The sequence below is a fragment of the Dromiciops gliroides genome, chromosome 6 (genome assembly GCF_019393635.1).
Source record: "Dromiciops gliroides isolate mDroGli1 chromosome 6, mDroGli1.pri, whole genome shotgun sequence".
In the NCBI taxonomy this organism is placed as follows: domain Eukaryota; kingdom Metazoa; phylum Chordata; class Mammalia; order Microbiotheria; family Microbiotheriidae; genus Dromiciops; species Dromiciops gliroides.
This window is the reverse complement of record NC_057866.1, coordinates 241,486,086-241,630,264: the sequence shown is the minus strand read 5'-3', so window position 1 is coordinate 241,630,264 and position 144,179 is coordinate 241,486,086.

Genomic DNA, 144,179 nt, shown 5'->3' with positions numbered 1-144,179 from the left:
AGAATACCTTTTGTTTATGGATGTCAAATTTTATCATCTTAATTTGTGAATGCCTTACCCTTTTATTCCCACTTGAAGATTCCTTGTCACAAAGAGTAGAAAAGAAGAGGAGAAAAAGGAGCTTATTAGAGCTAACCTACGTATAGCAGTGTCTGGATATAGAATATCCAATATCCATAGTCCTCCATTTTTGCAACAAAGGGAGGGAGATGAATTTTGTCAACACATTTTGGGGGTCAATATGGTCATTATAACTATAGTGCTCAGTTTCATTCTGATTTTTTTTCATGTGATGAGTAAAATTTAATAAAACTAAGCAAAAATTATTAACAGTGATACATATAACTGGTAACAAAGCAAGGTTAGGCTTGCTACTCAGTAAGGCCAGTGACCCCCATGAGAAGGGGAGACCTTTTTTATTGCCACACAGGAAAGGAGAGCATCTAGGTAATTAGGGAACATTACAATTGGCTCCAGCTGGGGTAAGTGGTTTGGCATTCAGGTGTGGCTATGGTCACACCTCTAGCTGGAAATTAAGGAATGTTAATGTTTTATGGGACTTATTTTCCTCATCTAAACTTGACTTGGAGACCAGGACCACTGGGTTTGATTCCACTGAGGGGAGAGCAAAACTTCTCTAATATTGCACATGGAAAGACAAGGACAGAAGAAATGGCTTTTGGTGTGGGGGTGGGAGGTTGGTACCAGCGGAAACTGGCTGCAGTTTACAAACAGATACAACCAGATTGTACAAGGTTAAGCTGTTTAAGGCTACAGACAGCAAGCAGATGTCCCAGGGGCTAGGTGCATGAGGATAACCTTCCCTTTCAACCAAGCCTTTAAGCCAACTGGGACTCAAAAGACTACAATCTGAGTGAGGTAAGTTCACTAGATGCTAACAATTGTTTAAAAAAAAAATCAATACCGCATAAAATTAATTAATTGTAAAATCAATACAATAGAAATCAGAGGTAATACTATTTTTCTCATTCCATAGTCAATAACTTTGTTATTGTTTGTAGTTGTTGTGGTTTTGTTTTCTTGCTTCTACTCACTTCACTCAGCTTCAGTTCCTATGTCTGATGCCTTCCATTTCTTGATATTTTTATTTCCTATGCTACAGTAATCCTCCACTCTTTCAGTGTGACCAATTTGTTTAGGCCACTAGAATCATGTCCTCTTAAAAGGATTTGAACAAACCAGAGGGCACTTAGAGGAAAGTTATTAGCATAGTGAAGGGATTAGAGATTATGCCAAATTGAGATTTGTTGAAGGTACTGGGACTTTTTAAGTCTGGAGGTGAAAAAGGAATTATGATAAGGCGATGGTCTTCAGGAATTTGAAGGTCTTTCATATGGGGGAGGGCTAGACTTGTCCAACTTGGCCCCAGATGGGAAAAGTAGGAGCAACTGCTGGAAAATGCAGGGTTGCATCTTTTTTCATTCTGAATGAAGGGGAAATTTCCTAATATTAAGAGGCATCTCCAAATTAAATGAATTGATTTGGGAGGGTGTTGTTCTTTCAGTACAGATATCTAGTTGGGGGGGGAGTCTTGTTGGGAATGTTGTAGATGGCACACCTGTTCAATTATGGGTTGGACTAGATGATGGAGGGCTCTTCTAATTTTGAGATTCCATTATTTTCCAACCATAAATCCATGATGTTGACCCCTAGTTTTTCCGACTGTCAAAGATAAAATTTCTTTTGGGACCACTATTGAAAAAAATAATTCAAAACACATGATGTGTTTTGCCACATAGTTCATGTGTTTTGCCAGTAGTTCAGTCATTAACATATGAAAGGCCTCTGCACAATATTTATCTATGGGTACTTCTGAAAGCACAATGTTAGCAAACAACCTGATTTAAAAACAAAACAAGCAAACATAAAAAAACCCAAAAAACTTTTAATGAGACTTTAATGCCTCAAGCCTTAATTCCCTAGACCAATTAAGGCTGAAAGACAATTTCCAATATATTAAGAAGAAATGAGCAGTTAGGTGGTTCAGTGTATTCAGGTTCACTGGCCCTGGATTTAGGAGGACTTGAGTTCAAATTTGACCTCAAACACTTGACACTTAATAGCTGTATGACCTTGGACAGGTTACTTAACCTCAACTGCCCTGCAAAAAAAAAATTATAATAAATAAGAAGAAAGAGGAGGAGGAGAGGAGGCAGCAGAAGCAGCGAGGGCTGCTGCAGAGGTAGCAACAAAAACAACAACCCTCTCCCCCTAATTTAGCCTAGTAGGGTAAGTCCCAAGGAAAGTCCAATATAGCAAGGTTCTAGAAAATATTGCGTTTACCACAGTAGGTGACCATTTCATATTATATAATTAAATTGGAGCAAGAATTACAAAACACCCAAATAAAATAAAATAATTTCCATTTATTATTTTCACTATTGTAATATATGAACCACCAAATGAATCTTACAGTATTTGGGAAGTTTTATTCCTCCTCAGGCTGGATGTCAATTATGATCTAGTTCTACTGGAAATGAAATGGATGACTTATAATAACATCAGGTCTGAATTCCTAGTTTGGGTGTCTGCAACTTTTCATATTCAAATCAATTTCCTTAAGGAAAGTAAGTAAATCAATTGTGACACTGAAATTTTAAACAAAACAAAACAAAAAAAACACTTTTTTCATTACAGGACCTGTATGTTTATCAACAAATGTATGTTGTACATAGTCCACATACTTGCCAAAGGCATGTTGTTTCTCATACCAACTGATAGATTGTCAATAAGATAGAGAATGGTAAAAAATAGAAAAGTAAGTGCCCAGCATTTGGATAGCTCCTGACATATTTTCTGCAGTAACCTATTAATTAATCAGTACCTTAAAAAGGGAGCTATTTGGTTGGCTGAACCTTGAGCATAAATGTGCAGGCAGTCACTTCCACAGAGAAAGCAGCACCTCAGCCTCATTGCCCTCAAGGCCTGGTGGCTAAATGTCTTGTCACATTGCAAGGTGCTGCCTATAAATACAGCCCTAGAATTGTCAGAATTTCCCAAGCACTAAGATAAGTCTTGTGCTTCCCAGCCCAGACAACTGGGAGACTTTACAGCACATATTGCTACCAGACTCTTGCTTTTGAATTAACTTCAATTCTACAAATAATTTATTTATCACCTACTGTGCTAAAGAGCAATATTCCCAGAGCCCTGCCACATTGGACTTTCCTGGGTCTTACCCTAGTTAGGCTAAATTAGTGTTTTTGTTGGTTTGGGCTTTTTTGTTGTTGTTGCTTTTTTTCTTCTTAAAATATTGAAATTGTCCTGGAGACTTAATTGGTCTCGGGATTTAAGGGTGGCCTCCTGGGTACCAATAGGAATAAAAGAAGTTGGCCTAGAAGGAGTCAGTGCCCCTCAGGTCTGGCAATGTCTCAATGAGGTGGGAGTCTCCCCACTAGCTGTCCAACCCTACTGACCAAGATGTGTTTTTTAAATAGAGACAAAGTGGGCTGCAGCTGCACAAATCCATTCCTGTATTGTTGCTTAATATCCTTACACTGCTTTGGCCGAGTAAACATTCTGTTAAGTGTTAGGAAATATTTGTGTGTCTGATTTTGTCTGACATCTGCTAAGAAATTGAGGCAGGACCCTGATCTGGTGCAAAGCAGGAAGGCCTTTATTTACTATCTCCAAGAAGGGGCGCACACTCTAAAGCAGTTGTATGCACCCTATGTTTGTTTCACCACCAGTTTTATAGGTCCCTAATGCAAAAAAAAAAAATCCCTGCCCCCTAGTTCACATTCTTCAACCATACTTCTAAAAAATGTATACTGCCCCCCCTCCACCAAATGTAGTACCACTGCTGTGCCCACCCCATGGGCCAACATGCCCTGAGATTTTATGCTTCTTTGTTACCTAAACTTTAACTCAGGAAAGGAAATTTGGGAAGGGAGATAAACCCCTGGGGTTTGAATAATGTATGGATTCTATTCTAATCTGAGGAGAATAATCCTTTCCTACTTAACTGTTAACTCAGCAGAAAAAAAGGAAAGAATGATGGGAGTAAGGAAAAGAGGGTCCCTTTGAATTTTTTGTGGAGAAACACAGCTGATTCCAACCAGAACTATGAGATCCATCTGGTCAGGCCTGGTGTACAACATCTACTTTTGTGCTAGGGACAACCCCCCCCCCCCAAAAGCAATAGGCTGATAATGATGATGGCAATGACAACAACAACAACAATGACAACATTAACCACAAAACCCCCTAGAAATCCTTGCCCATCAGGAACTAGCATTCTACAGCATGACTAGAAAATGAAATCCAACATAATTTGAGAAGGGAGATGATGCCAATATCTATGAAGATTGAAAAGGGGTCCTAAAGGAAGTTCACCTGAGATAGTTTAAAAATAAGTTAAGAATTCTAAAGAGGTACAGGTGAGAAGGAATGTAGAGGAAGCTGGTGCAAAGCAGGAAATGAAATGCAATTTCAGAGAACAGCCATTTGGTTCAATAGAATGTATATGAAGGAGAGTATTAATTCTAGGATGTAAAGGATTTTAAATGCCAAAATTAAAAGTGTGTGTTTCCCTCCTAGAAGTAATAGTTTAATCTAGATTCCTATACTAAATCCCCTATCTGAATCAAATGTAAATGAAGTTTCTGTACTGTTCAACTTGTTGATTCTTTCTGCCCCCTAGACCTAGCTAATCCTTACATTTCAGAATCACAGAATCTCAGAGTTGAAAGAAATACAGAGGTCATATGTTCTAACCATACCTGAGTTGCAATCTCCCTCGAAAAATATCAATAACAAGTCATCACCTCTTCTCTGACAAATGACATCCAAAGATAAGAAAACCATACTATCCTTTCAATGAAGTCTATTCAATTTTTGTGGGCAGTTGTAATTGTTTAGGGGTGTGTCTCTCATGTGAATTCCAATCAATGAAAATCAGAAAGTATAAGCCTATCATAAGGAATATACTGCCTATGTGTTAGGAGTGCAAAAATCAAAAACAAAATGAAACCAAAAGCCAACAAAAGTCCTTGCCCTCACAGAGCTTACATTTTTCTAAAGCCCAAATCAACCTCCATGTAACTGGTGCATATTGTTCCTAGTTCTGCCCTTTAAGGTCAAGTTAAAAAAAAAAGAAAAGGTAAAACATTCTAATGTGAAAACTGTATATCTATCTGAGGGTACTTAATGCATCTCCTTCATCCTTTATTTCTGCATGTAGTTAGGTGATACATTGCCAGACTTGGAGTCCAGAAGAGCTGAGTAAAAATTTGGCCATGGACTATATGACACTGACTATATGACCCTGAGCAAGTCAACCTCAATCTCCTTATTGTAAAGTGGCAATACTAATATCAGCCTAAGTTCCAGAAAATTGAAATAATAATAGCACCTACTTCCCAGAGTTGAGGTCAAAATAAGATTTTCTAAAGTACTTTGTGAACCTAGAAAATGCTACAAATTGCTATCATCATTATCATTATAATGGCTAAATAAAATACAATGAATGTTAGTGAATATCCTGAGGCTAAAATACTAGCACTTCAAATGCTGGTTTTGTACTAGATAGTGATTAGTGTTTATAATCTAATCATTCTCAAAATCTTTATTCCTTGGAACAACCTTTTTCTATCTAAGAATAAGGCAACCTTTGACATAATTTATTTATGTTATATGTTGAGTACTTCCTTTAATTCCCCTTTGAAAATGGGTTTTTATGGTGGGGAAAGATACTTTAAACTTTGAATCTATAATCTGTTTCTCATGAATATTAAACTCTATAAGTAGAAAATTTCCCTGGAGTAGCCAGGATCGGGAGCCTGATCTGCAAGAATAGTGAGGGCCAGTCTTCAGAGGAGACTTCAAGCTTCTGAGATAAACCTGGCCAAACAAGATGGCAGGGAAAAGGAATGTCATGTCCATGGAACACTAGAGCAGTATTCTCAGTTAGGCAATACCTGGTAAGCCATTGAGCTAGATATAAAATAAAGGGAATGAGTTAGATGGCTTCCAAAGTTCTCTATTCTAGCTCTAAATCCGTGCTCCTAAATCAAAGACTTTAGTTTAAGACATCACTTTTGATTATTGACCATATCTCATATAATCAATGCCTACTCTCCCAGACATCAGAGTCAGAACATTATTATAGCAAATTAAAGCATTAGAGATCCCCACCCAGTCACATCCTCTCCTTCTAAAATCCAACCTATGTTGTCTCTCTAGGCCCAATGTAGGTCCTATACCTGAATCTGTGCTTTTTCCCAATTTGACTCAGATGATGTATCTGAGACCCAATATCCCTCTATGAAAGGACAATTCAAAGCCCAACAGTATTTACATTTTTTATAGAATTTTTATACTGAATTACTGAAAAATTCCTGACACTAACCAGAACTATTAGGCTAGCATTATCAAATAAAATAACACTTTTGTCTATCTGTTTCTGCATTGGATTGAATCAGATTTCACTTGTCTCTAGGTCAAAGGATTGTTTAAAACCTTTGCCTAGCATTGGAATAAGCTTTCATCTCGGTTACAGGAAAAGGAGGAAGATGATTTGGTTAGCATGCAACTGCTATAATGTGGTAGAAACTCAATTAAAATTTAATTAAGCAGGTTTAATGACCAAAATGGTAATACGGTTTCTAGTTTATTATTAAGATCAAGCTTTAGCATGTGTTTTGTCTGATGAATTCATGCTCTCTGCAAACACCCCATTTAGTTTGATCTAGTCTGTCACTATGGGAAACTGAATAATTCCAGGAAGAGAATTAACATCTATCTGCTTGCCTATCATGTTATTTATGGATAGTTGGGTTATAATAAAATAGAATGGTTAGGCCAAATAACTTATAATTCTGGATAATCAGAAAGAAAGAAGCTAAAAATGAAAGCAAAAGGAAGGGATAAAACTTGCAGTCAGTAATATGTTTTCTTCATTAACTCTTATTGAACTCCGTAAATGGAACTAAATATGCTGCGCTGTTTAGACGACTGAATACTATTCCATACAGGATTTACCTGCTAATAAATAAAAATCTTCCGTTTTTGCAATTGAAATAGCAGATAATTCTCTTTCTCTTTACACTCTAATAGACACACACGATATTTATTAATGTTTGTGAAGTCATTTTGCAGACATGAAGTAAAAAAACACGGGGGCCATTTTTGCTGGAACTATTTTGTTAGCAGCCATGGAATTGGGAAAGGGGTTGACTGCTCAGGGCAGCAGAGGGGATAATGGCATTAGTATGAGAAATTTGACAGCTGTAAATGCCTGCAGTCAATTCTACCCACGATGGATGAACTTTGTAAGCAGGGGGCATAACAGGTGTCCTGGGCAGCAGAGGATTGTGTGTGATGCCAATCTGTCCTCTGCCATTCAGTTGCCACTGAATAATGTTTTTTTTTTTAATTGAGCATAATCAAGACAGAACAGATACCTGTCTGATATTTGGAAATGGTCTAGGTTTTACGGGAAGTTCAAATTTTCCCCAATCTTTATATGATGAGTTTCTTCATGTCTCTGTTGGGGATTTGGCTGTCATGATGAAGAAGGTCTTATATGAGAGAGGTCACTCAATGTTTCCTAGAGAGGGGAAGAGACAGGGGCTGCCACTGGCACTCCATATCTCTTTCGAGAGTGGTAGCCATATCATCATGGGAAATCTATTTAGGATTTGAAAGTTTCTATAAACTCCATTTGTCATCAGTGGCATTAGAGAACCTGAATCACCCAACATTTATGGAATTGGGCTGGGCTGGTCAATAGCAATATTATATATGTGACTTCTAAGACACACTTGCAAAATGGTATGATAAAAAACAACTGTACAATGTATAATATTTAAATAATAACTCCTCTTTCTCCCCCCTCAAATGAGTATTTGTAAAAATGCTTTACACATAGATAAATGCTTATTCCCTTCCCCTCTTTTTTTAACTTTTAAGTCCATTCCAACCTAACCCCACATACCTTTACCACCATATTATTTATTACTTCTATATTTCTATAATATAGCCAAGCTGACCTTGCTCTTCCTTAATCTCCTGTTTTCTTCCCATTGCCAGGCTGTCCCATGTGTATTAAATTCTCTTCCACCTTATCTCTTTTTCAGAGAATCCATTAAACTCTGCTCAAGTGATATCTTCCACATTAAGCTTTTCCTACTGCCCTCCCTTCAATAAGATAGTATCTCTTTTCCGTATAATTTTTTATGTACCCATTGCTTCTTAGCAATAGAATGCAAGTTGTTTGATTTAAGGTACTGTCATTTGATCCTGAATTTAGTACAATGCCTGTTATGTAGTAGGCATTATCATAAATATTTACTGGTTGATAATATAAAACAATATCCCCCTCCCCCTTTTTTTCCCAGAGGCAAATAACATTAAAAACCTCTCATTATAATAGTCATTTTTCTCATTAATTGTTAACTATCAAAGTTGATTTCTACCTTTAGTAATACCTATTTTTCCAAGGGCATATATGTGTTGAGTGGGTTCAGTGAGGGGTTGTGGGTAAGAGAGAAGAGTGATAGTCAAATGACCATCCTTTTATTAATAACATGATAATTACCTCAAAAGTGTCTCTTGAACTTTTTCTCTAGATCTATCTTCTATCTATCATCTATGTATCATCTGTCTGTCTGTCTATCTCTCTCTCTATCAAATTCTGGGGACTGGGTCTCCCTATTTTGTTTAGACTGAAATTTAGCTACTGTTTTTGGGTCCAGTCCCTAGTTCTAAAGTAACTTAATCTTGACCCTCTCTGTTTCAAGCATGGGCTAGTTGGCCATTTTTAGGCAGACCTGGGGCCCTCTTCTTCTGGGTCTTACCATATTGGTGATGGACTTAATATGAGTACATACTCATTTTTAGTCCTACTGCAACTCAAAATGCTCTACCAGAAATACACATCAAACTACTCTGGGGTTACCACACTGAGAGAGGTCAAAATTGTGAGTGATTGTAGACTCCAATTGTATTTTTACATTGATTATCACTACAGGGTTTAGTAGAATTTATACACATTGTAACAGTTTCTGTACTGTATTTTGTATTTGTAGCTATCTGGTTTTGAGTGTGTCCTTGGTGGCAATAGGGATAGGGTTAAGGATTAGACTATAATTTTTCATTGGTATATGGAATTCTTGAATGAAGAATTGTTTGCCAATGTAAGTTGGTGCCTTCACTTGCAATTTGTAGATTTAGAGAATTGCCTAGAGCACTAAAAAATTAAGTGACCTGCCTAGCATCATGAGTGAGTATATCTTAGAAATCAATCTTGAATTCAGCTCTTTCCTGCTTAGAGGCCAGCTGTCTATCGGCTATGCTATGCTGCCTCTCATTACTCTGGATGATTTTTTTTTGCATTTTGTAAGTATTTTGAATGAAATATCCCTTTCTATAATTCTTACTAGGTTTTGTTATTGCTAAATGAATAGTTGGTTTTGGGAAGTTTATTATGTATCATGCTTCTTTACTGAAGCTATTTCACATTATATCATTTTAATTTAAATCAGTCAGTTTATAGAAAAAATTATCTCGATTTGCATTGCCTATCAATAGGTTAGAAAAGCAACACATTTCAATTAACATAATTTAATCAACCTATCAGTACATATACAGCTAAATGATCATGTTTAACTACAGCTGTTACTTCATCTACTTATAATGCAAAACACGAAAAATTTTTGTTTCTCAATTATTTGATGGCACAGATACACAAACATATGGTCAGTTTGCTTTCCCAGCATATTATCTGCAAGTAAAACCATTTAGGCAGCTTTGCATATGATTCACTAAGCATCATTTTTAAACACATGTCAATGGTTGCAAGTAGTGTCGTTTTTTTCCCCCTTATAGAATGAAGAAACCTACATATAACAAATACATAATTGGCCTTCCTAAGAGATAAGCAAATAAATTCATGCCAGAGATATGGATTTTGAAAAGCCTGATTTTTATTTATTAAAAGCATCTGTTTTGGGGCAGCTAGGTGGTGCAGAGCACCGCCCTGGAGTCAGGAGTACCTGAGTTCAAATCCGGCCTCAGACACTTAACACTTACTAGCTGTGTGACCCTGGGCAAGCCACTTAACTCCAATTGCCTCACACATACAACAAAAAGCATCTGTTTTTTTCTTTTTAAAATTTTATTTTTACCTTTATCAAAATAAAAGAAGCTTTTCCATAAACATAGTACAAAAAAAGATAGTTGCATATGAAACCGCAAATCTACTATGTACAAACTTGCCGTTCCTTCTAAATATGCAACAAAATTATCATGTAAATTTCTTTTTATTCTTCCCCTTACTCTTTCTCCCACCCTAGAGATGGCTACCACTGGACACAAATATGTGTGTGTGTGTGTGTGAGTGTGTGTATGTGAGTAAAATAATACTATACACATTTCTATATATCTTTTTCTGGATGTAGATAGCATCTTTTTCATATGTCCTTCATAGGTGATTTGGAAATTTATAATAGCCAAAAATAATTTATTCATGTAAAGTAGTTCTTTTTTTTTTAAGCGGGGCAATGAGGGTTAAATTACTCAACCAAGGTCACACTCAGAGTAAGTATCAAGTGACTGAAGCAGTGCTTTATCCACTGTGCCATGTAGCTGCTCCCATGTAAAGTAGTTCTTGAAACAATATTGCTATTACTGTACACAATATTCTCTTGGTTCTATTCATTCACTATAAAAAACATTTTATCATGCCAACATATTCTGCCTTATGATTTTAAGATATGTTATGACATATAGTGTTATCAGGAACTAAAGCTTCCATACAAAGCAAACATTGTGGTCTTTTTTCTCTCCATCCTAAAAAGAACTATTGATCCCAATGTCAAATAAAATGGATCAAATTTTCTAGACTTGACATTTTGTTTATATTTCTACATATTTTCCTCACAAGGAAACTCCTACTAACTTTGAATTATTTTCACTGATTTTAAATATTTTTGTCTCTTCAAATCAGTTAAGATAGGATATTCATTAAAATAGAAACAAAAATTAAGATAAGCTTAAATTTCCATTTAATTGTTGGAAAATCTAAATTATTATATATGACTCAAGTTATTTCAGTATTTTTTGTTGCCTATGGGGAGAAACTAATTCATTGTCTATTTCTCAATATAAGAGATAGTACAGTACTTTTAAAACTATTTCACAAAGATTGCTTGCCTTTGAATTTAAATTCAGTTGTGTTCAAATACCGCAAGCAGAGAGATGACACAAACTAATTTGATTCATTATCTTATGCCAACTAAAAGTGACAGTGGCAAACTTATGCCACAGTTGACATTCAACTTAAATTTTTAACCTAGTTTGTGCATACTATATAAAATAATTGAGTATGCCTTTGGTAACTGTCAGTGTGAGAGAATTCACTATATTCATCTCACTGATTCACTTTGATTTGAAATTTGTTTTCATTGAAAAAAATAGCTGTGTTGTTTGCAAAGGTATTTGCTAAGATATTTACAATCAGTTTGGTCATTGCTATGTGCCAGCTAATAGATCTCACTCTCCCTTCTACCTCTTCCCCTCCATGCATACTACTATTCATAAATGGGAAAGCTTTATCTAGAATAGGGGTTTCATTAGAAGTTTGCTGAAGATGAATTGCTCGTTGTTCCTCTTTAAAGGATAGAATCTTATAAGAGAGAAGCCCTCTCTCTACTGACCTCAAAAAGATGGTGGACAGACTGACCCACTTTTCTCATGTCTTTTCAGCTATATCACCAGTTCTAAGTCTTCTCCACTAGAACTCTGAACTCTGCTTCTGAGTCCTTCAGATGTGTGACAAAAAAAAACTTTTTTTTTTTTTCTTTATCTTCCTGGAACTCACCACAATCAGGTCTGTCTAATTCTGCTGCATGTATCCCTTTCCACAACTTTGCACTTCACTTTTATGTGTTGTTTTCTCCCATTAGAATGTATCTCCTCAAGGGGTTTGCTAAGATCTCTATCTCAAGCACATAGCACAGTGGCTAGAACACAGTAAGTGCTTAATAAATGCTTTATCTATCTACTTGGTGAGATGCTTCCATATTCCTTGGGCATGGTACTAAACCTGTATCTCTTATACACAGTGTAGGTTATACAGGGAATTTAATATGGAAAACTTTGCTTCTTTGTGTGGGACATACCCCATACACCCAAATGCAGATTCATTCAATCATTCATCATGCTGCATTCAAAATGAACTTTGTGGGTCAAATGATACATAGAAACTGTATGAGCACACTCTCCCCAGGGACCGAGGTGGTATATGGGAAATGTGCCCCCAGATGTTTTGGGGGTATAATGTACAAACTATTTTTTAACTGTGCTTCCCTTTAAAAACATATTGGGTTCAGGATAGAACATAATAATGATTTGATACAAAAATGGCATGGAACTGTTGTGAAGAAGTCTATGTACGATTATTTGAGAACCTCTGGGTGGGGATCTGCTTATGATATGTAATTACATTAAAAATACAATTCCCTGAGACCACAGTTTTTGAATGCCTGAGAGTGTCAGATAGTTTGGCAGTAGAAATCACTGATAACTATGTGCTATTCTTAACCTCTTTTAAGAAGATTTTATGTTGATTGGAAGAAAATATTATAGAGATTGATAATCAAAGGTCAAGAGCCTATAGTACACATGACCCAAGGTGAATGAGCTTAAATTCTCCAGGGGGAGAATTTAATGCACCCATTGTTCTCTCCTTACTCTGGAATGGTACAACCAATCTGGAAAAAAAGAGAATCTTTCAGCAGTAAGAGCATGCTAACACAAACAAAAACAATCCTCTCAAGGTCCTCAGTGAGATATCTTCCCAGCTATGGACCACTGAGGCCAAGTGAAACATTTTCCCAGTATGCCTCAGACTTCAGTGCAAATTTTCCTGGAGATACACAATGGGGAAAGTTACTACTCCTGGAAGGATAAAAAGACTTAGAAGCACCTAATTAAATATGTCCTATGTGTTATGTTTCATTATAAGTGCTGGATATCCAGAGAAATACAAAGCCAGTCAAGACCTCGAGGGGTTCACAGTCTAGCAGGGCAGACAATATGAAAACAATTATGCACATACAAGACTGCAAGTAATCTCAGTGGGAAGGCACTAGCACTAAGGGAAAGACTTCTTGTATAAGGCAGAATTTAAGATGAGGCTTAGAAGAGTTAAGAGAAATGATTAGAAGTAACCAAATATTGGGAGATCAAGATTTTTTTTCCCTTCCTTATTTAGAGATTAGATCAAAGCTTAGTTCTCTGCAGGGCAGGACTGGTGATGAGATGAAATCTTGGAATTGTTACCCCACCCATATAGAGAACCTTACAGAGAATTCGATCTAAGGTGAATTCTGGCCCACTGTGTTCCATTCAGGCAGGCTAGATTGGCTGGCTGGCGGTGGTCTGGCTTGGGATAATCTGTGTCCATTAATGACATGATCAGTCATATCGCCCAGCTCTCATTATAATGGGTCCAGCTATTCATTCTCTTGTTACTTGTTAACCAGAGTTCATTGTCAACTTCAATAACACCTACTTTTCCAAGGGCATATGAGTTGAGTGGGTTCAATAAGGTGTCTGGCATTTAAGAGTGCCACTGATCCCTTTTGTTAATTATTTGCTAGCATGATTAATACAATTATTTAATTACCCAGAAAGTATGTCTCTTGGACTTTTTTATGTCACAGAATCCAGGGAAATCATGAAGGGAAAGGAGGAGAGAGAACATCTAAGCTGGATGTATAGTCAATGACAATGCCCAGAGTAAAGTGATCTATGAAGAAAATCAAGGAAGGCAGTGTCACTGAAACTGGAAAGGAAGGAAAGGGTCAGGGGTGCAACCAGAGGGAGAAAGAGAGACACCCCAGGGGCAAGGGGTGCTGAGGTGAGAATTTCAGAATCAATTTCATTTTGCAGAATGATGAGTTTCTGGGAAAGTTGGAGTTTCAGAAAACAGCCCGGTGGGAAATAATTGAACCTACAACAGCTAAAATGCTTGTATAGATTTGTTACCCCCCCAAAAGTAACATAGATGGAGAAAAGGGTGCAGGAGAGATCCTTTGAGGATACTCAGAGTTAATAGATGTGATCTGGATGAAGATCCAGCAAAGGATACAGAAAATGAATGGTCTGTAGGTAAGAGGAAGGACAGGAGGGAGTAGGAACATGAAAACTTAGAATGGATCATTGAGCAATAGAGAGTAAATAATGAGGTAAAAGGCTACAGAGAAATCAACAAGAATGAGGACTGAGGAAAAGCCACTGGGTTGGACAATCAAGAGACTACTCTGCAACATTGGATAGGGCAGTTTCAGTTGGATGATGAGATCAGAAGCCAGACTGCTGAGAGTTGAGAATGAGAAGAAAGAGAAAGGGGGTAGTCATTGTAGATGACTTTCTCAAGGAAGTTAACAGTGAAAGTTAGGAGAGAAAAATGTAAGTTTGGATCAAGTGAGGCCAGGAACAGAGATCACTCCAGTTCTTCAAAACAGACAACCTTACTACATAATGAATTGTTTATGAGTCTATCCCATCTGGAGTCAAAGGACCCCCCCCAAAGAAATGATAGTGAACTGTGTTCTAATTCTATAAAAAATATGTGAGTAAATTATTTTGTAATTTATAAAAGTTTTAGTTTCCCATGCACTGAGTTAAAAGGAATTCCCACATTTGAGCTACATCTATGAAGTGAAATCAAGAGTATTCTGTACCAGATAAGTATATTACTTACCTTGAGTGCTTGTTTAGGAATTAGGGACTGACACTTTTATCCACACCTGTGGAAACTTATGCATGCTGTATTTAGAAATTTTCCAGAGGTTACTCTGGGTGGATGCATAATGAGCCAATGAGACAATGATCTCTTGGGTTATCCTGTAAAGATCAGATCAGTTCATGGTAATTCACAACATGGGGGATCTTGGAGCTCTGTTTACAGAGGAAAAAGCTTTCCTTTGCACCCAAATAAACTTCAATCATTTCATAATTTTATTTACTGATGGCACTATTTTTGACACATTCTTCTTGATTGAGTACAATTTGCTTCAGTGTTCTTAACCTTTGCTCCACAAACTCACAATAGGTTTTTTATGGATAGATTTCAGGGAGTCTGTGAATTTAGATGGGAAAAATACAACTTCACTTTCAAGAAACTTCAACTAAAATTTAATTTCCTATAATTACTTTAAAAAAAATTCTTAGGAGTTCAGAAGCTTCATCTGATGATGGCCAACAGGTTTTATTACACACAAAAAGGTTAAGAACTTTTGCTCTAAAACAAAGCATTTTAAACTGTGGGTCATGACCCCATATGGGATTCTGTAACTGAAAATAAGGATTGCAAAAATTTTGGCAACACTAAAAGGCTATGTATACCTATTTTATATACCTTTATACCTGGGATCACGTAAAAATTTCTCAGGCAAAAAGGGGTTGCAAGTGGAAAGAAGCCATGTTCTAGAACATGATCTTATTCAATATTGAAATATAGCTTTTGTATCTGCCTGTGTCCTACAAACAGATTATAGAAATAATCTTTAATCTCTTCTACAAAACTGATAAACAGAACAGAGAAATTATAATATCTTATGCTATCTCCTACAATTTGTTCCCATACCTATTCTCCTACAAATATAATAACCAGATCAGAGAATTTAATATCTCCTACAAGGCAAACCAGAGACAGACGGAAAAAAATATCACTTTAATATTTTGTCCCAAGAATAAATATATAACACATGATCATGTGGAGAATCCCCTCCTGAGAAGAGAGCTAGGGGGACTCCACATTTCTGAGGGTATATATGGTTTTTTGTCCAGTGATTACAGGGTGTTGTCAGTTTCAATACTATGATACAGAAGCAAAGGCAGTTTAACAATTTCCGTTATAACAAGTGTGGAGGAAATACTGAAGCATCATGATAAGATTACAGGATTTAAGAAAGGGTTTGGCAAGGATGAGGATGTTCAGATGTCACCATAAGAGAGGGACTTACTATCCTGAGTGAAAAGAAGACACTAGGTAGGGTCTTTTATCTGTTAGCTATTTCGGTTCAGTTTGGAGTTCAGTTGAAGGATATTTTGCTCATATTAATCCTATTAATCCAGGGTTTCATAAAATACTTTTGGATAATAAGTTACCCCCATCAAATCCAGGTGATCCATATATTCATATTAACAATCTCAACAACAAACATGTCCTCACTATATGTAAGACATTGAAGATATAAAGAATCAAAAAGGACCACTCTGCCCTTGAGGAATTTAGAAATCTATTCTTTTTAAAAAATGATAATAAGATAGATATTATAGATGGTTGAATGTGATCAACTTGAAAGGACAGATACAAAAGGGCTCTAAAAATGTAGGGAAGTAAAATCCCTCTTCAGCTAAGGACAGATTTCACATAGGAGCAACACCACATTTCGGAATTTAAGGAACAGAAGGATTTTAATATAGACAGAGGCAGGAAGTTAAAAGTCAGGGCTGACCTAGAAAAGAGATTTTTTAAAAAACCAATTTGGCTAAAAAAACCACCTTGGGTACTAGCTTTTGGATGGAGTTCTTTATTTGTTATGTTTAATATATCTAATTCTCTGAGGTTTCATGTTTCCACTAGTATGCCTTTTTCTTCAAATGATACAGATCATAATCCTGTCTATGACTTGGTAGATGGACTTTAAGATTGATTCTATAAGGTGGATTTCAGAGAATCCTGGAAGGACTTACATGAACTGATGCTGGGTGAGATGAGCAGAATCAGAAGAACATTGTACACAGTATCAACAACATTGTGTTTTGATCAATTGAGATATATTTGGACTCTTCTCAGAAATACAATGGTCCAACATAGTTCCAAAGGATTTGTGGTGGAAAATGCTCTCCCAAATCCAGCAAAAAAGAACTGTGGAATCTAGATGCAGATTGAAACATTCTATTTCGACTTTTTTTTTGAGGTTTTCCCCTTGTGTTCTGATTTTCCTTTCACATCATGACTAATGCAGAAATATGTTTAATGTGATTGTACATATAAAACCTATAGCAGATTGCTTGCTGTCTTGGGGAGGGGGAGGGAGGGAGAAAAATTTGAAATTAGAAATCTTATAAAAACAATATTGAAAACTATCTCTACATGTAACTAGAAAATAGTAAGATACTTTTATGATTTTAAAAAAAAGATAGGAAAACTAGGTAGCATAATGGAGAAAGCACTGGCCCTGGGAGTCAGGAATACCTGACATAAAAATATGGCTTAAGACACTTACTAGACCCTATTGCCTTCCAAAAAAAAAATTAAAAAGGAAAAGAAAGAAAAAAAAAGAATTGATGTTATGCCAAAAAACCAAACAAAAACAAATAAATAAATGGATGAAAGAAAGAAGAAAGAAAGAAAGAAAGAAGAAAGAAAGAAAGAAGAAAGAAAGAAAGAAAGAAGAAAGAAGAAGAAAGAAGAAAGAACAAACAAGTTAATGACTTTGCAGTAAATTTAGGGGTGAATTTCTCAGAACTTAGGTAGGATAGGTTTGAACATGCATAGTCTGTCAATAGTCCACACCCATACTCAAAGTCTTTTGACTTGTAGGATCTGCCACAGTCTGTACTCTAATACTGCAGCTTTCAAGAATTCAGGGTAACTGGACACTGAGGTATTGAGCGTGTGTGTGTGTGTGTGTGTGTGTGTATAGGTTTGTTTGTGTTGGTAAAATAAAATGGATGTTTCATTTTTTATAGTAAACAATATGGTTCTACTCAGACAGTATTTTTTTTATCAGTTTGGAAAGATTTCTACTCACTTTTTTTGATTTGAAGAAGTATTGAGTGGATTTCCCCTGAATTCTCCAGACTTTAACATCTTAGTTGTAGTGAGTTTATGTCTAGTTAATGCTTTTTGCAAGCCCTAGTTAGCTTGGGATAAATTTCTGCCAAGGTTCTATGTGTAAGTAAGCAAGATGAGAAGCCCTGCGTAGAAAGATACTTCCTCTTTGCTTTGAAGTGCCAGCATCCATCAATGAACATCTACATATTCACTGGCAGTTATTCAAAATCAAATCCAATGCTCAGAGAAGTCAACAAAGCTAAATTCTTCCAAACTGTGCAAATGTGAATTATAGATAAACAGACTTAGTGGCAGGGGAGCTGTGGGAAACTCTTTGCAGCCAAAGCTGGTAGTAGCTTGCCTTTGGCTACAGATAGTATAGCTTTTTCTGCTAGGCACTGTGACGATACCATATCTGCAACTGTTAAGCAAGCTGATTTTCCAGTAGTTTGCAAAGCTTTTTTTAATGGTTCTGTTCCTATTAACTCTAAGAGAAGCTGCATCAATAAAGCAAAATATAAACAATTTAGGTATATAAAATCTTAAAGAGGTATATTTGATTACTAGGTGATAGTTTATTTTGACATGAGATACATGATGGGACCCATCATACTTTTCTACAATCTATAACTGATTAGCTATAATAATTGGCGTGTCCATTTGTACTGCTTAGATTCCTCTTGGCTACAAATCTCACCTCAGACACTTACTAGATGTGTGACCCTGGGAAAGTCACTTAACCTACCCAATTGCCTTAAACATCTGGGGCTATCTACTGTTGTCCTGATGTATATCTTGCCACTGGACTCAGATGACTCTGGAGGGGAAGGTGGGTTGGTGACCTTTCACAGTCCTTCCTCACTTAAATCCACTTCACTGCAAGTCATGACATCACCCATGGTCTTCTTTGAGAAGGAAGGACAAACATACGTAGTTCTGGATCTGTGTCTATCCTTGGGATTTTGAGCTACGGTATCTCATTGGGGGGGGGGGTTGTTTAACTCTTTTGTTTTTCCTGAGGCAATTGGGGTTAAGTGACTTGCCCAGGGTCACACAGCTAGTAAGTGTTAAGTGTCTGAGATCTGATTTGAACTCAAGTCCTCCTGATTCCAGGGCCGGTGCTCTATCCACTGTGCCACCTAGCTGCCCCTGTATGTTTAACTCTTAAGTATAGGGGTAAAGCATGATCTGAAAAGAATCAAAATGATAATGAGTGGTGGTGGTGATGATGATGATGATGATGATTGATAATGATTATAATCAATGGTATTTGTAAAACACACTAAAGTTTGCAAAGTATTTTCTATATATTATCACATTTAATCCTCTCAGCAAACCTGGGAGATGATTTTATTATCTCCATTTTGTTTTTGTTTTTGTTTTGGTGAGGCAATTTGGGTTAAGTGACTTGCCCAAGGTCACACAGCTATTAAGTGTTAAGTGCCTGAGGCCGGATTTGAACTCAGGTACTCCTGACTCCAGGGCTGGTGCTTTATCCACTGTGCCACCTAGTGCATTGTCTCCATTTGGCATATAAGAAAACTAAAGAGAGTAAGTGTTATAACCAGGGTCACATAGTTGGGAAGTGTCTAAAGCAGGATTTGCACTCCATTTTTCTGTCTCCATGCCCTACTGTGCCACACAATGCAATGGAGAGAAAAGTTGTGGGTGTGAATGAGCTGCAGCATCGTAAGGGATATGGGTATATGGGAGTAGGCATTCACCCTCACAATTTTGATAAGACAGCCTAAGTGTTTCACCAGAAATGCATTACATGCTATAAGAACTGGAGGACAACCTTTAGCATGTTAGATGGAGCATCTCTAGAGGATTTACAGAAATACATGGGCAATAATCATTGTCCATGAAAAAGTGTGAAAAAGTTAAAGGAGAGGAGGGAGGTCCCTCACCAGTGAGCTCAAGCATCCATCTCAGAAAGTAGAAAGGTCTAAGAAAACAATGCACATGCCAAGCCTTGAGGAAGTGACGAACACCTTTGGGGGTAAGATCCCTTAATATCTGCTGCTGTGCAGTACATAATGTGAGTATTATTTAAGTTAACATGAACAACAGGACTTTTATTTTCTGTATTCTGGAGTGAAACATTTGAATTGAATCTCCACGAAGAATTTTTTGATAGTAGGCATGCCTAATGGTACTAAGACGAAGCTGTTGAGGAAATCTTACATAGAACATTGAATGATTTGGGGGAGGATGTGAAGTACATTTTACATGTTGCAGGAAGGCAGACAGAGCCCTGAAGGTAGTTCGTAAATAACTCGCAACTTTCTAGTGTCCCTGGAGAGATCAGATCACCAAAGAAGAGAGAGAAATAAAACTTGAGACTCTCTTGCATAAGGGAGGGATGTTTGAAGATGCCACACAATACACGTATGAGAAAAAAAATAAACATAACCTAGAAAAAGGCGATATATAAAAAGTTTGAGAGAAGTGGTTTCTGGGTAATTGAGTCATTTTATTAATAATGCTAGCATTTTTATTAATAAAAGAGGTCATTGGCACTCTTGAATGCCAAAGACCCCTCATGGCAATGGGCTCCCAATTTATATGTCCTTGGAAGAGTGACTCCATCAAGAGATCCAAGGCTTAAACAATCCACAAAGCTTCCTGGGGGCCTAAATACAAAAGCCTTTGAAGCAGCTACATCCTAAAGGCTTCTGAGCAACAGATCAGTATGGCCAACGAGGCAGAAAAGTGTCCAACTAAATTAATGATTATCATTGCTGAATATCCTTTCCCTGCTTTGGCTAAGTAAACCTCCTTTTGTTAATTAAAAGATGGTCTACCAGTTTCTAAATTTATTCCATTTCCAGATCTGAAGCCTGAGACTCACTGAATCATGCCTACAACAAGATTCTAAGGGTAAAGGAAAGAAATGAGAAGGCAGCTTTCATCTAACCAAAAAACATTTTAAACATCTGATCCTAGGGAATCTTTTGGTGCAGTACATAGAATGCCAGACCTGGAGTCAGGAAGATCCATCTTCCTGAGTTCAAATCTTGTGAGACACTTCTAGCTGTGTGACCCTGAGCAAGTCATTTAACTTTATTTCAGTTTTCTTATCTCTAAAATGAGCTGGAGAAGGAAATCATAAACCATTTCAGTATATTTGCTGAGAAAACCCCAAATGGGGTCACAGAGAATCAGACCTAATTGAAATGACTAAACAACAACAACTCTTCGAAGAATGTTGGAGAAATAAACTACCTGGAAATGTTAGTGTATGTGAATCCTTTCATTGCCTTGGGGAAGAGGAGAAACATGGGGAACATCTATGCAAGTGTTACAGAGAGTGAAAGAGGCTAGTCATTTAACAATAACCAAGTTCTGCAAAGCCTATGCCAAGTGTATGTTACAAAGCATCTCACAAAGAAATCTGTACTGATGCTAAGAAGATAGAAGTATTTCTTACCTAACTACACCCACAAAATTTTGGAGAGTTAAAGACTTTTGGGGAATTTAGAAGCTCCTAACAGAGATTTATAAAGAAATATGACATCATTGTCAAGAATGCAGGGGCAGCTAGGTGGCTCAGTGGATAAAGCACCGGCCCTGGAGTCAGGAGTACCTGAGTTCAAATCCGGCCTCAGACACTTAACACTTACTAGCTGTGTGACCCTGGGCAAGTCGCTTAACCCCAATTGCCTCACTAAAAAAAAAAAATGAATGGGAAAATGACCAGGCTTACTTATATCACAGTAAGAGAAATAAGGGTGGCACAATCAGGGAAGTCAAGGCAACAAACATTTTTTAAACACCTACTATAAGCCTATGCTTATCAATGTCTTAAATACTGGGATACACACACAAAAGGATACACAAACACAACCCTTGATTTCAAGAAGCTCATGGTTTTTAATGGGAGATAATAACATGAAAACCAATTATGTAACAACCATATATACAAAGGATTAATTAGAGGTAATCTCAGAATTAGAGGAGGCATTCAGGGGTACTGAAAAAAGACTTCTTGTAGAAGGTGGGATTTTCACTGAGATTTGAAGGAGCCAAGAAGTGGAAATGAGGAGGGAGAGAATTCCAGGCATAGGGGACAGCCTATGAAAATGGATGGAGTTGGAAGAAGGAAGTGTCCATTATTAGAGTACAGATAGTATAATGTATGAATACCTAAATATATGTGTGTATATATACACACATCATATATGTTTATCATATACATGCACACTATCACAACAAAACATAAAATTTTAAACATAATATAACATATAATAATATTTGTTATTATGTATTGTATATTACTTATGAATTTATTAGACTAGTGTTTTTCTCCCTGATACATGCTTTTTTGCTAGTATCCAATATTGTATATGTAACAATCTACGTATATGGTATGCTGCGAAATTAGATATCTGTATTTGGTCACTGCATGCAATAGATTGCATAATGCCCTATGTTTTTATTATACAGTATCAGTGTATGACAATATTGTGTACATTGATTTCATACTTTTAATTAGATACTATGAGATAGAGATAGAAAATGCTATGAAAAAGAGCTAGACTCTTGATATGTAATTTATTGATATTAGGAATACTCAGGTAAAGAAACTCCCTCTATCAATGAAGCTCAACACCTTCTTTGTAAATTATAACCTCATAGAGTTTCCTGGAGCAGGGCTTCTTAACCTTTTTTTTTTTTACTCTTGACCCCTTTTTGCCTGAGGAATTTTTATACAACCCCAGATATGTAGATATGTAGAGCCGGTGCTCTATCCACTGAACCCCTATCTAGCCCTATCTATTTAGCTGCCCCCCTACAACAATTTTAATGTAGGGCTCTCAGTTTTAATTATTTTGTTGTTGTTCATCCCATTTCCTTTATTTTTGTCAATGTGCATATTGTTTTTCTGGTTGTGCTTAATTTGGTTTGCATCAGCTCATGTGAATCTTTCCATGCTTTTGTGGATTTCCCACATTCATTGTTTTTTACATTATAGGAATATTCCATTACATCCATGGGCTACAACTTGCTTAGCTATTCCTCAGTCAAATGGGCATCAACGTTGTTTCCTTATGAATATTCTTTCACCTTTCTCATTGTTCTACCTGTTAGTTTCATTACTTTATTTGGTACATTTCTTGCTGTTTTGAGGGGGTGGTTGTGAGAATAAAGGCCTGATGCTACCTCTTGCATTGATTGTGCTGGAAATCTGAAGTTAACCTCTCTTCCCGCAATTGTGTGCTTCTCCTCAGCTGGGCTGCTTTGCAAATAATTGTGTGTATGTATACATATACATATAAACATATACATTAATACACACATAGATAAATGTATACATGCATACACATTATATTTATAAACAAAAATGTATTTATGTATCTATGTGTATGGATATATGCACACACATCTATGTATGCACATATACATACCATAATATCCCACTAAACATACAATGTTCTAATTATTTTGCTTGGCAACTTCCCTCCCCATATATACATATATACTTAACATAAACACATACATTCTATAGAAAATCTCATTGGGTAATGGGGTTTCTTTCTAGCTAATGCTAATTAATTACTAAATAATTTATTCTGATGTTTTACATTATTTTCTTCATAAATCTAACATAGAATCTGAGACTATATTATAATGTTATTGTCTTCCTTTATGTCTAAAACGATGTGGAACAATTTGTTTAATATTGACAAATTGAATTCTTTTCACTCCTGCCTGAGTAGTAAACTGTATCTCACTGGAAAGGAAATGGGAGGAGAGATTACTGCTGTTAAAGCTAAAATTCTAGCTAGGCTGTGTAAAATATCTAATGAGTGGTCGCCAATAAATTATAAGCTTTAGCAAGAGTTAGACTTTTAAGCATTTATTAAGGAGAATAAGAATTTGGTAAAGAGAGAGAGAAAGGCCTACATTCATCTATCTATTAAAGGGAGAGAGCATTTCTAGCTCCGCTCTCCACCAGAGTCCACAGGAAAGAGCGAGAGTCAGAGCACCAGGCTCCCTCTTCTTCCTCCCACCAGCAAACATCACTTCCTGATGCCAAAGAAAAGACTCATGGTCTTGCCCTCAGAGACATTCACCTCATGGAGGAGCTTTTCTACAATAAGTCTCCAGCAGGTGGCGTCATTCCAATCATTACACTGCTACTCAAATTATATACTGTTTTATGCAAATTGAAGGCCTTAAGCTGGGGACCCCACAGAATGGATGAGTTGGCTACAATTGCATTGTTAACTTCAAGAAACCTTCTGAGAAAAATCATGCATTAAAACAGTTGGATTTAAGTTTCTGTGAGTGTCTATAATACTATTTTCTTTCCTTCGCATAAATGGGATGAATTTGATTAGAAATACCTCATTGGCTCTGTTTCATTGGAAGAGATCTGGGAAATAGACGGGACTCAGAGTTAGGACTATGCTTTTTATCTTGTTAATTTTCCTTACCCATTCTCATTAAACACCTGAAAACACAGGTGCCTTGCAATGTACTTGGCACAAAAGGCGCTTTATGAGGAGCAAGCTTTCTGTGTTTAAACTATATTCCAAAACTGTGCATAGACTGTCTGCTTGAGGGATATGGGAGTCTTTATCTTTGTGGAAACTCAGTCTGGATTTGTTGCATACCTTTCTCATATTGTTCCCAGTTGACATACACTTATCATACTATGGTACTGCTATATATTTCGGGGTGGGAGGAGGGAGGGAGGGAATAAGAATCTCTTTGCAAATAATCTTGTCATTTAAAACTCACAGAGGGGACATCACAAGATGCACCTCCGGCTTTTACAGAGGTCTCAAGAGAACAACAGTCTTTCAATTAGATTTCAGCATATAGCATTTGAGAGCAACATAGAGGAGAGGATGCGCTGCCCTCAGTCTCATCTAATAAACCCTGCTACTTAGCAGATAGTAACTACTTCCTCTGACTTTCATTGACATTTGCTAAGAGAACAGGGTTAAAAGTTTCCTGAAGCCAAGCCCACTATATATTTATTTCAAGGCAATTCTAACCAATTTATTTCTTAGATTTGTTTATCCTAACCAATTCTAACCATGATAATTCAGGGTAGTTCTAAGCAATACAATCTAATGCATTCAGATTAAATTAAAAGTGATATATATTGGGGGCAGCTAGGTGGCGCAGTGGATAGAGCACCGGCCCTGGATTCAGGAGTACCTGAGTTCAAATCTGACCTCAGACACTTTACACACTTACTAGCTGTGGGACCCTGGGCAAGTCACTTAACCCCAATTGCCTCACCAAAAAAAAAAAAAGTGATATATCAAAGACATTGCTAAATGTGTGGCATTGGTATTGGGAATGGAGTAAGGGAAACAGACCCAGCCATCAGAAATTTTATATTTTAATGGGAGGAGGGATAGTATGTAATATGTGAGTATATGTACACATACATACACGTGTGTGTGTGTGTGTGTGTGTGTGTGTGTGTGTGTGTGTGTGTGTACACGCACAATTAACACAAGTTAGCTTGGGGAAGGTCAGACACTAGCAACTAAGAAAGAAGATTAAGAAATACCTTCTCTAGGTAGTTAAATAAATTCCATGTATTTTGAAAACATTACCACTGAGTTCACATCTATAATTACATTTTAGACTCTGTGAACACAAAGGTAGCAAAGTCACTAAGTCCAGCATCTTTAAAATCATTCCCCTAGAAGCCTCGTTCTTATTATACATGGAACCCTGTGATGAACTGTGAGCAGCACAGTTCATGACACAAAGGTCCTCATGGTTTACTCTCAGAGTAGAACTGATGAAGTGCTTGTCCCTGCCCCTAGAAGGTCCTTCTTTTATGTCCTCCTCTGAATGTAATATGATTCATTTTCATTAAAGGAAAGGGGGAAAAAGCATCAAGTCCATTGTTCCACTGACACTGTATAAATTTCATGCAGTGTACAAAGTGCAGAATATATTGAGAGAACACAGTTAGTACAGATAGACTTTCCTATAAACCAAATGATTAAGAGCCCAGAAGGGTCGCATCAATTTTGCCTTGAGAAAAATCAAAGATATGGATGTGGAAGTAAAGAGGCAACATAAAATCGTAGTCGGATGGACTCCTCTGCTTGCCTCACAGGACCGCTGTGAGCAAAGCATTTTGTAAACCTTAGCACTTTAATACATACAAGCTGTTATTAGCGAACAATGGGAGAAGGACTTTGAGGGTTGAGAGGAAGGTGGTCCCCTCAACAGAAAGTCAGAGCTAGAAGGGACATTGTCTGATCTATCCCCCCTCATTTTACTAATAAAGCCATTGGAGTTCAAAGTGGTCCTAGGACAGGGAGGAATGTCTAGAATCCAGGAATCGTGCCTGCTAAGAGAGGGCCTCTTCCACTGTAACACATTTATTTCCTTAAAGAGCTTATCTGCCTAATGAGATAGCTTTTCTAAAACTAAAAACTGCTTTCTTTGAGTAGTAACTCTGATATTTTCCCTTGTCATGTTATTCCTATATCAGTCAATGATTGAGGACCACATTTGTCCCTCCTAAGACAGGGGTCCTGAAAACATTTCTTGTCATGAACCCCTTTGGCAGACTGGTCGAGCCTGTGTTCTCAAAATAACATTTTAAATTGTATAAAAAGCATAGAATTTTATTGAAATAGTTATGAAAATACCAAAAGGACCAGTTATTTCACAGGTTAACAACCTCTGTGTGAGGTTAGTATCTGGTTAGCAAGAGTCACTATAAAGGTTGGGTGAGAGCATTTTAAAAAGTAGCATGAATATCTTTGAATGCTAAATATAAATGAAAAGTAAAAGTTAAACTTTGTTCTGGGCTAGAGCTATAAATCTCCTGGAGTCTCTGAAGATACTCTTTTGTATAATGAGAGTGGGATCAATCTAGTCCCCCAATAGTCTATAGTGCTTCAAATTTATATTTTTATTTTCCCTTCTTTTAAAAAATATTTTCAATTCATAGAATAAAAAAAAATTTCCATAACATAGTTCAAGAAACTGCACATGAAACTGCAAATCTACCATATACAACTTGCTATTCCCTCTAAATATACAACAGTTATCATGTACATTTCTTTTTTCCCCTTTTTTCCTCTCTCCCCACCTTAGAGATGCCTACCATTAGACATAAACAGGTATATATGTATATATATATATGTGTGTGTGTGTGAAAATATTATATAATATTAATATGTTAATAGTACTATGATTAATATAATTAGTCTATAATTTATAATAATATAATGCAATGTAATGCTATGCTATGCTATAATAGTTTATAATGTCTATCCATTTTATTGTTAAGTTATCTGCTGAAAGTGTACGTAAGCTCTAAAACTAAAAGCTTTAATTTGGATGTTTTAAAATGGATTCGGGATCAAGAACTTTCCATGTAACATAATAAAGGATTATTTACTCAGATGATAGAAAAAATACTGAATTTATGAACATTGAATCTGAGTTCAAATCCCAATTCTTCCAGTGAATATATTGTGTAATAACGGTCAAGTCATTAGTTTTACAAATATCTCATTTTGTTTTCATAAATGCCCTGGGACAAAGGGGCAATTCCTTCCTTTTGTTGTTGTTCAGTCATATCTGACTCTTTGTAATGTCATGGACCGTAGCATGTCAGGCAGTTCTATCCTTCGCTATCTCCTGAAGTCTGTCCAACTTTGTTGTTTCCATGGTACTATCTATTCAACTTATTCTCTGCCATCCCCTTTTCCTGTTGCCTTCAATCTTTCCCAACATGGTCTTTCCAGGCCAGAATATTCAAGCTTCAGCTTTAATATTTGATCTTCCTTTAAATCACCTGGATTGATGTCTTTAAATATCAACTCATTTGTTATCCTTGATATCTGAAGGATTCTCAGAAGACATCTCCAACACCACAATTAAAAAGAGTTGATTCTGGGGCACTCAGTTTTCTGTATAGTCCATCTCTGAAGATACTCTTTTGTATAATGAGAGTGGGATCAATTTTTTCCCACTCTCTTTGCCAGGAAGTACTGAGACTAGAATCCAAGATCTTAGTGGGTTCTTTTTTTTATGGTGTTTCTGACATCAGAGTGGTATCATTCACATTTCTGAAACTGTTGATATTTCTCCCAGCAGTCTTAATTCCAGCTTTTGATTCATTCAGCTTGGTATTTCACATGTTGAACTCTGCATATAAATTAAAGAAATAAGATGACAATATAATATTTTAGTAATTTTCAGTTGTTTACAACTCTGTAACCCCATTTGGAATTTTCTTGGCAAAAATACTATAGTAGTTTGCCATTTCCTTCTCTACTTCACTTATACATGAGGAACTGAGGCAAACTGAGGCAAACAAGTGACTCACCCAGGGTCACGCAGTTAGTAAGTGTCTGAAGTCAGATTTGAACTCATAAGTTTTCCTGACTCCAGGCCTAGCACACTATCTAATGTACCACTTAACTGCCTGTGAGATTGCAATACACCGTACAATATATAAATGTTTATAAACATATATATGTATATATATGTGTATATATATATATATTTATAAATATATAAATGTTTCTCAGTAGTAGTATACTTCTACATGAAGCCACCATAATGTCACAACACTTTGAAATGTGCCTGATAAAAATATAAAGTTTCTGTTTTCCCCTCTGAAACTAATGTACAAAGGCAAGGTAATGTGTGTCAAGGTAATGTTTATGGATCCATTCTCAGAATCATTTTCTTAAATTCATAAAACAAAATAAAGGATGTTGAGATTAACTCTAGGAATTGAAGTTCTTTCAAGATAAGTAAATACTTAAAAAACAAAACAAACAACAAACAACTTAACCCTCCCCACCCCAACCCCAGAACTTATGATTTTTTGCTTTGGATACAACATCTTTGTGATGGATTTTTGTGTAGTCTGACCAAATGAGCCACTCACCATGTAGTAATATTTGGGCTTCCTTCTTTTGCCTTACATAGGTTGTATGCCACTTTACCACTTTAGTTACTAGTATATTATTTCCCTTTCTTAAGGGAAAAGATCATTAATATCTCCTTTAGAAAAATAAAAACTTGGTACATTCCTAGATTTTATCCTAAGAAATAATATCCTTAAAATGTCTCTGTTTTTATTATTATTATTATTATTTCCTATTCTCATACTTTTAGCCTCACTATTTTGTGCTCAGGCCCATCTTTCTGCACTTTTGAAAGACTTGGTTAGGTCTCTTTTGGTCCTGCATCCTCCTCTTTAGTCTTCCTACTGCTCTTTCTGAGCTATGAGGAGACTGGTGTTAGCTGCCACCCTCTTCAGTCTCTGGCTTCTGTCTCAGTTCTGGTGGTCCACTAGGACTGCTTGCTTTGTCTAGTTGTGTTTTCTTTCTTTTGTATGATGTTTGATAGGGAGTTGGTTTTGTCCTATACTTTGGCTTTGAGAGGTCCTGCTAGTGTGATGATCACAATGGTCTCGTGTTTCTTGTACAATTTCAGTGCTGAGCTTATGTCTTGAGATGCCTTTATCTTCTGCTGGGGTTCCTGGCAGTCTGCAGAGTATACAATTGGGCCCTTTAAGATCAGCATCTTAAGTCAAGGGGTGATTCTGTACCCAAAGTCTACTTTGATGGAGCAGGTCTAGGATCTGGTTTTAGGTCCTTGATTATTTTATTTATTTATTTATTTATTTATTTATTTTAATGAGGCAATTGGGGTTAAGTGACTTGCCCAGGGTCACACAGTTAGTTAAGTATTAAGTGTCTGAGGCCGGATTTGAACTCAGGTACTCCTGACTCCAGGGCCGGTGCTCTATCCACTGCGCCATCTAGCTGCCCCAAGGTCCTTGATTATTCATGCTGACTTTTACATTCAGCCTGGCTTGTAATTCCCTCTCTACATTACTGAACATTTTGAAGTCTGTTTTCTGATATCCTACTAACTTCCTCATTGCATCTCATGTACTCAACTCTTTGCATCTTTTTGTTCAATTCTGAAATGAAAGGAGGGATTCACTAATTGGTTTTCTTCAACAGTGATCTTTTAGGAGTCCTTTTCAGATATTTGATAGGATATGTGTGGGAGAGCTACAATATTCCAGTGGGTTAGTGTTCCTATTAATAGGAATATTGCCCCCATCAATCAAATCTGCAATCAACTCATAACTACTCATCTAGATTATTTTTATCCTCCAAAAACTTCAGAGCATTAAGTCCATCCTATATTCCAAGACAACTAACTCTAAATTAGCCTTTGTCCTTAAAAAATGTGTTTGAATTTCTTGGAAATCTGACTGTGATCCTCGATTTCTCTTATTATCACAAGGCAGCTAATATAACACTAAGGCTCTTTGAGGGTTCTCTTGATTCCTTTCACAATGATTACTCCATCTTTTTGTTGTCGTTGTTGTTGTTGTTGTTCTGCATATACTTCATTGTCATACATACCACATGGAAATTTAAGTGTTATTTGTTAGAGTTGATTCATGTCTACCTTGCATCATGCCATTGACTTCTGGAAATTCTTAAATTTAACTCTTCAGAGAATGTACTATTCCATGATCCATAGACATACAACAACACTAGAAGAATATTGGTGTTCAGAACTCTGACTTTTTTGTTTTAAGGGGGAAGTTTGAGATCATTAAAGAAATTTCTTATTTCCTAAAGGCTATTTAGTGTATGCTAGTACTAATTTTTTTTGGAAAGGGATGATATTCAAGTCCAAATTAAATCATGCATCAAATATTTACATCATACAAATTATATACTTTAAAAATTAGTACCCATTGCACATTGATGTTGTAGTTTCTTTCTTTATACCACAAAAAGACAGAAATATGTTTTAAGTTTTATTTTCCTTCTCTTTCTTGGAATAGGAGGGGGGAAAAACCCTGTCAATTTTGTTTTATTCGAGTTGGGCCATGAATTAAAAGGGGAGAAATGAGCCTGAAGGTCCTATTGTGTTTGTTTTTAAAACTTTTGAATTTTAAACGCAGAGATCCTTTCTTTAGGAGAATAAAGAAGATCTTGGGAGGAAAAATTAAAAAAAAAACAACTCATAGATTCTCTAAATTTAGGATATTTTTAACTCATTTGAACCATGTTATAAATATTTTTACCAACCAAAAAAGTTTTTTATTCTATTCTGTTCGGTGAATTCTTATGAACAGTAAAACAACAATGTATAAATATAATTTAAGACCCAATATTCCTTTCCTCCCCCCGCCCAAACCCTATTTAAAGAGCACTAAATTGGGGATTAAAAAAGCTGAAGTCTCATCCTAGCTCTAGCACTAATTAGCTTTATGACCTTGAGTGAGCTATTTCATTCAATTCGACAAATATTTATTAAATTCTTACTATGTGCAAAGCATTACACTAGGTGCTGGGGACACAAAGATAAAATTAATCATCTATTGCCCTTCTCACTTGAAAAATGAGTGGGTTGGACTACGTTTAATTTAACTCAACAAACATTTATTAAATACATATGGGACTGGATTCATAACCCTGGTGGAGAAGGGACCATTAGTCCATTCCCTTATTATTTATGCTATGAGGTGGTTGAATCATGTCTGAGATCACTTTTAGTTTTATAGTTCTATGAAACTGATAGGAATTATTCAAAAAAGAGAAATATTTCTACTATGTAGATTCCTTTGCAATACTTCTACCCATCCTTCCCCCACCTTCTTATTTCTACTTCCTTAATTTGTGCAAGGTTTCTTAACTTTTTTCTGTCCTAGACTCATTTGGTAATCTAGTGAACCCTGTGGATGCTTCAGAGTAATGTTTTTAATGCACACCACATGCTAGATTACAAAGGAAACCAATTAAAAGGAAATATATCATCAACATATTAAACAGCAAAGTTCAAGATCTCAGATTAAGTGCCCTTAGTTTATTTTTTATCACTTTATACATAGGTCCTCTCATGTGTGTATGTGTATATCTGCATATTTGCATATGTATGTATATATGTATATATCTTTTCATATTACACGTTAAAATGATTTTAATGTTAAAAAAGTTGAATTCCAAATGATATCCTTCTCTTTTCTCTTTGAGATGGTAAGCAGTCAGATATAGGTTATACATGTGCAATCATGACACATAGGTTCTTGTGTGTGTTTCCTAAATATTCTTGCCTCCAGACTCCCTTTCCTCTAATCTATCCTATGAAATCAGATTAATATTATTAACAATAATAGGTGTCTGCTACACAATTTTATCTTGTGCTATAATTGTTCAAGAACATTGTGTGATTTCTGACTGCCTATTTCTAAAAGTACAAATTTCCTGGCCTGAAATTCAAGATCTGGAACAAGCTGCCACAAATCCAGCTTTCAATCCCAGGTCTCTTCTAAGATTGCAAATCCAACACTGTTCTCTTCCCCTAGATGATGATGAAGTAGTAGTAGTAGTAGTAGTGATGGTGATGGTGTTTTTAAGTAATTTTTCAGTGATATCCAACTCTTCATGACCCCTCTCGGGTTTTTGGTTTTTTTTTTTTTGACAAAGATACTAGAGTGGTTTGTCTTATTCTTCTCCAGCTCATTTTAAAGATGAAGAAACTGAGGCAAACAGGGTTAAGTGACTTTCCCAAGGTCACACAGCTAGTAAGTATCTGAGGCTGGATTTGAACTCAGAAAGAGGCATCTTTCTGACTCCAGGCCCTATAGATGATATTGCTCCTTAACAACAGATACTTTTTTTCATACTTTTTTCACAGTAAGAGTACCTAGAATATACTTTGCTTATTATGCATGATGTTCAATGTTAGTTGTTTAAATTAGTCACTGAAAATTAGAGAAATGTTTAAACTAAATAGAAGTCACGGTCTAAATATATCCTTGAGAAGTGAACAAACATTTGACTTTGGGGAAAATTTCTTGTCCCTCTCAGGTTGTTAATAATATTTTGTAAATTACTTCTATTAAGGCACTTAATGAATTTTTAAAATAATGTTGCTCTTCAAAGTGAACAATTTGCTTCTCATGGGAAGGACCAGAGCCAAAGGCATAGGAAAGTAAATGAATGTTCCTTGATGCTTAGCATTAAAAAGAAGGAGGAGAAGGAGAAGGAGAAGGAGAAGGAGAAGGAGAAGGAGAAGGAGAAGGAGAAGGAGAAGGAGAAGGAGGAGGAGGAGGAGGAGGAGGAGGAGGAGGAGGAGGAGGAGGAGGAGGAGGAGGAAGAGGAAGAGGAGGGAAGAGGGGGGGAGGAAGAAGGGTGTAGGGAGCAGGAGAAGAATGCCAAGATTAGATTAAGTTAACCAGATGTTCCAGTTTTATCCAGGTAGGGTGAATAAAACTTGTACAATTTGTGTGCCATGGGAGATTACAGCCATGTTTCATTTATTCAATAACTATTTTTTGAGGAATTCTATGCTAGGCACTGTTACAAAAATTATAAAAAAATTCTACACCATCAAATTAGGATAGTAACATGAATTTGGTCAAGTTCTCTTGATTTGCTGGTGGACAAAATCGAGAGAAACGAATGGCAGAATAGTATACTTAGGTAAAAAATCAGTGGAATAAAAGATCTCAAATAATTTTGATTAGTCAAATGATATCAGTCTAAAGGGAGGTTTCTATTAGAGTGCAGGATAGTTCTATAACGCGCTCTTTAATGCAAAACATTTTTATGAATGACGTGGATAAAGGTCTATATGAAATACTTATCAAATTTGTGCATGTATAGCAGTCCCTATAGGCTCACTTTTCTAATTTGCACTCATCATTATCATGTGGGTCCCCAAAGGATAGCTGACTACCTCTCCCCTCAGGGTTCTGATGCTTTCTAGTATTGTTGTTCCTGAGCCCTCACTGGTGTCCTTCCTATTTTCAAACAGAATCAGTTGGCCTCCATTTACTTTTTTAATAAAAGGGATATAATAATAATAATAATAATAGTTATGGAAATATTTTTGAAAACTCAATGCACAATTCTCTCCACCCCTTTACACATTGGTCTCATACTTGAAGTACATAGTGAGTATACATGTAAAAGTGGTACCTTCTGTCTCTGACCTGGGAAGTATTCTCCCCTCCCCCAATTGTGGAATGTACCTAAAGTTCCCCTTGAGTGAAACTTTCTGCTGGGACCTATCAGAGCATTAATGCTCTTCTAGGTCCATAGTTGACTCCTCTCTCTTCAAGTGTTACACTCCCTGAAGCTGATATGATCTTTGGGAGATTGACTTTCCATATTTATCAATAGGCCATATCTTTATTATTGGCTACTCAAATTTGATTTTATTGTGTTAAAGGCTAAAATTCTAGCAATTCTGTCTAAAATATCTAATGAGTGGTCACCAATAAATTATAAGCTTTAGCAAGAGTTAGGCTTTTTAGAATTTATTAAGGAGAATAAGAATTTGGTAAAGAGAGAAGAAAAGGCCTAGATTCCTATATATTAAAGGGAGGGCGCATTTCTAGCTCCCTTCTCCACCCGCATCCTCAGGCAAAGAGCCTACTCAGAGCGCGAGGCTCTTCCTTCTTCCCACCACCAGCAAACGTCACTTCCTGATGCCAAAGAAAAGACCCATGGCCTTGCCTTCAAAGACCTTCCTTTCATGGCGGAGCTTTTCTACAGTAAGTCTCCAGCAGGTGGCGTCATTCCAATCGTTACAATTGGAAGGAAAGCTTTCTGGGGAAAAAAGTTCTCTTATAATTAGGAATTTAAGGGTGGCACAAGTTCTATGAAAATCATTATAGAATGTATTTCTTTTGTAGATTAAAGGTTGTTCCATTTACTAAAAGATAACTCTCCAAAGTAACTAGAGGTATTTAAATGGTGAAATGTCTTTCCCTTGTTGCTCTATCCATATGCTCCTTAAGCCTTAATCTTTCCCTTATGGTAGAGAAGATAAACTATAATAATAAAAGCTTGATGTTTCAAACACTTGCTGTTCATTTTATTCCTTTTGTGAAACTTCTTTAAGTCTTGAAACATTAGGTGACATCATGCCACCTTTCTTAATCTTAGCTACTTAATGTATAAAATGATTGGATTAGATGACAACTCTAAAATGTTTCCTAGCTGTAACATTATATTTGGCAAATTGTTTCCCAAATATTAACACAGAGAACCAGTCATAAAGCAATATAATTAATCAATTATGGTATAATGGTCATCTGGTAACTATGTAGAGCCCATTAGTTTTCTAAAATAGTGTCTATGAATGGAGGATTCTAGGGAGTTACTTCTAGGAGATGCACGATGGTATGTGATGGAATTGCCTTGGAGAGACTGGAGAATTTTTTAGACATTCTCTGATTCCTATTGGCCCATCACATGGTTGGGAGGAGTCCTTTTCCATTGGTTGCATAAGCAGAATTATAAGTGCCTTCAAAAGGGCATCAGGTAAGTTGTCTTTTGTCTGCATTTACCTCTGATGGCATTAAAATGACTCCTTTGCTTACAGCTTCTTGTGAGATAAACCAAGAAATGGGATTAGGTCTTTGACCTTTTCATTTATTCTTTTCCATTTTAGGAGCTGTTAGTGGAACATCTAACCTAGTAGTTTCAAAGGCTAGGAAAGGAAGTCACAGGTATCTGGGCTTCAGAATTCAGGTACAATTTTTCATCTAGCACAACACCGATGTCCTGAGGTGCCATATGCAAGGAGTGTTCTTTAGGAATGGCCTTTGGAACTAGAGTCCAGTAGAAGGACTCTTCTAGCAATGATGTCACCTATGGTCTCAAACTTGGTAGGAACAACACTATGTAATAATTAAGGTAAATTATGAGCCAACTCATCCCTGCTTCCCCCTGGCCTCCCCACCAAAACCAAAACAAACACAAACAAGGTGATACAGAGAAGATTATATTTCCAAGGTACTGCGGAAAACATGTTTGTTCTGGCTATATCCATGGTAAATTTCAAGAAAGCTATACTGATCTTAAGGGGTCAAATGGAATTGGGATATATGGTCACATCCCCTAAAATAGAGGGGAAGCACAAGTTAGTGGGATTTGGATATACAGATATAGATATAGATATATGTATATAGATAAAGATGATATAGATCTCCATATATCTACACATGCACACATATATCACATATCTAATAGATATATCACATATCTAACACACATGCATAAATAACATATATGCATGTCTCACACACATATATAACACCATATATGTGTGTGTTTTTATCTAGATATATGTTAGATATGTGCCATATGCTCTATAGAAATGGAAAGCATCAGTTATATAGGAATATAACATTTGAATTATGGCTTTCTATTTTTGAACTGGAGTCTTAAGAATTTATATTTATCTCTTCTTGTCCAGGAATTACTAGCTAAGATATTCTTTTTCTACACTACTAACAGCATCTAAAGAAGCAAATATCCATCCCCAAGTCTTCATGCATTCATTTCGACAGGCCAGATATTTGGTTGCTTTTCGCTTTGCCCCTGCTTTAATAAACTATGTAATGCATGCTTTTTAGTAAGGGCTAAAAGTTAATTGAGATGTTGAGTGTAGAGATAGAGAGAATGGCCTTGGTATTATCTTGTTGACAGCAGAAATAGGCAGGAGGACAAATGAAGTTTACCTACAGGCAAAACTGCAGTTCTTATACCATGGGTTTCACAGGAAGTGCTGTCTGGATATGTTACCTACTGCAAGTCACTTATAATTTATGTCAAAATCAAAAACATTGACAAAAATTGTCAAGGAAGAAGTAGATAAGGTAGCTATGATAATAACATCTTATACTTATTGATTTTAAAACATTATTTTATATCATTTGACCTTCACAGTAACCCTATGAGGTTGATTTTGTTATCTCCATTTTACAGGTAAGGAAAACAAGGAATATAGAAGGTAGATGACTCAGAGGCTCATAAGATAAGAACTGAAAGGGACCTTAGAAGTCAATGAGTCCAATGCTTTCATTTTACAGTTGAAGGTGAGGAACGGAGAAGATTAAGATTTACCCAGGGTTACAAAACTAGTAAGTATCTGAAAAAAGGATTTGAAACCAACCCTTCCTGACTCCACATTCTTTAAGAATAATAGTTGGGGGTAGCTAGGTGCCACAGTGGATAAAGCACTGGCCTTGGATTCAGGAGGACCTGAGTTCAAATCTGACTTCAGACACTTGACACTAGCTGGGTGACCCTGGGCAAGTCACTTAACTCCCATGGCCCTGCCAAAAAAAAAAAAAGTCTATAATAGTAGTAAAGCAGGATTCAAAAACCACAATTTTGCTGGTGCCAAGTTTGGCACTCTCATCTTTTTGGGACTTAGTCCTTCTTTTCTCAACAATAGCAACAATAGGTGGAATACTATGGTATAATTCAATAAACACTAGATTTAGAATAAAATTTAATTTTAGATACCTTCTCTATAAGCTGGAGGACCATTGGCAAATCACATAAACACTTTGGGCTGCCCCACAATAAAGGTGTTGGACTGGCTTTAATATTTTATGCTATGAACAAACCATAATCATTGCAGTAATTTATGGGTACTGGAAAACACATAGAGCAGATGTGTTCTGGGCAGCAGTGATATACTTTCTGGGGCAGAAAGTATGCCTGGTAGTTTTTAAGTTGGAGGTTGTAAATGAAGGTGAAAGAGAAAGGAACTAATGTTGTACAAGCTCTAGGAGTCTCTTTGGTAAAGGGGGAATTAGATTTATGACTGTGAGGCTGTGCTGTGTGGGCATATGCAAGGATAGACAGTGCAGCAAGATTTCAGATCCTGGGCAAGTGAAGAGGTGAATGGGGTCTGGGTGGTGAAATTTAGGTACATTGAGCCAAACTATGGAGATGCTACAATTGCCAGTAAGCAAAGGTGTAATTCTAGTGCTCCAGTTTTGGGGAGGATCAGCAATACTCTAAATTCATTGATAGGAAGCTTCGTTTAGTATGAGTTAAGCAGAAGTTGAATGCCTCACCAGCTACCCATGTAGAATGTTGAGGTCAAACTACATTTTCAAGGTGAATGCACGCCTATCCTTGAGAAGGATGATTTGAGGTCAGAGGGGGTTCACATGGGATGTGCAATATGTGTACTAGTTATGCAGGTATTATTTGCTTTTATTAGTTTCTTATGATTAAAGAGGAGCAGTCTTTAAGTATGACTAGGAATATACATCTAGGGAAGCAAAGGGTAATAATTCAAAGGAGAATAATTTCCCTAAATAAGATGGGGGCTGATCCATCATTGGATTGGATAATATACACCAAATCTGAAGCAAATGGAAGGAAGCCCACAAAGGGAGAGACAAGGGATGAGTGACCTCAGTTCTTTAAGAACCAGAGAAATTTTGAATTATATCCAGAATACCTTTGAGTATTGAGTGATAGGTCAACTTGATACTAAATTGACAAACCATGCTCTAGACTTGACTACTGGAAAATATCATTCAAAGAGGATCACAGTGTCCTCGCTTTGACTCTTTCCCACAGTGTTAGGTACATAATCAAAGAAGCAAAGGAAATAAAAATCTTGAATAAAATATATACATATATGATTTCACATCAAGGAAAGATTCTTTTTCAACATGTAGGAACTAATCTAATGGCTAAAATGTGATACCAAAGCGTAAAATATGCCATCTTTCCTCCCTTCCTACTTTTCCTCTCTCCTTTCATTCTCCTTTGCTTTTTTTCCTATTTTCTGTTCTTTTTCCTCTCCTTTCTCCATTCCTCCCCTCTGTCCTTCATTTATTGAGCCCTTACATAGAATTTAATTGTCCTAAGTGCTGGGGAATATGGAAAAAAATTTAAAAAGAAATACCCAAACAGAGAAGAGATTATACTTGTTTGGGTAATTATGCAGACAAACAAATAAGAATAATAAAATGATAAAGTATTGCAAAGTAAGTACAGACAATTTCCTATGAAGGCAAATAGAGAAAGTCACTAAAAAATAGAGAATTCTCAGTTCTTAAGTTCTATTCTTTGATAGGTTCCACACTTGCTGATTTCCTGAATCTCAATATAATAGTTATCAGTGAACTATTTCACATATATTTTGATATTTCATTAAAGGATTTGAAGATCAGTTAGGCAATATTACAATTTTTCTTTCCATCATTTTGTCACTTTCATTTTTCCTTGTATTTTGGCTAATAGTACTAGAAAATGTATGAGGCCATTTCCTGATAGCATTTTTTTTTTTGGTAGATTGATATGCCCACTCTAGTTAGGTGGCTTGAGTTAAAGAAGATGAACAGACTCATAATTGGTTAAACAGAGGATGCATAAAAAATCCAAGAATATCTTAAACTAAATGGTTCTCACATTAAAAGTCACACACATATACACAGAGAAATCTACAGTGCTTTATAAACCAGGTGTGCAGATAATTTGGTGAGCAATAATACGAGAACTACAGGAAGGAGGAGAAATTAAATGCACCGTAGAAATTTGGATTAACTCTGAGCATATGATGGATGAATGAGGAAGGACAGCCAAGAGTTGGTTTAGGGGAGCCAGCTGAGAAATGTCTGAAGCATAAATTATATTCTTGGCCACATCATGGTTATATTACCTACAGTTGTCTAAAGGTTACACCAACAAAATGACAACATTTTACATAAGCATCAATAAGAGGAAAATGGTAAATTTGCATTTGAAAGAAAACCCAACTTATGCACCACTGGGCAGAAGAGAGGAATGTATTCTCATGTAGCTCTTGAATGACAAAATCTCAACATTGAAATGATGATTCATATAATTCAGAGCAAAAATAGTAATTGAGGAAAAGAGAAAATGTTGGAATGATGGAAATAGTAGTTCTCGGAAGTCAGAAGATCACAGATTAAATTTCACCTTTAATGCTTACTTTTTTAGTGACCTTGAGCGATTTATTTATCATCATTTACAAACTTGAATTTCTCTATCTTTAAAAGGAGACAAGGAGGAGCAGCTAGATGCTGCAGTGGATAGAGCACTGGCCCTGGAGTCAGGAGTACCTGAGTTCAAATCCAGCCTCAGACACTTAACACTTACTAGCTGTGTGACCCTGGGCAAGTCACTTAACCCCAATTGCCTCAACAACAACAAAAAAAATGACAAGGAGACCAAAGACCAGTGCTTCTTCACCAGATACAGTGCTGTCTTCTACCCATGCAACATTCATTTTCTTGCCATCACTACCTAGAAAGGAGTGTCTTTGTGTTTATTCTTCATCTCCACCTGTTGGAGACTGAGCATTCTGATTCATCTGGCCATTCACTATTTACCTTAATGGAGATTTTGCCAATCTTTCAAAATTACAATTTAAGGTATAGTCCAGCACTGGAGAGTACATTACGGGCAGAGTTAAGCAAATAGAAAGATGGGTAGAGCATTTTTCTGAGTTGTACACCGTCAGAAATTCGATCACAGAATCAGCTTTAAACATCATGGAGTCTTTCCCTGTACTACAGGAGTTGGACAATGTACCCACACTTGAGGAACTTGAGAATGCAATTAGCTCCCTAAGATGTGGAAAAGCTCCTGGTGTAGATGGTATTGCAGCTCTAAAAACATTCTTAAAACCCCTGCATGAATTGTTGTGCCTATGTTGGAAAGAAGGTGAAGTGCCACAGGATATGCGTGATGCCCATATAGTTACTCTTTATAAGAACAGTGCAGACAGGAGTGACTGTAACAACTACAGAGGAATTTCACTTCTCAGCATTGTTGGGAAGATGTTTGCCAAGGTCATCTTGTTTAGACTGTGTAAACTTGCCGGCTGTGTTTACCCCGAATTGCAATGTGACTTTTGAGCAGGGAGGTCAACTATTGATATGATTTTCTCGCTTCACCAACTGCAAGAAAAGTGCAGAGAACAAAGAAAACCCCTCTTCATTCCCTTCATAGACCTGACCAAAGCATTTGATATGGTTAACAGAGAAAGTCTTTTCAAAATTCTCTCGAGAATTGGTTGCTCTCCTAAACTCCATAGCCTGATTCGCTCCTTTCATTGCAACATGCAGGGTGTCATACAGTTCAAAGGCAACACCTCTGAAACATTCAGCATAAACAGCAGAGTCAAACAAGGATTCGTGCTTGTTCCCACGCTGTTTGGAATTTTCTTCTCCATGCTGTTACATCGTGCTTTTGGTTTGTCAACTGATGGCATCTATCTGCATTCCCGGTCAGACGGAGGCCTGTTCAATGTTTCACATCTGAGATCCAAAACCAGAGTGAGAGGTAGCACCCTTAGAGACCTGCTTTTCACCAATGATGCTGAACTTGCCTGTCACTCAGAGCGTGAATTGAAGACCTTGATGGATCGCTTCTCCTGAGCTTGCACGGACTTTGGCCTAACCATTAATCTTTTGTTTGTTTGTTTATTTTTCTTATGGCAGGGCAATGAGGGTTAAGTGACTTTCCTAGAGTCATACAGCTAGTAAGTGTTAAGTGTCTAGGTCCAGATTTGAACTCAGGTCCTCCTGAATCCAGGGCTGGTGCTCTATCCACTGTGCAGCCTAGCTGCCCCCTAACCATTAATCTTAAAAAGACAAAAGTCATGTGTCAGAGTGCTACGTCACCTCCATTGATACACATCGGTAGCTACCAGTTGGATGTCATAAGCCAATTCTCGTATCTTGGCTCTATTGCCAGTGACAATTTGTCACTTGATTCTGAGATCAATCAGAGGATTGGAAAAACTACTTCAAACATGTCTAAGCTTGTCAAGCGTGTCTGGGCAAACAGTAAACTGACAAGATGAACCAAATTTGCCGTCTATAGGGGATGCGTCTTGAGTACCTTACTGTATGGCAGTGAAACATGGACTACATACACTAGATAAGAGAAGAAGCTTAACAGCTTCCACATGTGCTGCCTTCAGTGCATCCTTGGCATATTTTGGTCAGATAGGATCACCAACACAGAAGTGCTCCAATGTGTGCAACTTCTCAGCATCTACATGTTACTGAAACAAAGATGGTTGTGCTGGTGTCATGTGCACTGCATGCAAGATGGGCGCATTCCTAAAGACCTACTCTATAGCGAGTTAGCCTCAGGCCAAAGACCTGCTGGAGGCCCTCAGCTTCACTACAGAGATGTCTGCAAGTGAGACTTGAGGGCTCTGGGAATAGACACTGGCAGCTGGGAGGAGATGGTCAAGGACCACGCCTGATGGAGTTCAGTACTCAGAAGCAGCTTGCACGCAGCTGAGATGGGCCTCCAAGCTCTGAAGGAAGAAAAACGAATGAGACCCAGGAACCGATGGGCAACAGAGAGTGCAGTTTTCCGATGTCCTCGTTGAGGCAGGAGCTGTGGCTCCTGTATCGGACTGCACAGCCACACTGTGGCCTGTGGCTCTTCAAGGCACTGATCCATGGTTGTCCAAGACTGGTGGAAGCCTACTAAAGTATAGTTATATTACTTAAGGACTGGCTATCTAGGAACACACTGAACCCAACTCTTACTTTTCATTCTTCCATTCCCAGGCAAAGGATTGGAAGGGTCTTTTTAATTTTGTTTTTCTTATTAGTAATAATGATGGTGCTTTTTCTTTTTACATCACATTCATCCCCAAACATTTTTCTTCTCCTGCCTATGTACTAATTCTTCTATTGTAATGATTTTTTTAATAAAAAAGGAAAACCAGTCACTTTTGAAAAAAAGAATAGGTGTTGCTTTTTATATATTCTTAGGAAATAGATTAATATCACCTCTCTGAGTTACATTTCAACTTCTACACAAAGGCTGGATCCCCAGGGGACTAGCTACCCCACCTTCAAGATATTTTGGGGCTCCTAAAGTTTGTACACTCCTAAAGCTATATCTAACAATCCATTACATGTGCATTTACCTCTAGTAGTCAGTTGAAGGACAAAATTAGCTCAAAGCAAAAACATTTACTGAGATGTTATCATAAGAACATCAGCGATAAAACATTTCTCCTATAAACTTTGAGCACATTCTCCAATAAATGCAGAACATCATTGGAAAGATGGGTCAGATATATGCAGCGAACTAGTAGAGATACACATACTGAGGAAAGACGCATGGCTAAGGAGACTCCCACCTCCATTAACTGTGGGACTCCAGCATTCTTTCTTTTCTTATTGTATCTTTATGTTGCTCCCTTCTCTTCTAGGATTATTACTACATTTAGATTCCTGGGCTGGTTTCCTGGTTATCTTTGTGCCTCTTTCCTGTGCTCCAGGCTATCCCCTCAACCCCAATTGTGTTCCTAGTCACCACTTTCCTATACATATTTTCATCCCCTATTAGGATAAAAATTCTTCAGAAGCATGGACTATCTTGGTTTTCTCGTATGTATATCTGTAGTGCTTATCATGGTGCCTGGCACATAATAAGAACTTAATACATTTCATTGTTTTATTTTTCCTCTGCATGATATGACTTCTTGCTTGCCCTTCATTATTGAAGACATAGGATGATGTCATGACTTCCAGTGAATTGGATTTAAGTGATGGAGGGTCACCAACCTCACTCTTTCCTCCAGAGCCATATCTGGGTCCAGTGGCAAGACATATATCAGGATTACAGGAGATAGCCCCAAATTTTTAAGGCAATTGGGGTTAAATGGCTTGCCCAGCATCATACAGCTAAGTGTCTGAGGTGAGATTTGAACTTGGCTTCTCCTGACTTCCTGACCCTGATATGACTAAGAAGTAAAAGAAAGAAATAAGCATTTATTAGCTTCATTTTACAAATAATATCTTGTTTCATCCTCCCCAAAATTATGGGAAGTAGGCATTATTTTGTCCTCGTTACACAACTGAGAACACAACTTGGTGGTACAGTAGATCGAGTGCTGGTCTTAAAGTCAGGAAGACTCAGTTTTAATGGCAAGGCACTCTGGTATCTTTGCCAAGAAAATCCCAAATGAGATCATGACTGAAATTATACAACAAAAACTATACTACAGAACTTTCTATAGATTTGCCTGGGTATACTGAGATGATAATGACTTGCCCAGGGTAACATAGCCACTTTGTGTAAATAGCCAGACATAAAACCATCTATGTCTGGCACAGAAGAAATGCTTACATATTGATTGATTAAATGGTCTCTGAAATTCTGCCAGTTCTATACCTGTGATCTTCAGAAGAATATTAGGGTCTGAATGATTTAGATAATCAGTCTATGGTGATTATGCTCACTGAATTAGTCACATCTTTGCTGTCTTTGCTTGGGTAGACACAAGTCACTCTTTGTAGGCCTGAGTTATAGGATCTCTGTATAACAGGCATTTCTAAAACAGTTGCACGTGAAGATGATAGTTCTCACTACTTCCTATTGATGTTCATTTAATTTCAGTTTAGGGTACTGCTATTTGATTCAGACATATATATTGGGCATGAAGAAAACCGTTACATGTACAAAAAGAGCATTTATTCATTAGGATCTCTGAATAAAATGTTGTATTATGCAAAGACTACTGTTTTGATAAACTAGATTGCCTTTGCAGCTTTCCAATTCCAGATATGGCTCCAGGTGTTCTTAAGAGATCCAATACAGCCCAAGATGAAAGGAGCCTCCATCAGCTAGTTTGATTAAATTCCCTAAATATGCCAACAAAGTATCCAAATAATTAACTTAATATGATTTTAAAAATCAAAGAACATGAAATACCTGGGTGGATCATATATTCATATTTCAGTTGACAGCTTTGACTTCAGATACGTATATTCAAATTCTGACCTTTCTAGGTATACTGGAGGGATTGTTAGGGTAGAACCAATTTAGTAATTATTTTTCTGATTTTCCACAGTCCTGTGTTTTCTTGAAGAAGAAATCCCAAAATGCTATTGTGTTGTTGTTGTTGTTGTTGTTGTTGTTGTTTGTCCTTCATTCTTAAAGAGGACCATGACATAAGGTGATGTCATGACTTGTACTGAATTGGATTTAAGTGAGGGAGGGCTGTGCAAGGTCACCAACCTCCCTCTCTCCTCCAGAGCCATCTCGGTCTAGGGGTAAGATATATAACAGGACAATTAGAGATGATCCTGGATGTTTGAGGCAATTGGGGTTAAGTGACTTGCCCAAGGTCACATGGCTAGTAAGTGTCTGAGGTGAGATTTGAACTCAGGTACCCCAAACTTCAGGGCCAGTGCTCTATCCACTGTGCCACCTAGATACCCCAAAATGCTTTTGTTTATAGGAATCAAGAGCACATACAACAAACATACAACATAAGGAAAAGACTAGTTTTACATTTTAAAAAGTAAAAAGAACAATAATAGCTACCTTATATAATTATAACATATATTTATAATATATTTTATGTTTATTATATGATTATTTATACTTTATTATTTTACATTATACAAACTATAATAAATTAAACACACAACAAATGAACATCTACATAAATGCACACACATAGACACACAGTCATGTGTGTGTATATATATATATATGTCCACATATATGTGCATGTGTATATGTGCACGTATATATGTATACAAACTTTAAATATATTATAAACTTTCAAACTCTATATATTTTCAATAAGTATACAGACACACACACACAATGTTTACAAAGCACTTTACAAATATCATTTCATTTTATCTTCACAATAATCCTAAGAGATAGATGCTATTATTACCTCTGTTATACAGATGAGGAAACAGCTAAAAGATTAAGTGACTTATTCAAGATCACATAGCTAGTATGTTTCTAAGGCTGGATCTGAACTCATGTCTTCCTGATTCCAAGTCTAACAATTTTTCTATTGCACTAAGTAGCCCAAAGCTGGCAAATGTCTGAACACCCCTGATTTGGGTTTAAAATTAGGAAAAGAAATTTGGAATTGGAAATCTCTCTCTTCTAAGCTTGTTTATCAAATCAGACAATGCAAATACTTTTTTTTTTTAATTTTGGTGTGGGGCAATGAAGGTTAAGTGACTTGCCCAGGGTCACACAGCTAGTAAGTGTAAAGTGTCTGAGGCCGGATTTGAACTCGGGTCCTCCTGACTCCAGGACCGGTGCTCTATTCCCTGTGCCACCTAGCTGCCCCCAATACATATACTTTTGATGGTAACCAAGTACTGTCGGTACTTCTAGTTTTCCCTAGTACATGTCTGTTTGAAAAATTGGTTTTAAAAGACACATATATAATCTGACAGCTTGGAAGACATGGAAACTGAAAAATCACAACACTTGTGAAGGTAAATGAGTCCATTAGGTAAAGTTGCTGCCATTATTAGGAATAGATGGATGGAATGATGGATGGATGGAAGGAAGGATGGAAGGGTGGATGGATAGATGGACAAATGAATAGATTGATAGACTGATGGATTTATGTGGTACAATGTTCCCAATCACCTGTCAAAGAAATGTGAGCAATGTCTCGCTCCAGTATGTTCAGATGAAGTTACCTTGGTGCCCCTGAGCCGGAGGTTAGAACTTTGAAAAGAGGTTAGGTAGAAATGACTTTTTGGTACCTTGCTCAAACATCTTACAGGGTAATATAACATATCTTCTCTGCCCTTTTGTTATCCTATAATCCCAAGATACTTCCTAGAGAAAATAAATAACAAAGGATATTTGATTTTGCAGCCTCTGCTATAAAGAAACCATGTAGTTTGCAGGGAGGGAACTTTCTGGCCAATGGCTGCCTAAGCAGTGGGATCACATCAGTAGAGCCCAACAAAAAGAATGACTTTGAATATACACTTGGACTTGGATGGGAAAATCAAAAGTCCAAGGCTGTGGAATCATTGAAATCATAGACACCAGGGAGAGACCTGTGTCATTGAATGGAAATAGGAGCATTAGTGTTATAAGATTAGCTTATCATTCTGTCATCCCTTGCTGATTATGCTGAGGCTGATGGCTTTTTCTGATAAAATACTGCCCAAAACAGGATCTTTTGGTTTTTGATGCTAAATAATTTTAATAAGAAATCATTCATTTCCTTGGAATAATTGATATGTTTTATATATATATATATATATATTTGTGTGTATATACATATATATTTCATTTAAAAATATTTGTGAAGAAATAGAAATTGACTGTTGAAAGCTCCACTTCTGCTGTCATAGAGCTCTGGCAAAAAGCCCCCTACTGTATACACATCTTTATTATTTAAAATGTCTCTGCTACCAAGATTAGGAAATTTGATTTTTTTCCATCCGAGAATGTGTCAATGAAATAATGATTTTTAGAAATGAAAGATAGAAAGTCTGAAGGTTATCCCATCCCAGACAATGAACTAATGTCAAGAAATCCCTCAGGTGATTTGTGCTAATCGGTGATATCAGGAGACCCAGGTAGCTAGTTAGCCAACTGGTTGGCATGAAATAAACATATTGGTGTGTGGATATTGAGGTCAATTTAAACTGATTCGGCCCCTGTGCCCTTCCTTTTGTTCCCTCTTCTCCCCTGCCTTTCTTTGTTTCTTCCTTGATTTCAAAGCACAAATGTGTGTTTTTCCCAAATCAGGTTGTTTGACTTTTCTTGTGCAAAGGTTCCCATTGCATTATGTTTAGAATAGTCTCAAGTTCTACCAAAATAAATTCATCTAGAGAGAGAAGAGGGAAGGGGGAAGGGGGAGAAAGTATGACCTCAACTACTCTTTTTAAAAGTCGAAAATTAGGGGCCATTATAATAGAAGAACACATGAATTAAAAGGCTTTTAGAAAATTGAAATATAAGAGCAGGACCATCAAATGGTGATCTCTCATATGTAAAGAATTAGCACTTTTAGCTAATAACTGGCAGTATTATAAGAGTCACACCTTTGGGTTATAAGAGGAAAATGAAATCTGGTACTCTGAGCATTTGATTTAGATGAACCTAAAAGTTACTAAGATACAAAATAGAAGCAGAAAAGACCATAAGAACTGGAAAGGAGCTGAAAGGAGTAAAATGAAAGCAATAATTGCTCTGTGGCCTTGTTTTTAAAACCAATTACTAGTCACATTTTGACTTCTAAGTATTTCTGTAGAAGGCAGTTTAGTATATTACAGTTTCAAAAATTTCAAAACAGGTTTTTGGATAATAGACCCTATTACTAAAAGAATTAGAGACATTTTCATTTATTCAATGTCTCCAATTAATAATTAAAATTAGCTATCACATAGAATCTGTGATTTCAGATAAGGGAATTCACCAGGCATAGAACTGGGGATAGAAATGGAAAGCCAGATGATCCCTCCCCGCCAAAGGAACTCATCTTCTAACAAGGTAAACACCACCTAGGGATAGCATTTTGACCCAGAAAGTTACGTGAATTATGAGCATAATCTTAGATCATTTGATTGACATATCCTTTCTTGGAATGGCAAATCTGTTTTCAACATTTGTTTTCATAAGATTTTTAGGTCCAAATTTTTCTCCCTCCCTCCCTTTTCTCCCCCCTTCGCAAGATCGCAAGCCATCTGATATAGGTTATATATGTATAATCATATTAAACACATTTCTGCATTAGTCGTGTTGTGAAAGAAGAATCATAACAAAAGGGAAAAACCTCCAAAAAAAGTAGAAACAGTATGGTTCAATCTATATTGAGAATCCACAGTTCTTTTTTCTGGTTGTGGAGAACATTTTTCCATCATAAGTCCTTTGGAGTTGTCTCGGATCACTGTATTGCTGAGAAGAGTTAAGTCTATCACAGTAGAGTGGTAAGTCTGATGCCCAAAGGACTATAGAAGTGTGCATACCCTTTGATCCAGTAATACCACTGCTAGGTTTATATCCTCAAGATATCTCCCAAAAGAGAAAAAGACCTATTTGTACAAAAGTATTTATAGCAGCTCTTTTTGTGGTGGCTCAGAATTGGAAATCAAAGAAATGCCCATCAATTGGGGAATGGCTAAACAAATTGTGGCATATGATGGTGATGGAATATTATTGTGCTATAAGAAATGACAAGCAGGATGATTTCAGAAAGACCTGGAAAGATTTGTATGAACTGATACATAGTGAAATGAGCAGAAGCAAGAGAACTTTGTGCACAGAGACGGCAATACTGTTTTGATGAAAAACTTTAAGAGACTGAACTATTCTCAACGATACAATGATCCAAGATATTCTCAAAGAACTATTGATGAAACATACTATCCACCTCCAAAGAAAGAACTGATATTGATGGAACACAGACTGAAGCATGCTATTTTTCACTTTCTTTACATAATTGGACGTGTAACCTATATATGATTGCTTACTGCCTCAGGGAAGGGGGAGGGGAGGGAGGGAACAAGAGATAAAAATTGGAACCTAAAACTATAAATAAAATGTTTATTACTTAGAAGAAATAATGGTGGGTCTGATTTGATTTCTATGTCTAGAAATAGAGGTGAAAGGGAGAGAGAGAGAGGAGAGTTTTGAGTCATGGCATGAGGCTGACAGGAGAGCAGCACAAAAGTGGGGCTAAGTCAGGCTAAAAATGGTGAATGTTCCCCAATCAGCAGACAAAGAGTCCCAAGGGTGGGGAGCTGGAGTTCTGGATCCAAGGTGGAGGCTAAAGTAGGAACCTGACATGAAGAGGACCACAAGTGAGCTGATGAACCCTAGAGAGTAGCTTGAGGCACAGAGAGGTTAAGTGACTATGCAAGGTCCTTCAGATAGTCAATGTTAAAGTCATTACCACAGAAATGTTTTTCATAAGTGTTAGTTTTCTTTAAAACTGAATTCACATTCTTCTAGTCATGGATCATGGAGCATATATAGATGGTGAATTACTTAGTGTTAAACATTACTGACCACTTCCAAATGAATTTGGTGCAGACTTAAATTGGGATAAGGTCTGAGATTTCTTGTACTTTTTGAATGATTATGGGGTGATTGAAAGGGGGAAATGTGTAATTAACATGTAATTCAGCAAATATTTTCTTGAGAACCTATTATGTAGAAAACATATTGCAAGGCACTATGGGAAATGGGAAGACTAAGTTGAATGGGGCCGCAATACTAAATTGGGGTGTATGTGTGTGTGTGTGAGTGATATGAAGACCTTTTGTCTTACATTTAAATTAATGTATTCTCAAATAAGCAATACTCCCATGGATCTCCAGTCTCATTCATTTAGGAATTCCCTCCAGACATGCAAATGACATTCCATTTATTCCTACTCAACACATTTTAAGTTCTCCCACATTTTTTTTTGTTTGTTTTTAATTTTTTGGTGAGGCAATTGGGGTTAAGTGACTTGCCCACACAGCTAGTAAGTGTCAAGTGTCTGAGGCCAGATTTGAACTCAGGTCCTCCTGAATCCAGGGCCAGTGCTCTATCCATTGTGCCACTTTGCTGCCCCCTCCCACATTTTTATCAAAGTGATATTACAATAAAAATCTGCGATGGAGAGAATCTGAGACACAAATTTCTGAGCATAATCGATTTATTGGCAAGGCTAGCAACTGCCAACAGTAGAAATCAGTGGCCCCTAGTGACCAGAGATACAGTTGAGTAGACAAAGTAATCTTTTATGCAGTTAATAAAGATTTAGGTTGGACTTACATTTAGCATAATCATGATGACTTACTTGCAAAAGGGACTTTCCAAAGTCCTTGGTAAGGGAAGAGTCAAAAACAACTAACTGACTAAACAACAGCATAAAGGGAACACACAGAGTAGATCAACATCTTCTGGAAAATTTTGTTAGGCATCCCCCTATACCAGAGGTGTCCAGTGCTAGACTTATGACTAGGTGGAACATCTTATGACCCTGTCGACTCATTCTCCCCCTTCCCTGTGGAGATAAGATAGATTGAGTCCAGCTATAGCCCAGAGAAATGAGGAAGTCACACTCGTAAAGAAGTCAAACTATCTTATAGATGCTAATGTTAAGAAGTAAAACTGTCTTTTTAAGTCAAAATAATTCCTAAAGGACTGATTTCAGGGATTAGATACAGTGTTCAACCAATAATTAATAAATAATATAGAATAAAGTGCTGCATCAATTTTCAGCATGACTGAGATAATGTTCTCAGGGCTTTCCTCAGAGTCTCTTGAATTTGTGAAGATCATTTGCTCTTGCCATGTGACTCACCTATCATGTATGTGTGTTTATGTGTATGTATATGTGTGTGTCTCTATCTATGCATCTATCATCTATCTATCTATTTATCTATCTATTTCCTTGACTCCACTTGATCACAATTCATTTCTTGTTTGTTGTGTGTTTTAGCCTGCTTACACCAAGCACAAGCCCCTCCGTTGTGATTTTGCTGGATCTCAATTTCAATTCTTTAGGAGAAGAACAAGGAGGAGAGGGAGGAAGAGGAGAAGGAGGAGTAGGAGAATGAGAAGAGGAGTCAGAGTCTTTGTTCAGGAAGAAATTTAAAGTCTTTAAAAGAACTGCAATTTCCAAAGCCAATTCATCTCCCTTTCATCCTTTTCTTTAATTTGGAACCAGATTCACTGTTCATTTGAAGTTTTTATTCTCTCTCTCTCTCTCCCTCTTTCCCTGTTTGTCTCTGTCTCTTTCTCACTCTCTGTCTGTCTCTGTCTCTGTCTGTCTGTCTCTCAGAGAATGTGGAGTAGTAGATAGAGAATTAATCTCAGATTCAGGAAGACTTGGCTTCAAGAACCATGACACAAATTGATCATTTAACCCTTGGCAAGTTACTTACTTTTTCATTGTCTCTGGCAATTCTCTAACGATATGAGTTGCTTCTGGATAAAAGTTAGTTTTTATCTACTTAATTTTTCCTGAATGGAAAATAAAGTCAATTTTTTGAGTGGTTAAGAATTTTATATATGGCAGTTGCTGAAATTGAAAGACTTGATATAATCAACACAGTGGCATTGCTGGAATATGAAGAGAAACTTCATACATTATAGTAAACCTCTGAACTACAAGTGTGTTAGTGGTCAACAACTTTGATAAGTATATATCATCCTGAATTACATCTCACCTGATATTAATTATTTAATGGTACAAGGTTAACTTTCAAGGGAATCTGTATAGCTTTAACAAATGAATGAGAGACACTTTGTTAGGAAATTGTTGGTTTAATAGTGAATGAAGAATGAGCTGTGATATTATAGTTTTTATATCTTTTATTTAACTATAATACAGTAAAGTTGGGATCTATTGCACAATACTACTTGCTAAAGCCTGTTTCCTTCCAATAGTTTTATTGAAAATGTGCTTTGAGAAATGACAAGTAGGATGATTTAAGAAAAGCCTAGAAAGACTTATATGAACTGATGTATAATGAAGTGAGCAGATCCAAGAGAACATTGTGCACAGAGACAGCAATATTGTTTGATTAAGAACTGTGAACGACAGCTATTCTCAACAATATAATGATCTAAAACAATCCCAAAGGACTATTGATGAAACATAATATCCGGTTCCAAAGAAAGAACTGATATTGATGGAATATAGACTAAAGCGTGCTATTTTTCATTTTCATTTTTTTCTTTTATTCAATTTTTCTTTTATAAAATGACTAATAAGGAAGTGTTTTAAGTAATTGCACATGTATAAACCATATCTGATTATTTGACACCTCAGGGAGGGGGGAAAGGAGGAGTGGAAGGAGAGATAAAAATTGGAACTCAAAACTATAAATAAAAATGTTTATTACTTTCAAAATGTGCTTTGTGTATGTGTGGAGATGATTATAAAAATATACAAAGATGAGGAAGAAGAGCAACAGATCAATAATTATTGATGCTCTTTAGAATACTTTCTTTTTATAATAAGGTCTAAATATTTTCTCTTATACATTTAGCATTCTTCCCTCTTTGTTACACCTTGAGAATTTGTCACCTACAATTTTTATTCTACCACTATGAACCTTCTTTGTGTGGATTTGACCTAGTTCAATTGTTTATCTTCTCTTGTGGCGGCTGTCACATATTAATTTTTGATTACGATAATAGTAGTAGTGGCTATCCTTATCCTTGATAAGGAAAAATGTTAATTACAAAAATACTATATACCATTTTCATTATTTCATCTATTTGTTGTCCTCATTCCAGACTCATCTTTAAATGCCCTTGGAATGACTTTGCTTATTAGGTCTCTTGCCAAGCTGGATTCACCCTTAACAATTGTCTATTTTATGAGATAATACTGATCAAAAATTTTCATCATCTTTCAGTTTAAGATTATATAAATGAATTTGTTCCAAATCAATGTTGCTCTTGGCTGCCATATCCTTCTGTTTGGCAGAAAGTCAAATGTGCTGACTAAGATGGTTTTGAGTTGTTTTATTATTATTTTTTGGTCTCCTCATTATGGAAGTTGATATATATTGGTTAAATATATGCATAAAATTAGTGTAGTAGTTACTGATGCCCTTTCATATACTCATATCCCATTTGGGGCATTAGAAACTCATATGAATAGCTTGGATTGGAGTTGTTTCAAAGACATGCCAAGTAATTTTCTGAACTTTATTGGGTTTTTTTGTGTTAATTTTTTATCTTTTATCCAGCAAAAACATGTCAACTACTGATCTGAGAGTGCCTCCCAAAACGTGAATGGATACTTTTCTATCTGTAAATATGTAATCTCTCTCATTTTCATCATATATAGTATCTTTTGATTCTGTTCTTAAAGAGCATATTCATGATGCATAAACTTGAGGCTTCCATGTAATCTAAAAATCTTTGGCTTTTCCTTATTTCCTCCCATTTTTGCCTATTCTCCTGCTTACATTGAAGTCATTGTTTATTAAAATTGAGTTTGTTTTAATTTAGTGGATCTTATCAGTTCATCAAAGAATTTTAATAACTTCTTTGTATGCAAAAGCTGAAATTATTTTAACTTTTTTTGGGGGGTAGGGAGACATATAATGAGTCCTACTGCAATATGAGTTCATCAAATAAGAATGCTGCATAAAGTATCTGAGAAGATGAGACTCTTTTCTTATTTCTATTTTTAATGCTTTTAGTATTGTGTGAGGTAAATTGTTTACCTTAAGCTATAAAATTTCACTTAAGTTTCTAGCATAAATTTATTAGAAAGCGAGGCTGTTTTTGAGACATAGGAAGATATTTAAACATAGACATATGAAAACATAATTGTAATTAACACAATATTTCTTGCTTACTTGGGAATAGGTAAAATTAACTGTGCTTGTTGCCAATTCTTTCCTTCCAGTTTCCTTCTCTCTGGTTCTTCTTGCTCTTATCTCTAGCCTGCTTGAACTGAGATCTTAGGAGATTAAAAGAGCCAGTTTGAAATACATCCATTCATGTATATTGTGCTCCTAGCTCCTTTTTTTTTGTCTATTACAAACATGGAGTTTTAGAGTTAGAAGAAATATCTAAATATCATCCAGGTCAGATCTTTTACTTTATAGATGGAATTTCCTCAAACTTCCTTATCCGTCTTCAAGTCTCTCACTTCTATTCCCCCTTCTCTCAGCTAAGGATCTCTAATCTGGGCCGTAATTTCTGTTTTGAGATATCGTAGGGATCAGAGAAAATATCTAGTGTGCCATCTTATTGCTTGTGTGACTCAATCACAATTTAAAAGCTAGAATGTGAATTTTAACTTTTTATTAGATCTTTTATTTTAAAGGAAGAAAATATATTTAAATATTTTAAAAATAAATTTGCTTTGGTTAGATAATTAAAATTTTAGTGAATAAAAAGCTAAATATGTGTTTTATCACAATAAAATACAATTGTACTCCTCATTACCAAATTGAAACGTTGTTTGTAAAAATATGCTACATTTAAAAAAAGAAATGTTTCAAAAAGTTGTGACTATATATGTATACATATGTTTATATATGTGTGTATATATGTGTTTGTATGTATATGTATATATATATATACATATATATATATACATACATATACACACACACACACACACACACACACATATATATATATAAAGAGAGAGAGAGATGTTGCTTAGTCATTTTTCAGTCACATCCAACTCTTTGTGACCTCATTTGGGGTTTTCTTGGAAGAGATCCTGGAGTGGTTTGCCATTGACTTCAGCACATTTTACAGATGAAGAAACTGAGGCAAACAGGGTTAAGTGACTTGCCCAGGGTTACCCAGCTAGTAAGTGTCTGAAGCCAACTTTGAACCCAGGAAGAGGAGTCTTTGTTATTCCAGGCCCCAAAGTCTACATGCTGTGCCATTTAGCTGCCCACATTGAGGTATGACCATACTATTGGTGTGTCTAAGTACAGAAGGGAACATAGGATTAGAAATACTCAGAGTTGTTTGGTTGAGAATGCAAATTTCCAGTTCATTATTTAGAATTATGTGTGTGCACTGAAAATGAAAATACAAACACATACGGACATACACACATATATAAATAGCTTAACATGTAATAAGCTGTACTTTGATTGAATATGGAATTTGGATATTGTTCAAAACTGACAGAATATTTCCCATAATCATTTTCTTTGAAAATTTAGATTTTTCCATTGTATATCTAAACACAATTGGCATATAATGATATTACCAAGAAATACAAAAACATAGTAAAAATAATTTGGCTGTGAGTCCCAACTTGGGCTCCAGAACCCATTTCAGACTGCCAGGTCTGAAATTAGTATTGGCTCCCTAGATCTCCTCATTCAGCCCTTCCTGAGGCAGCTGGTGGTTTAGAGTCTGGTGGACTTGAGTTCGAGAATCCTGCCTCAGACACATACTCTCTGATCCTGGACAAATCACTTAACTTCAGTTTGTCTCAGTTTCCTCAATTACAATTAGAGGATAATGACACCTATCTAGGCAGGGTTGTTGAGGGGATCAAATGAGATAATATTTATTAAAAGTAGAGTTCCTGGCACATAGTAGGAATCATATAAATTCATGTTTATTTCCTTTATAGCAGAATTTTGGTGAATTTTTGGTATGATTAGCTAATTCTTCTACATAAGACACCATGATTTGTCCATTATGCACATTTATTCACATTTTTTTTGGTGAGGCAATTGGGGTTAAGTGACTTGCCTAGGGTCACACAGCTAGTAAGTGTAAAGTGTCTGAGGCCGGATTTGAACTCAGTTCCTCCTGAATCCAGGGCCAGTGCTCTATCTACTGTGCCACCTAGCTGCCCCATAATTCACATTTTTTAAAGGGTAGAGGTGCTACTTAGGTTTCATTAGTTTGGAAATTCTTTTGATAAAAACCTCACATAATTAAAGAAATCATGGAGAATTTATTGGGGGCACTGAGAGGTTAAATTATGTAGTTAGCATGTATCATCTGTTAAACATATATGATAAACATATGATTTGTATATGTTAACACAACTAAAGTATGTGAGAGCCAGGACCTTAATCAAGTCTCCTTCTTGACTCCCAGTGGTCATCCTCATAAATCACATACACAAAATCATTTCATTAGAGCTGAAACTTTGGGATCATTTAGTGTTACCTCATCATTTTACAAGTGACATTAGAAAGAGATCAAAGAGATATGCTATTGGCCCCATATTTCATAGCCAAACAGGACTAGGACTGAAATGCTCTTCTTACTACATTATACTCATCTCAAAATGCCAGGGCTACTTCTGACATTCAGCAATTGGAATGTAATTTCATACAATATTTGAAAGTACAAAATAACCGAAGTAGTATCTCAATGGAGAGGATACTGGGCTTGGAGTAAGGAAGACCTGGGTTTTAATCCTCCATCAGACACCTATTACCTGTGTAGCTCTGGGCAAGTCACTTAACTATCTTGTGACTCAGTTTTCCTATTTGTAAAATGAGTGATTTTATCCCCAATGTCTCTTCTAACTTTAGATCCCTCTACTCATGAAAAACTCAGAGTTGAAAAGCAGTGTGAGTTCATCTAACTCAACCCTTTGCCTCAAACATATAGATATTTTTATATCTGAACAGATGTTTATCATTTCTCTGTCTAAAAACCTCTTTACAACCCTCATTGGCATTTTGCTACTGAATCAAATTGTTATCATAATCTACATGTACTTTTTCAGGCTAAAGTTTACTTACTCTTTCTTCTATCTTTCTCTTCTCTGTGGAACTTGGACACTGATGAACATTCTCTTTTAAAACAGGTCTTAGAAATAATAATTCCACTGGGAACACTCAGTCTTTTCTCTTCCAGTCTAAGTTCCTTTAATCTTATATAGAGTCAATTTCCTTCCATATTAGTAATTTGCATTGCTCTAATGTGCATCCTTTCTAATATGTCTCCATCTCCCTTCAGATGTAGAAATTAGATGTTGAAATGAGACAATATGGTCCTTTATTACTCTAACTGCATTTTTGTATCCCTCTTTGTGAAAAAAGTAGCTATTACCACTACTGATACCTAGCTTAGAAATAAATGTAGCATTCCATGGAACAGAAATCCATTTTAAGAAAAATTTCATGGAAATGCATTTTTGGAGCCTTGCCTTAATTTAATGGCACATTTCCCACCTCAAGTTTAAATACGATTTGTACCTCACTAAGTGTTTCATTAATATAAAGGTAGTAATGATTATGGCTGAAGAAGTGTTTAAAAATATTAGTCAACTCTCTTGGACTGCTTCATTATGCCTATAGCATTCATAACACTGACCTACATTTTTGAAAATGACTTTTCTGTTATTTAATTTCCTTTATCTTGTCCATTTCTTTGTTTTCTTTTAAGTTGCCAATTGTGACTTTGTGTCTCATCCTCAGCAGGAACTGTCTACATTTCAAGTTGCTGGTTTTTTCAAATAAATTATTTTGAATTTGTGAGAATGTAATTATAATCGACATTTAGCCTACTTAATTTTCTACCCAAAATAACTCTCCACATCGTCTATTAATTTTTCTTTTCCATCATATATGTTGATGCTTTTCCTTATTATCTCTAGTTTCCATTTCCCCATTGTTCTAATAAGTTGACCCAAGAAGGCCCAAACTACCTTCTTTTCCTGATTTGGATGTCTTCGCCTCATAATATCCCTCACAGTCCTGTGTGTATGCATCTGGGTTCAGTTCCTTGATTAATTTCCCTAGTTTCTCTCTATAAATAGAACAGCATTCCTCTTATCCCCCTTTTTCTTTCACTCTCATTTCCTTTTTCAATTCATCCCTTATAATTTTGACTTCTGTGCAAAATATTGTGCTAATACATGTTGAACTGGAAAAAAAATATGTTTTTTCCTTACAGATTGGGTCATTTGTTTTCAAAACAGATTTTGCTCTTCCAGCCAGAACAGAGCATTGGCCCATAATTCAAGATGCATGCTTTGTCTCATGTTTACAAGGCATTCATATTCTATTCAAGGTCATCACAGAGAGTTTGTATTGCAGTGTAGACACCTGAAAAATTGGGGAAATTTGCTGTGTCCTTTAACTTTCTAAGAAAGATGATTTTTTGCATTCTCACTTTAAGATGAAATGTGAGCTTGTAGCAAAACATTGAAATTACACCATTGTAAAACAATGTCACAACGGGCGAATGAAACGCTTTCCTTTCCCCTCCATTTCCTCCTTGTAAATGCCCTGGCTTGTTTTTGACATGAACATCATTTCAGAACGGCTTCAGCTTGTTAGAGGGAAGGTGCTATATAAGTATAGGAATCATCAGTCCCCAGTCTTTTGCCCTTTCATTAGCCTATAGCCACTGAAGCCCTTTTTTACTCTCTGTCTTTGGCCAAGAGAGCACAAGGATAATTATAGTGTTCAAAAGATGAATTAAAGAAAGAATTCAGGACCAACTGGGCCATTGAAGTCTACTGATAGTGGCAGGCTGTGGGAAAATGGTCAAACAGGGGTCTTCAATGGTCTTATTTGCCTCCTAGTGACAGTGCTTTCTAGATTAAAAGCTGTTTTCTTTTATTGAAATCGAAGAGTGCCAAACATTGAACCCGCTTTGTAAGACATTCATCAAGAGAGAAAATGTTTCACCACAATGACATGACCTGACATTTTCAAGCAGATAACAAATGACATCTTGTCAATGGCACCAATTTATTATTCCCTCTCTTGTATCATGGTGCCACAGCAGGATACACATTCCTTTTAATCATGAGACTGTGTTAAACAAATTTTTTTTTTCGACTGGCAGACACTGTAAAATGCCCCTAGTTGTTTCCCAGTTCCCTGACCCCTCTGCCATCCCCACTGTAACATATAAAGACAAAGACCGTGTTAAATTTTTCATCATTTTATTCAATTTCTGATCCAATTATGGGAGGCATTCCATCACTTGTGTGGGTGTATGCACTATAATGTCAGCTGCTGGCCATTAATCAGGTTCTTTTTATCCAGCAGACACTGGTGCTAAATCACATTACTGCAAAAAAATGGGACCAAAGTAGATGCAAATGAACAAGGAAGGGGTTCCCTCTTGTAACATTGTAATGGGAAATGATTAGTGTAGGTGGCCTTCTGGTCAAGGTCAAGATCTCTCATGCAGTTGTGTGTAATTCATGTTCTCCTCTGATCACCTCCTCAAAAAGGATTCTCTTATTCCATTCACTTTAATGTTCCTCTGTCAGTCATCACAGAATCACCTTCTGCAAATCCTGCCTGTAGCAATGGTTTTCTCTTTAAACTATTGTCACTAATGGACCAATAAGCTTAGGGGAAAAATCAAAAGGCTAGCTTGACATTTTACCTTGGTGTTTCTCTTTTTTTTTTTTTTTTAAACCATTGGAACCCAGAATCAGTGCACAGAATTCTGATTATTTCTGAAATGGATTATGCATACTGGGGGAGTGGGGATCAGGAGTGACTTCTATTGTAGAGTTTTTTAAAAATGCAATTCAAAAAAAAATCACTGTTTTAATATTGTTTATTTAAGATTGAGGTGCTCTTTGGTATGTTATCATGGATATTTCAGGATTATAGGCTAATAGATATAGAGTTAAAGGTGACTTTAGATGTCAACTAATCCATGTATCTCATTTAATAGATGAGGAAACGGAGACTCAGAAATCTGGAGACTTGCAGTGACTCACCCAACATCATACAGGTAATAAGAGGCAGAGCTGTTATTTGAACCCACTTCTCCAGGACAACTAATCTTCATTCCACTATACTGTGCTGCCTGCCAAATCACTTATGATTTCATGCTCTGTTTATGAAAAAATATGCTAAAATAAAATTTTTGTCACATGTGGGTGGAAAAAAGTTGACAGGGGGGCAGCTAGTTGGCGCAGTAGATAGAGCACCGGGGCCTGGAGTCAGGAGGACCTGAGTTCAAATCTGGCCTCAGACACTTGACACGTACTAGCTGTGTGACCCTGGGCAAGTCACTTAACCCCAATTGCCTCAACAACAACAACAACAACAAAAACCAACAACAAAAGTTGACAGGGAAGAAGAGGCACATGTTGCCTTCAATTGGGGATGAAAACTATTTTGCTATGATTTTGAAATGCTAGGAGAGGTGGCTTGTTCCACTTGGGCAGGAAATAATAAAGTCGGGAGTGCTTATGGGTAAATGTCATCCTCTGCTGCAGGAAAGAAAAAAAATTCTTTACACATGAACTGAACCATAAAATACCAGTTGCCAAAAAGCAATCCTATATACCCACTGTCAGGATAAATTCCTCCACTAAACCAGCTAAATATCTAGGCAACCAAGCCATGAGAAACTTTTTTCAAGGATGAAGGGATATTCCTGGACCTATCTCGTCCAAGAAATACACACACACAATACACACACACACACAAATATACACACATGTATACAAATATGTATATTGCACACACATATATGTGTGTGTGTATAAAAATGATCCTCAGGTGATCCATCAAGTATGTCCAGCTGACTCTAGGATTGTAAGAAGCTTCACTAAATTGGTCAGAAATGGGATTATTTCATTTAGGGTTTGTGGATGGGTCTGTTATCATTCTCTTTTGAAGTTCCCAAATCAGGAGTCTTTATCTGGTGAATTATTTTTTTACATGTTACAACAATTAGCAAAATAACTTAGTATGTGGAGTAAAGAATAGTCACATTTGAAATCAGCACTGCATTTTTAACAAAAGAAAGGCCAAGTTTGAACAATGTTGCCTTTTCTTTTCCCTGCCAATAAAGAGAGGAACCAATCAATCAATCAGCAAGAATTTATTATGTGCCTATTATGTGTCAGGCATTGTGCTTTCTCCTGCTTGTGGATTTTCATATGTAAAATCCTTCTGACTGCTAGTAAATGATCTTGGAAATTGATTTTAAAAATCAAATAACCTGTGGCTTCCATAACCTCTAATGTCTTTTTGTAATAAGAGCAGTCCTGGCACCCCTCCAATAATACTACACCTTTTCAATAAGCCTAGTTTTGAAAGTCCAGATCTTTTGACAGTAGTAGGTTCTAGCTAAGGATCCTGGGATTTGTAGTTTTGCCCATGCATGAGGAGACTGGGCAACAATCAGAATGATGAACTAATAGCCAGATAAGTGAGAAAATCTTTTTGAGAGAGATCCAGAAGATGAAGAGATAAATGAAATGGAACAAACAGAGAGGAGTAGTAGGGAGGGGTGGTCACTGCATTCCTACATAAGTTTTGTGATTATATGGAAAATGCAGAATGAGCTTACCATATTGCCTAGACAGGTGGGAATAAAGAATTCAAACTTTGCCTTTTGAATTTCTGTTGCTTTAAGAAATAAATCTTCTCACAGTTCTCTGCTCTACCACCTAAATGAAATGCAGGCTCTGAGGACAGCGTTGCTTTCCTGAGGCCCAAATCCCTGGATGGTTGGAGACTCTTTAACCTCAGCCAAATGTAGCAGCATCTCATTGCTGAGATGAAGACAAACAAACAAACAGAAAATATAAAAAGATCCTGGGGTTTCATGGACATGAAAATATTTTTTACCAAAATAAATAAAAATAAAGAACCTAAGTGTAAAAAGGCCAAAAAAAAAAAAGGAAATAAAACTTCTCTGAAAGATTTTTCTCTCTTCTGCTCTTCTCCTGTGCTAACTGGTGTTGTGTACATATGTTCTTTTCATCCCTTTAAACTGCTTCTTTATCCTGACCCACTTTATACAAAACCTATGATGGAACATGGATATCGCATTGTCTACATGGGTATCGTCAAAGTTTTAGTATAGTGTTAACTTTTAATAGTTTAAAACTACACCAAGATGTATTCTAATAGTTTTTGTATACAGGGAATTTTTGGAAGTCAACAGCTAAAACACACACATGCTTGTACACACATATATACACACTACATATACACATACACAATTACATTTAAGACTGTAGAGGTGTCAGATATCACTTTTGTAATGACAGCCTAGATTATAATATTGTTTGGAAGGGCATATGTATATATGTATATATACACCTATATATCTATATCTATATTTATATCTAGTTGTAATTTCTCCCTCTGTATGACTATCTCAACTAGGGTTGTATCCAATTATATACTCTTTTTTCCAAATTTTTTTTTTTTTGGTGAGGCAATTGGGGTTAAGTGACTTGCCCAGGGTCACACAGCTAGTAAGTATCAAGTGTCTGGGGCCGGATTTGAACTCAGGTACTACTGAAACCAGGGCCGGTGCTCTATCCATTGTGCCACCTAGCTGCCCCGGTTATGTACTCTTATTAGAGCTTTCAAGTTCCAATCAGGATGCTTCCCTTTAACAATTAGGAAGTAGGCTCGATTGGGTCTTAGCAAAGGCATTTTCTAAGATAACAATAATGGTAGTACCCCCATAGACCTGGGGTTCATTCCAGACAAATACACACATTCATAGGAAGGGTGGGATCAACATTTGAATATAATAGTAATGGGGAATATGCTTAGCATTCATATATAGCAAAGGTAAATTACATCTCCTTGGGCTGGAGGACCTACAAGCCCTTCTCTTCCTAAAGTTCTCATACAGCTTCCCTTGGGTATAGGATCACTGCTGGGTTGATTACCCACCTGGGTTCACAGGATCCGCAGTCCTCTTTTGTTCTCTGTTTCTAGGGGTCATACCCCTTAAATATGCTTGCATCCCTAATTGAGGGTGATACTGTGATCATATATGTCTGAACTCTGCTTTTGTGCTCCCCACTGACATCAGTATCCTCCATTGGTCCGGTAGCTGTGATGACAAAAAGGGAAGAAGTATGAATAGACGAGCAAACAGGATGGTCATATTTCTGGGGGCGGGGGGGCTTTAAATCTAAAAGCCATAGAGAGACAAACACCAAATGTTCAAATTAAAGAGTTGGATGCAGTTTGGGGAGATTTTAGTGTGTATATACAAGGGGGTAACAAAATAGGGAGGGAATTTTCTCTCATTCTCCACTCTTTTCTAATGGGTTAGTTAGAGAAGAGTATTCACCTGATAGATATTTACAGTTATTTTACCACTTCATTAACACTTTATGATTACATCCTAGGCTTTCTGTAACTACATCCACTTATATGTGAATGTGTGTGTGTGTGTGTGTAGGGAACTATATCCTCCACCTATCATGTTTTCTTTTTTTATTACTAATAAGTAATTTAATAAACTTCACGAAAGGCAGAGTTTAAATTAGCTTTAGGGGATGCCATTTGTCTTAGGCTAAATTAATTCATTGTTGTGCCAAGTTCAGTTGATGAGAACACCACAGGAAAGATCTTTACCCTTTGGAATGATAAAGGAATGGGGAGGAGAGAGTGCCAATTTAGTTGAAAGATCAAAAGAGAAAAGTATGACCAAAGCCAAGTCCCATGGGAGGAAATAGGCAAAGTCTGGGAGGGATAAATTTCTCATCTTTCAAGAAAAGAAGGAGAGTTCTATAGACAAACTTTGCTCTCCACAGTGATAACTACAGGTTACTTATTGATCAAGGAAGTTCCCAAGGGTTTTGTTTGTAATATAGAATTATAGTTCTTTGATTGTGTAAATTACCTAATTAGGCAATTTGTTTAGATAGAGCAAAAATACATTGGCTATCCTTTAATTCATCACAAAACATTCATTTATGAGGTTTCAAGGGGAAAAGAATTGTAGGGTTATTTTTATTTTTTAAAAAGTTGTTTTTGGACAGGCTGATTTTTGTAGTCGAGCTAAGATGACCAAAATGGAACTGTCAGCAAAATAACAATATAAAAATGAGTGAAAACAGGGACACAGGACTTACAGCTATGTTTCTACATAAGTATATGATGTTATTGCCTTATGCTAACTTTTATCAAAGGGCATTCAGGTGGAACAGTAGAAAAGAGTGCTGTGCCAGGAGTAAGAAAGATCTAGGTTCAAATGTGGCTTACTAAGTTTATGACTTTGGACAAGTCACTTAACCCTGTTTGCCTCAGTTTCCCCATCTGTAAAATGAACTGGAGGAGGAAATGGCAAACCACTCCAGTATCTTGACTAAGAGAATTCCCAGTGGCACCATGAAGAATCTGATAAAACTGAAAATGACTAAACAACAACAAAAACTTGTAGCAAAGATAAAAGTGAAACAAACTGAAGATATTTCTCCCAAGTAGTTTACAATAGCATTGGCTTTCAAATCAAGTCAATGTACATTTGTTGCCCACTACTGTAATAAGTGCTGTGAGGACAATATACAAGCAAAAAGAAACCTGATCCTTCCCCTCAAGAAGCCTACATTTTATCAAGAAAATGCAAAGCATAAAAGAGAACTAAAAAACTTGGAGGGGAGGTACATGCATGGTAATATGGTAAAGAGAGAAATCTGGAAAATGAAGAGTACAAACCAAATAGAAATGCAGAAGTAAACATGATTGACTTGGGGACTTTACTTAAAATGAATGTTCTGGCAGAAATTGAAAAATGGGGGGGGGGAGCTAAGTGGTACAGTGGATAAAGTACCGGCCCTGGATTCAGAAGGACCTGAGTTCAAATCCGGCCTTAGAAACTTGACACTTACTATCTGTGCAAGACCTGGGCAAATCACTTAACCCTCCTTTCCATCACCCTCCCCCCCCAAAAGAAATTGACCAATGGGAGCATTATCTATAAATGTCTTGCAAATCCTTGAGAAGCTGGGGGATGGAGAGAGAATGGTGAAATTTAAGAGGGTGGAGACATTATGGGTAAAGTGAATGGTATATGGATGTCAGCACATGCTTAACTGTTGCAAAGAAGGTAGCATTTGATTTATCTTCCTACCATTTAAATGGGTTGGAACGCACCCTTTGGGCTAATGCTGTGGCCCTAGAAGGGGCCATCATACCCTTTGGAGACCTCTGCTCTAGACTGCAAGTTCCTTGGAAGCTAAATCTGTATCTTCCCCACTGCCTAGCTGATTGCCTGTATACTCTAGAAGCATAGTATCTTGTTGTTGTTATTGTATATAAGCTTTTGATTATTAATCCATTTTGCATCTGCTTTAAACAAGATGCCCCCTCCCAGGATGAGTCTATCACTTCTCAACTCATCACCATGCTGCTAAATCAAGCCGTAATTCATACCACCCCCGACTACCTTTTGTCCTCTCAGATTGAAGGGCAGCAGGGCAAATTGGCAAACTTTTACCAATGCCTTCCTTCACAGAGGGCAGAAACTGGGTATCAGCTCACTGTATCCAGTTTGCATCAGCTTCCCTGCCTCGTTTCAGCTTTATAGAACAAGACACCCCAAACCCAAATAAGACATTCCCTTAACCCTCCTTTGATGTTGTCTTCTCCCATTAGATTGTAAGCTCCTTGAGGGTGGGAATTATCATTCCTCTTATTAATCATATCCCCTGCACTTAACACAATGTTTGGAACATAGTAGGCATTTAATAAATATTGATTGGATTGAATTAGAAGATGTGCTTTAAACTGAGGATACAAAAAGATACAGCACAAGTTTCCTGCCCTCAATGTTCTTGTACTTTTGATAGATTTTCTTATTATTTATTTAAGTTGGGAAGTGATGGTGGCTGGGTGGTGCAGGACAATGGGGTGGAATGGAGACAGGAGACAGGAACAATTTCATAGAAGAAGAAAGACTTAAGTTGAACATAGAAGAATTTGGTGAGTAAACAGTTTAGTCTGAAGAGATATTGTGAGTAAAGGTATAGAAGGAGAAATATCCTGGTGTACTTGGTAAATGGTGATTAAGCCAAAGTGTCATAAAGGAATACTGTTATGAAAAGTAAAAAATAAAGCAGAACAAAATGGTTCATGCCAGATTTGGAGGACCTCAAGTGCTCAACTAAGAAGTCTAGGCTATATTTAATAGGAAAAGTAAAGTATTTTTCTGGGAGGCAAAATCTGACTTGGACCGTTCATTTTATTTCCCTCTCTTAATTGGCTCCAAAGTGAGATTTGTACAACTCAGGGAATGCACAAGATGATCCATTGGCATAGGGGGAAATATTAGAACCTTTATTTAAAGTTTTATCTAAAGAATGAGAAATAAATTAAGCTTTATTGTTATTTAACATATGAATTGTCACTACAGCCCTCACTAGGTTTGTATGTTAGGTCAGAGGTTTCTACCATGTAACCTGCTGGTTGTGTGTGGCTCTCAACATCCTCAAGTGTGTTCTGAACCAGATTAAAATGTAATTGGGGAAAATTTAACAAAATAAAGATACAATAATATATAGGTAATAAGGAAATATTAGTAATAATTATTGTTGGAATGTAGCCCTCAGAGGTCCTTTCTGTACAAATTAATGGCTCAACTTATTGGAGCTTAACAGTCATACTGTGCTACATACATATCACAGGCAGAATGGGTTGACAGCATCTACCCTATTTGTTGGCTCACTTCCACTGCGTTTTGATGAATTAGAGTTTACATGTGTCTGTTAAAGTGGAATTACAGATTATATTATAAAATTTTAACTCAATTATATCCCTCAAAAAAGACAAGAGACTTAAAAAGGATCTGACAAAGAAATCACAAATTGAGGATGATGCTAATAATTTGAGCATAAGTGATTAACACAAGAATGGTAGAGCTGCCATTTCTACAACTACTATGTTTTCCAGTCACATTTTGAGGTAAAAACAATAATGACTGAATCAGATCTGACAAAGGGCTGGTCGAAAATTTTCAAAATTATCCAAAAAATAGTTTGAAATGTGGATTTATGGTCATTATCAGCAAATAGCAAACTTGTCCACCCTTGAATAACTAGTTAATGGATAATATGAGGCCATGATGATTATGAGCAAGATGTTTAAAAATTAAGCATATGGAATAGGAAGACAAACAGACGTTTTTCAATGATTATGAATGAAAAGAAAATCATAAAGAACATACTATGCAGAAATTATTGTTTTAAGTGCTGGGGGAATAGGAGAATGGAGAGAAATACATATTTAGAGATGGGGCAGGGAGGAAGGGGAAGAGTCAGAGGCAAACAGACAGAAAGGGAGAGAGACAGAGATATAGAGAGATAGAAACAGAGAGACAGAGAAACAGAGTGGAGAGGGAGAGATAGAGACCTGCAGACAGACACACACACAGAGACAAAGACAGACAGTGAGACAGACACACAGACAGACACACACAGAGCCAGAGAGAGAGCCAGAGAAGGACAGAGACAGAGAGAGAGACACAGAGAAAGGAACAGAGAGAGAGAGAGAGAGAGAGAGAGAGAGAGAGAGAGAGAGAGAGAGAGAGACAGAGAGACAGAGAGACAGAGAGACAGAGAGACAGAGAGAGAGAGAGAGAAGGAATCATTTCTCTTTAGATGTTTCCAGAGTTTAGCTGGAGGGGGGATGGAAAGACCTAGGCATACTTGATGTTCAAAGCCATGCTATAGTAAATCTACTAAATACTTAATAATTTTCACTAAACTTAATGATAAGTTTTTAGAAACCCCTTTGGAGATTTCTCAGGGAAGAGATGCAGAAAGTCACAAATGTTTGCAAAAACTCTTGTTCCTCCCGCAGTGATAAAAATATGGTATCAGACTAATACATTCTCTTCTCAGAAGATTCAAAGAAAATGTTACTGAAAATTTGAAGGAACATGTAAGAGTAGATTAAGCAGTACTGGAAGTTTCTGAAAGAGATGAATGTATTTCTAAAATTTCTCAGCTTTTGCTGCTTGCTAGAGTTTGTTTCCATAATGAAATATGAAAATAATTCTTTTTATGAGACAATAAAGGGGGAAAAAGTACCACAGAAGATAGATATATTCTCAATAATAATGACTTTAAAAACAACAATATTTTATGGAAGAAATGTTTCAGTGTATTCACCGATGGAGCGGCATCTCTGATTGGAATAAGACAAGGATTCCAGTACAAGTTAACAGTGGAAATATTCCATGATACATTAATTCACTGTATCATTTATTGGTAAACCATTTCTACAAAGGATTATGTGCCTCAGTGTGTCCTCAATGTGGCTAATTTTATAGCAAGATTCTTTTTTTTTTTTTTTTTTTTTTTTTGTGGGTCAATGGGGGTTAAGTGACTTGCCCAGGGTCACACAGCTAGTAAGTGTCAAGTGTCTGAAGCCGGATTTGAACTCAGGTACTCCTGAATCCAGGGCCAGTGCTTTATCCACTGTGCCACCTAGCCGCCCCCAAGCAAGATTCTTAAAAAGCAGAATCTTTCCTAAGCAATGAAATGAGAAGGATCATGAAAATCTTTTGTACCACATAGAGGTTCACTGTTTATCTCATGGCAAAGTATTTAAAAGAGTTGAACTTCAAGATGAATTACACGTTTTTCCTTTTACAAAAAGCTGTGTTCCAAATTTACTGACCTTTTCTTTGATGACAAGTGGCTGCTGGTCGTATGCTGCCTAGCATATATTTTTGAAAAAAGAAACACACTCGGTCCCGTAAAGGTAAAGGTGACATTTTAAAAGTGAGTGAGAAAGCTATTGCTTTTTGAAAGAAATTCAAGACTTTGGAGAAAGCATCTTGAAAATGGATGCTTGGAGATATTTTCATTGTTATGTGATTGTTTCTGAAAATAATTTAAATGTATTACCTTAAAAAAACTTTCAACTGCATACACCTTTCTAACAAGCATAAAACTCTTCCAAATGAAAAGTTCCACTGATTTTGGACCTACAGTAGGTGTACAATACTGATAGATCATTTCTCCCCATATTCCTAGATAAAATTATTGTATATAAGGGGCAGATAACATGAAGAATGAGGATTTGAGGTCCAAAAGGAAGTAACAAGAAGTGTTTTCACTTTGTTACCCATTTATAAACGATGAAGAAGTTACTCACTCAAATGTGATGGAATTATAAGGTGCCTAGTTGGCTAGGATGGCTAGGGGCAAAGGGGGAAGAGGTTAAAAGGTAAAACAAGCTTTCTAATAATTTAGTCAAAGGCAGGAGACATCTGGGCAGCATGTGAGATTCAGCTATGGAAGAAAAACTCAGCTCTTGAGAAAGAATTCCTCATTGCCTATGGAAAGGAGGTATCTCTCCTTCCCTTTTAGAAAGCTGCTAAATTGCACAAAATAAGTATAGACCAGAATTCTAACCTCAGAGACTTTGTAGCTGTGTGATTCTGGACAAATCACTTACTTTCTGTTTGCCTCAGATTTTTCAATTGCATGTTGTTGTTGTTCACTTGTCTCAGTTGTATCTGATTTTTTGTGATGCCATTTGGGCTTTTCTTGGTAAATAAAGGCAGATTGCCATTTCCTTCTCCAGCTCATTTTATATCTGGGGAAATGGAGGCAAACAGAGTGAAGTGACTTGCCCAGGGTCACACAGCTAGTCAGTGTATGAGGTTTGATTTGACCTCAGGAAGAGGAGACTTCCTGACTTCAGGACAAGTACTCTATCCACTGTGACACCTAGGTGGCCTTTCAGTTGTATAATTATTCAATGATAGTGCCTACCTCCCAGAATTTTTTGTGAGGATAAAATGAAATATTATCTATAACGTGCAATTAATAAATGCTTATTTCCTTCTTTTCCCTGTTAGCCATAATATCAAACAGAACAAATCAATCAATTTATTAAGTTCTTATGTATCAGGCACTATAATAAGCACTTTCAAATAGATATGTATATATGTGTGTGTACATGCATATATATGTGTTTAATATATATATATATACACATATGTGTATATACATACATAAATACATATATACATACATATACATCTATATATTTATATATCTATCCATCCATCTGTGAGAAAATTATTAATAATATTAATAATAGGGGTTTTAGGCTTTCCAGTGGGCCCCCTGCTGAGATGGACTGGCTGACTTTTTTAGGGTCTCCCCAGCCTCAGGAAATTAATTCACAAAGCCTTGTTTCTGCCAGAGGTTCTGAACTCTGACCTCAGCACGTTGTATTCATGGACTGCCTTCAAGTCATGTCAATCAATGGACTTGAATTCTACCAGCCAATTAGCTTGGAGCAGTGTGTAGGGACCGCCTGTCTGCTGGCCAGCAGGAAACTTCCGCTTTCAGAGGCACAGGAACTTCATCTTGGTGGCCTAAGACTCATAGGTGAAGGTGTTTCTTTCTGCTCTTTCTCCCGTAGATCCTAGTTAGGCTTTCCTATCTTTCAGAGACACATGTCCTCTCTTTACTAATATCTAATATACTTCAATAAATGCTTAATGCCCCAAACTGGTGCTAAAGTTTCTAATTTATAAGTAAACTAGCTAATTTTACCTACACTTGGGACAGAGATAGACTACCACACATTTAGTTTTAATCATCACCCATCCAACCATTCATCCGTCCATCCATCCATCCATCCATCCATCCATCCATCCATCCATCCATCCATCCATCCATCATCTATCTATCTTTCTATCTTTCTATCTATCTATCTATCTATCTGTCTGTCTGTCTGTCTGTCTGTCTGTCTATCTATCTATCTATCTATCTATCTATCTATAAACTGCTCCTGAACAGTTTGTATTCTAATAGGGGCAGTAAATATCTATAGGAAAGTGGTGATTAGTGACCCAAGGCATAAACTTTTATATTGGGTTGGAGGTATACCCTTGAGCATGGAAAGAAAGAATAAAAGTTACTAGGAAACAGAGAAACAGTCCAGGAAGCTCAATGTAGTGATATGCCTTGAAGGAAAGGGAGCAACATGAAGATACCATAAGAAAAGAAAGAACTCTGGGAAGCCATGTTCATGGAGGCAGCAGTTACCTTGGCCACAAGTGGTCTTTAAGTGTGTGCATCTTTAGTAGTTCACTGTATATGTAAGCACTCTTTCCATCCTATATTTGTGAGAGAATGTGCTCCAGGTTTATGGGAGAAATGTTTTATAACTGATGTTCTGATAATATCTCAATAAATGTTTATCTTTTGAGATAATTGTATTTTCTATCCGACTATTAGAGGTAAATGCACAAGCATGGAGTTGTGAGCTATATTTTCAAGTGTATGGACCCACAAAGTACCTTGAAGATGGAGTAGCTATTCCTCTGAGGAATCCAACTTGTATGTACAAGTTGAAGGGTAACTCAGAGATGGTATTTGAATCTATTTGATAAAATATATTAAAAAATAGGGGCAGCTAGATGGCGCAGTGGTTAAAGCACCGGCCCTGAATTCAGGAGTACCTGAGTTCAAATCCGGCCTCAGACACTTGACACTTACTAGCTGTGTGACCCTGGGCAAGTCACTTAATCCCCATTGCCTGCAAAAAAAAAAAAAAAACCCAAAAAAAAACAAAACAAAACAAAAAAATAATAATAATACCTGGGGCAGCTAGGTGATACAGTGGATAAAGCACTGGCCCTGGATTCAGGAGCACCTGAGTTCAAACCTCAGACACTTGATACTTATTGGCTGTGTGACCCTGGGCAAGTCACTTAACCCTCATTGCCTAGCAATAGATAGATAGATAGATAGATAGATAGATAGATAGATAGATAGATAGATAGATAGATAGATAGATAGATAGATAGATAAAAAGTAAAACCTGTTGATTTATTTTTCCACCCAAATGACTGATTTTCCTTTTTTATTTAAATAATTATTACAATGGAAGGATTATTTCAAGAGAAGGGAAATATTTGGGAATGGACCAACAACAAAAACAAAATTAAAAGGACCCTTAAAGGAAGGCTTTTTAGAGTTGTTTTTTTAAATGAATCCCCAGAAAAGCATATAATCTATTCCACTGCCCCCACGTAAACACCTAGAAATTGTTACAGTGAAGACTCACCACTGTTACACTCTGGAGATGTCTATGAAGGCCAGAGTGACATATTTAAGGGCCACATACCTTTCACCAGAGTGTATTATATAACTCCGCCCTTTCTATGGATTTGGTTTACTCATTCCAATTTATCCTTACATGAGCATATCAGAGTTCCCAGAGCTAGAACACGAACATACACAGTTACAATGAAACTTTGTTCTCATCCTAGGGGTTTTCTGGTATAAGGGAACTAGATTCCCCTACTCACAACCCTAGCTCTTTAGTCCCAATCAATGATTTTTCTATCTATACAAACAGCCATTCGTAAGGTAATATATCTACACAGTGCGTGATATTTATACAATCATCCATTAACAATAAATTCAATTTTGGATCTTAAAGACAACTATCAACTTAACAATAAAATAAAAGAAAGATTGCTATAGTTACTAATGCAATAAAACAAATACACACATAATGAAACATATCACAGTACACTTATAAGTGTGCATCACACTCTGTTTTTAATTTTTTAATTTTAATTAATTTATTAATTTTACTTTTTTCTGTTTAGAATTTTATTTTCCAAATTACATGTAATAGCAAATTTTGACATCAATCAAATTTTGACAAAACTTTGTGTTCCAACTTCTCTTCCTCCCTCCCTTCCCACCCCCTACCCCAAGAACTCAAGCAATTCAATAAAAGTTATACATGAGTAGTCATGGAAAACATCTCTACACTAGCTAGGTTGTGAGAGAAAACAGATAAAAACAAAACGTCAAATTAAGGAATTGTCAAAAAATGTGTTTCAGTCTCTTTTCACATACTATCAGGTCTTCCTCTGTAGATGTATTGCAATTTTCATAAGTCCATCAGAGTTATATTGGATTGTTGCCTTGCTGAAAATAACCACGTGCTTCCCAGCAAATCATCTTACATTATTGCTGTTATTTTGTATACTGTACATTTCTCTCTGCTTCAGTTCATGTGGATCTTTCCAGGTTTTTCTGATAGCATCCTGTTCATCATAACTTTTATATAGTACCTTAAAGTTGACAGAATTTTCTTCACAATAGCCCAGCAGAGTAGTTACCATACATTTTGCGATTGTAGTCAATCATCATAACTATTTCCCTCCATCCTATTCCCTTCCAATGATATTTACTCTATTTTGTATCTTCTTTTACCCTATTCCTCCTCAAAAGTGTTTTGCTACTGACTGCCCCTTCCCCCATTCTACCCTCCCTTCATTCACCCTTCCCCTCCTACTTTCCTGTAGGGTTAAATAGATTACTCCTCCCAAATGAGCCCACTCTGATGAGGTTAAGGTATTTGAGCTAATTCTGTTTTTTTAAATTTTTCGTCCTCCCTCCCTCCTCAACTCTCCCTATGAAATCAAGCAATTCAATATATGTCATACATGTGCTGTTATGCAGAACATCTTCACCTTCTTCAAAAATGTTTTGCTTTTTACTGCTCCATCTCCCAAAGTTTCCTTCCTTCCTTCCTTTCCCTCTTCTCCCACCCCCCTTATCTCCCTCCCCTCCAACTTTTCCTCAGGGCAAAAATATATTACTATACCCACTTGAGTATGTATGTTATTCCATCCTTGAGCCAATTATGAAGATAGTAATGTTCAGCCACTCCCCCACTCCTTCCCCTTCTTCCCCTCTCCTCCTTAAGCTTTTTTCTTGTTTCCTTCATGTGAGCTACCTCTTCCCACTCCACCTTTCCCCTTACCCATCCCCCAGTGCATTCCGCCTACCCCTCAACCCTATTTTAAAGATGTCATCATGGGTTAGCTAGGTGGCACAGTGGAAAAAGCACCAGCCCTGGACCCAGGAGGTAGTGAGCCCAAATCCAGCCCCAGACATAAGACACCCCACCCTGCTTGCCCCACAAAAAACAAGGATAAACAAAAAATAAATGCTTTAAAGATATCATGCCTTCATATCCAGTTCAGACCTTTGTCTTCTAAGAATATTATTCCTTTCAGTTACCCTAATACTGAGAAAGTTCTTATGAGTTCAAAGTATTATCTTCCCATTCAGGAATGTAAACAATTTAATCTTTTCATATCCCTCATGATTGATTTTTCCTGTTTACCTTTTGATGTTTCTATTCAATTCAGGTCTTTTCATCACAAATGCCCAAATGTCCTCTTTTTCATTGAAGTCCCATTTTTTCCTTTGAAAGATTATATTCAGTTTTGCTGGGTACATGATTTTTGGTTGCAGTCCCAGTTCCTTTGCCCTCTGGAATATCATATTCCATCCCCTTCAGTCTTTTAAAGTAGAAGCTGCTAGATCTCGTTTTATCCTTATTGGAGTTCCACAATATTTGAATTCCTTTTTTTTTCTAGCTACTTGGAATATTTTCTCCTTGACCTGGGAGTTCTGGAATTTGGCTATAATATTCCTGGAGGTTTTCCTTTTGGGATCTCTTTCAGGAGGTGATTGGTGGATTCTTTCAATTTCTATTTTACCTTCTGCTTCTAGAATATCAGGGCAATTTTCCCTGACAATCTCTTGGAAGATGCTATCTAAACTCTCATTTTGGTCATGGTTTTCAGTTAGTGCAATAGTTTTCAAATTGTCTCTTCTGGATCTATTTTCCAGGTCAGCTGTTTTTCTAAGGGGATATTTCATATTGCCCTTGATTTAAAAAAAAATCATTTGGATTTGCTTTACTGTGTCTTGGTTTCTCATAAAGTCACCAGCTTCCATTTGTTCAATCTTAATTCTTAGGCATAATGTTCTTCAGACAGCTTTTTAATCTCCTTTTCCATTTGGCTTTTCAAGCTGTTGACTTTTTTCTCATGACTCTCCTGCATCACTCTCATTCTTTCCATTTTTTCATCACTCTTTCCATTCTTTCCTCCCTCTCTCTACATCTTCCTTCTATCTCTCCTACTTTCTCTTCAAAGTTCCTTTTGAGAGCTTCTATGGCCTGAGATCAGTTCATATTTTTCTTGGAAGCTTTGGATATAGGGGCCCTGAGGTTGTTATCCTCTTTTGAGGGTATACCTTGATCTTCTCTATTGCTGAAGAAACTTTCTATAGTTCTCAACTTTCTTTGCTTGCTCATCTTGCAGTCTTTTACTTGACTCTAACTCCCTTACAGTGGGGCCCTCCTTCCTAGATACACTGTTCCAATCTTCTGAGGGTCTCAAGAGTTGCGGTGTGAGGAAGGCTAGGTTTTGCTCTCACCTGTCATGTTCTGTGGTTGGAAGATAACTTCAAGACAACTTACTAATTAACCAACCAGCAAAGCTTTCTGTGCTGTGGCTCTTCGACAAGACTGTACCCTTCCCCCACCTTGGCCTCCTGACACTCAGGATTTCTTCCTGGTTCCCTGCTGTGGTGGGACAGCCTAATTCCTCCCTAGTTTCTGCTGACACCCCTGCATTTTCACCCCAAGCCAGCTGTTCAGCTCTCTTACCCCACCACAAACTGAGTTCCAGAAGACACTGGTGCTGCAGCTGATTCAGAGGCTCGGGAGTAAGTTCCTCTGGTGAGGCATGTTTGGGGTCTCTGTTGGTGGATTGCAGGGTTGGACTTTATTCGCAGCCCAGCACAGCCCCCTTTAATCTGTCTTTGTCTGGAAAATAATCTCAGCCTGTCTTTTTGTGGGTTTTTCTGCTCCAGGGGTTCTTTTATTGCTGTTTTGGGGGTAATCGTATCAGGAGCTCTGTGTGTTTAATGTCCTTCTTCTGCCATCTTGCCTCTGCCCACTAACCTACATCACATTCTTTGATCAGTGCCTCCATGGCAGTGCTGAAGAATGGGCATGCTTTGGAAACTGGGAAGAAAAACAAAAGAAACAAAAAAAACAAACTCGGGGAAATGTAATTCAGACTTCAGGCTTAGGTATCCTTGGTTTATTCAGCAATGTCTATATTATACCACCGGGTTTCTCAGCACCACTCTTCAGCCAAGGGATCATTTCCCTCTCCTCTTCTTTTCTGGAACATAGCCTTTACAAGGTCTTTTAATTAACAGCCCTCTGGAAAGGACATTTAGATAGTGTTAGCCATTAATTTGAATAACAATTCTCTTTAAGCCAGACACCTGCCAAATTTATTCAGACTGACTATCTCAGGACACACAGCTCTCTGCCCAGCCCAGCCAATTATTATTCACCCAATGAGATGCTGAGCTGTCCAATCAGAATCTCACAGCAAACTCTCTCTACTTTTTCTTCTCAAACCAAAGGTGGCAGCACAGAATAGCTAGCACTTAGGGGAAGCTTTAATGTTTTTCTCTAGTTCTGTTTTGTGGAAGGTGGAGAAAATGGGTCAGAAAGCCTCATCTTTGTGTGTTCAAATCTAGCCTCAGACACTTAACCTGGGCAAGTCACTTAACCCCATTTGCCTCAGTTTCCTCATATGTAAAATGACCTAGAGAAGGAAATGGCAAACCACTCCAGGATCTTTGCCAAGAAAATCCCCAATGGGGTCACGAAGAGTTGGGCAGGACTGAACTATAATACTGTCACTGGAGCCCTCAGCCAGAGAGACGATACTCAGGAATCATAGTCGGCTGACTGCTTTTTAACTGCAACAGCGCCAATGAGTCACTTTGCAGACCCAGGTGCATTCCTCTCCTACTGCTGTTTTGCAAAATGTTTTTCTATCTTCAGTGGCTTCTATCAGGGACTTACTTAAAAAGTCACAACTCCCCCAAATTCCCATATCAGATGTATGGCCCTTTTTAAATCATACCTCAATTTTAAAATGTTTATATGATTTCTTGTTTTCTTAGTTTTACCATTTTCAGTCATAAAACTTGTATAGGCCAATGAGGAGAAACATCTATCATGCCTTAGTTCTGAAATCTCCAACAAAGTAGAGGGTCTCTTTGGTGCGCTTGAAATTAGGATTCTTTTCTGTCACATTTTTATGGTTTTTAATAAATAAAAGCTATTTTTCTGACTTTTTATGGCATTGAACTGTTCTCACAGAAGTGAGACAACTCTACTATGACTCTACAAAGACATACGAGGCCTCTGATCTCTATCTGTCCCACAGATCTTTTTCTCTCCCAAACTACACAAATCATTTTTGCCTCATTCTGTGACTTCAACATTACCATGTAGTAAGAAAGTAAAATGGTGTTAGGGGAGAAATCAATTTCTCCCTTCTGGAGACGCGTACCTAGGGAAAGGTCTTGATTTTTGCGGTAGTTCTGTTCCCTTTCAGGTGAAGGAGATTGGAGTCTCGAACTTTGTGAGTTGATAAGGTCAGGAGGTCTCTGCCACATCCTACCATTTGAGAATCAGTACAACATCAGTGCCCCCCCAGCAATAAGGTGTCACCTTTTGTACCTCAATCCAAAATAGCTAAGACAAAGACTCATGCAACGCAGATGACACTTTGGATAAGAACATCTAAAGGAAATGAGCTAAATTATCGGGTACTCTCATCAGAAAATAAGATGATATATGAGGACGTATTTCACTAAGATGTTGATGGAAATGTTTTTATATCTGTTCTCAGTCGATCTTTGAAATAGATATCCTAAAACAAAGAAACCTGTTCAAATCCCATCTGAAAGCTGTTTCCTCATACACGTAGTTTAGCAGTATATGTTAAAATAGTTTTTCTACTTATATTAGGTACCGAAATGTTTATCCCACATGCTTTGATAATTAATATAAATCTCTTCCTCTATGCAAAACACATTTTTCTGTTCTTTTCATCAGTAGCTATTCCGTATGAAAAAAAAGGTCTCAAAGAGGCATTGCACCCAATATTTAAATGGGTCTATGTTTTGTCAGAGGTTTTTATTGCATCTATTTATATAACAATATAATATATATTGTTTCTATTGTGGATATGATTAATTATATTAGTCATTTTCCTAATGCTGTACCATCCTTATATCCCTGATATAAATTCAACTTGATCATAATTAAAACCATTTGAAATATGTGCATATGATTTGCTGTGGTGTAGTTACTAATAATCAGAGCAATGCAAATTAAAGAACCCTGAACTATACTTTCACATCCATCAAGTTAGCAAAGATAGAAAAATTCCTTGTTGGAGGGGCTGTGAGAACACAGGAATAGTAATTCATTGTTGGTGTAGCTCTGGGTTGGCTCAATTCTTATGGAAAACCATTTGCAATTATACAAGAAAAGTTAATAAATTTTTATACCTTTTTACTCAGATATTTCACTGCTGGACATATATCTCAAGAAGGTTGTGATAGCATGAAGACACCCATATGTACCAAAATGTGCATGGCATCATTATTTGTGATAAAAAGCTAGAAACATGGTTTGTGCTCAGCAATTGGAGAATGGCAGAAAGAATTACAGTATTTAGATGCTATAGAAAATTGTTTTGCCATAAAGAATTTAAAGAATTCTTGTAAGAGAGTCTTGTGTAAATTGGAACAGAATAATGGGTATATGTCCATATGAGTACATATAAATATGTAATATATTTAGATATACAGGAGATATAAAAATATGTTTACACAATGGACATTTACACATGTGCATGCACATAAATGTTTGTGTGTATATGTATGGATGTCCATATACACATATATGCACACACAAATATGTATATCTCTTACATGTGTACTATATCCCTCAATCTCTCTATCATCTACTCCTGGATCTTATAGATATATAGGAGAGATATTTGGATATACAGGAGATAAACATATATGCATACATACACACACATATATGTATAGACATACATATATATCCTATATATACATGTTTATATGTGTAAATTATATGTATATACACACATTTAGCCTTAATGGCTCACAACTGCACTAAGACTTTTGGGACATGGTATATAACAATTACAACATTTTGTAGTCATTATTGTGAGGAATATTGTGAGGCAAGAGCCAGTTTAGAAATACAAAAGGGTGAATGAAGAGGAACAAGGTTGGGAAAGTAAGTTCGAGGCAAGTTGCAAAGGGCTTTCAGTGTTAAAAAGAGGAGTCTGTGTTCTGTCTTGTAGGTACAGTAGAGTATTGTTGATCAGAGTAATGAAATGTTCAGGCTTGTACTTTTGTGTGTTAGGATCTGAGCCCCAGTTTCTCACTCCATATCCCCTGCTTAGCTGTTGGCCTAATTTAGTGAGACACTATCTAAAGAATGGGAATAAGGGGGCAGCTAGGTGGCACAGTGGATAGAGCACCGGCCCTAGAGTCAGGAGTACCTGAGTTCAAATCCGGCCTCAGACACTTAACACTTACTAGCTGTGTGACCCTGGGCAAGTCACTTAACCCCAATTGCCTCACTAAAAAAAAAAAAAAAAAGAATGGGAATAAGAAGCCCAACAGTTAAGTGTGTATATATACACATGCATACATACCCATGCACATGCATGCCCATACACATATGTATATATGTTTATATGCACACACATGGATTCACACACATACATCTACAGACAGATAGATAAGCAGATGAAAAACACAGATTACAGCTTTGTAACCTTGAACAACTTTTCAGTGCCCCGAGGGCTTGTGTGACTAATACTTTTTAAGACTATAAACTGCAGAATATTTAATGATTTGTTTTGGTTGAGGGACTTCCTCTCTCATGCATACATGTGTTTATATATAGATATAGATAAAGATATATAAACACATGTATACATGCATGTTTGCACACATATCATCTCTGTATAAATGTGTCTTGTGCATATACACATGCAATGCACATACATATACACACGTGTGAATTGTGCAGTTACATAATACATATATGTGCATATGCATGTACACATACACATAGAAATATATTTGTGTGTACCTATATGTATACATATATACACATGCATGTTTGTATATACATGTGTATATACATACATGCATACATACATATATACACACAGACAAATATATGTACACATACAAATAGAAAACTCTTAAATGTTTTTCTACAGCTTTGATTTTTGTTGTTTTTATTGGTAATCTTTGAATTAATGATTCCCTTTAAATGGAGATATTTCCTAGAGCATCATCAGCTTTTTAATATCAGCAAAATCAAAGTTGTCGGGGCAGCTAGATGGCGCAGCGGATAGAGCACCGGCCCTGGAGTCAGGAGTACCTGAGTTCAGGTCCGGCCTCAGACACTTAACACTCACTAGCTGTGTGACTCTGGGCAAGTCACTTAACCCCAATTGCCTCACTAAAAAAAAAAAAAAAGAAAAGAAAAAAAAATCAAAGTTGTCTCTACAGCATGATGTACTGGGGGGTTCATTCTCAGTTTTGCACTTTGGGGGCCCATTCCACTGCAGTGCAGCTAAGAGCAACATCGGATGGGGAAAAGGAGGTCACGTCAACAGCTGGTGCTGAAAAAAACCCAAACAAAATAAAACAAAAAAATGAGTTAAGAATTCCAAAGTGGTTATGAGGGAAGGGTGAGTGCTCCTTTTTACTTGGGACTGGGATGGTAGTTGGGCAATACTGCTTTCTCTTCTTGACTTTTATGTTCATCCCTCTCATTTCAGGGAACTTTTCTAATTGCCTAGACCACAGTTTTCTCCTTGAAGGCTCTCACAGATGGTTATGTTAACCATTTTTCCCCTAGAAAAAAATTTGGACATAAATATTATTGGAACACTGTCATTTGGCCCAAGCCCTGTATCCCATTAAGAAGTTCCAAGATAAAGGTTTAGGTAGGGGCAGATTTTGTTAATGATACCCTTATGTTTTAGGGGTTTATAATAAAAACTTAAATGTACCAGCATCAGAATCTAAGCATATGAAACTTCATATGATCTGATTTCTCATTTTGAACCAATGAATTCTTGGAATTCTTTTTCTAAAAAAAAAAAAATTGAGAAGAATCCTATCTCTTCCTTTCTCCAAATCACCTGCATTTCCAGATCATTTTGAACTTTTACTATGCAGTTTTGTTTCTTTGTTGTTTATTGGGATTTTTTTTTGTGGGGTGATGAGGGTTAAGTGACTTGCCCAGGGTCACACAGCTAGTGTTAAGTGTCTGAGGTTGAATTTGAACTCGGGGCTGGTGCTTTTTCTACTGTGCCACCTTGCTGCCCCTTGCTATGCAGTGGTAACCTTTCATTTGGTTATGCCTTACATTTTATTTTTGTCAAAATGACAGTTTAAAAACAGCCAAATTATAACAATAAGTCCTAAGACTTCATATATGTTATTTTTATTAATAGTTAATATTGTATAAACTTCATATTAACTGTTGTGATGATACTGGACTTTGTTCAGTGACATGATTTTAAAAAGGAAATGTGAGAAAGCACATATTCTGAGCAAATACTATGCATTTAAAAATACATATTTCTACAATGTCTGTGTATTTTATCTTTCCATTATTAGGTTGAGCTTTGTAAATCATTCGTTTAAGAAACTAAGCAAAACTCGTAATATTTGAAATATGCTGAAATAATGTCCAAATACCACCTGTAGCTGATTCTTAATAGTAGCTTTGTGTGGATGGTAAAAACAATACAAGGTATTTTCCAAGGTCTTTTGAAAATTGGCTCTGGAGTACGCTTTTAAATTCATGTGTGTCTCGATTTATATTCAGCATAAAAGTAATGGGGTGGATTTGAAGGTACCAGGCTACAATTCTATAACACACAGAGAAATTGGTAATGGCTAGGAGAAAAATTCATGTGATAGAATGAAGACAGACCCCAAAGCTTGCATCAACAATATTATGTTTTGTAAATATTTTGCTAGTTAGGAAAATTAATTAAAAGAAGTTTTAGCTATTTGGTATGTATCCGTGTAAGATACATATATATGACCACATGGGTTGTCTAAATGTACAAACCTAGCTTCAGGGTGGCTTGGAGAGTTCATTTATCTCTGGATTCTGGCTTATGTCTGAAAAGAGGAGAGTAAAGGGACATGATTACACTTCTAGAATGCTAGCTTCAGGAGAGGAGGGGCAAATAGGCCCCAGGAACACTGTGAGGCCACATCCTCTTTTCTCCACTCTCCTAAAGGTGTATTGAATAGAATTATCATTTGATGGGTTCATAATAATTACTGCTTCCCTTGTCACTCTAAAGAGGGTAATAAACAGCCAATAGAAATTGGATAAGATATGCAGATTCAAATATGCAAGAGAGAATTAGCTCTTTAGATGGGATCAAGATGTGATCCTGGGGTGGGGGGGAGAGAGAGACAGACAGACAGACAGACAGACTGATCTAACTTAAGGAAACATGATCTTTCTGAAGTAGGCAAGTTGGAAATCAGAAATTTGTTGAGGAGTTGGCTGCAGTTTCTCTGTCCAAGTCTTCCCAAAGAGTCTCCAGAACTACATGAGGTGTCTCTGTTGCCAACTCTTCTCCTTATGTAGGTTCTTCTTATGTCAGCATTCTCTCTATCAACATGAGATCATGCCTCTTTCCATATAGCAGCTGTACATGAAATACCCCAGGCTTGTTTGGAAGCCTGATTACATAAACTAACTAGGTTCCTAATCAAAATTGATTATGTTCTTCTTCTTTCTCCCCAAGAGTCAGGGATCAGAGTCAATACATTCCACATTAGCTCAGCTCCATCTCTCTGGAACCTGCCCATTTAAATCTAGCCATTAATAGTCACTTAGATCACATATTTGCAAGAAAGGAAAAATTTCATTTACATCAGAGCAAAGAATATAGCAACTCTAGAAGAAATGGACCACTTTGGAGAAGGACTCGACCATCCCTCTTACAGAATAGTGATCCCCTCATTATCAGAAGATGAAGCTGGTCTACACAGAAACCTTGTCCCCATAAAGGAGTTGAGTTCTTCCTAGGGTCTGGAAGAATAAAATCGACCTATAATGTATTCCCCAAGTCAGGCAATAGAAATAGTGATAAAATTTCTTGATTTTTTAAAACATAAGTGGGTCTACATTGAAATTCTAAATTCAATCTCAGTAAGAGGGAAGGGGAAATTAACAAGATCCTCAAATCCTTGGATGTATAGATATATTGCTCTGTTTTTCTTTGCCCTCTTTCTTCTTCCTCTTTCATCTTCTTGTTTTCCCATGTTCATTTTATTTTATTTTTATTTATTTTATTTGTTTATGAGGCAATTGGGGTTAAGTGACTTGCCCAGGGTCACACAGCTAGTAAGTGTTAAGTGTCTGAGGTCAGATTTGAACTCAGGTCCTCCTGACTCCAGGGCCAGTGCTTTATCCACTGCACCACCTAGCGGCACGCCCTCAATGTTCATTTTAGAAATGCATGCTTAGCCTTTCAGAACATGGAGTGGCAGGAGTTTCTGATGAGATCAATTCCTCCATGAAGATAAGATCTCCGTGTGGATCAGTGGTGGCTTGTGATGATGAGGAGAAACACTGTCCTTTAAGGGAAGTTCTATAACCAGCTGATGCATTTCTTCTAGATCGAGGGTGATTCTAGTTTTTTTTGAATAGAAATGAAATTCTCCCTTTCTCACAAATATGTGTTCTAAGTGAATATTAATGGTGGATCTTAATAGGAAGAGTTCTTAGTGAGATGTGGCTGAGAAGATGTAGGATGTATTGACTCTAGTTCCTAAATGTTTGTATCTCTGAAGTGTCTTGAAATATTTGCAGCACTTTGGTGAAGTTGATTAAGTGGATTAGCTAGAAAGCTACCAGGGAGTTCAAAGACATTTAGCTCCCTATCAATCTAGGTTTCCATTTTCCTAATTGGCAACCATTTTCCACCTAAAATGACAAGTCTATCTAATGTTAAACACCGATTTTTTAGATATGGAGATTTTCCAACTCTGTGATACTCTAATGGATCTGTGATCCATTATGCCCACTGATGTAGTTATTCCTTTCCAACAGTACACATTGAAATGCATTGATTCCTGTCCAACTTCATGTCTTCCCCTAATTCTGTTCCCATAGATGAACTCAGTAGGTTGAGAGCCTTTGTCAAATTCTCATGACCTGGTAAGGATAGAATTTAGTATAGATGCTATCAGACATCATGGGATATAGAAGGAATAGTGGATAGAGTCCTGGACCTAGAGTCAGGAAGAACTGAATTCAAATTTGGTGTTAAACACTTACTAGCTCTCTGACCCTGGGGAAGTCACTTGTCTTTTTTTTCTGCTTTAGTTCCCTCAACTTAAATGGGGATATTAATAGCATCTACCCCATGGGGTGGTTGTATGTATAGAAGGAGACAAAATTTTAAAAGTACTTTCCAAACCTTGTAATGCTACTAAAAGCCATCATCATTACCATAATTATTATTACATTAGTAGTACATCTTTTAAAAATATACACTTGTGTTTAATGATGCCCTTTCTATAACTTCTTCATAATTCCTTCTTTTTAAACATCTCATCCAGCTAGCCAGAATCTACCTCTCCATAAGCCTTTGAATAATCTATTTCTTCAGAGAACGTAGAGTATCACAATATGCAACATAACATTACTGGAAAGACTTTGATATTAAAAGATGATCCTTTCTTTCAAGGAGAAGCATGTGGGTCATTAAAATAACCTTGCAGTTTTCCAAAGACAATTCAGCCCACTCTCCTGTTATACTTCAGTTCTATGCCTAACACACGGCTTATTCACCATGCCTTTCCACAATAAATATATTGATAATAAAGACCATGCATATTCCTATTTTATATTTCACTTGACATCAATGCAAAGTGAACAAGATTATCTTTGTTCCTATATATTTCAGGCAGTTTTGTGTAATTGTGGCATATAGATGAGTAATACCTTTTTGGATGAGAGTCTTTAACTTATCATTTTACTCTACCAAATCATATGCATTTAAAAAGTCAACACATGATAAGCACAGAGAGATCTTAAATTCTCTACATCTTTCAGTCAATTGTGCCACATTAAAGATCAGCTCTAATCGGAAATACCTTTTGTGAAAACTCACTTATTCCCTACCTATACACTCTTTAAGGATATGTAGATTATTCTTATAAAAATTTACATATAAATTTTAAAACATCAATTAAAGGAAGAACTGAGATTCTCTTTTGCCCTTGAAGAACAATAACTAGGCGCCCATGGCAGCTGACTCTCATGCTAGCAGAATCACTATCCTAAAGTCTGCCAATGATTTGAGTTTAATGGGGGTTGGGGGTGGGGTGTTGTCATACTTTTATGGGATTGGCATGGAAATGCATATTGTATTAAACATGTTTGCTGTTTGTCAGAGAAATAAATGAGGTTTTGTTTTTCTGGTAATAAGTCTCATATTAGGCAAAACAAGGTAAGATTTTTTTAGCATCAGCTACATGTTCACCACTCTTGATAAACCTTGTCCCAACTAAACCTCTCCCCAACACATATTCACACAAACATAATCCTCATCCTTCTTGACCTCTGCATCCTTTGAAGCTGCCAATCCCCCTCTTTTCCTTGATATTTTCATCTCTCTAGGTTTTTAGGATACTGTTTTATCTTTGTTCTTCTCCTACATTTCTGATCATTCTTGAGTCTTTGTTGGATCTTCATCTAGGAAATACATGCCCACTCTGGTTATCCCAAAAGTCTCTTTGAATCTCTTCTCTTCTCCTTCCATTTTGTTTCATTTGCCATCTCATCAGCTCCAGTGGATCCAATTATCAGCTCTATGCCGATGATAATTAGATCGATGCATCCATGCCTAAACTCTCTACTAACCTCTACTCTTCCATCTCTAAGAGCCTTTTAGACATTTTAAACTCAACATGTCTAAAATTGAACACATTATCTTTCCTCAACCTCTCTCTACCCTTTTCCAAACTTCTCTATGATTGTAGAGGGCACCACCATCCTCTTATTGCTTGCAAGCTAAATGTCACCCCTCTCCAAAGTCCAAATTGTTGCAACAGCCTAGTGATTTGATTCTGGTAACATTTCTTGCAATGCCCCGCTATCTTCTCTGATACTGTCATCAAACTGATACAGGCTCTTGTCACCTCATACCTGGGCTATTGCAATAGTCTGCTGATGGGTCAGCCTGCTACCAATCTATCCTCACTCTAGTTCATTCTCTACTCAGGGATCAAACTGACCTTCCTAAAGTATAGATCTGACCATACAACCCCTTCACCATAATAAACTTCAGTGGTTCTCTATTACCTCTGGATAAAATATAAAAATCTCTACATAGTATTCCAAGCCCTTCATAACCATTGCTTTCCCCTCTCCAGTCCTACATCCTCTGTCCCACAATGTGCTTTTGGAGCCAGGTACACTGGCTTCCATGACTTTCTTCACACAAGAAACTCTATCTCCCAACACTGAACTTTCCTGTCCCTTCCCTACCCATACTCCATAACTAGAATGCTCTTCTTCATCTTCTAACTTTCCTAGCTTCTTCTAAGCCCTAGCTAAAATCCTATCTTTAACTTCTGACTTTCTTTTTTTCTTTTTCCTTTTTTTAGTCTTCTGACTTTCCTGATCCCTCTTAATTCTAATACCTTTCCTCTGTTGATTATGTCTTATTGATCATGCATATAGCTTGTTTGAACATAATTATGGTGACATATTCCATTTAAACTTTCTTATCCAGTATACCATTTTTTTAGGGTCATACTTTTCATTTGGTGATAATGGGTGATGGTAGGTTATACTTGTCCCAGTAATTTCAATTACTTAGGGTGATACCAAAATTTACAGTCAGAAGGCCTAGATTTGAATTTTACCCCTGTCACTATTTGTGTGACAACTAAAGGGATCCTAAGAAGTGCCTACAATTATGTGAATTCCAGACACTGTGATTGCCTATGGGGGGAGATGAATGTGGGCAATTTGCTCCCCAAATTGCAGCCTGCAGATAGCTCTTTACATTCTACTAATTTGGCTTGCTCTAAATGACAGAATCCTGTCACATGATGGAGCAAGTTGTGCTAAAAGTTGAATAATACATCACAGTTGAGACTTAGGGCATTTACAGCAGACAGAGAGAGGCCTTAGATATCATCTGGTCTAACTTCATTCTTCTACAAAGGAGGACAATGAGAACCAAAGATGGGAAGTATTTTGGAAAGGTCAACAGCTAATATAAGAATCAATTGCTGAAATTGGATCTTCTGGCTCCAGACTCAGTGTTCTTTAGACCCAAGTTCTCTTGGTCTGAACAAACATTCTGAATTCAGAGGATCTTTTACTGCCCTCATCAGGCTCACCAGCTTACTAACTCAGTAGTATCAGGGCATATTGACTTTACATCAAACTGGCCTCATGTTTTTGAATTTGGGTGGACCTAAATCTGGGGCATAGCAAAATGGATGCTGCCTTGTGTCATCTCATTTCATGTTTTTGCTTTCATGTGAACTGATGCAATTCATGTCTTTTTAAAGGAAAGAATGTTCCATATTTAAGCATATAGAAGATTTTCATAATGCAATTTATCACCTGAACATCTTTCTGTCACAGTATGGTCTCCAATTATGTCCTTTGCATAATGCAAACACCAAACCATCACAAAATACACAGCTCTTTAAATTTATGGTTCATATGGATTTCAATCATTTTTGGCATTTAGTACTAAAGGTATTTCAGATTTATTCAGCTCAGTGTAAATAAAAGCACACAGCAGACTCAACCTAATTTGTGCACATTTTAAGATCACTTACAGAATATGTGAAAAATGCATATACAAACTATACATATACATAAACAAAAATGTATTATTAGGGTGCCAGACTTTGAATTCACATTTTGACTGGGATAAGTTAGTTACTAAGGGACCCCAGTCATCAGCAGCATAGCTCTATATTAGTGTAGCTTATTTGGTTGTTGAATCTGTTAATTCGAGATTCCAATTTCTCTAAATTTGTATTTTCCTTGTAAGTTGGCTGTCACTTTCCCTTGGGCAGCTAGGAGGCACAATGAATAGGGCATCAGGAAGACATCTTCATGAGTTCAAATCTCACCTCAGACACTTACTTTCTGTCAGACCTTGGGCAAGTCACTTAATCCTGTTTGCTTCAGTTCCTTATATGTAAAAAGAACTGAAAAATGAAATTGCAAACCACTGCAGTATCTTTGCCTTGAAAAATTCCAAATAGGGTCATGAAACATCAGACAGCACTGACCTGACTAAACAGCAGCAGATAAGTCCATTGATGGTGACACTGTTACTGTCATTATGACTGTCACACACAAATAAATATCTCCTGTATAAATGATAATGTATTGAGTTCTAGTGGATTTAAATTCAAGGAGAATAGGTGACTACTTGGAATAATGCAAAGGAAAATGGTCTCCATGTCACTTTACCTCTTACTTTATTTGGATTGTCCCTTGTTAGGTCGTTCTGTAAGTAATACCTACCCCTTCTGCTTTTCCTTTACTTTCCAGGCTCTTCTCGTATGTACCCGATGAAGAGAAATAATTGTTTCCTGATCACAATTCCAATTATTTTTTTAAAATAGAGGATCCACATAGAGGATTTATGGTAAAATATGGAAAAAGAGTAACCCAGGATAAGAAGGCTATGGGGATAGGGAGAAGTGATCTCCATTTTAGAAACTGATAAGGCATAAATTATTAAAAATTGTGTGTCGGGGCAGCTAGGTGGCGCAGTGGATAGAGCACTGGCCCTGGAGTCAGGAGTACCTGAGTTCAAATCCGGCCTCAGACACTTAACACTTACTAGCTGTGTGAGGCTGGGCAAGTCACTTAACCCCAATTGCCTCACTTTAAAAAAAAAAAAAAGGAAATAAAGGAGTGTCTTCTCATTAAAAAAAAAAAAAGTGTGTGTCTCCCTCTTCAGCCTTCCCACTTAGAAGGGAGTGACTGGCCTTCAGCTATCTGATGGGGAGTAAGAGAATAAGTATAGAAGCAGAGATAAAGAAGAGAGTCAGGGACAGCTAGGTGATGCAGTGGATAAAGCACCAGACCTGGATTCAGGAGGTCCTGAGTTCAAATTTGGCCTCAGACACTTGACACTTTCTAGCTGTGTGACCCTGGGAAAGTCATTTAACCCTCATTGCCCCACAAAAGAGAGAGAGAGAGTGAGAGAGAGAGAGAGAGAGAGAGAGAGAGAGAGAGAGAGAGAGAGAGAGAGAGAGAAAGAAAGAAAGAAAGAAAGAAAGAAAGAAAGAAAGAAAGAAAGAAAAGAAGGAAGAAAGAAAGGAAGGTAAGAGTTGATTGTGATTTGGGACCCCATCTTTGGCTAAAATTAGGAAGCCTCAGTTGAGCTCCTCAAGGTTCCCTCCACCCAGCAGGGGTATGCATGGAAAACCCGGGCACGCCCTGGCTCCCTCTGTCCAGTGGCAATATGCACAGAAAACCCGAGCCCTGGCAGGCTTTGGGTGCCGCCCCTAGGGTTGCCTGTGAATTGACTTGGTGTGTGTGTAGGTGGTCAGCCCAGGTTTCCTAAGAGAGAAGGGGTTTTCATTCTTGGGGTAGAGGAGAGAGGGGGGAAAGGAGATGAAAAGGGGGAGGAGATGAGATGAGGAGAGAGAGAGAGAAGAGTTCACGGTAGCAGGTGAGAAAGTTAAACGTGGCTGTGCAGGGGGATAGAGAGAGAGAGTTGGATGTGAAGCAGCTGAGTCCGGTGGGTGAGTTTACAGGTCATATGTCCTACTTTTCTTTGTCCTTATTTCTAAATTTATTCTCATCAATAAACCCTGTTATTTTTTGTTTATTTGAAAGGAGGCTTTTTAATCTCATTTCTTATCAGTCTGGGAGGAACAGTTGGGGAGGGGGCAGCTCTTCCCATATTAAATTTGGCCCTTACAGATTGGTGGCCCATATGGGACTTAATGAACCTGGGGGATCTTTTTTAAAAAAACCCTTACAGAAAGAAAGACAAGGAGAGGAGAGGAGAGGAGAGGAGAGGAGAGGAGAGGAGAGGAGAGGAGAGGAGAGGAGAGGAGAGGAGAGGAGAGGAGAGGAGAGGAGAGGAGAGGAGAGGAGAGGAGAGGAGAGGAGAGGAGAGGAGAGGAGAGGAGAGGAGAGGAGAGGAGAGGAGAGGAGAGGAGAGGAGAGGAGAGGAGAGGAGAGGAGAGGAGAGGAGAGGAAAGGAAAGGAAAAAAGACTCAGGTATCATGGGAATTTCATGACATGGGTAGGTGAATTCTGAAGAGACAACTGGCTTTCTAGGCTAGGGTCTGTCCTTGAGGCCATTCCTTTTTCTCCATGGGTGACACGCCAACCATATGAGAAGTGGCAGAGGACTCTGCCAATTGTAGGAAACCAGTTGGAAAATCACTTGCCTAAGGACCTGGCAAGGCCTAATTAGCTCCCAATAGCCAAAACCAGAACTGGGGAAGAATTAGTGGTTGGATCTAGAGAATCATTGGATGCATAGGGAAAGTTTACCTTTATTGGAGAAGTTTGATTAACTCCTGTATTAGGGAATAATACCTGAGCTAGGGCATCTTATATGCATATTAAAATCCTTATCTGGGATAGCCAGTGTAGCCAAGGCAAATTTAACTGTGTCCTAAAACTTGAGTTTGGAGATTCAGATTTGTCGCTAAAAGAACTGAACCCTATCTCTTGCAGGGAAGAGGCCAAATAGCATGTATGATTCCAGCATTTGGCTGGAACATACAACAAACAGCAGGGGTTCAGTGGAGATACTGAAAATGCTAAAAAGCTTTTTTTAAAGCACAAAATCAACACAACTAGAATGAGAAGGGGAAAAGTTACCTAGGGGAAAATATTTTTTTTCTATTACATATCTAATAAGGATTTGATGTCCATAATACATGTGTGTATATGCATGTATAAGACCAAAACTCAATGAAAATTTAAGATTTAATAGTTTAAAACTGGGGGCAGCTAGGCGGAACAGTGGATAGAGTGCTGGACCTGGAGTCAGGAAGACTCATCTTCCTGACTTCAAATATGGCCTCAGGCACTACCTGTGTGACCCTGGACAAGTCACTTAACCCCTATTACCTTAAATAACTGGGGCTATTTCCAGTAATTCTGATGTATATCCCTGATGGCTCTGCAGGAGAGAGTGAGGTTGGTGACTTTGCACAGTCCTGCCTCACACAAATCCAACTCATTGCAGGTCATGACATCATCCTGATGTCATGGACCTCTTCAAGAACAAAGGGCAAATACCACCACCACCATACCCCATCCCATCCCCCCCCAACACACACCCATCAAACATTTTCCGTATGTACATATACATATACACACATCTAGAAAATGGTTACTGGTTATATAGGTATATATGGGTTATGTATGTAAGTATGTATGAACAAACATATATACACACAATTTGTGTCTATATAAATTTTCCTCTAATGCAGCAAGGTATTCTGGTGTGATTTTACAGGCTGGAGGAGTTGCTTTTAAAATGACTATTGTACCATTGTATGTCAAGGTGGCATTGTGGCATTTTTTATTGCTATAGTAATTGAATGTTGAGCTAAAAAAATTACCATGTCAGTCCAGTTATTAGAAAATTATCATGTAATCATGAGATTGGACCTTCATCAAGAACCATTAGTTTTGGGGTCGTTTGCTGATTATTAGATTAAAGGGATTAAACAGATCTTACACAGAGCTATGAATAATTTGGGAGGTTTGTCAAACTCTATCTAGGTCATATAAAGACAAAGCATGGTCCATATGGTATAGACTGTCTAAAGTAAAGGGTAACATATTCTAGCACTCCTAAGGAGATAAAGTTGGTGAACATATTTGGCATCTAGTTGCTAGGTTGTGTTTTCTTCCTTCTCTGATGCCGTCCCCTGTTCTGCCACCTACTCAAATAGTGATATAATGATGAGAAGGCTCAAAACAGTTACAAACAGAAAAGGTTGCACTGAAATCAAAGTCAGACATGGAAGATGGCTAGGAGAGAAGATAGTATCTACAGTTAGTAGCAGAATAGGCTATAAGCCTTACAATGTAAGAAAAAGGGACTCATTGAGTGAAGCTAAAATATATTTCTTTTTTTTTTTAAGTGAGGCAATTGGGGTTAAGTGACTTGCCCAGGGTCACACAGCTAGTAAGTGTTAAGTGTCTGAGGCCAGATTTGAACTCAGGTACTCCTGAGTCCAGGGCCGGTGCTCTATCCATTGCGCCACCTAGCTGCCCCTAAAATATATTTCAAAGGGAAAAATCTCCATCCATCCATCCAATGAAAAAAGTCATTGATTTCTGGCTATGATATACCACTATAATAATAAAGAAATGTCATGGAATAGCAGTAAGAACCCCTGACATGTGTATAATGTTTTAAAGTCTAAAGAATGCTTTACATAAATGATCTCATCTGTATTCTCATTGAGGGAACTGATGAAGAAAAATTGAGGAAGAAAACCTTAGTCAACTTTGTTTGGATACAGAAGTCCTTGAATATGAAGAGTCTTGTGGATAATATACAGGAATTCTTGATGAGAGCGGGTGGACGATTTGATGGAGTAGCAAAGTGGACATGAAGAAATTGATTAAGTTTCTTAGTACTGAGAGAAATACTAAATACCCCTTCTTACTCCAGCCTGTAGTGACTTCCTTCTAAGATTGCCTTCCATTTGTATTGCATATATCTTGTGTGTACCTACTAGTTATTTGCATTTTATCTCTTCCCTTCATTTAGAATGCGAGCTCTTTCCCATACAGTGCTAAAAATGACAGCTATAGCAGTAAGACAAGAAAAAGAAATTGAAGGCATAAGCAAAGGCAAAAAGGAAACAAATATTACCTTTTTGCAGATGATATGGTAATTTAGTTAAAGAATGCTAAAGAGTTGAATAAAAAATTAATTGAAACAATCAATAACTTTAGCAAAGTCACAGGTTACAAAATAAGCCCACACAAATCATTAGCATTTCTATATGTTACCAATAAAATCTCACAGGCAGATATAAGAGGAGAAATTTCATTTAAGGTAACTTCAGATCACATAAAATGCTTGGGAGTCTTTCTGCCAAGACACACTAAGGAATGATATAAATGCAGTTATAAAATGCTCTTTATATAAATAAAACTATATCCAAATTATTGGGGAAATATTAATTGCTCATGAGTAGGCTGAGACAATATAATAAAAATGATAATTATTTTTCAATTAATTTACTTATTCAGTGACATACCCATAAAACTACCAAGTATTATTTTTATAGAGTTAGAAAAAAATAATAACATTGATCTGGAAGAACAAAAACATCAACAATAAGAAGTGAATTAATGGGGGGAAAAGTAGGAAGAAAGTGTACTTAGGAGTACAGATTTGCTAATATAGATGCCAAATGATACTACAAAGTCATAATCCTTAAAGCAATCTACTTCTGAGTACATGCTGGAGAAGTCTATCAGTGGAACAGATTAAGCAGCTAATATAAAGAAGCAAAGGAGCATGGTAGCCTCCAGTTTAGTAAACCCAAAGATTCCAGCTATTAGGGTAAGAACTTATTATTTGACAAAAATTGGAAAAAGTGTAACTGAGTATGGCAGAAATTAGCTATAGACCAACTTTATATATTTTGTGCCAAGACAAACTCCAAATGAATATGTAATATAGAAAGAAAAGGTGACATCATAATTTAGAAGAGAATGGAAGAAATAACCTGTCAGATTTATGGCTAGGGGAAGAATTCATAACCAAAAAAGACATAGAGAGGTTCACGGGAAGAAAAATGGGCAGTTTTGATAACATAAAATTGAAAAGTTTTTTATTTCTTTTTGTGTTGCTGTTGTAAAAACTAACAATGCAGCTAAACTTAGAAGAGAAACAGAAAATTAGCCAAAAATCTTTGCAGCAATTTTCTCTGATAAAGGTCTCTTAATATATAGGAAAATGAGGCAAATTTATATAAAAAAAAAAGTATGCCATTTCTCAATTTATAGTCAAGGATACGAATAGACAATTTTTAGAAGCAGAAATAAAGCTATCAATAGCCATGAAGGGATTAGAACAGTAAGTGGTAGTGGGAATTGAGTGAACCCTATTGACTCCATCTTGTGACTCAATTCTGCAAATGGCTCAGTCATAGTTCTAGTCTATTTTCTGTCTTGTGAGGAAAGTTTGTTCAATTGGTACAATTGGGAGAAAACCTTATCGCATTGCCTGAACCTAGCCCTGAGTCACTGGGAAGCTAGACCACCTCTGACTGGTGCTTAGAGTGCCTTAACTAAGGACCTAGGTTTTGCTCAACAGTCAGATCCAAAGATTGATGCAAAGAGTTTTCTTATAATTATACTTCTCAAGCAACCCGTATGTCTTATCTGAGAACTGGCCCTGTATCCATCAATTCTTATTTCCATGTTCCTTTGATTGAATACAGATACTTGGTTTTGGAGTGGGTGGGGTTGGGGGATCAAGGCATATCTTTTTTCTGGTTTCAGGGAATTGTATGAAAGTCCCTAATCTTTTCTCCAATTAGAAATCAGATTACTTAATTTTGTATTCTGGTCAATTGTTTTCTTTTAATTCATTGGTCTTATTTGATTAATTATTTTTAAATGTATAAAAATCTATTTCCCCCTCTATTTGGAGTCCAGTAAGAAAGCTGAAGAAGGTGATTGGTTCCAATTTATTATGCAATTGGCATGCCTTGATTAATAAAATGATATGCTTGGAAGCTCAAACATTTGTTTTCTCAGTCATCCCATCTTTCTTCCACCACAACCATGTGAAAAATATGTAAATCAGTAATAATTAGAGAACTGCAAATTAAAACAACTGTGACATACAACCTCATATTGATCAGATTGGCAAAGCTAACAAAAGGGGGAAATTTATTCATATTAAAATTTTAATATAGTATTTAATATAAATTTCAATTTAATTTAAAATACATATTTAATATAATATATAACAAAATTATAAAGGGGCTATGGAGAAAAAACAATATGAGAGAATTGTTGGTGGAGTTTTGATCTGGTTCAACCATTGGGGGGGGATAAATTGGAATTATGCCTTAAAAGCTATCAAACTGTGTATACCCTTTGACTCAGTAATATTGCTACAGGTTGGGTTTCTTTTTTTTTTTTTTTTTTGGTGAGGCAATTGCGGTTAAGAGACTTGCCCAGGGTCACACAGCTAGTAAGTGTTAAGTGTCTGAGGCCAGATTTGAACTCAGGTCCTCCTGACTCCAGGGCTGGTGCTCTATCCACTGTGCCTGCCACCTAGCTGCCCCGCTACTGATTTTTTATACCAAATAAATAAAAGAAAGAAGAAAATGCCCCATGTGTACAAAAATACCAGCGTTTTTGTGTGGTGGCAGAGAATTTGAAACTGAAGGGATTAGTTGACAAATGGCTGAAGAAGCTTCATGAATATAATGGAATATTATTGTACTGTGAGAAATAATGAAGGGGACAAAGTTTAAAAAAAAAAAAACCTGGGAAGATTTGTATAAATTGATGCAAAGTGAAAGGAACAGAACCAGGAGAAGAATATGTTCAATAACAACAATGCTATGAAGACAAAAATTTTGAAACTGCCAACCACAATTCCAGAGGAGTTTTGATGAAACATAGCCTCCCTCTTCCCCTACCTCCCTGGGGAATTTATTTGCTCGAAAACATACACACACACATATATATATATATATATAAAACTGGTTTTAATTTTATATATATATATAACTGGTTTTACTTTTTGTGATTTCTCAATAAGGAGGGAAGATAAGGTGGAAGGGAAAGAAGTCACAGATGAATGAATCTTTAAGGCAAGGACTGGGTTTTGGCTTTCTTTCTAACTTCAGTACTTAGCATGGTGCCTGACACATAATAAGTGCAAAATAAATGTTGACTGACTCACTTTGGATTTTGTTTTGCACGTGGAAGTAGTACAACTGTTAAGGAATAAGGAGCCGATGGTGAATACCATATTGGTCCAAGTTTCTGTTAGTTTAGGAAAGCCTTAGACATACGTGGATACCTGTAAATGCCTAAGTGGAAAGAATTTCATAAGTGCCTGGAGAGAGTAGAGTTGGAGAAGAGATGTGAAAGCATGAGAGTAGTCAGAAACCAAGGTAAGTCAGAGAGAAAGACCTGGTCTCAGTTAGCTCTGGGCTGAACCCTTATAGATGGATGAATGAGCTCATATGAAGGGTCACACCAGATGACTCAGATTCCACATCAGAAATACATGATGATCCTTCTAGGAGTTGGAATAATAATGGGCAGAACCTCTCCTCCTGGAGGGATAAAGGAGCTTAGGAAACAGAGCTCAAGGCTCCTTGTTTTGAGAAAAGTACCAGTACAGTTCAGCCTGAAAGGCAGTATTGTATTTTTCTGTGACTGTGGCTTAGATAGACATGCACGTGTTGAAACATCAGGGGAGGGTTGATTTGGATGAAGCTGATGTCCACTTAGTATGATGTCAAGGAACGGAGTTAGAGTCAGGGACCAGGACTTTTCTGACATGATCTTCCAGCCTTTTGTAAGATGTCTTTTTAAAACCACTTTATTACTTCAGGTACTACTTTGAAGAGTCTTTACAATTGGTCTGTGGCCAAATGACTCTATTTCCCAAGTAAACATTTAAAAATAAAGGCCATTTAGGACACAAAAAGAAGAAAATAAAAATAAAATGGTTACCCTTCTTTGTTTATGCAACAAATTGCTAATGAATATTGTAATATTTGTATTCCGCTTCATCCAAATTTATCTCAGGATTTCATAGGTGTTGGCAGTTTATACTCTCTCCAGAATGCCTGAAGCACAGGATTCATCTTCAAGTCAAATCAAGTCAAAAAACATTTATTAAGTTCCTGCTAGGTTCCACATACTATGCTAAGTTCTGGGGACACTAAGAAAGGCACACAAACCCTCAGAAGACAAAAACCAAACAACAAAAACAGTTCTTGATCTCAAGGAGTTTACTAGTCTAATGAAGAGATTCCAATCTAATGATAAGCTCACAGAGCCATATCCATGCAACATCAGCAACAACAATAACAACAGCACTACCACAAAAACACATCACTTCAGGGTGTAAACATTTAGAACCTACCAAATAACTAGAAAGATATAAACATATAGCTAGAATTATACATCAGAAGCTTACCATCCTTCAAAAACTAATATAAGTAGGCAGCTAGGTGGTGCAGTAGATAGAGCACTGGGCCTGGATTCAGGAGGACCTGAGTTCAAATCCGGCCTCAGACACTTGACACTAGTTGTGTGACCCTGAGCAAGTCACTTAACCTTCATTGCCCCAACCAAAACAAACAAACAAACAAACAAACAAACAAACAAACAAACAAATAAATAAGTGAATAAATGAATGAATGAATAAATAAATAAATAAAACAATTAAACAAACTCCTCTGGAACTGAAATGTTATCATAGATAAAACTATTGCCCATAATTGAATTTCCACCTACTGTTTTAATGAAATAAGGGAATTAAAAGTGGTGACCTAAAGAGAGACATTTTTTTTCTTCATTGTGAGAAATTGGGAAAAAGAAAATTTATTTTCTCCTATAAATAAATCACTGAGTAATCAGTTCCTAATCTGAATATGTCTTGATCTGTGCCTTGAGAGGCAGCATGTGTAGGAGAAAGGTTTCTGGAGATAGAATCAGGAAGATATGGGTTCAAGTCTACCTTCAGACACTCACTAGCTATCTGAGCCTAGAAAAGTCACATGACCTTTCTATGAGGCTGTTTTTCCAATTGTAGAATGAAGATGTTGATCTAGGTCCCTAAATTCCATTTCACTTCTGAATCTGTGATTCTTTACCATCAATGAATCATATGACCTATGATGTCTTGCAAATGGGATAGATAAGTCAGACACAGTCATTGGTAGATTAATGACTTCAGGTTATTAATGCTTAATGAAATTATTTTGGGAAGCATAGTTGTTTTATGTACTAAGGAGAATTGAATTTAGCTGGATAATCTGAGCAAGATACTAAACTTCTGAGAGGCTGGGAAATGTCGAAAGAAATACCGTTTCCTGATCTACATACTCTTGGGGATGTTGTGAAGATTAATGTGTCTCTTTCAGGGCAACAAGGTACCATTTAGAGCACTAGAGAAGTCGTTTGCTAAATGGTGCCCTAGGGAATTGAAAGAGTTAATGCCCCTCCCTGAAGGTGAGCAATTTACCCTCAATTCTATGCTAGGATTGCAAGCAATGTTTGCAAGAAATGTTACAGCTGTTGCCTGAAAGAGGCTCTAAGTGCATAGCAATATTATTTATCATTATATAAATATACACACATATATAATTTGGCATTTACAGAATTGTGAATAAACTGTTCCTTATGAACTATATTCATCAATTTATATATATATATATATATGTGTGTGTGTATGTGTATTTTAAAATATGCAGTGAATATATGTATGCATATATAAACGTATATGCTATGCCTTCAGGAGTTGGTCATATTGCAAACAGAAATAAAAAAATTTAGAGGGGAAAATGACAGCAAATGGGCATGTAAACATTTGTACATTAAATAATTTTGCCAGTGTAAATGTGAACTCTGATATAAACTCACAGACTCTAACCCCCATCAACTCTCACACACAATGTGTTTGTAATGCTCTAAGAATGTTGTTTGAACATTTGCAGATTTTGTCTTTTTGGCTTTCCTGGTTTCTAGCACAAGCAAGAAAAATAAGCAACATTTCTACTCCCAAATCTCAAGTCATTACAGTAAGCTTCCACAGGATCATTGAGAATTATTTGGCCCTACTGCTCTCTTATTGACACAGAGTGGGAAAATGTTCCGCTGTGAGATCATTGAGAAATTGTGAGGCTTGCCTCCCCACTGTGATGTCACTTACCCCAAACTTTGGACATCATTAACATCTCCCCCTCCTTGTGTCTCTATTCATCTTTTCCCCTATCACCCTCCTGTGACATCACATGGAAATATTTCCTGTATCTACATCTAAATGGCATTAGAAAATTCCCCTGTAGTCTTGGGGGCTGTTATTCTACTTTATGTGTATAGAAAAGTAAGTGAAAGCTGGCTACTATGGATGCTCCTGATTTGGCTGTGTTGTTTTGTCACCACTATTTATTTTTAAAAAATGTTGGGGGCAGCTAGGAGGTGCAGTGGATAGAGCACTGGCCCTGGATTCACAGTACTTGAGTTCAAATCCGGCCTCAGACACTTGACACTCATTAGCTGTGTGACCCTGGGCAAATCGCATAACTCTCATTGCCCTGTAAAACAAACAAACAAATAAAAAATGTTTATGGTGCTATCTCTTGCTCTTTGGATTTTACAAAGTCAGTGGCAGACATTATCCTGTCATTTATAAAACTCTCCATCCTCTGGAATTTTACAAAGCTGGCATTGTTTTTAGAGGATTTTATACAGTTGATATTGTTTTCACAGAATACGCAAATCTTTTCACACTGTGGTTCGGGATACAGGTGTTGCTCATAGTAAGTTGAAACTGATTGTGTTTTGCAAGGTTGTTGATACCAGACAGCCATATCTTATGGGATTTCATTCTATTGGTACTCATGCTTGTCTGAACCACTCCTGTGAATCCTGAAATGTGAAATAGGTTACTTTGTTGCTCAAAGAGGCTGTATTGCATCATTGGGCCCTGACGTTTGGGGCTCTGTAGAAGTTTTGTTTCCATTGTGTAACTCATTTTGAACAACATTTGGGAATGATGATTAAGGTCCTATCCCATATCAATCAGGGTTGCTTCTGGGTGCAGAAGTACTTCTGACAGGTGCCACACAGCTTTTGGACATCATCAGTTGCTATATTTATTTATTTATTACTTATTTATTCATTTTTATTTTTTTTGCGGGGCAATGGGGGTTAAGTGACTGCCCAGGGTCACACAGCTAGTAAGTGTCAAGTGTCTGAGGCTGGATTTGAACACAGGTCCTCCTGAATCCAAGGCCAGTGCTTTATCCACTGTGCCACCTAGCTGCCCAGTTGCTATATTTATTTATTTGTCTCTAGAAAACATGTCAAAAGAACAATTGTTCATCCAACTTCCCTGTTATAAGAATTTCATCATTCAGATCTGTCTGTTTGGTGTGGCACAAACCTCGAGTAGAGATTTAGGAGATGTGTTGCCAGGATCAGAAATCCTGCAACACCTGTTACGGATGTTTGCCTTCTGAAGGTGGTGACTACATGACTTTGTTACTCAGCTGTTCAGTTATGTCTGAATGAGACCCCATGGACTACACTGTCCAGAGTGTTTTCTTAGTAAACATATCGGAGTGGTTTGCATGTTTTTCTCCATCAGATTAAGGCAAACAGAGGTTCAGTGACTTGCCCAGCATCACACACCTAGTAAGTAATCTTAGACTGGATTTGGCTTCAGGTCTTCCCGACTCCAGTTCCAGCTCTCTACCCACTGAGCTATCTAGCTGCCTTGACTATAAGACTAGGCAGAGTAAAACTTGTTCTGCTTATGAACAGAAGGATGGTCAACACATTTATTTATTTATTTATTGTTTTAGTGAGGCAATTGGGGTTAAGTGACTTGCCCTGGGTCACACAGCTAGTAAGTGTTAAGTGTCTGAGGTCGGATTTGAACTCAGGTACTCCTGACTCCAGGGCCGGTGCTCTATCCACTGCGCCACCTAGCTGCCCCTGGTCAACACATTTATAATCTGGGGCCAGTTCCAGAATCAGAAAGCACTGTCTATGATTTTGAATGCATGCAATAAACAGGTGATCCCGTCCCACATTTTATTTAGGCTGCTCACACGGTGCTCATCTGACCAGGAGGAGGGATTTAGATATATTTTTGTCGTGGAATAGTGTACAAATGTGTATATGTGTCAAATTTGAAAATTGTATGTTCATTAAACAGAATTCAAATTCTTCTTATAGGCACTCAATGTGTTGATAGACTCTGTTTGAGAAAATGGAATCAGAATTCCAGCCACACAGTGGGAAATTGATATGAATAAAGCTTTAAAATCTGGAACTCGCCTTTTATTAGCTCTTTAAACTTTCCACTGAGAAAATGGAACAAGCCTCTTCGGGTTGCCAGGCTTCAGGGTGGTGCCATTTACCCACATTTCTTCCCTATAGTCTAGCATCAGGATTAGGCAGGGTCCTTTTGGGTCAACATCATGACCCTGATCAGCTGATATTTGCTGAGCAGACTGAAGTTGTGAAGTGGATTGAGTCAAACAAAAATAACATCTTCATTCTCCAATGAGAGGTATAGTATTTCTAGTAAGCAAGATGTTCAGATCTTAACACAGGCTTGTGAGTTGACCCAGAAGCATCTATTTGCAATGTGGCATTTGCAAAAAGATGCTCATTTTCAAATAATTGCAGCTTCTATGACAACTTTGGTTGCTGAGGATGAAGCTGTTGAGAAATCCTATGAAAAAACTTGATGAGACCAACCAGCACAAATCAACATGCACTCTGATGCGTAGTAATTAAATGCAAATGTTGCAGGGGTTGGGGGAGTGAAAATAAGGAGGAGTTTGGGGGAATGTGAGTGAGTGATGTAAAAGACTTAGAGATTTCCCAGAAGCCTTCGACCCCTATATGAAGAATGTTTTCTTCAAGAAAAGAATTGGTGATAATAGATATGGAAATCATCAAATGAAACTATAGAAAATGAAATAGATTACATATAACAGACAGGAAAGGACTTGTTCTTGGTTTGGGAGTCATCTCTGAAATAGCTATCTATGTAATATGATTCTGTCAACTCTACATATATTAGATTTCAATGATTAAAAATGGACAGAATGAATAATACTGAGAAAATAGATGATGTATAGTTGAAAGAGTTTATCCTGAACTCTTGAATCAAGTAACTGGAAGCCAAAGCTAGGAAATGAACAACAGAAACAACATTGAAACTAAATATAATAATCTTATCCTAGAGGTAAAATAAATTAATTGCTACAACAGGACCCAAAAACTCCCAGAAAGTGTTTTAGTCAGCAAACTCCTTATTTTTCTTGCAAAGTGGAGATATATGGCTTCCAAAGACTATACTCTGTTATGAAGAAGGATGATGTACAATTATGAGCAGTATCATCTCATAAAGTAGAGGCAAGCAGCAGAGGGTAAAACCAGTTTGCAGAAAGCTTGGCAAAATATCCAAATAATCCAAATTATCCCAAAACAATTTTCAAGGATAAAAGTGAATGATTACAAATGGAAAAGCAGAAGAAAAGATTTGCAAAAATCATACTCTATCAAGGATAATGGAACACATTTGGACCCTAAATGCATAATCCCAGGTGTGATTATGAGGAGAAATGACAGTAAAGAGAACAACAAAGGGGGAATCTGCCTGACTAAATGAAATTTATATAGAAGAAATCTGTACTAAAGGCAACACAATTGTGAGGGTGTTAAGGTAATGATACACAAGCTATCTCAAGGAGAGGAAGGTACTGAAGTGTTAAGGGCTAAAATTCTAGCTATTCTGTCTAATATCTCTAATGAGTGGTCACCAATAAATTATAAGTTTTAGCAAGAGTTAGACTTTTAAGCATTTATTAAGGAGAATAAGAATTTGATAAAGAGAGAGAAAAAGGCCTAGATTCCTATCTATTAAAGGGAGAGCGCATTTCTAGCTCCCTTCTCCGCTGGAGTCCTCAGGAAAGAGCCAGACAGATCCCCAGTCTCTTCCCTCTTCCTCCCACTAGCCACCGTCATTTCCTGACGCCAAAGAAAAGACTCCTGGGCTTGCCCTCAAAGACCTTTGCTTCATGGGCAGAACTCTCCTACAGTAAGTCTCCAGCAGGTGGTGTCATTCCAATCATTACAGTTGTCATTGAAAAAATCATGGACCTTATTCATTCCTCAAAAAAGAGAATTTAGGGGAACATGAATAACCATTGACTTATTTTCTGCTAAAAATCCTTATGAGTCACCTACACTTATCTGGACCATCAAAAGTGATTCATTGGAAATAAGCAAGTTTTTGTAAGTGATATTCAACAATGAACCAATCTTTTAAAGTGAACTTGTTGAGGATTCCATCAAGATAAAGGTCTCCTAGTACCAGGAGTTGTGAGGTACATCACTGTACTGTGTGTTCTTTATACATGTGCCTTCATGTCTCCATATTTAATTTTGAGGCTATGGTCCTCTGAGATCTTGAGTGGGCAAGGGAAAAGTATTCCCTCTGTTTCAATTAACTTATTGATCATTAATTGATGAGAGAGAGAGAGAGAGAGAGAGAGAGAGAGAGAAAGAAGGAGAAGAAGGAGGAAGAGGAGAAGGAGGAGGAGGAGGAGGAGGAGGAGGAGGAGGAGAAGGAGAGTCCTATTAAAGGTTTGACATATTCCTACAAAGGATCATATGTTTTAGTATTGATGTTCTTGAACCTCCAACAGTGTCCTCCCCATTATTAATCAATCAAATAATTTAAACAGAGGGCGGGAGGGGAAGAAAGGAAGGAAGGAAGGAAGGAAGGAAGGAAGGAAGGAAGGAAGGAAGGAAGGAAGGAAGGAAGGAAGGAAGGAAGGAAGGAAGGAAGGAAGGAAGGAAGGAAGGCCACTCACTTGCACAAGTCTCCTCATTCCATCCTGGAAATGTGACCCAGAACAGAGTAGGGGGAGACAAAGCTGCCAGTTCATACCTGTGCTTATTGCAGACCCCCTGTTTGGATCTAAGGGTGCCCCATTATGTATCTGGGACCTCCTCTTTCCCCAGTACACATCTTGTTGCTGAACACTTGAATATTCTCATGCCCTTGGCTAATTCTATCCCTAGTTCCTGCCATCATCCTTGTCTGTCTTCCTATGCCTAACTAGACTGTACAAATGACTCATTGTGATTTTTATGGATTTCCTCATTAAGATTCAATTTGGGGGCAGCTAGGTGGCACAGTGGATGGAGCGCCGACCCTGGAATCAGGAGTACCTGAGTTCAGATCCGGCCTTAGACACTTAACACTTACTGGCTGTGTGACCCTGGGCAAGTCACTTAACCCCAATTGCCTCCCTGAAAACAAAAAACAAAAACAAAAACAAAAGATTCAATTTGACAGGGGCAGCTAAGTGGCACAGTAGATAGAGCACTGGCCCTGGAGTCAGGAGGACCTGAGTTCAAATCCGAGCCCAGACACTTAACACTTACTAGCTGTGTTACCCTGGGCAAGTCACTTAACCCCAATTGCCTCACTAAAAAAAAAAAAAAAAAAAAAAAAAGATTCAATTTGACATATTTTGTACATGTTTGGAGGACCTTGAGGAAGGGAATTCACTGTGCAGCTTCATAATAACTCCACCATCTTGGTTCCTTCACATGGGCATTATATTTTCATAAGCCCCAAGTCCCTTGACCCCAACAGGTTCAGAGATCAAGCAAGTTGCACGGTGGATATTCAGTTTCTAGGTGAAAGTGACTCTAAATGGACAGAGCCAGTGAACATAAAATCAGAGTTAAATTCATTAATTTCTCAATAGGGTGTCCCACATTTAAATATCTTGTAGATTTGCTAAATAGATCAAACCTATTTGTCCACTGCATCCATTTGACTAGAATATTCACATTTTGCCTTTGCCTGCATTGTCTGAAGGATTCTTCCCACCCATCTTTTGTAAACAGGCTTTATCTTTTCTGTAGTTTCTCTTCATAAGGGTCCTTGGAGATTCATCATGTTGTTTTTGCTTCAACATAGGCTGATGACCAGCAATCATAACGTTGATCAGTCTAAATATTTCAAATGTGAAAATCTGCCTCTACGCCTTAAGTCTACACTTTATCTTAATCGGGTCTTTTGTGGTTGCCTTTGGCATAAATGGTGCTACTGTTTCTTCTTTAGAGACTTTTGTCATAGTGCTTTCCATTCCAAAAAAATAATTTTCAAGAATGACATTTATAAATCATTTGTGAAAAATCCAGTTATGGGACATATTTGTAAATATCTGAAAGTACCAGGGCAGCTAGGTGGCACAGTGGATAGAGCGCTGGCCCTGGAGTCAGGAGGACCTGAGTTCAAATCTGGCCTCAGACACTTGACACTTACTAGCTGTGTGACCCTAGGCAAGTCACTTAACCCCAATTGTCTCACCAAAACAAAACAAAATACCAAAATATGTTACAACATTGAAAAGTTTTTAGATCTAAAAACAAAGCAAAAAATGCTGTTGATGTCTATGTCTGGCTGAACTATGTAACCACACCTTTCCCTGACATTATCATTGCTAACAAAATGGAAGACATTATATTAGCTTAAAATCTTCTTAATAGACTAGCCAAAGGAATTTTTAAATGACTGTATCTGGAACTCCTGAGCCACTTCATCTGTGGTAAGCATTGATTTAACAATTTGAGACACCTCTTGACCCATCTTGTCTTTTACATCCACTACTCAGGCATGCTTTGAAAGGTTATTTGTCATCATTAGTATAAAGTTGAAACCGTAGTTGTGCTTATAAATTTGGCTCATGTCCAACAGATCTGTCTGTTTTGGGCAACCACGTTTGCAACTACCATTTTGTTCCTTGGAAAGTTGACTCACATTGGTTTGTGCAATATGTAACCATTTCCTCCTCTTAGCTGATGTGCCACCTATCCCCTAGTCACCCCTCCACAACTTCTTAAATCTTCTAAAAAGAGAGATTACATACCCCTTGAGCTGCTCACCACTTCCAGAGTATAATCTTTCATTTCTAACAAAGTTTTTTTTTTCTTCTGAGCACTTGAAATGACAGAATTACACAAAATATATGGAGAGAGAGAGAAAGTGCAAAACAAGTCTCTCTTACATTATGTTTTGTCATGAGACAAGAGGCATTGTATGGTTGTATATGCTAGCAGCGTTATATTGATCATTCATGAGATCCCTGTAGTCTATAAAAAGTACTACTTTGGTAAAGCGTACCACAACTTGGGGTCTAAAGTGATAAATTGGCTGTGGGTGACCATCTGGGGCTTTGTGCAGTTGTAAGTCTTATTCACAGAGGATACCACAAAATAGACAATGTCTTCTGTTATATTCAGCACATTGATTTGTGACTCAAACACAAGATAAGGTTCAGCACTTAGGGGGTTTTAATTTTCTTGTAGCTGTCATGGATTTCCATGGATGTAGCATAGTTAGGCCATCCTAGACAGGAGTGCACCAGCTGCCTAAGTATAATTATTATTCACCTATCACAACAGGCTGTTCTGGTCCCAGTTCAACATTCAATAGAAATCTATCTGGCTACACAGTGAGCTGCATGAAGCATCACACCACTACGTAAAAGGTCTTTCTTGTCCATTTCAACTAGTCTTTAGCCATTTTCATCCTCCTTAGAAGCTGGATAGTCACTCTTCTTCAGATTTCCTATAGTCGAGCATTAATAGCATATGCAGATGTTTGGAACAAGTTGCCTTGCACATCAGTCTGCATAAAGAAGCCACTTTAGAGTAAAGAAATAAATTCTTTTTATCATTAATAGGAGGCATAACCCTTACACCTTTGGTGCAAGTGTTTCATCATCTCCTCATATTACAATTTAGTTACATATTGATCAAATAAGATATTTTGAGTGAAAAATATAGAGCCCTCTTTCAAGTTATACTTTGCCACTTATTTATGGGGTTTTTAGATTAAGAGTGAAAAATGACAGGGATAAAAGTTGTTCATTTTTTGGAACACTAAACAGTTTTGTTCCCCATCACTACATGGCATACTGGTAGCCTCCTTACATCTAGGAGCTGTTCTATTCAGTTAGCCTAAACTCTTGGGGTTTACCTCTGACTTACTAGTTAGCAGTAGAATATCCATAGGTTCTACCCATAACCAATTATAAATATATTTGTGGGCAGTGGGAGGAAATACTAAACCTCTATTGCTAAAAAAGAGATGCATCTAGGCGTTTTTCATGCCAGGGACATAATTACACATACCTCAGAAGTAAGACCACTTTTGTGAAATCCCAGTGGATCAGGAGATATGGAAAGCCCAAAGAGCCACTTTTGAAAATTGAGCAATAGAAGCAAAACCCCTAAACAATGAGCAACATATTGTGAGCTCGTGGGTCTATCCTATACATATCTGGGGAGAAATAGCCCCATTAGAGAGGTTGTTAGATAGAGTCTCTGCTCTCAATGAATGTGGAGTTTAAACAAAGTTCTCAAAGAATATAAGTTGTAGTTGAAGTAAACACATGCATTGCTAAATGTAGTTTCTTCCCTGGGAATTCCTTACAGCAATTATATCACAAGTCCATTAATAGATTGGAAAATAAAACTGTACTGAAGGAAAAAAAAATCTAACAACAGGAAGGAAAGAGAGGTTAATAAAGATGTAAGCACAAAGGCTTTTAGGAGTACCTGAATCAGCAAAATCCTAGTTTATTCTCCCTTTCCTTAACCTTTTATGACTTACCAATGCCCTCCCCCAACCACTACCATGATGAATGGCAACTCTAACCACTGAAGGAAATCCCTGGGAAAGAAGTTTGTTCCCCAGAAGAGTGGAAGTAGTAGTGGACAATAGTCCCTACTATGGTGGCCATAGACCCTGTTTTTAGTCACCTACACCCAGTGAAACAAAAATATCTGCCCACACCTGGTGCCCTGATGAGGGTATGGGAATAGAGAATTTGTAGCAAGGGGAAGGGATGAGCACAACAGTTATGAATCTTCAGAAAGAAAAAGGGTTGGCTCTAGGAATCAAGTTTTCAGAAAGGATGCCATAGAAAAAATCCACACTGGTAGTGATAAAGTCAAACAAAATGAGACATCAATATACTTCAGAAGAAGAAAAACATTCTTCTGGAGAAGTAGTTTTTAAAAAATGAGTCAAAATTCTCTGAGGATGGTGAAGGTCTCAACAAATTCTGCCAGGCTTCCAATATAGGGATGATTCCTCAAACTCATCCAGCATAGTTTGGAACAGCAATCCAAGAATTAAGTGGAGTCATCTAAGAAGTTAGGCCAAAAGTGAGAGAAAGGAAGGAATAAACAAGTCTAATAAGAGAGCTGAAAATATAAAAGGATAGAGGCATTCCTCATAACAATACATTTTCTCAAAAACAGCATGATAGAGCTGGAATTTAGAAACACAGATGTGAAAGGTAAATTGATGAAACAAAATCAAATATTTACACTGGGCACTGTAGGATGAGATGATCAGATATCCCCCCCGAATGATGATTCCTGATGGTTTCGATGCGAAATAGAACCCAATCCTCTATCCCTTTATTTGTATCTAAAAGAAATACCTATGAGCCATGCTTCTATTTTGTTGCAACTTTCTTTTGTTTCCTACTTTAATTTATAAGGATAATGTCAGAACAGAGACAATTCAATTCCTTCAGTAGGGTGTTCACTCATTGCCATAGATCTCACGAGAATTTCCAATTAAGAGTACCAATGTCTAACTTAATGTTTATAGATTGGCTAAAAACTGTGATTTTTGGCACCCTCTGCTCCCTTTTCTAGCACTCTGTTCCCATTATTGCAAAAATGGAAGAGGGATATGCAGGCCTGGTGCGTTTCATGGAATGCTTCTGGTCAAATAATTCTCCAACAAATAGCCACCCTCAAAATGATAAGGCCTTTTATACTTATCTTGGCTGATGCTCAGAAAACAAACATAATCTGTTGTTAAGACCCTTTGGGAAAGAACCATAACATAAATCCCTTGATGTTAACCATGAGAAAAATCAATATAAAGTTTTGGAAAATTCTACCACTGGTTTCTTCATACCAATCCATTAAACAAAAAGTCAGTCTGTCTCACTCTCGCTTGCTCTCCATCTCCCTCTCACTGTCTCTGCTCCTCTGTCTCTGTCTCCACACACACAAACACACATAAATATAAGTATAACTTCATTCCCAGAAGCAATCTGCCAACAGAGACACATTCAGTAAACTACCAGTGAGCCTGACACTGTTTTCAACGTGTTCCTTTTCCTAGAATAGTTTGTTGATAAAAAGTAATTCATGCACCTCATTTAATTGCACTTATTAAAATAGTACTGTCAGGTTGCTTGCATAGATAATAAGCTCAAGACTTCAACTCAAGCCATGAAACTGACAAATGCAGTACTAATTTTCCACTGAATAATTCTAATTTATAGTATATAATACCTTACTCCTGGAAACTTCAGTGGCAAAATACTAGGTTATCATATAAGACTGAGCTTTGTATTTAAAGATTTTCATTTTCCAGGAAAGTAAGACCAAAACATTTTTCTCCCCAAACTTCTCCAATTATGTGACTAAACTCTGCATATGAAGACTTATTTAATTTCTTTTTAAAAAATTATCATTGCGGGGCAGCTAGGTGGTACAGTGGATAGGGCACCGGCCCTGGATTCAGGAGGACCGGAGTTCAAATCCGGCCTCGGACACTTAACAATTACTAGCTGTGTGACCCTAGGCAAGTCACTTAACCCCAATTGCCTCACCAAAAAAAATGATCATTGCAAGATTGGCTATTTGTTGAAGAATTATTTAACAAGAGGAATTTGTGAAACACACCAGACCTGTGTGTCCCTCTTCCACTTTTGCAGTAATTGTAACATAGAAGAAATGGAGCAGAGAATGCTAAAACATTCCTTCCACAGAAGAGTTTTTTGTTAGTATAAATATCATTGGAATCAAAGGTATTGTCTTAAATACTTTGAGTTTGCTATGTTGATAAGCATCTATTTTAATATAAAAGAAATTTTCACTGAAAGGGATAGGCAATAAACCTGTGATTTCATTGGTACCTTAAATGAGATTGTTCCCTCAACGAATGAAGGCTGGCAATCTCTAGTAGTAGATGGCTGTTTAGAAGACTTAGAGGAAATATGACTTGCTCAGGATCACTCAGATGGTACTTGTCTTGAAGAGAGTTTTCTTGGTCATTGAGGTCAGCTCTCTATCTAGTATACTACAGTGGTTCTTATTTGATGGAAGAAATTCAAATTATTTTTCAGGTCAAGAAAGGAGATGTTTGGTCTCAGAACAATAATTTTATCCCTCCAGATAAAAAATAAATGATAATGTAGTCGGTTAATTGTGGAAGTCATCAATAAGCATGTATTAAGCTCTAATTCTGTGCCAGATTCTTGGAATATATGTGTGTGATATAGATAGAGAGATAGAGGGAGATAGAGATAGATATAAATATAGATATAGATATATAGATATACACACATGCATATACATACATACATACACACACACACATACACACAAAACATAAAAGTCACGGAGTGGGGAAGAGAAGGCACCTAAGGGGGAAGATCAAAGTGATGGCAGATTATACTTTGTTCTGCAGCCTTAGACCAAGTTGCTCTTTTTTTTTTTTAATGTGCTCATAGTGAAAAATATGAAACAATTTGATACCAGGGTAATAAGGATGTCAGGAAACAATGACCTTGTGAGAGGCAGCAATGGATAAAGCACCAACCCTGGATTCAGGAGGACCTGAGCTCAAATCCAGCCTCAGACACTTGACAATTACTAGTTGTGTGACTCTGGGCAAGTCACCTAACCCTCATTGTCCCGAAAAACAAACAAACACAAAATGCAATGACCTTGTGGACTCCCTTGATAGGGTCTTGAGAATCCCAGGAATCCCTGAATCACACTCTGAGAATCTCATTGATTTAAGGAATATTTAATATTGGCTGATAAGTGATCAAGATTGGTAAGTTCACGATATCCTCTTCAAAACTTGGAATTAATGGCATAAACCTTGAGCATTCAGACCATATCATTTTTTTTTTTGTAGGCAACCTGACAAGAGCATCAAGATAGCACAAGAAAGAACCCTCAGATATATGCATATGTTTGTATGTGTCTATGTAAGCACACACAAAAGCATATGTGAATAAATGGATTGGGGGTAGATGTGTGTATATGTATATCTATATGTATTCATATAAATAAATATGTGTCCATATGCACATACACACATGTGTTCAATCCAGGCAGCTGGATGTATTTACTGAACCACTGCATATTTAATTTACCTTTTGTTTGTTCTAATTGCGAGGAAGTGTTCTGAACTCAATCCTCAATTTGTTTCTCTTCATCTTCTATCAGTCTTTGCTGGCTCTGATTTCTGGGGCCAAAGAGTACATGGCGAATAATAATATCTTTCACATGATATTCCTTCAAATATATAAATACAGCTCTCAGTTTAATTGTACTCTACTGACATCATTTCTAAGAACTCAGGCTCACTCATGATGTAAAGCTTAATAAAATTTTTGTATTCTCTATCTGTGAAGCTAATGCATCAATATCTTAGTTTTATGATTTAATGTCATGCTAAGAAATGCTATAAACTAAACCCCCTATGAAAACATATCATGAAACAAATACATGTGCCTTACTTCCTCATAATTAAAGTTTGACTGGAAGCAAAAAGCTACTAATGCAAGACTGATTTGCTATGGCAAGCAGATGTTGCTATTAAATGAACATCTTCTACTGTTAGCCTCTGGCCCCACAGAATGTTTTCCAAAGAGCAAGATGAGGAAACAAGTTGGCCGCTGTAGATACTAGTTTCTGGGGGCATCACGCATGTTAACTAGTTGCAAATCTTCAAATTAAAAGAACTTATATATTCAAAGTGCAGACATTTGCTTTTGCAAAATTCAGCTAACGATTGCCTTTAATAAATGTTTTTCTTCTCTAAATAGATTTTTAAAATTTTCCTTATTAACCTGAGAAAATAAAATAGATTTGTTTGCCTTTGATTCTACCTATATTTGTGCCTTCAGCTGATTTAAAGTTGAAGATAAAATACCTTTAATTGTTACTGTTGACTTAATGTTTTACAATTTTTCATGTTGCACTCAAAAATTAAAAACAATAACAACAACAACAACAGTGCATAAATCTTGGGATTTTGTTTTGTTTGGTTTTGGTGTTGGAAGAAACACTGCAAAGTAGACTAGCTGGCCTCAGAACTAGGAAGACCTGAGTTCAAGTTCTGCTGTAACATAGAATGGCTGTGTGTCCTTCAGCAAGCCTCTTAATATGCCATTGTTCCAAGTATAAGTTGCAGAGATGGTGCCAGCTTACATTGGTAATGGCTGTTTATTCAGTTAAGAGTTTCTAATACCAATGAAATTACACTTCTCATCCCTATTTCTATCTTCATTTAACCCTAAAACTTAGTGACTTCTCTATGACATGCTCCCCCCAATGAAATTCTAAGAGGCAGAACAGTAAAAAGCCCCATTCAAACAAACACTCACACAACAACAACAACAAAACTACTTAAATAAATACATTTACAAGGGAAATGAGCATGTGATAAAATCTAGAAATGTAATAATATATAACATGGAGATATAGAACTGGGAACAAGGCAAGATATCAAAGGTGGTAAATATTTGAGAACCTATTTCCTTCAAGAGAGACATCAAGAGAATTAATAAGGCATAAGCAGGTGTATAACCCAGGAATGGGGGAATACAATTTAGAATAGACTAAAAAGAAATAGAAACAAGGAAGACATAGTAATTCAAATATCTTAGAAAAATACTATTCATTATGCAAAATATAAATTATTATAAATACCTAAATTAACTACAAAAACATGTGAAGGAAGACACTATCTGTACCCAGAGAAAGAACTGATAAATAGAAGTATATATAGAATGATTTTACACATATATATTTATTTGTATCTAATCGAAGCCATCTCTGAAGGAGGAGAGCAAATAAAAGGAGGAAAAAAAGAAATTTACATAACATTGTGTATGTAATAGGTGTTTAGTTTCATATGCAATCATCTTTGTTTAATTACACTATGTTATGGAAATGCATTTTATCCCATAAATTAAAAATAAAATGAATTTAAAAATTGAAAATGAAAAGTATCACAAGAAAATACTTAACCTAAGAAGTTAAGCTAGTCTGCTGTGAAAGGGATGATATTCAATCATGTATTTATTTGGGAGAGAATTATTGAGGATAAAAAGGGGTGGATGGATTAATAAATGAGAAATATAAGTGAATTCAAGGAATTCGAAATAGGGCAGTTAAATGAAAACACATGTGAAGAGTCAGTGGAGATAAACTAGCATCAAAATATTATAAACAAAATCCATGACAAAGACAAAGCACTGGCTTAAAAGGATAAAGCAATAAAATTAATGAAAAAAGGAATAAATGAAAAAAAAATGAACATTACAACCACAACTTTATATATGAATGTATTAAATAATCCAATAAAATGAAAATAAAGAATGACAGAGTGGATAGGAAAACAAATATGAACAAGGTGATAAATAAAAAGCAATGCACCTAAAATTAGGCCACATAGGAGGAAAGTGAGTCTGAAACAAAATTTGCTTTGCATAAGGTGTTTATTTTTCATTTTAAAGTAGAACTTTCACTCATACTCTGAAACAAGGCAAAAATGAAAATTCATAGTGACAGAAAAAGATAAACAAGAAAACATTGTGCTTAAAGCATAATTAAGCAATGAAATAACACCAGTATTATACATATGTGCACCAAATGACATAGCATCTTAATTAATAAAGGACAAAAGTAACTGAAATGTAAAAAATATAAATAATAGCCCAATAATTGTAGTAGACTTTAACATTCTTTCTCAGACCCAGATAAATCATTCAGAAATATAAATAAAATTGAAAATATAGGGAGAAATTTTTGCAGAAGTTAAAGACTTATAATGGGAACATTAAAAAATCTTAATCCTCAGTTTCATATAATAATTTAAAAATATAACATGTTTTAGGGCACAGAGAATGCAAAAATAATTGTAGAGGCAAAAAATGCTGAGTACATCCTTTATATAAATATACTATCTTTAATTAACATAACAATAAAGGGAACACACAAAAAGATACTGGCCTAAATGAATACTTAATAATGAAGTCCTTAATGAGTATGTCAAATATAATAACAATATTTAACTGTGTAATGTGAACATATATACATAAATAAAATAATTGTGTTGATAATGACAAGAAAACTCTTGAGTTAGGTGATATAGCTGAACCAGTACTCAAGGGGTAAAATAAGAAATTAGGAAAAATAGAGGATTAATTATCTGAAATTAAACCAAGTAACAAATTAGTAAACTCAAAACAAACGCCAAAAAATATTTTAAATTAGAGGAGAAATACAAAAAATAAAATAAAACTATAGAAATGATAAGGAAGACTTAAACTTGGTAATGATAATAAGTTAGTGATAACATAGTGTTTTAAGGTTTGCAATGTTCTTTACAGATATTTTCTCAGTTTATCCTCATAATAATCATATGAGGTAAATGCTATTATTCACCCCAAGTTAAAAAAGAGGAAACAAAAACTAAAAAAAAAAAATTAAGTGACTTGCCAAGGGTCATACAGATAGTAGGTATGTGAGACCAAATTTAAATTCATGTCTTGAGGGGTAGGGGTGGAGCCAATATGGCAGACGAAAGGCAGTAAACCATGATCAAGAAAAGAGCTTAGACATCATCTTCCAAGAGATTGTCAGGGAAAATTGCCCTGATATTCTAGAAACAGAAGGCAAAGTAGTATTTGAAAAAAAAAAATCCACCAATCACCTCCTGAAAGAGATTCCAAAAGGAAAACCTCCAGGAATATTATAGCCAATTTCCAGAGCTCACAGGTCAATGAGAAATATTACAAGCAGCCAGAAAGAAATAATTCAAGTACTGTGGAGCCACAGTCAGGTTAGCACAAGATCTATCAGCTTCTGGAATGAAGGATTAGAGGGCATGGAATATGATATTCCAGAGGGCAAAGGAATTGGTATTATAACCAAGAATCACATATCCAGCAAAACTTAGTATAATCTTTCAGGGGGGGAAGTGGGACTTCAATGAAAAAGAGGACTTTCAGGTATTTGTGATGAAAAGACCTGAACTGAATAGAAAATTTGACTTTCAAATACAAGACCCTAGAGAAGCATAGGGAGGTAAACAGGAGGAAGAATCATGAGGGATTTTGAAAGGTTAAACTGTTTGCACTCCTACATGGGAGGATGATGCTTCTAACTCATGAGCATTTTCTCAGCATTAGGGCAGATGATAGGAACAGATTTAGACAGAGGGCACAGGTGGGAGTTGATTATGAAGGGAAGATATATGTAAAGCATTTATTTTTTGTTTATTTTTTTGTGGGGTTGTCAGGGTTGTGTGACATTCCTGGGGTTGTGGAGGTGATGAGTATCTTGTGTCTGAGGTCAGATTTGGTCTCGGGGCTTCCTGATTCCAGGTTGGGTGCATTGTCCATGGTGTCACCTAGCTGCCCCATCATGACATCTTTAGGGTAAAACTGAGGGGGGAGAGTATTGTACTGGGGCAGCAGGAAAGGAAGAGGTAGAATGGGGTGAAGTCTCACATGAAAGAAGTAGGAACGGGCTTATAGAATGGGGGGGGGAGACATAGGGAAGGAGTGTGACAGTGAATGAGCTTTACACTCATCAGAATTGGCTCAAAGACCTTCTCATGAGAGTTGGTTCAAGGAAGGAATAACGTACACACTCAACTGGGTGGAATAATCTATCTAACCCTGCAGGAAAGTAGGAAGGGAAGGGGATAAGGAGGGAGGGTTGAAAGAAGGGAGGGCAGAGTGGGGGAGGGGGAATTCAGAAGCAAAACACTTTTGAGGAGGGATAGTGTAAAAGAAGATAGAAAACAGAGTAAATATCATGGGGAGGGAATAGGATGGAGGGACAATAGCAATTAATAATAGTAACTGAAAAAAAATTGAAGCAGAAGGAAGAGTAATGTAAGATGATGATGAAAATGATTATTGATTGAGTGATGGGTTAATGATTGGAGGAAGATGAGGATTGATTGATGAAGCTTTATTGATGAGGAGGAGTGATTGATGAAGATGATGACAAAATGTAAGATACTTTGCTGGGCTATTGTGAAGAAAATTCTTTGTCAGGGTACTATGTAAATGTTATCTATTACTGTTGTTGCAATAATCAACCTCGTGGGTTTATTGTAAGGAAATCTCTCTTTAAAGTACTATATAAATGCAGGCAGCTAGGTGGCACAGTGGACAAAGCACTGGCCCTGGAGTCAGGATGACCTGAGTTCAAATTTGGCCTCAGACATTTGACACTTATAAGCTGTGTGCTGTTGGGCAAGTCACTTAACCCTCATTGGCCTCACAAAAAAAGTACTATATAAATGTAGTTTACTATAACAAAAATGATGAGCAGGATGCTATCAGAAAGACCTGGAAGGACTTGCATGAACTGGTTCAAAGTGAAATGTATTATATACAAAATGACAGAAATATTGTGAGATGATGTGCTGTGAATGACTTGGTTATTTTCAGCAATGCAATGACCAAGACAACTCTGAAGGTCTTATGAAAAATGCAGTCCATCTACAGAGAGAGAACTGATGGTATCTGAAGCATAATTTTTTTTGTTACTTCCTTTATCTGAAGTTTGGTTTTTGTTTGTTTTCTTTCTCAACCTGGCTAATGTGGAAATGTTTTGCATGACTGCTCATATATAGCTTATATTGAATTGCTTGAGGTCTTGGGGTGGGGGGAAGAGAATTTGGAACACAAAGTTTTTTTTAAAAGATTGATGTCAAAATTTGTCTTTTACATGTAATTTGGGAAAATTTTTAAAAATTATAAACAAAAAATAAAAACAAATTTATGTCTTAGCCAACCTGAATGAGAGGAAAAGCAAACATTATTTTTTTAAAGAACAAGGTAAAATCAAAACAGAAGGAAAAAATACAAGAAGCTACTATACAGATTTATATGCTAACAAAATTATAAAAATAAAGAATTGTAATCAAATTAACAGAAGATAAAATGCGTATCTTAAATCATTCAATCTTACAAACTCAACATGCTAGAAAGTAAAAAGCAAAAGAAATTAAAAAATAAACACCTGTTCCAAATAAGATAGACTGAGATACATTTACATAATGATTATGTAAACATTTAAGAGGCAATTGATAACTGTGATATATAAACATATATGTATGTGTGTATATATACATATGTCTAATTATTCCCAGTAACTAAAAAAGAAAACATTCTGTTAAATTCTTTTTGTGTGGAGAATATGGCCCTAATATCTACACCAGGAAGAGGTAAAACAAAAATATGATCAATAACATTAATGAATAAATAGAAAATCAATTTCAAATATATTCCCAGACAAAATAAATGTCAACAATATACATATTTTTAACTATAACCAATTTGGATTTGTATCAGTGCTTGAATTATCATTCATCTGTTTATCATAAAAGTATTTTATTATTTTCCAGTTACATATAGTTTTCAACATTTGTTTTTATAAGACTTCTAGTTCAAAATTTTTCTCTCCTCCTTTCCCTCCCCGCTCCCCAAGACTGAAAAGCAGTCTGATATAGGTTATATATGTACAATCACATTAAATATATTTCTGCATTAGTCATGTAGTGGAAGAAGAATCAGAACAAAAGGGGAAAACCTCAAAAAACAAAAACAAAAAAGCAGAAACAGTACTTGTCAGTCTGCATCCTGATTCCACAGTTCTTTATTTATGGATGTGGAGAGCATTTTCCATCATAAATCCTCTGAAATTATCTTGGATCACTGTATTGCTGAGAAGAGCCAAGTCTATCACAGTTGAGCATCACACAATGTCATTGATACTGTGAACAATATTCTCCTGGTTCTACTCATTTTACTCAACATCAATTCATGTAAGTCTTTCCAGGTTTTTCTGAAATTTGCCAGCTTATTGTTACCTACAGCACAATAATGTTCCATTACATTCATATGCCATAACTTCTTTAGCCATTCCCCAATTGATGGATATTCCCTCAATTTTCAATTAGTTGCCACCATAAAAAGAGCATCTATAAATATGTTTTTTTTACATGTGAGTCCTTTTCTTCTTATTATTCTAATTATTAATAACTATATCTAACCTGGAAAAATTAAATAATTGGATTTACATGAAAAATTATAACTGGGCCGTAAGTCCCATCTGGGTCACCATTCAAATGTAGAAATATTTTGAATGACTCAGGCTAATTTGGGGGGACTAATCTGGGGACTTTTGACTATTTTTCTATCTGACTGCTATTAATTTAACATGGGCCCTCTATAAAGTTCCACCACGCTGCTCCACTCCCAAAATTGATAAGCAAAGGATTAAGAAGCCTCTTAACTAAATAATCCAAGCAGAGTTTTTTTATGAGATACTATTTAAAATTATGAATACAGGGAAATAAAATGTACAACCTGACTGCATTGCGGTGCATCTCTCTCCACTGCGTCTCTTTCCCACCTGCTGCGCTTGGAACTTCTTTAATACAATAAGGGCCTTAGCTGCCTCTTGCCTTAGGGCACTCAGGTCCTTTATTCTAACTCCGAGCCCCTTTCACTTTGTAAATCCCCCTGCTTCTAACTTTCCTCTCCTTACTGCCACCACTGAACCCCTGTGTTTCTCTTTCACCGACCTTCTGTCTGTCTGCTCCGTCGGTCTGCCCTTCGGCCTCTCTTCTCTCTGCTCCTAGTCCTTCTTGTCTTCTCCTGTCTCTCATCTGACCCCCCCTCTCGTCTTCCCCCCAGGTCTATATATATCTTTCTTTTCTCCACTCAAATCTCAGGGCTTTCTGCGCCCCCACAGACCAAGCTAATCTTCCAGCCAGGGCTGTGGCTGGGGTGGGGGGTGGGGGCGGAATGCTCGAGTATCCTGTGCCTCAGCACAGGCTATAGCTCCACTCAGGTTGGAGGGAGCTGGGGTCTTTTCTCCCCCAGCTGTCTGACCTGGCGTCTTGTACAGCACATGGGGCTTTTTGGCTCAGCTGAAGTAGAGGGGGAGGGGCACCAGCACCTCCCACACAGAAGAGACCCTGAGGGTTTAAGGCTTTCTAATCTCAGCCTAAAGGTAGGGTCCCCAAATTAAAATAAATTTCCACGCTCCCTGGGATATAGACCTAATTGTGTTATTGCTGGGTCAAAGGGTAATTTATCATTCATCTTTAGGATAACTATTAGTATAATCCCTTATGTTAAAAATAAAAACAACCAAAACCACATAATTGTATCAATTGATACCAAAAAAAGCAAACCTATTCCAAAGTACAATATGCTTTGTTGATAAAAATAATTAGAAGCATAGGAATGGGGGGCCTCTAGGTGGCACAGTGGATAAAGCACCGACCCTGGATTCAGGAGGACCTGAGTTCAAATCCAGCCTCAGACACTTGACACTTACTAGCTATGTGACCCTGGGCAAGTCTCTTAACTCTCATTGCCCTGCCCCCCTCTCCCCCCAAAAAAGAAGCATAGGAATTGTAACAATTGGAATGATGCCACTTGCTGGAGACTTACTATAGGAAAGCTCCGCCATGAGGAGAAGGCCTCTGAGAGCAAGGCCATGCAGCTTTTCTTTGGCTTCAGGAAGTGACGTTTGCTTGTGGGAGGAAAAGGGGGCAAGGCTGGCTCTCTTACTCTCTTTCATCAGGACTCTGGTGGAGAGTGGAGCTAAAATGCACTCTCCCTTTAATAGATAGATGAATCTAGGCCTTTCTCTTTCTCTTCACCAAATTCTTATTCTCCTTAATAAATGCTTAAAAGTCTAACTCTTGCTAAAGCTTATAATTTATTGGTGACCACTCATTAGATATTTTAGACAGACTAGCTAGAATTTTAGCCCCTTACAGAATGGAAAGATCTTTTAAAACACTTTTAAAAAATGCAAATGTCTATTACCAAAAGAAGGCTTTTTTTTTTTTTTTGCAAGGCAGGGAGCAAAGTATTCCCAGTGATGATAAGAATAAAGGAAGGACTTCCCCTGTAATGAGAAATAGTTGACCTATTTTATAAAAATGCTAGTGATAGCATATGACATGAGAAAAATTAAGACTATAAATATTGGTAAAGAGGAAGCAAAATTTTCTGTATTTGCTGATATGCTGGATTGCTTAGACATCCCAGAGTATAAAGACACTAATTAATACAATAGTCCCAGTAAAGTAGCAGGATATAAAGTAAGCCAACAATTATAATAACAAAATCTGTAAGGATATGTTAGAGTTATTCAACCTCAAACAGCTACAAAATACATAAACTACTGAAGATCCAATCATTGAGGAAATTTCTAAGACTCGTATAAATATAATTACAAAACACTCTTTAAACAAATCTACTCTGACAAATAATTATAAGACTACACATTGCTCATGGATGGGCTGATCCAATATGAGAAAAATTATCATACTGTCTAAATACATTTACATATTTAGTTTTACTTTAAAAAAGAGGAGATTGCTTAAAAAAACTAAATAAAAATAATAATTTTGAGGTTCAAAAAGCCTGTCGTCTCAAAGGTAATTAAAAACAACCAAGTAAAGCATGAAGAGCAAATAGCAGTTCCAGACCTTACAGTACATTGTAAAGCTGTAATCATAAAATCTAGTTGGTTCTGATTGAGAAATAGAAAAGTGTATATATGGAACATCAATAGATCAGTCTGAGATAAACATTGATCAGAAATAATTAAACTCAATAATTCAATGATAGAGAATCCCATCATATATTCTAAGCAAACAATTCCCTATTTGACAAGGACTGCTTGCTGGGAAAAGCAAACAAATAAACAAACAAACAAAAAATTAGAGAAAATTCTTATACCATATGCCATTAAGCAGCTCCAAATGTATGCTCAAATTCAGTATAAAAATATCACCATTTAAAAAAAGTCATGCCATTAAACTATCATGCAACATATACATACACACACAATCAACTATTAAAGACCAAGGATCCTTTCCTTTTCTAATTCAGAGCATGCATAGAGATCATAATTTTTTCCTATTGGCTTACTGAATAAAAAAAGCTGCCTTTTTAAGTTGGCTTTTAAGCCAGAACTGATTGTGCAAATAAAAGCCTTAAACAGATGGAATCTTCTGGTGACATTCAAGTGAGGAAGATGAAATGTTATGAGCCTTTGAATGGGGAAAGAGATAGTATTACAGGCAGTGGAATATACTTCTCCTCCTCCTTCTGTCTTCCTAACTGTGGTTCCATTTGGCTGTGAATGCATTATGCCCCTTTTTTCTATATTGTTTGTGTTTATTCTTTCCTGATCTTACATGGATTGTTGCAGATATAATGGACCAGGTTAAAAACGTGCGACCTTTTAAGGGTCACAGAGATCCATTAGGTCTAGTCCATAGCCAACTCTAGAAGCCACAACAGCTCAATCCAGTGAGGAACCAGTCTTCAGAAGTAACCTGTTTGATGTAGCCACAATATTGTGAAAACAAAGGAACAACTCACCCATCTGCTACAATTCCAGTGGTGGTGGGTAATACATTGAAACAACCACTTTAAGTTTGACCACACTCTCCCAGGGACTGAGTATGTAGGTGGAAGAGAGAATGTGCCTCAATTCATGGGGAGGGAGAAATAGTTTGTACTTGTTTTCTTTACTACGCTTTCCCAGTAAATATACCTGTTTTTTGAAGTGCGGCAAATTTGGACTTATTGTGAAAAACAAATATACCTTGAATATGCTTTTTTGTCAGTTATCCTATGTAATGGTCTTTAATTTTAAAACAAAGTCAATTCCAAGTTCATGAGTTGAAGAAGAAGAAATAATGATCACCTTAGTGTAGAAGTAATTACATTAAAATGAGATGGTGTCGCTCTTAAATTAACAAAGCATTAATCTCATATGTGAAATTATAAACAAATGTACACACAGTTATTAGGTTGCCTTATTCTTCAGTACAACACTTCTAAAATCATAACTCTAATCAGATATTTTTCTTTGAAGCATTTTGGAAAGAGATGGAGTGTTAAAAAATATATTTGTATCATTTTCCCTTGTTCTATGTTGTGATGAGGTCTCCTAACCATTACAGGAGACAAATGTGGCAACATGCTGCGAGATTCAATCCATTAGGCAAGCATGCAATCAGAATTAAAGGGGTGACCCTCCAAAATGTGATATTTTAAAGCATCACCAGAGGGTTAAGCAATGATTTGTAGCAGTACCAAAAATTCCAACCTATAAGAAAAGCAGAACATCATTTATCATGACCAATAATAGTTGTAATTTCTGCATGGTACTTTTCAAATGGGATTTCATCACTCGTTCTATTTTGATCTATATTTTAAAACTTCAATTCCTCATGAAAACAAGTTGTATAGCTTATGGTATTACTTCAGAAAAAATGATTTCCATAAATAAAGCAAGATGCAATGGAAAAGAACATATATAAAGATTAATGCATCAGGCTTTGAGGCTTACAGTGACTAACTGTAATTTCTGAGCCTGAAGTTATTGGAAAGAAAATCTCTCTTATGGAAACAGGCAACAAATCCCAAACTACCTGGGCAGCATAAGCAATTTACTTTCCCTTGACTTAAAGAATTGCAGTTTTATAGCCATTTTCCTTGAGTTTATTGATTTCATATGCAGTTCTGTACAATGACATAATGCATTTGGGCTTCTCTCACACAGACAGGGACGGTAACTAATATTTATGTCATTTGTCAACTGAAAGTAATCAATGGGAACTGGGTTTGCCTATGGAGTGCAAAACAACAAGGGCATACTTTTTCCAAAGTGCCTCACAGACAGAGAGAATAGCACCATGTTAGAACAGTGGAATGGGAAATGAGAGAAGACTAAGCCCAATACTAAACATTTGTTGGAAAATAAGATCTGACCTTTGTGTTTATCCTTCTCTTCACTAATCATCCCATTAGCAGGATGGTCAACTCCATATTTTCTGTGTGTAGATTATCTATTCTGTCCGCCCTGCAGAAATCTACTCTGCTCCCTTACATCAATGATTGGCATATATTCAGTAAACTCACTTTAGGATTAGTCTAAGCAAAGCATAATTATGAACAAAAATTTACTAGGGCTGCTACTGCTGCTAAAAAATAATATATTTAAAACAAGAAGAAAAAACTGCTGTTTCAATCATCTATAACACAGAAGTTCCTTTGTATGGAAATTATTAGAGAAAAACAGAAAATTCCAAACTAATTAAGAATAATTAGGAAATTAATTAGAAAATAAAAGCCAGTATTTTCTTTTCTCCTTAAAGTAAGTGTCTTCATTGTCTGTCTAATTCTGTTTTGTCAAAAAGTCTGTTCCCAGAAAATAAAATAGTAAAATTCATTATTATTATCATTGCTAGATAAATGTGCTTTACAAACTAATGCTTTATGGTTTGCAAAATATTTTGCCATATATTTCTAAGTGTAAGGTTGATTGATTCAAATGAGTAACCTCACTCCACTTAAAATAAGGAATATGATGCGTGGATACCATAACTAGGTGAAAACAATCAGTTACTTTCAATCATCAGCTTAAGTTTCAATCAATTAATCACTCATAGGTTTTAGACTAAGTGTGAAAAGTCATTGCATTTGGAACGAAGTTGTACAGGAATTATATTCAGATAGGATAAGGAATCCTGGTCTTGCCATAAAAACTATGACTTTTCCCCAATTCTGGAAAAAATCTTCAGGTGATCCTTCAAACCCCACTATCATTCTCTATCTCTTCTGCTTTGAGAAGGCTTACTTACTCTGCTTTCACTCTCTTCTTAATCCCGTACAGTCCAATTTCTTACTTTATCATTCAACAGAAGCATCCCTCTCTCTGAAGTCACCAATGTTCTCTTAATTGACAAGTCCAGTGGCCTTTTCTCAGTCTTCATTCTTTTCAACAGCTCGATAGCCTCTGACACTGTTGATCATCCTCTCTACCTCGATACTCTCTTGTTTCTAGGGTTTTAAAACACCATTTTTTCCTGGTTATTCTCCTACTTATTTGACTACTCCTCAGTCTCCTTTGCTGGATTGTCTTCACGGTCAGGCCTTCTAACCAGAGGTGTCCCACAAGGCCTTGACCTGGATTTTATCCTCTTCTCTCTCTACACTGCTTCTTTTGAATTTAATTGCCATATCTAAGATTCTCAAACCTTTCCATCCTTTTCTAACCTCTCTCTCTGCTCACTTTCAATTTCACATCCACCTCCTTTCAGACATCTCCATCTAAATGTCCACTAGACATCTTAAATTCAACATGTTCAAAATGGAACTCATTATCTTTATCCCTAAGCCCTCACCCCTACTACCTTTCCTATTACTGTGTAGGGCAATACCATCCTCGTAAGTTCTCAGATTTGGAACATAGGAGTTATTCTCAATTCTTTATTATCTCTTCCCTCCTCCTATATGCAACGTTAATGAATCATTCACAAATCCTCAAGGATATTTCCATAACCCTGAACTCTTTGGAGGTGGGAGGAGACAATACAAGTTAAACCTGAGACTAATTTGTGAGAGTCACACTTAGGGTCAGCATCCCCAGTATGGGCTACATATTTGTTGAACATCCCAACAAATCTGTGACACGGTCAGGTTATGCATTATTCCCAATTTAAAGATAAACCTGACTGTCACGGTGTTCACATGTACCCAGCATGCACCAGAACCTGTATTGGGGATCATCTCTAACATTTGACCAGTGTTCTTTCCACTATACCAATTTGAAGCAAACAAAAGTTAAATGACTACCCTTAAAGTGGCAGCTTTAAAATAAATAGCTCCGTTTTTTTGTGACACTTTACCAGTTTTTTGCTCAGGCCTGTTCTTACCTCAGTTCTTGACCAGTTTTGATGATTAGTTGCTCTAATATTGAGTGGAAAAGTTTCCAAAACAGAATGACCACAGAATTCTAACCTTCAAGAGCTGGTGAAGTGTTTGAAACTAACTTGTGTTTTTTTTTTTTCCTTCTTTTTAATGTAAAGCAAAGAAACTGTAATATGTCTCCTTGGTGATAAGGGGTGAAAGTGGGAGGATGATATGGTCCCTTTCTTTGGTTACAAAGAAAAGAAAACCCTTGAAGTCTCCTGTTTCTTTGACATTTGTTGAAAGTGGATATTCACAAGGCAAGAGCATGCTGGATGGGAGGAATGGGCTAAGTGGCTTCTTTATAAAGGTGGCCCTGGTTTTAATTCCAGAATCTTTGAGATGAGGATTTCTCCAGCTAATGCTGGGTTTCCTGACATTTCAGTAAGCTAGATATATTAATTTTTAAGGAAGTAAGTTGATTCTATTTTAAAATTATGTTCTGATATGAATGTGTCCCTTTTCTGGTAGCTATGCAGAGAAGGTTGCCTGGTGCTTTGCTTTGTTGAAGTCCGTAGAGTTTTTTTTTTTTTTTTTTCCCTAAGAAATATGTCCTCAATTGTCTGCTAGTAGAAAGGTTGATATAATGAGAGCATCTCATAATGGATAGGATACTGGAACAGGATCATGGGAGGTATGGGCTCAATTTATGCCTCTGAAAGTTATTAGCTGTGTGACCTTGGGCAAGTCCTGTAGACTCTGTAAGATGCTACAAAATCAGTGGAATGATCCTTGGAGTGCCTTCCTCCCTGGATTGTGGTGAGGCTGCAATGAGATGATGTCTGTAAAGCACTTTGCAAATGTTAAACCACTACATAAATGTCCATTTTTATTATGACATATTAAAGTATTATAAAGTACATTAGGACAGTAAACAGGAAAACTGCTTATGGAAAATGGATCACCCTTTAACTCATTAAAATTATGAGGAAGCTTTTATGGTCTCTGTAAGGTTTTTCTCTAGCATTGCTATCAATGCATTGTAATGCAGGTGAACTTTCAACTATGGGTAATAAAAATGTCCCTTCACTATCTCTTCAATGCATTGCAATTTGCTATGGTAAATATGCCAATTAATTTCTAAACAAAACATGAAATAATGAAAGAGTTGTGTTTGGAGTCAAAAGTTTGGGCTTTTTTTTGAATCTTTTCCTCTGATATTTTTATCCTTTTATTTATCTTCTTCTAAATAATTATTTAGCTGTGGTATCTTGGATAAGTCACTGATTTGTGAGCCGCAGTTTGCTTATCTGTAAAACGAAAGCATTGCTATTGATAAGTTTGTGTTCTCTTTGGGCTCACAGGCTATGAACCTATGGTCCTACGCAAAGTGGGAATAGCTTGATGAATGACCTGGATATTGAGACAACAGAAAAGCAGTAAGTTAGGAGACTCCCTAGCCTGAAATTGTATAGGGAAATCTCACAAAAGAGCAACAGAATGTCCTCGAAGACCAAATGTTAAGAAAAGGAAATTATCGGGGCAGCTAGGTGGCGCAGTGGATAAAGCACCGGCCCTGGATTCAGGAGGACCTGAATTCAAATCCGGCCTCAGACACTTAATACTTAACTAGCTGTGTGACCCTGGGCAAGTCACTTAACCCCCATTGCCCAGCAAAAAAAAAAAAAAAAAAAGAAAAGGAAATTATCCCAATGAAGAAGAAAAGGAGTAGGAATCTAAAGATATTAATAGAAAAGGGACTCACTAATCAATTTACATTTTAAAAGTATAATTACAGGGGCAGCTAGGTGGCACAGTGGATAGAGCACAGGCCCTGGAGTCAGGTGGAACTGAATCCAAATCGAGCCTCAGAGACTTACTAGCTTAGTGACCCTGGACAAGTCATTTAACCCCAATTGCCTCAAAAAATCTTTGTATGTGTATGTGTATATGTATGTGCATGTGAATGTGAATACATTTATGCACACACATGCATGTGGGCACATATGTGTATACATGCATTTATGCATACTATATCTCTATCTCTCATCTATCTATCTTTCTATCTATCAATCAATTATTGTGCCAGGGTCTTGAAAGTTCAGAAAGACTTAGGACTGGTGGTTGTGGATGCTTACAAAGGAAAGTATTTAATTGACTTTGTTAGAGGAGAAAGGAAGGTGAAATAAGTAATTGACTTTCTAAGCCCTGTATGGGAATATGATAATAGATGAAAGATAGAAGGCAGGGCTACTCATTTGTGTTTGCCACATTATTCCTTCCTCAGTGCTTCGCTCTTATCCCACATATTCAGCTGATGAATCTTGTCATGTCTACTTCCCCAACATCTCTTTAAATCTGTCCCCTTCTCCCAGACTCCATAGCTTAAAGCATTATCACCTCTCACCTGAACTATCAAAATATAATCCAAATTAGTCTTTCTACCAATCCTTTCTCCTTAGTTAAATTTATTCCAAACACAGCTGCCACTGATTTTGTTGTTGTTGTTGCTGAAGCACAGGCCTGACCATAGTATTCCCTTATTTAAAAAGAAAAAAGAAAAACGAACAAACACAAATCTCCAGTGGTTTGCTGTTACCTCTAGGAGCAACTACGAACTCTTAACCACCTGGTCTCAATATATCTTTCCAGTTTCATTCCACCTTATCTCCCCTTCAACTACTCTATAGTCTAGTCAAAATGACCTTTTACTGCCCACCATTTCCTTTCTCTTTGCATTTGCACATATCCTATGCCTGGGTATGTGCACTTTTGCCTCTTATAATCTTTTGTTTTCTTCAAGACAATTTATTAAGCCTTTCCTCATTTTAACCGCTATAAGTAGCTTCTTCCACACCTTGTATCTCTTTTGTCTGTACTTCTTTCTACAGGCGATTGGTTTTGGTTTTTGTCTTCGTCTTCATACTCCTAAGGCATAATACAATGCCTGACACGTAGTATCTGGTCAATACATGCTTGTTTTATTGATTGATTTTTGCTTTCTCTTTTATCTAACCAATAGGACCATCGGTGACTGTGAAATGAACTATATTCCAAGACACTAAAAGAGTGGGCAGATGCAATTATTTCATCAAAACACTACTGGATCTGTGATCTCAGCCATGTTGGTACATCTGGTTCAGATCACAGTTCATTTATACTTTTTCTATTAGACTCTGGTCCTCATCATCCCATAATTCTGGTCAACCTAATGCATTAAGATATTTCCTCTTGGTGTTGTGTCAATACAAATGGAACAGGTAGGCTACCAACAGACAGACCATACGCTGATTAAGAAATAGATTGAAACGTACTATGATTGTGCCAATTCTATGAGTGAGCTAAGTGTTCAAACACATCAGTGCTGAAAGGTTGGGCCATGATTTGGAATCTTCTGTTTGCCTACCTTAATCTGCATTAGCTATTCTTATATACTGATTTTCTGCCTGATCTCATTCTTCAGTAGTTAGAAATGTCCTCTTATCTCTTACTCTCACAATCTTGGTAATAGAGAATACCTAACATTCTAAGGATAAGGCACTCCTTTCCCTCAACTCTGCTGTTCATTTTATTATTTTCATCATTGCTAGGGCATCTAAGTGGTGCAGCAAAGCACCAGTCTGGAATTAGAAAGACTTGAATAAAAAGTTGGCTTCAGATACTAGGTGTGTGACTCTGGGCAAGTCATTTGATCTCTGATGCTACAGTTTCTTCAATTATGAAATTGGTATTATAATAGCATCTACCTCCCAGGGTTTGATGTGAGAATCAAATGACATAACATTTAAAATAGAGTAGTGCACAGTGCTTGGCATTTAGTAGGCACTTAAATGCCTTTTATCTTCCATTCCATTTCCATCTTCATTGATCTCAATCAGGGCCCTCCAATATTTCATTCCAAGTCTGACCACCTCTGCCATTATGCCCTCCATAATTAACAAATTCTTTCTGTGGTGTGTTATTTTTATTAATTGGCACTCATTGTTGATGGCTCTTCCCAGATGACACTGCATCCATAACTATTCTTTCCAGCACTGATTATACCTTTTCTTATAGCTCTCAACTTGCTGGTCCAAGATAAAGTGTAGGAACACTCTTTGCTCCCTATTGATACTACTATACTATCTCCTTACCATCATCAATTAGTGACTTCTCCTCCTTAGAGGTTTGGTATCGACAAATATATCACTTAATTCAAAGTCTGGGGACTATTACCTTCTAGCTACCAGGGCATCCTGCCTCTTCCTCAGTAAGGACAATGTCTGACTCACACACTTCCCCTTCACTCTAAGTCCTACCTTTCTACTAGGAGACTTCAATAAAGATGGTAATATTTCCTCAGATTCTTTAATTTCCCAGTTTCTACTCATTCCCACGACCCACTCTTCCATACTTCTTCAGTCACTTCACTCTAAAGGGTGATAAAATATTTGATGTTGGCATCATGGACATATTTCATTTCCATTTCTAAGAACTCAAAAATCCTTTCATCTTATAGTTATCTTCTACCAATCATAATACCATGTGCTTTGAACCACTAAAAAATTCTCTATCTTCAGTGTGATCTCCAGACCTTTAATACTTTCCCTGGCCATTTTCTCCACTCTGATCACACTCTCTTCCCTTCCCAATCATTTTAAAAGTTTAAATTGTTTATTTAGTATTTTGTTTCCCCCCAATTACATGTAAAAATGATTAACATTCATTTTTTTAAAATTTGGAGTTCCAAATTATTTTCCTTTGGCACCTCTCATTGAGAAGGCAAGCGATTTGATATTGGTTATAGATCTGTAGTCATGCAAAACACATTTATATATAGTCATGTTATACAAGAAAACAGAGCCTCTCTCCCCACCAAATGAGAAAAATAAACAAAGAAAAAGTATACTTTGATATGCATTCTGACTGTATCAGTTCCTTCTCTGGAGGCTGATAGCATTTTTCATCATAAGTCCTTCAAAATTGTCTTGGATATTGCTGAGAATAGCTAAGGCATTCACAATTGATCATCATACAATATTACTGTTGCTGTGTAAAATGTTCTGGTTCTTCTCATTTCACTTTTCCCTGGTTAATGTAGGACTTTCCATATTTTTCCTAGAGCATGCTGCTCGTCATTGCTTATAGCAAAATAGTATTCCATCACAATCATATACAACAACTTTTTCAGCCATTCCCCAATTGATGGGCATCCCTTCAATTTCTCTATTTTTGTCATGAGAAAAGAGCTGCTTTTTGTACAAATAAATCCTTTCCCTTTTTAAAAAATCATCCCTTTCCAATATTAACTGATTAGCACATGCATTGACTGTGGGTATACCTAGAGGTTCTGTTCTGGGGCCCCCTTTCTAAATCTCTATAGTCTTACTTTTAATCTCATCCACTTTAATAGGGTCAAGTATAGTCTCTATGCAGATGACTCCTATATCTTTATATCCAGCCCTAATCTCTTTCTCTTTCTCTCTCTCTCTCTCTCCCTCTCTCTCTGTCTGTCTTTCTCTCTCTCTGTCTGTCTTTCTCTCTCTGTCTGTCTTTCTCTCTCTCTCTCTCCCTCTTTCTCCCTCTCTCTCTGTCTCTCTCCCTCTCTCTCTCTCTCTCTCTCTCTCTCTCTCTCTCTCTCTCTCTCTCTCTCTCTCTCTGTCTCTCTTTCTCTCTCACCCCAGTTTTACTTTGTCCATTGCCAGTTACACATTTCAAACGGGATGAGTCACAGGCCTCCTAATCTTAACATTTTCAAAATGGAAGTCATTATATTTTCCTCTAAATCTATCCCTCCCCCAAATTTAACTATTTCTGTTGAGGATATTATTATCCTCCCAGTTACTCAACTTTGCTACCTTGATGTCATCCTATTGCCAGCCAGACCTAGGGCTGAGGAGCATGAAGGCCCCCTGTGATAAAGATAGTTTCAAGTGGGAGGGAACTCTCTATGCTGTGGAGCAAACATGGGAATTTGAGGATGCTACTGACCAGTAACCCTTTCCACAAAAGAAGCTAGATTGTAAAGATTCTCATTTTTCGTGTTTAGTAGAAGATACTGTACTTTTCATAAAGCTCACACAAAATCAGCTTCCTGACTCATTGGGTATTAAATAAAATTCATTCTTCATGAACTTTGATTTATCTGCCATTTTTCCCAGTGAAGGAACAAAGAGGACCATGGGGAGGGATTGACACTGGACTATTGTAATTTCCTATCAATGGTAACCAGATCCTTATAAGTCAAAAATAATCTCTTCTTTGATAACTCCTTGCTTCTTTTAGACATGTTCATTTAATTTTCTAGTTCTCATGAATTATTTCATTCTCTTTCAAGTAATTTTTTTTCCTTTTTAGTAGGATTTAACACACCAAATGATTTGTTTTTTGGCTTTAAAGTATCCCTGGTATAAGAGCACATTAGCCTTTCACTAGTTCTAATATGGGTAACAATTTAGGCTAGGTGGTACATAGGTAGGTTGGGTGGATTGTTGTTGTTTTTCCTTCATTCCAGAAGAGGACCATGACATCAGGGTGATATCATGACTTACCATGACATCATGACTTGTCATGAATTATATTTAAGTGAGGGAGGGCTATACAAGGTCACCAATCTTACTTTCTTCTCCAGAGCCATTTGGGTCTGGATGACTCTAGATGGCCCCAGATATTTAAAGTAATTGGGATTAAGTAACTTGTCCAGTGCCACACAGCTAGTAAATTTCCAAGGTGAGATTTTTACTCATTTCCTCCCAACTTTAGGGCCAGTGTTCTATCTACTGCACCACTTACCTGCCCCTTGGGAAGACTGAAAAACTCACCAAAGGCAGAAACCCCAAATTAGTCTTTAAGAAATCAATTTCAACCTTTAAGGAAATCTTTAGTGAAATTGCTTGGACATTTGTCTTTGGCCAATATTTTCATTAATGAATTAATGATATCTGATTCACAAGTGAAATGGAGTTCAGAGGGACAGTGAGGAAGTTTGATGGCAAAGTCAAGATCTTTAAAGGCTTTAAAAAGCTAGGACTTTGGCTAAATTTATTAAGATGAAATGCAAAAAATGTCCTTAACATGTGCTAAAAACATTCAGTTGTATCTGATATGCAGGATTGGGAAGTTATATCTAGATGAGAATTCATGTGACAAAGGTCTAGAATGTTAAGTGAACAGTCAGTTTATTATTAGTTTACATTGGTGTGGTAACTCAAATGTTAATGCATATTTAGCTGAATTAAGAATATGATACCTGGGGCAGCTAGGTGGCACAGTGGATAAAGCACCGGCCCTGGAGTCAGGAGGACCCGAGTTCTAATCTGACCTCAGACACTTGTCACTTACTAGCTGTGTGACCCTGGGCAAGTCACTTAACCCCATTGCCCCGTAAAAAAAAAAAAAAAAAAAGAACATAATACTGTGGATAGTGTGCTGAACTTGGAACCAAATGGTCTGGGGTCATATCATACCTTCAATGACCTTGGGTGAGTCACTAACCACCACTCAGATATAAGTTTTTTCCAAATGAGAAAGTATAAACTAGAAGGCCTCTGTGGAACCATCCAATTTTAAATGAATGATGTTATGGTTTAATTTTTTGTCTCTCTCTTTGCCTCTAACTTTCTTTCCTTCTCTCTGTCTCTCTGTTTCTACCTTTGGCCCTGTCTCTCTCATCTGAAGAGCTAACATGTAAAAATATAAATATATATAAACTATAACATGTATATATGTGTATATATATATATATGTAGATATTGATTATTATATATGTATTGTATAGAGCTAGAGACTGAGATTGAGATTGAAATAGAATTAGAGATTGAGATGATAGAGATAGAGACAGACAGACAGACAGACAGAGACAGAGACAGAGATTCCCTTCTCCTTGGCTCCAGAGGGAAGAATGATGAGGGTAGTTGTCTATGGACACTAAGTGCCATTGTGTTGCATCTCTTTGCTGTGTTAGGTCTAAGTAAAACTCTTTTTCATTCATTCATTCACTCATTCATTCATTTATTTTTGCCTATTTGAATGACTTATATTCCAACATCAAACCTTAGATAGAGGGCTGACCTGAGTCAGGCCTATCCCTACCAATAATCATTTGTCCAGAGATGACAGAAGGGATGAAATATTCTACATTTTCTACCTCTGAGATTGTGTGATCGAAGTTCCTCTTACTTTTACATTTTCCTTTGTTTGTGAGAAGTTTAAAGTATCACATCCCCGCTTAGAGTGCTAAGGTATGGATTGTTTTGAAGTGGGGAGAAATCATGCAAAGAGAACATTAAAAAATTTCTATCTGCTCCTTACTGATTTGCTTTATGATGAGAAATGAGCAAGAATTACAAAACTGGTGTGGAACTGGCAATGAATATGAAATATAGGATGACTTTATGGCTAACTAACTTCTAGCAGAGGCTTGTGGGTAGTGAATTACTTGGGGTTTGTTCAAAGTTGAAGGCAAACTAATCCTTGAGAGGAATGCTATGATTTTCAGTGTAATTTGTTACCAGCTGTTGTTTTTCGTTGAGAACAAATCACTGAAGTAAAAATGCCAAAAAAGTAACTAGTCAACAAGTCTTTGAATACCTACTGTGTGAGTTGATTTATTAGCTTTCCCCACAGTTAAGCTATAAAGAAAAACAAAGAAGTTGGAACATGTGGGGCAAAAAGAGGCCCTGCAATGTAGTGTACAAAGAAACGACCCCAGGATCAGAAAAACATGTATTCCGATAACAACTGTGACCCACATTGGCTAGGCAAGACCCTCCATTTCTGTGCTTTGGGCATTTCCTCTGGCTGTCCCTGTAGGCAGAACATTCTCCCTCCTCATCTCTGCCTACTAGCTCTCCTTGTTTCCTTCAATTCCCAACTAAAATCTTACTTTCTACAGGAAACTTTTCCCAACCCCTCTTAATTCTAGTGACTTCTCTCTTTTAAGTATTTCTTATTTATCTTGTATGGTGCTTGTCTCTAAATTTGTTTGCTTGTTGTCTCTCCCCTTAGAATGTAAACTCCTCTAGGGCAGGGACTGTATTTTACCTAGCACTTGGTAGGTGACTAATAAATATTGATTGATTGTCTGGTTGGGCAAGCCACTTTACCTCCCAGTGTCTGAACCCCTAAGTCCCCAAGCATTAGAACAGGTGCTGGCCTAAGCTGGGGGCAGTGTCTACATAATTAAAATCACAAGTTTAGTTTATTATTGCTGTTATCACAATCACTATTTATCTAAATATTCTCAATTATTATAAACATTTCATTCTTACAATATTATTATTAATAATTTATGGAAACAAGAGGCTAACCTGATGCTAATCCACTGTTGGTGGACTTGTCCAAAGATCTAACCATCCTGGAGAGCAATTTGGAACTATGCCCAAAGGGCGATAGAACTGTGCATACCCTTTGATCCAGCAATACCAGTGCTAGGTTTATATCCCAAAGACATCCCCAAAAGGAGAAAAAAATATCTAATTGTATAAATATTTATAGCATTTCTTTTTGTGATGCCTAAGAATTGGAAATCAAGGGAATGCCCATCAGTTGGGGAATGGCTAAACAAGCTGTATTGTATGATTGTGATGGAATATTATTGTGCTATAAGAAATGACGAACAGAGAGATTTTTAGAAAGGCCTGGAAAGATTGAAAGACTGATATATAATGAAGTGAGCAGAACCAACACTGAAGCGTGTTATCTTTCACTTTCATTCCACAACTGACTGTTCACTTAACATTCTAGACCTTTGTCACATGAATTCTCATCTAGATATAACTTCCCAATCCTGCATATCAGATACAACTGAATGTTTTTAGCACACGTTAAGGACATTTTTTGCATTTCATCTTAATAAATTTAGCCAAAGTCCTATATGTGCACAGTGACAGCACCACCTCCAAAGAAAGAACTGATATTGATTAAACACAGACTGAAGCTTGTTATCTTTCACTTTCATTTTTTTTCATTTTATTCCATTTTTCTCATACAAAATTACTAATATGATAATGTTTTATATAATTGCACATGTATAAACTATATCTGATTGCTTCCTGCCTCAAGTAGGGGGGAGAGGATGGAGGGAAAGAAGGAAAGAATTTGAAAATCAAATCTTTAAATAAAAAGCTTCATTGCTTTAAAAAAATTAGGTCAGTCTGATATTTTAGATGAAGCCAGAATTCAGGAAACCTGAATTCAGGTCTTCCCTAAGAACTTTACAAATATTATCTCACTTGATCCTTGCAACTATCTTAAGAGGTAGGTGCTATTATTTTCCCCATTTAACAGTTGAGAAAACTGAGGCAACTGTGTCACTATTGGCAAATTGATACTATCTTGGAATTGACTAGGATCCAGTGTGGCAGGAATTCTATACCTGTAATACTTGTTCCCAGGGAAACTCAGGCTGATAGGTCTCTTGAGATCAGTAGTTCAAAGCAGCAAGGGACTAACATGATCAGGTTTATGAACCGTTTGGTATTAATATGGTCAATTCCCAGGTTGCCTAAACTGGGGTGAATCAGCCCAGTTGAGGAAAGGTGCAGGGCAAAGTTCCTGTACTAACAACCACAGTAGGCTCTGCAGTTCCATGTAGTCTTTTAAAAAAGGATGAGGGAGTAGTGATAGCTACAGTGTGTGTCCAAGATAAGACTTTATTAAAAAAATTAAGTCTTTTTTAATTTAAAAAGTTTTTTAAATGTTTCCAAAATTAGAATTAAGAAGAAACAATTAAAAAGTGGAGTTTAGAGACCTCGTGCATTTCTAAAAATATACCTTAACATGCATGTAGGGAGAGAAAGTCTAGATTTTTTTCTTTATCTGCTACTCCCTTTAGAGGTGGTTCTATTTAGGCACATTAGTGACTGGTGATGTAATCTTTATCTGCTTTCCTTTTAGCATTGAACTCTACCGTTGTCTTTATTCTAACAAACTATGATCAGAAGATCAGAAATGTCCTCGAAACCCCTTTCGGGCACTCCAAAGTTATGAAGTTGTCAATGGAGCGAAGAACAGGGCAATTCAAGTTTGATTTTGTTGGCTTAGGGAGGTTTGTCCTTGGGAAATGTTTGCTGTGTTTAATTATGGACGTGTGTGTCTTCATGAAGAACTCTCATTTAAAGCCATATTGATCTTCCTCCCTCTCTAGCCATCTAGGTATTTCTATTTCACACATCAGCGTAGACATGACAGGCATTCTGAAAAACATGTCTATAAAAAGACATAGGGGAGAAAATAGTTCCTGCTCTTACACTGTGCCATTTAGTTTACTGATAAAGGGTGAGGGGGCAGAGTTGTTTGGTTGGATTGTAGAACAGAGAGCCCTCTGGAGGAAAGAAGGGAAAGAAAAACAAATGATTACAAGGAAAGTGGTGAGTGGATTTGGGGACCTATTTGCATAGTTCGACACCTGGGATCAACATAACCTTGTTATGATGGGCAGTTGTCAGAAGCTCTTCAGAACATCTCGGTTGATGCAGCTCGGTAAGCACTTGTCATTCTATCCACATGGAATTCCATTTAGAGAAGATAACTGAGAATAAAAGCAGCAGCAAAGGCAGTGACGGGGAGGCAGCTGGCATAATTCAAGGAGAATCTCCCACGTGGGGATAGGCTGCCTATATAAGAAGACAAGGTAAACCATAGCTATAATTTGCGTCAGGGAACATTCTTGAGAGCCTTCAAATTGTTTGATGTTAAAAGTGGAATTGGTACTAATAAAAACGATTAAAGAAATAAAACGGAAGGTGACTAACTGTCTAGGACATCTGGTAATGGAATATAGCGCCTTTTGCTTCTAGGTCACTAGTTCCAATTCAGCCTAGGTCAGAAGCAATAGGAAGCTGTTATCCTCCAGTGTGGGTTTGAAATTAGTTTGATGGTCTCAGTTCAGGTGAGAAGTGTCCATTGCAGTCACACATGTATTAGCTGAAGCATTTAAAAACAAAACAAAACAAAACAACAACATTCTTTTAAAAGAGGCCAAGACTTGCTTGGGGCTATAGGGGGATGTTATTGCTCTCTTTCACCATCCTTTCAGTATCAGAGTTTAATTCCCAGAATGCTTCTTTCAGAAAAAAAAAAAAAAGAATGACTTTGTTATTTTGTGTTGATACTTTAGGTTGTGATTCGGAACTGGGCAGTAAATTCATCTGACATTTAGTGACTTTGTTGCTGCCCTGTTTTGCATGAATTTGCACTATGTATACATGCAGAATAATATAAAAACCTTAGTCTTAAGAAAGTGCTATTGAAATGTTCATTTCCATCTGGGGAAAATGACTTTAAAAATCATGAGTTTAGTAAAAAATAATGAAAAAAGAGGAACTGGAGACTTCTTCTCTTTCCTAGGATCAAAGATTTAGAACTGAAAGGCACCTTAGAGGCTATCTCATCAAGTCCTCCTTTTTTTATTTTTTTTTAACCTAAACAGGAATGAACAGATGAAAAGAACAATTTAAATTTGTCCTCAGCTTGGTTGTATATTACTCAGAAACCCAGGTAAATTTGTCAGAAAATATAGTCTAAATTCTAGTTCTGGTAATTTTAACTTGGGTCAAAAAATCATCAATAAGTGGCAACTAGGGGGCCATGCCCTGAATTCAGGAGGACCTGAGTTCAAATCTGACCTCAGACACTAGAGACTTACTAGCTGTGTGACCCTGGGCAAGTCACTTAACCCTCATTGCCCCACAAAAAAAATAGATAGATAAATAGATAAATACATGAATGACTGAATGAACAAACAAATAGATAAGTAAATAAATAGATGAATAAATAAATAAACAAGTAAATGAATGGATGAATGAATGAATGAATGAATAAATAAATAAATAAATAAATAAATAAATAAATAAATAAATAAATAAATAAATAAATAAATGAGTGAATGAATAAATGAATGAATGAATGAATGAATGAATGAATGAATGAATGAATAAATAAATAGAGCTTTGGGTCTTGACTTAGGCAAACCTGGATTCAAATCTGTCCATAGACATTGATTAGTTCTGTGAAAATGCGTAAATCACTTATCCTTTGTTTCCTCAAATGTAAAATGGGAATAATAATAGCATCTACTGTTCAGAGTTCTGAGGATTAAATGAGATAATGTTTTAAAGCACTTAGCACAAGGTCTGACACATAGTTGCTACTATTGAAATGCTATCTATTATTATTATTATTATTATCATTCATTCATCATTTATCTATCTATTTGTCCATTTATTTATCTACTTAGTCATTCATTTATTTTTATTTTATTCTGCTCTGTTAACATTTTTCACATTACTTTTCAAAGTTTAGATAATCAGAAAGACAATAAATCCAGCCCTGATTCGTAGTGGTTGTCAATTTCTGAGGTGGTAATTTTCACGTTGAAAATCCAACAATCAGTTCTCTAGATATTGTTTGAGCTAGATCTTGTGCACCCATGGTTGAGGAAAATGTCAATAAGAGAGCGGGCAAATGAGGATGGAGAATGAGTTTTAATGATGATAGAGTAGGTTCAGAAACTTTGGGATATGAAGGAGGGTTTGAGGTTGTGTGTGGGGTGGGGGGGTAGGGGAGCTGTTAATCATTGAGGTATTAGTTGAGTTCGGTTTTGATTGTACAAGAAAGTTTAACCTCAGAGTAGAATACACTCAGGGCCTTTGGAAGTTTGGGAGAGGGTTACCAGGAGGTAATTCCTCCCTGAAAACAGAAGACTAGACTAAAATTTGATGCAATGGCCTTTCCTCTTTCTCCCAAGATTCTGGTTCTTTATGGAATAGTATTTTTCTTCCTCCCAGTTTGATTTTTTAAATAATATTCAAGTTTATAGAATCAATCAGAGATTCTAATAAAATAGGAATTAATACTTAGCTCATTTTAACAAGCATGTTGTTTTACGTAATTTTATCTTTTGTTTTTAATTTATCTACATTTCTCAATGTAAAGATTTCTCAATCTAAGCCCTCTCAGACAGACATCTCTTATAACAAAGAATAGAAATAAAAACAGGGGGAAAACAGTTCAACAATTGTTAAATTAATTAAATTAAATTTTAATTAATTAAACTGTCAAAAATAACTGATTCATCCAAAAAAGTCTAACATTATATGGAGCGTCCCACATCTATAATTCCCCAAACCTACAAAGAAGAGGGGGAAATGTTTTCTCATTTCTCTCTTCTTTGGGGCCAAGTTTGGCCAGCATAACTTTGGAGCTTTCCATTTTGAGTTTTTTGTTGTTTCCATTTCTATTGTAGTTATTATGTACATTGCTTATTTGAATTCTGCTTACTTCTTCCTGCGTCTTTTCATGCTTCCTTGTATTCATTATTTTTATTGTTCTTATAGCACATTAACATTCCATTATATTCATGTATAGTGCCCCAGCTTGCTTAGATAAGTAGTGTGGCTTTGAATGCATGTTCAGTATTATGGGTTTTCCATCTGTTTAATTAACTTCTGCTTCAGAGTTAAAGGCAGACTATAACTTGCAAAGAATGCTAAACAAATAGGCATCATGCTAAGAAAGTCAGTAAAATATCCATATGCCTTGACTCTGAAATATCATAGCTAAACATACACCCCAAGGAGTAGCCAGCAAAACACACAGTAAAATAAAAGATACATATACACCAAAATATTCATTGTTGTGCTTTGTGTGGTAGGAAATAATTGAAAACCAAATAGATTCTTATGGAATGGGCAAGAGCTAAACAAACTTTTTTTTTTTTTTTTTTTTGGTGAGGCAATTGAGGTTAAGTGACTTGCCCAGGGTCACACAGCCAGTAAGTGTCAAGTATCTGAGGCCCGGTTTGAACTCAGGTCCTCCTGATTCCAGGGCCAGTGCTCTATCCACTGCCCACCTAGCTGTCCCTAAACAAACTTTAACATACAAATACAATGGGATTTTGATGGGCTGTAAAATCAAACAAACAAGAAACAAACAAACAAACCCCAAACTGAATTTGAAGACTTTATACAGCAGCTGAAGACTGATCTGAAATGGTTTGAAGTGGAATAAGAAAACTGGCTAAAAATAATAGCAACAAGATACATAATGATTACATTGATGTAAATGGTAAAACTAGAACAACTATAAAACTGCTTTATAATTATAATAACCACCCTTGTCCCTGAAGAAGAAATTAGAAAATGCCCCACCCCTTTATTTGAACTGAAGTTTAAAGGGGATGAGGAGGAGGTAGAAGAGCAGAGTGTTAGGTGAGGAATATGACATATACTTTCAGACATGTTTGTTGAATTAGTTTCACTGAACTACTTTTTTTCTTTATTTTTCATTTTTCTTGTACAAGCACTTTTGTTAGGAGAGTGGGAGTATGTTTGGAAATGAACATAATACAATAACAAAAGATATCTCCAATATTTTAAAAAGAAAAGCATAGTGGTTTTCAGTGATATTTTAATTAGATGTTGGAGTATAATTCTTCCACTGAGAGTACATTGCTAAAGTAATGGAAGTAAAAAAAATGCAATCCATCAACATGTATTTGTTAAGCACTTAGAATGTGATTCAATACATTAGCTTTACCCACATCTCAGGCATCCATCCAATACATAAATAAGGTGAACTGTGATTATATGACATATTATAAAAGGAACCTTTTCTATACCATATACTGTTTATTCTAGCTGCTCCTATAGTTGGACTCTGCATGGAAAAGTGATTCTACTTTGCAGATACATTAAAGAGAAGAAGCCATTCAAATAATAGGTCTTTTCCAGAACACCTGTATTATGAAAGAGTCTGTAGTACCTCTGAGTTTTGAACTTCAGAGAAATGTTCAGGAAGAAAGCAGAGTGCTTAGCAGAGTTCATTTCCTGATCCTCCATTGGAGATGTTCCAATCAGAAATCCATGCATAGTGTACTTTTTACAGGCATAGAGCTGGGAGGCTCTACTCTCATGGAGCCCAGTTTGTGACTTGTCATATGATATGCATTGGTGACTATCAATGTCTTGGCAATGATATAAAATACAGATGCTTACTTTATTAGCCAGCAGAGATGTATAGACTCAAAGAATTAATTTTTATATGAAAATCCTCGAGGAAAATCAAGTGTTTATTATTTATATGCAAATATCATATACTAAAAGGGCAAAGATGTTTGTGTGGCTCCTCCTGAGATCTTTATTTCTCATTAATTCATGTCATACTGTGTACCTTTCATCTAAAGATCCTTATGATAACTTTCTGAATCCAGCAATCCGTCTAATAAACCTGGGATGCTGTTGGAAAAGATTTTCTGTCTTTGACAAAGATGACTGAAAAATGGAGAAAAGCATTGAAGCTAATAATAGAATATAGGGCTGACCAGTGTACAATGACTAAAAAAAAAACAAACCATGAGAAAACATCCCCCAGAAAAGAGGGACTCATGGACATACATGGAGGTGTGTGTTTATATGACAGTAAGGACTAATAATCTTTTTTTGGAGGGGTGGGCAGTGGGAAGGTTATGGACCCCTTTTGCAGTCTAATAAAACCAATGGACTCTTTCTCAGAATGATCTTTTTAAAATAGCATTTAGCACAAAGCCTAGCATATAATAATTAGGTGCTTAATAAATTCTTGTTGAGTTAATAAAATTCATAAAATAATATGCATTGGATTATACAGGAAACCAATTATATTGAAATATCGTTATTAATTTTTTTTAAAGTACAGCTAGGTGGCACAGTAGATAAAGCATTGACCCTGGATTCAGGAGGACCTGAGTTCAAATCCAGTCTCAGAAACTTGACACTTACTAGCTGTGTGACCCTGGGCAATTCACTTAACCCTCATTGCCGCACACACACAAAAAATAACAATAATAAAAATTCACAGATCAAGTTAAGAACCCAAAGGATTACTTCCACGTTAAAAAAATAATGCTAGTCTCCATAAATTGTTGGACATATGGGAATTTGTCTTGCTTGACTCTGCATACTGTATTGTTATGAATGTTTTATTCATTAATTGTTTCATGGGAGGGGGTAGGAGGGAAGTAGGATGGAGATAAAATAAGTGTTTATTAATTGAAAAAAATAATAAAATTAAAATTTTAAAAGTATTTACCCCAAGGAAAACGTACCTAACTTGTTGGTAGACTTAAAATATTAATTCTGATCAATATGTAAAAACTGTGTGACTATCCATGGACAAGTCGATTAACCTTGCTGATCCTCAGTTTCCTTAATGGGTTAATATATACACTTCCTGTTTTACAAGGCTATTGGTAAGGAAAATCTTCTGTAGAACAACATGTAAATACGAATAATTGCCAGTGTTATTATTTATCCGTTAACATCCTACTCTGATTCTTTTTTTTGGTATAGCATCTCAAAGGCTACTTCACCACACCTCTGAAATGTATGGACTTATAGGTCCCAAGTTTGAAGGGCCGTGCTCTTGGGGCTGACTGACAGCCATAGACTGGCTGAGCTAAATTTAGACAGACTCTCTACTGGGAAGCTGGCCACAAGCTTATACATTTTGGGGCCCAAGGGCAGCTCATTAAAAGCCTAGTAAGGCCTAGAGAGCTTCTGCTCTGCGTTAGTGGAAGAACTGATGTCCATGATAATGAAAGTACAGGTCTTATAAAATATAATACAATCATAGGTTTCCTACTCAGATTTAAAGATAGGATAACAGCGTCTGACAGCTGTGTGTGATTTTCTAGTATGCAAAGCACTTTAATATGCATCCCCTAAATGTATCCTGAAAACACTGAAACTGGAGTCTGAGCAGCTGGGGCCAAGTTTTAGCTTTGTTATTTAATAATATATAATACGATGATTCATCTCTCTGTGCCTCAATTTCCTCCTTTTTTCAAGTAATAGGGTTTTCCTCAATTGGAATCTCTGAATTTTTTTTCCTAGTTCTCTTTTGATGATCCTATGAGCAATTCTGTGAGAAAAGTCTATAGTTGTTTTGGATGATTTGAGTTTCCCCTTGAGGGCAAGCATGCTTTCTCCCATTTTAGAGGTGAGGTAACAGGTTAAAAGAGGATCGGGGGCAGCTAGGTGGTGCAGTGGATAGAGCACCGGCCCTGGAGTCAGGAGTACCTGAGTTCAAATCCGGCCTCAGACACTTAACACTTACTAGCTGTGTGACCCTGGGCAAGTCACTTAACCCCAATTGCCTCACTAAAAAAAAAAAAAAATAGCATCAGGGCCTTGTCTATGGCCCGAGTGAGGACTCCATCCTGTTTCCTCACCTATAAAATTGAGGTAATGAAACCCCTCAAGTGAGAGCTTCAAAAAAAGTCTCCTATTATTCAGTCACTTAAAAATTCTCTTAGTTTCATGAAATTTACAACTGGAGGTCATTAGGTCAATTCCCAAATTTTATAGATGAGGAAACTGAAGCCCAGAGAATTTATTTTTATTTTTTATTTATTTATTTATTTTTAGTGAGGCAATGGGGGTTAAGTGACTTGCCCAGGGTCACACAGCTAGTAAGTGTTAAGTGTCTGAGGCCGGATTTGAACTCAGGTACTCCTGACTCCAGGGCCAGTGCTCTATCCACTGCACCATCTAGCTGCCCCGAGCCCAGAGAATTTAAATAAATGGCCCAAAGTCATACAGATTGTAAATGGCAGAGACAAGATTTAAACTTATTTCTGCTAACTCCAAATGTAATGCTTCTTTATAAATGCAAAGAAGAAGTTATCTGGACTGGAAATGACTGTATTTCTATCGTTATGCTATTTCTCAATTCTGAGAGTCATAAATATTGGGAGAATACAGTATAATAGAGCAACTAGAATTAGAGTCAGAAAACTGGTTTGTATTTCTCTCTGAACCTCACTTTCTTATTCTATAAAATGGGGATGAGAAATTATATGCTGAAATTTAAAAGTATGAATGAGATAACCCATAATAAATTAAATGTGATTGAATTTATAATTATAATTTCAAATTGAATTACAATTACAATTTCAAATTAAATTATAATTATTTATAATTTTTAAGTGCTTTGTAAACTACAGAGGACTCAACATGCTGTATGTAAGTTATTATTAGGAAATGACTATATTATTTTGAATCACTGTGAATTCTTCAAGGACAGGAAACTATAACAGAGTCTAATCATGCAAAGATCCAAACTTCTAGGAAGGGCTTTGTTAAGGTCTAGGAGCCACTTGAGTTGGATTTTCAGAAGTCATATACACACATATATGTATAAACACACATACGTATGTAAGTATATACATACACATACCTACATATGTATGTCTCAATGGACACAGGAAATGAGCCACTCTACAATAAAACAGTTAACAAAAATATCAGGCCTAGACTTTAATGCCAATCTTCCCAACATAATAATATTTTTGCTCGTAAAACTTCTCTCAAAACACTAAAAAACAAAATAACAACAACAAACCACCACCACCACTACCAAAAATTCCACTCTAATGTCTCATCCATCTATAGAGGTAACCTAGGTCCTGGAACAATAGGTTAGTGGAAGAAAGTTCTGGTTGGTTTTTACCGTGTTGGACCTGCTTCTAACCACTTACCACCTATGAGACTTCAAAAAAAGTAATTTACTCACTCTGGGTCTCCATTTCTTCATCTGTAAAATAGACTAGATAACCTTTGATAACCTTTTTATATCCATATTTTTTTGCTTTTAAGAAAGTTATTATTATTGTTGTTATTATTATTATTATTATTTTATTTATTTTACTCCTTTAGTAGTATGTCTACGAGGTTATGCCATCTTTGTCCACTGCAACCCAAGAAATAAACAAAGATCCATAACAGCTTAACCCCTTTCCACTTTTACAGTGATAGTAAGAGCAGTAAAAGGGGGGCAGAACATACTAAGAATCACAGTCCCTGAACAATATGCTAATAATAAGTAACATTTGTATAGCACCTACTATGTATCAGGCATTGTACTAAGTAAGCATTTACAAATATTATCTCATTTTATATTCACAAAAAACTTGGGAGGTAGGTGCTGTTCTTGTCTCCATTCTATGGATGATGAAACTGAAGCAAAGGGAGGTCAATATAAAATATTTAAATAATTAAATAAATGAACGAATGAGTTAATTAATTTATTAATAAATAAGTAAAACAGCAGAGGCAGAGAGAAAAATGGGTTTACAGAAAGTTTTGCAGGTTAACCAACGATTGCAGATCAGCCAGTCATGAAACATTTGTTAAGTGCCTCCTTTGTACTATACACTGTGCTACTCAGAAGAAAA